Below are 118,681 nucleotides of genomic sequence, written 5' to 3'. Positions count from 1 at the left end.
GCCCGCCCCGGGGCGGGGCCGCGGCGGGGCCGCCAATGGGAGCGCGCGGAGCGGCGGCAGCGTGCGGCGGGCACGGATGTAAACACGGCCCGGCCCCGCCCCGCCCCGCGCCCGGGACCGCCGGCGCGGCTGTCAGGCACCGCGGCACCGGCCTCCTGCCCCCCGCACACCACCCCGCTGCTGTGGAACCGGCACCCTGACACCCCGCCGGCTGTCACATCCCACCGCACGCGGGTGGGCTGAAGAGGAGGCTCAGGAGTGACCTTCTCACTGTCTACAACTGCCTGAAAGGAGAGTGTAGCCAAGTGGGAGTCCACCTCTTCTCCCAGGCAACCAGCAACAGGACGAGAAGACATAGTCTTAAGCTGCACCAGGGGAGGTTCTGGTTGGACATGAGGAAAAATTTCTTCACAGAAGGGGTAATTATACACTGCAATGGGCTGGCCAGGGAGGTGGTGGAGTCCCTAGGCATGTTTAAGGAAAGAGTGGACGTGGCACTGAGTGGCACAGTCTAGCTGACATGGTGGTGTTCAGTAACAGGTTGGACTCAATGATCTGAGAGGTCTTTTCCAACCTGATTGATTCTGTGATTCTGTGACTGTGAAGGGTAGCCTTCACCTCACTGTGCTCCCAGGGGCCTGGGCTCTGCCCCCATAGGCCTGGACCTTCTTGTCCAAAAGATTTCCCCAAAGTCCCTTCTCTCCCCTTCCCATTTTTACACTGTGTTTAACCACAGAGAAATTCATCCTGGCAGAACACAGGCCTCTCCTGAGCACAGCTTCCATGGTCTCCCAGGGACAAACTCTATCCCCTGCCCAGCAGCTTTCCACAACTGCCAGCCAGGCCTACCACTGCACCTTGGGGTCCCACCCAACCCCAAGGCTGCAGTGCCCACCTGGGAGCACCCACCCTGCAATGCCCTTCTCCAGCAGAAGACAATGCTGGAAATTACCCTCAGTGCCAGGCATGCCTTCCAGTCACTGCTAACATCACTCAAGAGTTGCATGGAGTTTTTGTAACAAATATCCTAAAAAAAAAAACAAATCCACACTACCCCAAAAGCAACCAAACTCCACAGCACCATACACTTAGCAATGCTTCAAGCACATATTTTTCTTTAAAACACCCAGGATAGGACACCTGCAGCCATTTTGCTGATGAGGAAGAACTGGTACTTTCTCGCAGTGCAGAGCACACATGCTGCAAAACAGCACAAAGAGAAGCCACGGCTGCCTTCAAGTAAATCCACGCTTTCATCATCTTTTTTTCACTTCTGCTTTTTCTTTTCCCAAGTGTAACACTATTAAAGAGTAAACATAGTTTTCACTTCCACATTGTAGTAATTAAGCACAATAACCAGGTCTTATTTTCGTGTAACTTTGCCATTTTAAAGGGTAAGAGAAGAGGATGGATGCCTCCTTAGAGGGGATGAGTGTAAAAGAGTGAAGATTTTTTTTTTTTTAAGCTTCTGGAAGTACACTACAACTGCTGGGCAGTATTTGTGCTGGGATCTGGCAAGTCCTTTTAGATTAGTCTAGTGGTTTTCTTTTTTTTTTTCCTAATCACCACTTCTAGATATATTCTAGATAAGGTGTGAAGGCCTTCCTTACAAGTTTACACAGCTGATGTCGGTTTCCTTGGTTGCCCTGTTATGGATCTATTTCAAGGAGCTTGGAATCTACCAAGGATCTATAAAGCACAAATCTGAAGCCATGAGGATCAATCCATTTACTGACTGTGTTCAATACTGCTCTTCTCCCAGAGTTTTTGAATCCACTTCGTTGTTTCCAAGAGAATGAGCAGTATTTAATTATAACATTTGCACATAGCTCCATTGTGACCTGGGCACAAAATAACAAGGAATATTGCCTGCCATATTCTTCCTGCCTTGCAGTAAATATTTTACTATGATCATCTGCTTGTGCTGCCAGGCTTCGTCCTTTTGAGTCACATCCACATTGTCAAAGCTATTCTGTAATTTAGTTAGGGGAAAGGCCTGCTCCAGGACTCTTGTGTGGATGAACTTCGCTGTTTTTAAGAGGAGTTTTAAGCTTATTTATTACAGAATGGCTCCAGCTACATAGCCTAAGCACCATTAAAGCTTTATACCTCTCCTACAGAGGAATACTTTAGTAGGAAGTTGCACCCTTCCCAAACTGTATTTTTTTTTCTGTTGAACACCATGAGATAACCTGAAACCCTGAGGTTTGAAAAACCCTTGTTTTCTATTAGAACCTATAATATTCTACTTTCCTGCTTGTTTCATTCAGAGATCCTTTCACAGAATCACAGAATGGGTAAGGTTGGAAGGGACCACAGTGTGGCATCTGGTCCAACCTCCCTGCTCAAGCAAGGTCACCCTAGAGAACATGGTACAGGATTGCATCCAGATGGTTCTTGAATATCTCCAGTGAGGGAGACTCCACAACCTCTTTGTTTTCAAGTGAGGTGTGATCCAGTTTAATACACGTTAAGGAATATTTTTAAGACATGACAAGATTGATTTATTTTGTGGTTGGGTTTTTTTTTTAACCTGGTAGGATCATTGAGTCCAACTCCTGGTGCTGCACAGAACACCCCGAGCGTCACACCATGTGCCTGAGAGTGTTGTCCAAAAGCTTCTTGAATTCTGTCAGGCTTGGTGCTGGAACCACTGCCCTGGGGAGACTGTTCCAGTGCTCAGCCATCCTCTAGTGAAAAACCTTTTCATGATATCTAACCTAAACCTCCCCTGACTCAGCTTCATGCCATTTCCTCAAATCCTGTCACTGGTCACAAGAGTGAAGAGATTGGTAATTGTCCCTCTGCTTCCCCTCGTGAGGATGTTGAAGATCACAAAGAGGTCTCCCCTCCGTCTCCTCCAGGCTGAACAAATGTAGTGGCCTCAGCTACTCCTCATATGGCTTCCCCTCCAGACCCTTCACCATCCTCGTTGCCCTCCTTTGAATGCTCTCTAATGGCTTAATATCTTTCCTACATTGCAGTACCCAAAACTGCACACAATATTCAAGGTGAGGCCGCACCAGTGCAGAGCAGAGCGGGACAATCCCCTCCCTCGACCAGCTGGCGATGCTTTGCTTGATGCCCCCCAGGATACGGTTGGCCCTCCTGGCTGCCAGGGCACTGCTGACTCATATTCAACTTGCCATCGATCAGGACCCCAGGTCCCTTTCCACGGCATGGCTCTCCAGCATCTCATTCCACTGTCTGTACATACATCCCGGGTTGTCCCATCCCAGGTACAGAATCCAGCACTTGTCCTTGCTAAACTTTGTATGGTTGGTGATTGCCCATCCCTAATTTGTCAAGGTCTCTCTGCAGGGCCTCTCTGCCCTCGAGGAAGTCAACAGCTTCTCCTGATGTAGTGGCATTTGCAAACTTACTTAGTATCCCTTTGAGTCCTGCATCCAAGTCATTAATGAAGATGTTGAAGAACACACGGCCTAAGATGGAGCCCTGTGGAACCCCACTAGTGACCAGTCACCAGTCTGATGTTACCCCACTCATTATTATTCTTTGTACCCGACCTGTGAGCCAGTTGTTCGCCCATTGTGTAACATAGTTATCCAGCTATGTGCTGGATATTTTGTCCAGAAGGATACTGTGAGAGTATCAAAAGCTTTGATGAAGTCCAAAAAGATTACATCTACTGGCTTTACTAGATTAGCTAGGTGGGTTACACTGTTGTAGAAGAAAGTCAGGTTTTTCCCCTCATGAAGCTGTCCTGGCTGTGACCAATGACTCTGTTGTACTACAGGTGTTTTCCAATACCTCCCAGAATAATCTTTTCTATGATTTTACTGGGTACTAAAGTGAGACTGGCAGGCCTGTAGTTTCAGGGTCCTCCTGCTTGAAAATTGGGACAACATTTGCCAGCTTCCAGTCAGCTGGGACCTCTCCAGATTCCCAAGATCTCTCAGAAAGAGAGAGGGTTTGCAATGACATCAGTTAGTTCTTTGAGGATTCTTTAATGAATCCCATCAGGCCTCATAGATTTACAAGGAACCAGCTGGAGCAGTAGATCCCACACAAGTTCATGGTCAACTGCCCTCCAGCACAAGGCACTGAGACCCCTTAGTCTGTCATCCATGTTGAAGACAGAGGAGAAGAATGCGTTAAACACCGACATGTCTGGCAGCTTCAACTCCAATTAAGCTTTGGCTGCACAAATTTTCTCCCTACAGGCAGCATCTCCCTGGCAAGCAGCATCTCTGTATTCTTCCCATGTCACCTGGCCTTGCTTCCACTGGGCCTAGACCTTCTTTTTTTTTGCCTTATCTCCAAGAGAAGATTCCTATTCGTCAAGCTGGCCTTCTGCCTCACCTGCTTGACTTTCAACATTTGGGAATTGCCTGCTCCTATGCCCTTAGCAGGCGATGTTTAAAAAGCTACCAGCACTGGTGGGCCCCAGCTCCTGCAATTACATTTTTCCAGGGGACCTTAATTACTAGTTCCCTGAGCAGCCTGAAGTCTGCTCTTCTCATGTCCAGGGTTGAAGTTTTGCTGGCACTTTTCCTCCTGTCAGAGATTTTAAACTTGATCATTTCATGGTCACTGTGGCCAAGACAACCACCAATCTCCACTTTGCTCAGGAGATCTGCTCTGTTGATAAGCAGCAGATCAAGGAGGGCATCTTTCCGAGTCTGCTTCCTTAGGACCTGTTCCATAAAGTTGTCATCCAGGTTTTTTAGGAATCTCTTGGCCCAGGTTGTAGCAGCTGTGTGATGCTCCCAGCTAATTTCTGGCGATTTAAAATCCCCCAGAAGGACAAGGGCAGTTGACTTTGAAGTGTCCCTTAATTCCTCAAAGAATAATTCATTGGCACCAGTGTCCTGCCTGGGAGGTCTATAGCAGACTCCCACAATGACAATGGCATTATTTGTTTGCCCCTTGACTCTTTCCCAGAGGCTCTCAACTGTGCCATTGCCAACTGTGAGCTCCATACATTCCAGCCCCTTCATTACATACAGTGTAACTGTACATACAATGCCATGCTCCCACCTCTTCTGCCCGTCTGTCCCTCCTAAACAGCCTGTAACCATCCAGCCATGTCAAACAGCACCCCCAGGTCCTTTTCCTCCAGGCAGCTTTCCAGCCACTCTTCCTCTAGCCTGTAATGCTGCATGGGGTTGTTGTGGCCCAAGTGAAGGACCCAGCTTTTCACCTTATCAAACCTCATACCATTTGCCTTGGCCCATGAATCATTACTCAGACTCACACCACAGACAGAAGAGCTAGAGCTGAAATTCACTGCTAGGAGTAGACAAGGGGATACCTCTGCCCATATCAGTCCCCCATCTTAATCTCATGTTCTTTATTCACCTTGCAAAAATTGACAGCTGTTGGCCAATACCTACAAACCCTTAAAGCCTGAGGCCTCCCTCCTCTTTCCCACCTCTCTCTGCTGCTACTAATTCTCTACAGAGCCCTGTTTCAGGGAATCTACAATTCTTTTAGCACTCAGACTTATTTTTGGGCATAGTGATATTTTTTATTATACTGTCTAACTAGGTCATTTTGCTTGGACACCACAATTTGAAGTCTATACAGGAGAAATGTAGACTTATGGCACAGCCCATGTCTGTGCAAGTTGAGATCTGAAGCCTGCTTCTGGCCAGTAGCCGAGTTTTGTTACTCTTACCTGTTTTGGTTTGTTGGTTTTTTGTTGGGGGGGATGTTTTGTTTGTTGGGGTTTTTTTGCTATTATTCCTTTTCCTTAGCTCGCTCGTGAAGTTACAGCATAGTTATCTGCCTCATTAAGGTATTTGAGTGTTCAAATATCAATCTGTCCACAAAACTTTCAAACAAGTCAAGAGATGAACTTTTGAAGTATTAGTTAGCAGTAATTCCAGGACAGGATTTTCATAAACAAAAAGGCTAGCTGAGAAACAAAATGTTATACACATCCTGTTAAGTCTCAGTTCAGTTTCATTTACTCTCGTCATCATGGCTAGGCTTCACGAACAAAGATTTGGGAAGGGCTCTACCCACGTTTGTTACAAGCGCATTGGTGGCTAAAAAGGCCAAAAGAGATAGGCACGTCCGGTTGCAAAAGGCACAGCAGAAAGATTCCTTAGGTCATTTACTCTAAGACTGATATATCATGACCACACTATGGAAACAACAGTGCCACAGCAGCACCAACATGTTCTTTTGATGAATCATTTCTACATGTGTCAAAAAGCCTGAACCTTCCTTGCAAGTATCATGCAATAACAGAATTCACAACATAAACATGCACCAGAAGTCAATGAGACAAAGAAAGCAGATACTGAACAACTTGATGAGGAAAAAGAGTGACTTCATTAGTGTTAAATGTTAGAGAGAACCATAATTACTACATTTTCTTCATCAGAGACATACAAGAATTTATATAAACAGGAAAGCTAGAATGTGAAGTGAGAACTTTAACCAATAGAGTTACATTGATATGACCCTTTATACAAACATTTTTGTCTTGGCACAGAGAAGTTTTGAAAAACACTAGTTCACGGTGTGTTGGAGAGTGTCCAAGCTAAATTTAAAAAGCTGCATTAGGCCTGAATTAAGAACCCTCAAGAGGAACAGTACCAACTTAGTTGTGTTAGGTTATCTGCACGGATACTGTTATACAAGCATAATTGATCAAACTTTCTTCTGCAGAATACTGTACAGCTCTTAGCACAGATTTAGTGTTTTGATAAATGTATGGGACAAAACCTACATTTGAAAAGGAAAGATTTTACTCAGTGCTTACTCTGGGGAGATGGATGCTTTGTTGCACAAATTCCTTTTCACTGCTGTCAGTTAAATAGATCATTTTGTCACCCAGTTTGTTCGGTGTGTGAGTTAGGAAATACTTGCAACAAGTGAGCCCATACAAATCCATGCAGTGCAGAAGCCGGTATCCAATATGCTGAGAGAGCTGGCTGATATCCTTGCAAGGCCACTCTCCATGATCTTTCAAAAGCCACAGAGATCAAGGACCCCTGATGACTGGAGGGGAAAAAAACATTCACATACAGTTTCAGAAAAAGCCCAAATAACAACCTGGAGATCACTGAGCTTTTTTCTCCCATTCAAGTGGAATTTCCTGTATTTCAGCTTGAATCCATTGCCATTTGTCAGGCACCACTAGAGAAGAGCCTGGCTCTGTTGTCTTTTACACCCTGTCAGGTTATACACCTTGACAAGATCCCCCGTGACTTTTCTTCTCCAGCCTAAACACTAACTCTCATCCACTCCCCCTTATTTCAGTCTTCAATCCTATTATCATCATCTCCTTGGCCTCTTGCTGGATACTCTCTAGTATGTCCATGTCTCTCTTGTACTGGGGAGCTCAGCACTGGACATGGCCTTCAGATGTGTCTCACCAGCTCAGGGTGGACCAGCAGGATCACCCTCCCTCCACCTGATGGCAACACTCAGCCTGATGCAGCCCAGGAATCTGAGTTTTTGAGGCCACGAGGGTGCACTGCTGGCAACACACTCAACTTGGTGTTCACCGGGACTCCCAGGGGCTTTTCTGCCAACACGCTTTTCAGCCATTTGGCTTGGTGCCTGGGGTTATTATTGCTCCAGGTAGAAGACTCCATATTTTCCCTAGTTGAACTCCACAAGGTTCCTGTGAGCCCATTTCTCCAGTCTGTTAAGGTCCTTCTGAATGGCAGCACAGCCCTCCAGTGCATAAACAACTCTGCCCCATGAGCCAGGTCCTTAATGAAGGTTTTTAACATATAAAACCCTGTACTGATAGGGAGCACCAATGAAAAAAAAGCTTTCGGCTAGGCTTCATACCAACTTTGAGCACAGCAGTTCAGCCAGCTCTCAATATACCTGCTCACCATCTACTTTACAGTCCATAACTCATCAGTTTGGGAGATGTTATGGAGGACAGTGTTAAAAGCCTCAAAGTCAAGATAAACAACATCCACTGCTCTCCCCTCATCCACTGAGCCAGTCATCTAACTGTGAAGGCTGTTAGGTTGCCAGGCATGTCTTCCCCTTCCATAAATCTATTCTGGCTACTACTAATTACCTCATTGTTCATGTTTGGTTTCCAGGACTATTTGCTCCAGTACCTGCCCAGAGATCAATGCTTGAAGAGGTGGGCCATACACAGATCTATGGCACACATCCATGACTGCTGAAGGAGCTGGCTGATGTCATTGTGAAGCTGTTCTTAATTATCTAAAAGGTTATAGCAATGGACAGAATTCCTGAGTGATGGAAGAAAACAAGTGTCCGTCCTATCTTAATGACAGACATGAAGAATAGGGGGATCTACAAGACAGTCTTACCTTGATCTTACCTTCTCATCCAAGGCTTATTCTTCCTTGCTGTAACATTTTCCACTGGCCTCAGGGGCCTGCAATCCCAAAGGCTGGTCTTACCACTAGACACCAAGGCAAAGAAGAGATGAAGTACCTCAGCCTTCTCCATGTCCTTTGTCATGTAGATTCCTGTCCTGCTTGGCAGCAGGCCCACACTTCCTCTAATATTCCATTTGCAGCTGCAACACCTGTTGTCCTCCACATCCCTTGCCAGGTTCAGCTGGGTGGATCTGCTTTGGCTTCCCTAGCCGCATCCCTGGACATTTACACAGGATCTCTACATCCCTCACAGGTTATCTGTACCAGCAGCCTTCCACATAGATTTTTTTCATGGTGGTGCACAGCAGAAAAACCTTCCACCCACCCCATGCCTGCTTAATGTGTTTTTATGTCTGTTCTGTTCTCCTACAGAGCTCCCACGTGCTGATCAGGAAACACAGCAGTTGGCAGAGATGTGTAACAGTGCTTGGATGCATGTTATCACTTGATCAGCAATGCAAACCCATTCCCAGAGGAACTTCTGTACTAGAGCACACATTGAGACAGTAGTTGTGCCTGCTACCTGAATGGGGTGCTCAGGCATTTGGATTTTGACCAACCTCTAATATTAAAGAAGAGACTGACAATTTTTAATAGGCCATTTTTTATTGAGAGTTAAGATCATGTTTCCCCGTGGTGCACAAGATGCACGATGAAAACAAAATACAGAAGATCACTTTAGTAAATACACACTGGTTAAGCAATGCTACTTTTTGGCAAAGTGCTATATTTTGTCTGTTTTCAGCTTGTGTTAAACTATTAAAAATAAGAGCCAGACATTCTTCCATATCAAAAGGACTGCTACAAATAGAGAAGTGGCTCTGGAGAGAAGCTGCCATATATGCATAGACTGATGTACAGTATTAATCCTAACTGAAATGTCCCTTTTGAATCTTCAAGTTTGCTGCGTAGAAGGCACAGTTTAAAATGCAAATCTGTCCATTGACCAATATGTGTGAAAATACAATTTCAGCAAAATTCATGAATATCAATCAGTATGAGACAGTGCAAGGCCTCCACTTTTACAAGAAAAAACACACTTTAATACAACTTAAAAAACCATATAAAAAGCCACACAGCTCACTATTAAAACAGAAAACCAAAACAAATCTAATTGCCCAATAGCTCCAGGAACAAAACAGGGCTAGACCAACATAAATACGTAAAACAAATTAACAAAAAGCCATTGATGTAGTATTATCTCACACAATAATATGGTTTCCAATATTACAAATTGAGAAGCACAGCTTTGTGCAACAAAATAGTTTATATCCTGAAAGATATAGCTTTTCATCACCAGAAAGTCATCTAGTAATGTAGTATAAAAAGATCAGTATCTCCCAATTCTAGGAGCAGTCTAAAGTTGCATTTATTTGCCTACTGAGAAGAACAGACCAAGGCTCTCTTTGTAATGCCTGGGAGCCTTATACCCTCAACTCCATCTCCCTGTTAAGAGCTAAGGGATTACTTACTCCTTCCAACATAGGGAGGTGGAGACTCCATCTTCCTTCATTTCACTTTAAGAAAATTAAAGCTGAAGGAAAGTATTTACTTTATATAAAGAAAAGTAATACAGGAAAGCAAAGAATTTTCCTGAGCTAGAAAGTTGGCAGTGAGGAGACGGAAGTTTAAGCCAGACAAAAAGCTGGAGTGATAAAGGTAGATAATCTGAGGCAAGTAAGAGTACTTGTGAACAGCTACCTGCAGATAAACCAGAGTATTTGGACCAGAACAGAATTGTTGTATAGACATGGGCACATACTGCTGAAAAGAACAATAACAAAATCTCTGTTTTGGAAACTCACGATGTGACTAATTTTATTTTCTTTCAGTGTCCACGTGAATTCAATGTGTCAAAAAAAAAAAAAAAAAAAAGAGACTAGTGTGTCCAGGAAAGCACCTCTTGCTTTTATACATTTAACTATTTTCAACATCCCTTTGCAACACTTCTAACTAGTTTCAGTGAAGCAGCACATCTGCAGTGAAACAGAGGTTATAAATGCTGTTCCCTGTATGCCAAGTAGGTTCCACTACAATTCCAGCTGCAGAACGTGCAACAGTACCGCTATATCAAGGTCAATCTGAATTGTTGGGGTTTTGCTTCACTGAAATTGAAGCATTTGGCTGAATTTAAAATACTTCATAGGTCTGGAATAATTCACATTATCGACCTCACCTGATTTCAAAGACTCCCCACGTGACTCCTTATACCAACTTCTGTATAAGGACTACTGGAAGACGCAGTTGAGTATAATGTTAACACTTTAATGCCCTAGGCACTAAACACAAGGGAAAACACAGTAAGTCACATTAAGCACTGACAGAATGGAGGATAAACTTACTTATCATTACCCCCTTCTTTCAGTGCAGATTTCTGCTTCCTCACCTCCACACTCATGTAATCCACTTCCCAGACTGATCTATCAGGGTTCAGCACACTGTATGGCTGCTGTGGAACACAGTTTTTGTTTACAGCTGAACTTTACTTCACCTGTAGTTGTAGTTAGCAGTGCCTGCCAACTTCCAAAACATCTTGCACAGTGTTCTTAAGAAAACTACTTGTTAGTTTTGAATGGCTTTTCTTTCTTGTTGGCCCCAGTCCTGCCTCCAATGGGCTAAGAGAACCACCACTGCTGATCAATTTTTACACACCCTGTTATCGCTGTGTTTAGTTCTGTAAGACTGTTTTCCAGCATCTGCTTCTCCCTGCCTCACACTGCCCTTCATTTCAAGTCCCCATTAACTTGGACTTCATTTTCATAGAGAGAAAGAGAAAATTAGGAGAACTTCTAATGAAAGCCTCCTTCTAGCTATTTTTGGGCTACTCTCAATCTGTAAATATCAAGACAATCTAACAGCAACTTGTAGCTCAGAAATAGCTGTCCATCAGCAGTCAGCTACTGATGGGACTAAAAGAACAGTCAAGCCACCATCTTTTTTCTTTAACTAGACTAGAGATTAAATGAGATAGGGTAGGGGAAATACACGTATCAAAGACAGAAATAGTTAGAGAAAGGAGTAAAAACTCAAACTGTACCAAGTAAAACCCAGTTCAGTTCTCTGTGTTGTGCATCTGCACTTTACCCATAGGTCCACTTATCTTTCCACTCCACTGTGAGGTACTACATCTGTAACACCGGTGCCATGTCATACTGCAACAATATTGGGGGGACATTTAATCCTCTTCCAATATCCATATCAAGTACCCAACACACCTGCACAGACTCCACTAACACAAGTAGGTACTAGGCAATTTAGATGAGATGTCCTTCTTGCAACAGCTCAGCACAGCTATGTAATATCCACTGGCAGCTATAGAATTTCCTCGTTAGAAAGTAATCATATATGCTGAATACAGACAGATACACAAGCTGTCAAGTACTGGTCATTAAAGCATACAGCTAACCTCAGGTTTTCTAACTCCATTTTGATTAATGCAAAACGTAACTGATTTCCATCTCAGTTAAGTTTCTTTAAAATACTAACTAAGAACCCATCTATACATCATAGTTTATAAAACAGCACACAAACTATCGTACTGATAGGCTTCCAAGACACTGATATTTAACATCAACATTCAGAACTCCCTGCAAGATGTTTGGAGATTTATGTGTCTTTTCAAAACAATGCAACACTAGTTATGATTGTGTTTGAGGGACTGACAATCAGCTTCAGATTGACTACACTTACCTACACATGAAAACAAGAGCAACCTAAAAAACAATTAGACCATAGATTAAAACCACAAGAACCATCAGTAATTGAACTGACGCTGGCAAGGCTGGTGAACAAACAGTCCGTTGTGCTTGATTTGCCGAGAGTGGCAATCCCTGGTAAGATTTTGGCGACGGAGACTGTTTCTATTGAGACAGTGTCTTTCATTATGTTCTTTTATCCAGTGGGTAGGACGAAAGCTCTTGTTTTTTTCCAGAAAAGTTGAACGAGTAGCAAGAGCCGTGACATAGCAGTGAACACGCTGTCCTGTTTCATTTTGGGCCTCCAGTCTAGAAATGTAACAACAGATATCAGTCATTAAGGAGGTGCACTGGAAAGACAAGTAAAATAAAGGGTAGAACGTGGAGATCAACACCCAGCATTTCAAAAGGGCACCCTTATTCTACTGGACATAGATTTGGACTGAGGCAAGGTCAAGCCACTTACCACGCTGCTAAGTAATGAGTAATGCTGCCAACTCACTTTTTGTGTGAGGGCTCCACAACAGCCTTTGGACTTCCACCATCTTACACTATCGTGCTCCTCCTTCCCCAACCCAACTCCCTAAGCCCGAGATGCAATACATATCAGAAACACAAGGCAATGTGTGTCACACTGCTCCAGCTTTAGAAGACTTGGAGTTATCCATCAGGCAAAGTTTGGTTTTAAATCGTCTTGAACATAGGTGGTTCAGCCTGAAAACAGAAGCACACTAATGAAAGTGCATTTCAACTGCCAGCCACACAAGTAAATCCAAACAATGTTCATGCAGAGGAATGGGAAAGATAGATCAGTTGTGACACACACAGGAAATAACTTAGAAGGATTGTTCCTCAACCAGACCTCTAAATTTCATGAGCAGAGAGTCAGCAGTTTTGGCAAACCCTTCCTTCATCATGCAATAGTGAAAAACAAACCAGCAGCCTATGCAAGCAGGGACTGACATATTGAAAAAGGACTTCCCTACTTGACAGAACAATCACTGGCACTTCCTGAAACTTCCAAAGTAAAGTTAAAAATAGCCTGGCCATTTTAGCAAAGCAAAACCCAAATCTGAGTGCTACAGCTGGTGCAAGACCAGTGGCACCAGAGTTGCTTGCCTTCTCTCTTCCCACCCAGGACCCAACAACCAGCTGTCAACTGGCCAGTGTGCTCAGGAAAGATGTCTGCAAGACCAGGAACTTGCTCAGGCATGAGCAAGAGGTCTCTTGGGAAGTCTGTTTTTCAGCACTACCATGACTCTTCTGGAAGAGCTTAAAATGCATTTATTGTATGCAGTCTCTGTAGACATAAATCGGGTCTGCCTTGTCCATGGTATGCCCTTTGCAGCCTTACTCTTGGGGGGCTGACACAGATGTGATCTCTTCTGCCTCCCACCACTCCACACTGGAGGGAAATCCTCCTTGCCAGCAAGGGAATACTCCCTGCCTTCTACCTTTTTTTTTATTTTAAATATCCCAATCTTGCTTTTAGATCCTTGGGTAGCTAGATATTGACTGACTGAAGACTAGACACAGCAGAACAGCCACATGTGACATGCTGATTTTCCCATTTATTCACTAGATACTGTCCTAAACCTAGCGCTTAAAATATCAAGCAAGAAATAAGTGAATAATACAGCACCAATCAATTCACAGTAAATTGTAAATATGTTCTATGCAGATTACACCAGTTTAATATAGATGAGGGTACCTGCAAATATGGAGCTACTATTTTCTATATGGGGCGATCCCTTAGCACAATCAACAGTGCTGGAGGTGGAACTTCAAGCGAAGCTGTTCTGGGGAAAGCTGTAAGGAGCCAGGAAGCCACAGCAAAATTATTGCAACCCATATTTCCTAAGCAAACTCTTAAGCTAGCAAAGGGCAGCAACTGCTAATACAAACTGTTGTGGTTTTGTTATGGAAAAATATGACTAATCTGACAAACGGGGGAAGTTTATACAACATCCTTTTGCTTTGAAAGGAATTTAAAATGAGAAAATAGATTTACTCCACAAAAGGAGAAAAACTAGTTTAAAGTTGCAGGTGGAAGATACTTAAGCTTATCAAACACCCTTCCAGCACTGGTTTGCAAACCAACACTTCTATTTGTCAACATAAAGTGAAGCTGGGATAGCACAGGTGGTTTGAATTGGCTAAAAGGCCACATACTCTTTCAATATGTAGCATTTTGGTACCTTAGTTGCATTTGGTAGCCTGGCGCTAGCAAGCCCTACGCACTGAGAGAACAGGGCTGACAAGTCTCGATTGATATTGTCAAAATGGAGTTTTAGAGGGGCTGTGTCTTAAGCCAGACCATCACTATATACATTCACTGCTGCACTCCCACCATCTATTCTGCTAGAAAGCAGAAGTGTTCTGCTAATTGCACTACAGAGCCAGACCTCACAAGAAACATTAAAGGCTTCAGACCCCACCCCAATTAATATTTCAGTCATTTTTCTGCACTTAGCATTTTGGCTTGTTAAAGCAGATGTAGTTAGGCTCGATCAAGTAACATCATTTGGCACAAAGGTTAGTCCTAAAACCAGTATTGCTTTGGCAGACAAGGCTCTAGAGGAAGCAGTGTTGCTAGCAGCCTGATCAAACAAAAAGCACTGTCCCAAAACAGTAGTACTTACTGTGCCAGTGTGCCTTAAGCAGCTTTTCTTGGCCCTACAATGTTAAATGGCCAACCATTAAACCACTAGAGACTTCAAAACAGCTTTTGAAACTTACTGCAATACCAGTGTAATCAATGTTCCCAGTTTCTGCAGTCTACCTCAGCTTTAGACTTGTCTCGTCCCAGTTCTGCCACCCAAAGTAATCCATGTAAGAGCCTAGATCTTCTGACAAAGCAACAGCACAGCATTCAGTGTGAAGAAACTTAATTACATGCCAGCTGAAGATCATCATACCTTTAGCTTCCCCCCACATTAAAGCAGCTTAACTGTACTGTATAATATGAGACAGGATTATTCTCCAGAAGAATTTATACCAGTATCCCTAGTTCAAGTCACTGAAAAGTCAGTATCCAACTTTGCAGTGTTACACTGCAAATTGGTATTTTAGATAAACTGGTTTACTATCTTTTTCCAGGGCATGACTTGCAACCTCCAGTTCTTCTGCAGATTACTTCAGACCTTCACTTTAAAGGTGCTGTGTGCTCATAGTTTCTCCCTGTTTAAGTTAAGCTAGACCCCTGATGCTTAACATCATAAACTGCCCTCCCCAATTATACAAATCCTCCACCCGAAGACCAATAGTATCAGCACCATACTTCAACATTATACTGCAGCACGTCATCTCAAAATCATGTTTCTTTGAACTAAGAACTTAAAATACAGCAAGGAACTGATCAGAGAAGTCAATAGGCATCTACCTGCAGCAACTTCACCCGACACTCATTTCCTTCCTGTATATCAAACCTTAGTATACTATGATTTTTTCTCTTTTTATTTTTCTCTGTTTATTTTGTTCTCTTTTTTATTATTGCTTCTAGACATAAGCAAAAATAAGCTGGGATGAAAAGTCAGTCTTTGTTATTAAGTGGGATTCACAAAACACCCAATTATTTCAAAATCAATGAATGCATGGGCACATGAGGGGTCATAATGGCAAAGAATCAGTATTTGCATACATCTACGTATACTGTACTTGTATAGCTGTACACACAAACACCAAAGAAGCAGTGCACAGCAAACATGCCTCTGCAATAACCCCACATGGTCAGATTTTTAGGACCTAAAACCAAAAAGCACAACTTCTTACTTTGCTAAAAGTAGAAGTTTACAGCACAAAGTTTTGTGAAATATTTTGGGTTGCTTTTGTTTCACAAGCTGCTTGTGGAAAAATTTAATCCTATCCTTATCTATCACTATGTTGAGGAACAAAAAACACCCAAAAAACCAAAAAAACTCACCCAAACCCCAAGTCCCTAGATTTCATCTCACAAGGTGACTGAAAGGGTACTAATCAGCAGTTATGAAAGAAACATATAGCTGTGAAGGGGCAAAGTACTTTCATATGTACATTACTGCATATACAGTGAACTGCCAGCAGTTTCAACACGACTGGAACATACTCTGCAAGGGAGTAATTAGGCTCCATAAATATTCATTGTAGTATCAAAATAGCATACACAGCTGTTTCCCCACACAGTCATCTTGTATTAACATTTTTCTAAGCAGGCTGGCAGCCCTGACCACTTTTTGTAGTATTCATGCTTTATTCACCTGCTCTGAAATACGCTGGAAAATTCAGTATCAAGTGTATAAGTTGATCAAGTAGAAACCAGATATTTTCAGGAACAGAGCTGCTTGACAAGAGAATTCACACATACCTGGGACTACCTGGGCTGTGAAACTCCTCATCTCCACATCCAGTCTCATTAAGGCTGTGACAGGCATTATGGACAGCATACACAGACATGCTGGGATGCTCTATTAGGAGGTTCTCCATCGGACTCGTTTCCACTTTGATAGTGGTCAATCCACCTGCAGTAAAACATGGGGGAGGGGTAATAAACCAGCTCTCCTCCATAGGACATGACTCAAACTGGATGAAGCAAGACTCGCTGGCCTCCGGCAAGTGTTCCAAGGGAGACGATAAACAAGAGAAGACGGGTGAGCCATCCGTGGCTGATTCTTCAACAATGTCTGCTTCCTCCACAGAACAATTAGTGCAAGTGTCTGCTGTAGGTGACCATTAGTCAGTGGAGAGGAACCCATGGATGTTGGTGATCACAGGAGGTCAAAAACAACAAGGTTGCACGTAGTCAAAAACAGAACATGAAAAGAAAAAAAAACAAGAAAAAAACAGAAATAAACCTCTTATTAGCACATACACAAGTTTTTACTTTTTAAAAGCAGGAGAAGAAAAAAGGCAAGCCATGTTAGACATGTGAAGCAACTGTTATCAGTAAAGCTATATAATTGCGTAATAAGTCAAATATACTTTATCTGTACAGGTGGTTCTGCTGAACCTGTGTCAGGCTTATAAACCTGACATCATTCTTCTCACCAGTTTACTCAACATATTTTAGTACATTTGTTTGGAAGACACCCTATACTCTAATCCCACATTGGTTTTACTTAGATAAAGGTTCTCCAAGCTACTGGTTTGTTCACCTGGAAGTAAGACAAACAAAAGCCAGAGCATGACAAAGGCAGAGCTTATGTCTGACAGACATCTTACCTATAAAGTCAACTAGAATCCACTCGTCGTCTTCTTTCTCACTGAACTCTGGCTCTTGGCTGGACAAGCTATCAATCTCTCCCATGAGCATGTTATTTAACCTCTGAAACATTACTAAGGCAGCAACAAGACTTTGGCTGGTAGGTCGTTACATCCAAGGTTCAAGGCACAGCTAACACTGTACTAGCAGAGTGGCACAGACTTGAGATTAAAGTGCATAGATGCTTTATCAGCTTAGGTACGGGACATGCAGAGGCATGACTTGTAAACAGTTTATGTGAACCTGCAAAAAATGACGACAAGGGTCTTAATGAAAAAGCAACAGTTAACAACCCTAGGGAACAAGTTAAAAGCCCCCTTGCTAGTGTAGTCAGAGCTACCAGTGAATATTTTCCTCAAAGAGGAGAGGCAGGTTCACTGGTATTCACAATCCCCTCCCAGCTAGATATGTATAAAAAAACCAAACAAAAAACCAAAAACCAACAACACCAAAAAGCTCTCCCCTGGGAGCTGATTGCCTTCCCCTCAATCCTCCTCCCCATGGAAAGGTCTGTTCAGTTGTCAGTCCCACCTTCTAGGAGAGGGGAGGACTCTTGTACAGGAGCCTTGTGTCTATGCTCACCAAGGTGCTCTCCCAACTCCCTGCCTGTCTTCCTCCTGGTCAGAGAGGGATGTGAAGGGTAAGTGCATATTTTCTGCTCCAGACAACTCATCTCCTTTATTGACAAAGAGGAGCCCCTGTGAGGGCTCCCAGGGAAGCTTAAGGCAGTGTTTCTTCTCTCTCCCATCACACTCAGTTCAGGGCCACTGCCTACGAGTTAACAAAGTAGGAAGGCACATCCTGTCTTCAGGTTCAAAGTGCACCAGTTACCAGTGGGATCGTTTTCACAGCAACCAGCCAACTAGTCATGTATGGTAAGTCTAAGGAGCATGGAAAAGTATCATGTATGCCAACTAAACCCAATGTTTATTTCTCAATACATTTCCCTAAATCTACATGTAATTGGTCACCATAAGCCTGAACTCTGCATTTGGCAATTAAGATGAAAAATCCCATTAGTACCAAGAAGCTGAATGTTCAAACACCTCAGATCAGCATGCTTACAGCCTTTGATATTTATATATGAGCCAATAAGGAGAAGCCATTAAAGTAGCTAAAAAAGTAAAGACTATGGGAAATATATTCACTGATTTAACTGCAAGTTAATTTTGCCATAGTAATATTTGAATCATCACAGCATGTCAGAATCATTACAGATTAAATACCTGTTTGATAATTTAACAGAGAAGAATATATGCATGTAAGAGAGTATGAGTGCCTGCATTCAGAGAGAGAAAACACACTAGACAAACCCAACCATTAAAAGAAGATACAACTCATTAAGATTATTATTTAAGGCCAGTAATCCCTGTGTCACCCTAGAACTTTCAGGCCACACTAAAGGGTCATTTGGGCCTCCTATGTCATCTTATCCCAGGACACCAGACCCCATCACCTACTTTTTCAATGGAAGGACAAGCACCTGCTCCATACAGTGCTGCTTCTGTACACATTTATGCAGCTTCCTCCTTATTCAAACAGCACAAAAGAATAGGAGTAGAATTTAAAGTAGTCCTCAGCAGCAATATGAAAAGGTACAGCAAAACTCAAGAAGTTATGCACACTAGTTCCTCAACAGAAACTGTCAACTACAGGAAAAAACAAGACCAGAAACAACTGGCTCAGCTGCAGTTGTGAAAAAAGTCTATTTTTAAGGACCACACTTAAAAACGAAATGTCAGGGCTCTCTTTAAGAGAGCTACAAAAACTATCAGAAGTCTAAAGAAAAATGATAAAATTTAAAAAATGGAAAGGCTTAACAGAGGGAAGGCAAAAAATTACAACAGTAGTAAATTATGTGAAGAAAGAGGCAAACATTTATTGCCGCCTTCTACACTCAGAGCAAGAAGTGACTTTAAACTGCAGTAAAGTTCAGCTTTCAGTGGTTACCGGCAGGAAACACTTTTAACCATTAAGGTTGCTAAGCCCTGGATGGGTTACCTAAGGAAATGCCAAATGCCCACAGTGTTCCTAAGCACCTTCTTGAGAAGGTTTGAGCGCTTCAATTATAGGCAGAGCTTACCACGGATACGGAAATGAACTCTGAGTGAATGCTTGAAGTCTGTAGCTTTCCAGCTACCTTCCACTTCTTTCCCTAACACTCTCCTGGCACAAGGCCCATGAAGAAAAGAGTTTGGTTTTTTATTAGGCTAACTAGCAAGCCACCGCATAGCTGCTGATCAGCACTGGCTTTCCCTGTACTCCCACACACATGTGCTGCCTCCTTCCTAGATCAAGCCTGAAGGCACCTTCAGGCAGAGGCTGTCTTTTTGTTGTTCTGTGCAGAGTGCAGAAAGATGAGAGCTCACACTCCTATATTAAGTCTCGAGGCACCACAGCAGCATCAAGCAATTAGCTTCTAACAAGCAAAGGAGAGATCACTCTTCCTGAGAACATAAGCTAAACAAACCTCAGCTGTCTTTCTATAGATCAAAAGCAGTTTGCCCCATTTTCCCCTTCCCCCACCCCAAGGAGGATCCAAAAAAACATCTGAATCATTCAGAGACCGGTTGATGTTTTGACATCCTTTTGGACAAGTGCCTTTAAAAAGGCCACGCTCATGTGCTATTGTGCAAGTCAGACGGCAACCAAGAAGTTACACTGTTATCCAGGGCCACAGGAAAACGGGACACAGACCGAGAGAAATTTTCAAGTTCTTAGACAGGAACTATCAGCTGCAGGAAAACACAAGGCTGGGAAGAACTGAGTCAGCTGTAGCAATGATTAAGAGGCTGTTACAGATAACACATCCAATGAATGTCAACAATACAGTACCGCTGCACTAAAAAGAAGTACTTTTTCCCTTTTTTTTCCTAACGTAACAAAGGAGATGGGGTACGTGCTAAGCAAAAATCAAACAAAACTCAAAAAAGACACCCCCAAGTCACTGTGCAGTTCTCTGCCAGAGCGAGCCGAACCCTGATCCCCCCGTGCCCCACCTCACAGCTCTTCCACCACCACCAGGAGGCTCCAAAAAGCCGCTCCGAGCGGCGCCGGGGGTGACCCGGCAGCGCCCGCAGCAGCTGCGCACCTTCCCGGCCGCTCTCCAGGGCTGGGCGGGAGGCACGGAAGGCACTGCCGCTGCTCCACAGCCGGGAAAACGCCAAACACCTCCCGGCCCCGGCGCCTCCCCGGCAGAGACAGAAGCCGGGATGGACGCACGGGGAAACGGGAGCTCCGCCGTTACTACTGGTTTTCAGCGCTCAGAGCGCAGGACACCATCACAGCCGGGTCAGCAGCAGTGCCCGGTGCCCGCGGTGCCCCCACAGCGAACTCACCGGACCGCGGCTCCCCCGCTCCGCGTCCCCAGCGCCTCTTGAGCCCTTTGTTGTCACGGCCGCGGCGCCGCTGACGGACCGGCCGCTGGCCACGCCCCCCGCGCCTCCACCAATGGGCGCCGCCGTCGCCTGTCGCTAACGCACGTGACGGGCGGGTGGGCAGCGGAGGGGGCGGAGCCAGCCCGCCCACACCCGCCCTCCGCCCGCCCGGCCCCCCCCCCCGCGCTGAGGGCTCGGGATGGAAGGGACCCTAAAGATCATCCCGTTCCAACCCGTGCCCTGGATAGGGACACCTTCCACTAGACCAGGCAGCTCAGAGCGCCTTTCAACACGAACATGTCCAGCAATGGGGCATCCACAGCTTCTCTGGGTAAGCTGTTCCAGTGCCTCGCTACCCTCATTGTGAAAATCTATCAGGTCTCCGTGGAGCCTTCTCCAGGCTGAACGACTCCAGCTCTCTCACGCTCTCCTTGCAGAAAGTGTTCCATCCTACTAATCCTCTTGGTGTCCCTCCTCTGGAGCTGCTCCAACAGGTCACAGAATGACAGAATTGGTCAGGTTGGAAGGGACCACAGTGGGGCACCTGGTCCAACCTCTCGGCTCAAGCAGGTCATCCTAGAGCACATGGCACAGGATTGCATCCAGACAGTTCTTGAATATCTCCAGTTAGGGAGACTCCACAGTCTCTCCAAGCAATCTGTTCCATTGTGTGGTCACTTGCACAGTAGAGAAGTTCTTCCTCATGTTCAGGTGGAACTTTCCGTGCATCAGTTTCTGCCCTTAGCTCCTTGTCTTATTGCTTGGCACCACAAGTAGAGCCTGCATCCTTCCCCTTGACACCCTCCCTTCAGGTACTTACAGACATTGATCAGATTCCCTCTCAGCTGTCTCTTTCTGAGGTTGAACAGGCCCAGTTCCCTCAGCCTGTCCTCCTAACAGAGATGATCCAGTCCCTTGATCAACTTTGTAGCTCTCTGCTGGACTTTCTCCAGGTGTTCCATATCTCTCTTATGAGGTTCATGTCCTTCCTGTTCTGAGGACTGGACGCAGCACTCCAGGTGGGGTCTCACAGGAGCAGAATAGAGGAAAAGAATCACCTCCCTCAATATTTGTAAGGCTGAAGCACCTTAGTTGGGCTGTAAAGTTTCCAAGTCACACACCTGAAGCCCTAGAAAACTTGTGCATTAGGTCACTTACCCCCTTCTTTTCTTTTACAAAAAAAGAAAAGGCAATGAATGTAAATGCAGCACTTTTCCTTTTAGCTGCACATCTCTCTGAAAGGAATTTCCAGGCCGTGAAGTTACTGTCCAGGAGAGCTGGTGTGGCCGTACTGCACACCTTCAGTCACTTAACACAACTCTGAATATATCAGGCAGTTAATAGTCGCTTCAGATTGCAGTGAATGCTGGCCGGGCAAATATCTGCATCCTTCAGAAGATCGTGAAATGAATCAGTGATGTCTAGCCATAACAAGTTAGGATTTTTCATGGTTGCAGTAGTGCTGAGGAATGACTTATTGCAAAAAAATAACATTTTGTACTAAAATACAAGGTGTGCAGTATGAGAGTGTTATGGTTGCTGGAGTCCAGATAAACTTCTTGAGCTTTTAACCTCAGTGTTAAAATTATCTTTTTTTGTCCACTTTTTTGCTCTCTTTCTTTATTGTTTCTTCTTTATTTTCTTTTAAGGACAAAGCTTTTCTATGTAAAACAAAATGGGGAAAGTAAATTTTGGAAAAACACTGCAAAGTGCCTTCCTATTGGCTGGGAATAGGCTATGTAAGTTGACTGAGAAACTGCCTAGCTGTACAGTCTGCAATATTTTTGCAAAAACTTCAAATGTTTGGTATTTGATGATACTTTTCTAGGCTGAACTAATCCTTCCTGAATTATGAGATCAACTTTATTTTTATAATGACAGCATTATCAAGGGGCATAAACTGATTGTATGTTTGATTGAACTTTCAGTTTATAAGTTGAAACAACAAACGAGAACACCTACAAAGTCTCTTCAGTTTTCAATGATAGTGGCTCCAACCTAGAAGGGGGAGGGGAGATGGCAGAAGCAGCACATGTCTGCAAATTCAAGATAGGCGACAGAAAAATTAAATGTATAGAATAAATGCCCCAAAGGATTAATCTGTATTGCAAAATTACATTGTGTTAGAGCACGTTAATTAAGGCAATACAAACCACTTAGTGTAGACAAGAACTGTCATGTTTGGCAGCTGGGTTACCTCAGGTCAACAACAACAAAAAATGTTAAAGTGGTAGTCTTTGTTTATACTGACTTTTATATTAAGCACTACATGTTAATCAATTAACATAATGTATTTTTCCAGTATAGGCAAGCCCTAGGAAAGCTTGGGTTGTATTTGAGACACAGACTTCTCCTGAAGTTAAAAAGTCACTCTTTATATTTTTGAAAGTCCCCTGAGAAGTAATTGAAGGGATAGAACCTCTCTTCTTTCTGTAGTGTTGCCCTCAATGTCTTTCTTTTTCATCTCACTTATTTCTTAATTCTCTATCATCACAAAATGGTGGAAACAATGAACTTGCTTATTTTTTCCTCCAAATAACGTTGGCAGGAAAACGCAGACCTAAAAGCTACCCCTCTTCTCAGCCTGGCAACCAGCATGCTTTTGTTCCATATCTGACTAGCACTTAGGTATATAAATCGTTTACAATGAAATAAATTATGCGTGTGGACTCAAATACCTGCTGACCAAGAGCCCAGGTATTTCATCCTGCACTTACTGAGGTCAGTGATAAATTTTCTGGTGATTGTAGTGGTGAGGGTTGTGGCTTTATCCAAAGTCTTTCAAATCATTTAGCCTTTCTGTTGATTCTAATGGTTGTTAGATCAGGCCCTCAGACAGCAAAAGAAATACAGTAAGTCTGGGGCTTGCTAGATGCAAAAGCTGAGTCAGAAACTGGCCTTCCCTTGAGGAATTTGACTCTTATATTTGTATTACAGAAAAATATTCTGAAAAGATCTCTGGAGCAAGGGAACCATTCATATTTGCAATAATACATGCCCTTGCATGATTCTGAATTTATTGGTAGGAGTTACCAGAGAGTCCATTGTGCTGTGTGCTCAGTGGCAGCTTAATGGCACAGCCATTGCTGCTCTGTGTGTCCTGGGAATAGTAAACGACTGTGCAGCAGTACTCTGTTATTTGTATTGATTTTTCAAGATCCTACACATTAATGCAAGGCATGACCTATTGTCCAGGTTCCCACTGCGATGAAATACTACAGCAGTATTTAGCAGGCACAATATATGTCTAGCCGTGGAGTACAGAGTGACCTTCCTACCACAAGACTTGCGAGTTACAATGAGTGCATTGAGCCTATAACAAAGCACTGCCATGTGTTGTGCCTCTTGGAGAGGCCCTATTCTGCAGACACGCCTATTTAAATGGTAGGTGAGAATACAGATCTATCTCTGTATTGGAAACACTGAGTAGCAGGAGGGAGAACCACACCAAACAGAACTTGCACAGATTGAAAAAATAAACTCCCTCTAGACTTTGGACAAGATATATCCTCCAGATAAAGATAAATAAAAATACTTTCCAAACAATATGTAACAAACAGCTTGGTATCACTCTGAGTGGTTTGTGCAAACACATCCATCATGCCCACATGGAAAGCACCTGGCATATGTGTACAAGAACCTCCACACCATTCACCTTTGCTGACATGTGTCATTGGTTTAAGGTCAGTGCAGCACAGCTACCAAAACCAAAGTTTCAGTTTAATGTTCAGTTAAAACCCAATGCCCTGAACCTAACCCTGATTAAGACAAAGTCTAAAGCCTTCGGCTCCATGGCTTCCGTCTGGCTGTGGCAGAAAGCCCTGTGCTGTATAGGAAGAGATTCTGTGTGATTCTGAAAAGTCACTGCTGTCAGAAAGAGTTTGGTCTGTCCTACTGAATACGTTATGAAGAAATATCTGGGGTTTATAATTTTAAAAATATCTCAAGTTTATGAATAACCACAATGAAATACTGTTGCGTTGGCTTGGTTTTTCTTTTCCTATGGAAAAGATACTAGCTGCTGCTCAAAAAAGCCCAAGCTTTTCTGTCCAAATTTAGGTACAAACACTTCAAACCTGCTGTTTAAAGCTTGAATAGCCTGAAGAAAACCAAGCTTAAAAATGCACAGTCTAACATTTATGTCCTTGTACAACTGTCAATTCCATTTTTGAAGTGGACTTCTAGATTTATATATCAATCCCAACTAAAACAGGCACTTCCTTTACTGCTCTTCTTCCCCTGACTTAAGTTAGTGCAAAGATTTCTGCACCATTGGCTTCAAGATGACAGATTGATTGCTTCTGCTGTAAGTCACAAGTTTCTAATGCTATTTTCCCAAACAGAGAGTTACAATTTTGAGTAAGAGCAGGCCTTTCCAGACTTTTATGCAAAACAGGTGTTAGAGACCTGTTTCTTGTATTTCTAGAGCATGAATTCAGCAAATTCAAGAATCCAATTTTGACATGACTAGGAGCCTCATGATTTGGCTGAGCAAGATCCAAGGAGGCAGAAATTACTGGATATGATCCTCTAAACCAGACTGAAAAAGTTGAGGGATTTCATTTTCTGTGGAAGAATTATTACCTTAAAACATCCAACCTGTTGTCCTTTTCAGCAGACTGCTGGTTAGAAAAAACCTCTTTGTCCTTTGAAACTGTCAAAATGCAAATCCTGCTTTTCGTATTGTTTGAGAGCAAAACCAGGTATAACTCTGTCTTCAAATTGCCATTGGCAGGAAGCCATTGTAAATCACAGCCAGACTGAAAAAATAAGGGTAAGTTTTAGCCACACTTTGAGCTCTTTTCCTCCACTTTGTCAAAATAAAAATCCTCTCAGAAGTCAGTATAGATTCTGATGGTCTGAATAGCTCTGCTTTTTTCTAGAGCACCTTCAGTGGCAGCATGTGAATTGTTAGCTCGGGCTGGAGCATGCCAGGCATCTCAGCAGGTAGTGCCAGCCAGCAAGGAGCCAGGGACAGATGCCTTGTTTTGTGTCATTATGTGAACGATTTTTCTCCTGAGCCCAGAGGCATTCATCAAACATTTTCCAACAGGATTTTCTGTCCTCTCTCATATTTGTCTCTTGTACTAGGAGAAGTCCAGCATGTTTTCACTATTCTAGCCTGAACCTGTCCTCTCCTTCAGTACTCAGTAAGAAAAGACTCTATTGTACCTCTGGGTACAGCCAGGAATCATGATCTTCACTGTTCTCTTCTTTGCCATGTGATTAGAGAGCCTTTCCACAAGGACACCTCCCTCCTAACACAGCCAAGCATAGTGTTCTTAACATCTAAAAGGGAAATGACCCATGAGTTTTTTACTATGGCATTGAACGTGCATTTGTTACATTTATGAAATTCTTGCATGCTTCAGATGTTGACAGATTATTACCATGGTTATTAACCCTTCATCTTTTTTGTTCTTCGTTCCAATGGTGATGTTAGGATGATAGGCACCCCACAGCCAACGTATAGGCAAGTCTGCTTGATAAGCTACTACAGGTTGAGTTTAGAAGGCACTTACCTTGATGATACAATTTATTTTCCTATGTTGGATTTATCTTTTTAATGATTGTCAGTTAATGTCCACTGAGAGAATAAGCAATCTCTCTCTGTAGCATATCTATGTTTTAAATCACGTGGGAAGGACGGACAGTGTGCAAGAGTGCTTCCTCCTTAAATTGTTCAGCCCAAAACATGTTTTGTTCTGTGGCTAGCCAGGCTTTAAACCCTTCCTTGAATTTTTTCTGCACAACCGCAGAGTCAGCAGACACACTGTTCACATCTCTGAGGCATTTTTAGTCTCACCAGTGATCCATTTGTTTCCTTTCAGCTCTCCCACTGATTCATATGCTTCCTAAAATAGTGAGCACTATCTTTGTTCTGTTGTGATGAGTTACAAAAGAATTACGAACATCAGTTTAGAACCAAGTAATATGAATCGCATCATATGCTTAGATGTGCTTGGATTTCAACTGTAAGACTCCATCTAATTGAAAATTACCAGTATTTTTTAAAGCATTCTTAGTCTTTTCAGGGTACAAAGCCACACAACATACTTCTGCATTGCTATTCTTTTCAGCCACGGATGTTTCTTGCAAATACTGTGCCCAGTGTTTCTCAACATAGCTGACATCAGTCCCAATAGATTGAAAAAAAAGGCCAAGTACTTCTGAGAGAAGATCAAATAATGTCTATTGTAATGAAGCTTGGGGTGATCACAGTGGATAAAAAAAATGTGACCTTTCCTGCTCCAAGGTCTCAGGTACTGCATTGGTGACAAAATCACTCAATACTTCACAATGTTCTTAGCTTGCATGTTCCAACCTCATTTTAGCATGTTATATATACAAATATATACGTGTGTCTCTGTGTATTTCATAATTTTTGCCGTGTATTACAGTATATATGAATGTTTATGTAGCTCAGAGAGATGAATGCCAGCACTTTGTGCCAGCTGAGCACGGCTGAATGAATAAATAGTGTGGGAGGTCTTGTCTGTGGAGTTAAGCATTTCATGGAAGCCAGGTGCGAGTGTCATCGTTGCATACCAAACTGCTGCAGCTCGGGATCTGGTATTACAGTCATTTGAGGAGCTCTTTTCAGATAGCATTTTAAAACTGGCTCTACACAATAACAAATTAATGAGGTCTCAGTCTCAAGATCTGTGCTAATGAAGCCTCCAGGCAAGGGACAGATCATACCACATGCCCTTCCAGTCTGGAAAAGTTAGTGTTCATAGAAAGATTTAGCTTCCCTACACAACAGTATAACTCCCCAGATGACATCAAGGATTGTAGTAAAACTTGCCAGCAAGGTAATCTTGTCCAGCCATTACAGCAAGAGCCCTGTAGTTCCAGATTTAGTTGTTAACCTGCTGCCTGGCTTTGGGGAGACTATGAAACTCAGCCTAAGTTCCTCATAGGTAGGATGTGGTCAGGTAGTTAGGCACTTCACTGGGATGATGCAAGAGAATAGATTGCACTTAACCCTTTTTACTCTAGGCTGTCTAAGAACTTTTCAAGTGGCGGTAAGTTGTTGTAAAGGTGCTTGGATAAGGCGGAGATGCTCCTGGGGTATTCTTCCAGCTGATAGTTCAGCATGTGTGGTCCAAAACACAGAGAAAGTAAGTTAGTATGCTTCAATTCTTAAACATATACACCAAAACAGCACTTTCTTGGCTATGAGTGACAGTGTGACAGAATGTGACAACTTGACAGTGATGCCCTCAGTCTCCAAGATCCTGGTATTCCCCAGGACTCAACCCCAACAGCTGATGTGCTAAGAGCCATTTGCCTCACCTGCGCCAGTGCTTCAACACGTGCTACCTGATGTATTTTAAAGATACGTCTTTCATCCTGCTGTGGTGAAAGTGCTCAAGTATTAGAAATGTTTTTTTTATGAAAAAATTCCTGGCAGAAGCAGGGCCTTACAGAGTCTTCCAGGGTTTTTGGAAAAACATCATGACTGGTTGTGACAGAGTGAGGAATATGCTGTGAGAAAACACACAGTTCAAGAGAACAGCTAAATAAAAGACACTGAAATTGAAAGAACCTTTTTTCTCTGTGCCTAAATTTTGGACATATTATCACTCAAATGTCAGTGTTTGAATTATTAAGGTGGTGTAATGAGATGTAATGGCCAGAGCTGCAAGGACAGTAAACATAACTGCGTTATTATCAGGACAAGCTGAGCTTCCAATAGTGCAACAGGTCAAACAGCTATAATCATACCACCGTACCTGGAACAGGATAAGTGAAGGAGCCATGTCCAGGCTGCACATGAACATACTGTACCTGGGCTCTGGGACTGCAATTAGAGCAAAGCTGAAGGTTTATAGATCCCCGGCACAAATCAATGAGATAAAGCTAAAAAAAATTTTGAAACTAAGTTGGAAGAAATACAAGTATTCGACTCAGTATTCAACTGAGCAATTTCACATTAGTTAACTACAGAGGTGGGATTGCTAGTGAAGAAAAATAGGGGGCTATTTAAGAATATGAAATCCATTATTTTACGTCTGGTTCAGAATAACCCACTGCAAAAAACACAGACTGAGGAGCAAATGAGTAGGGAGCAGCCCTGAAGAAATATTCTGGATGTTGCATACTCTTTCAAAAAAAGCAAACTACATACTGAGAGGTACAAATATAAATAGAGGCAATAAAATATATGAAGTGATTCTTCCACTTTCCTCAGTACTGGCAAAGATCAGCTGAAGCTCAGCAAGCCTGGCTTGGGCCACCATGCTTGAATAAGATAAAACACTCATCAGGCTACAGAAGAGAGCAACGTGTATGATCTGAGCTCTAGAAAAGCACAACTTACATGAGAAGATTGGAGAAACAGGGGGGTGCTGGCTCTAGTGAAGAGAAGAGAAACATGACAGCAGTCTTCAAAAATAAAGATACTACAGATTAATAAGACATTCCATTGCAGCAGAAATAGACTTTGGTTAGACATTGGGGAAAACTTTCTAAAAATAAGGCTAATGATACATTAAGCTAGATTGCCTGGGGATTGTAAATCTTTTAAAAAGAGATCAGATAAAACTTAGTCAGCAATGACAGAGATAAAATTTATCCATCTGTAGAGAGTGGGATGGTATAGATGACTTCTTGAGATCCCTTTTCATCCCTATTTTCCATGATCATCCACAAGATGAGTGTTTGGGTTTTTTTCTGACTTGCTTGTTTATTCATGCTATTCACCTGCTTCTTCAGCTTAGAAATGGAAATCCCATTATTCAGTCTCAGTCAGCACTGACTTCAGGTTTTTCTTGTACTCCATAGCAACACAGTGTGTCTGTTCAAGGTGAAAAGACATCAGGACAAAGTTTAAAACTGTGTTAAATTAATAGCTTTGAAGCAACAATCATACCATACAAAATACTTATCATTGGCATCAAATCAAAAGAGTTCATGAAAACAAGTCCTAAGTCATAAGACTCAGGTAAGTCGTGGGGTCCTTTTGACACTTCAAAGAGACCAGGTTGCTTGGATGAGATGTATAAGTTTACTGGGAGGACAGGCAAGATGGAGTCAGGAACAAACACATTTGGATCCACTCTGCCAAGCAGCTATTCCCACTCTTGCGACAGGGGAAGCAGGAGATCTATCACCTTTTCACTATGCTGCCAGCACCATCGACACTTCTATACATATCCATATCCACTGTCAAAAACAAGGAATCCCTCTAACACAAAGGAAGGGGCAGGTGGATTTAAAGCCTGCCCACAGTGCTCCCACTGGGGCCTTCAGTAGGATAAACGTGAGACAAGCTCAGCAACATAGGCCTCTTCCTGCTTCCATGATGCCTTTGGTGTTTTTCTTCCTCCAGTGTTCCTACAGCAGTGGAATCAAAGCATTGAACAGCTAATCCTCCTGCCTGTATTATGGAAGATTCAGGCAACATTTGACTGTGTTTCTGTCTCCACATAATTTTGGTTATTACTGAAAGAATTTTAGCTTGTTTTCAAACTATTTAACTCCATTACAGTGATCCTTGTTGTGACACGCTAAGGCACTTACATCTCAAGCAAGTGCTTTACAAAAAGGATAAAGTGCTTCTACCTACTATGATTAATATTAGTTCGCTAAACATGGAGGGCACTTTGGCTGCCCTCCCCCTAGGTTGCTAGAGCAACACACATCTGCAAGGACTCATTCTTCTAATCATGCCAATTAGGCTTATATAAAGGTATTTCAGTGAGCCAAATGCTGTGGAAAGCACAGTCTGAGGTCTGGCTGAAGACGAACCTCATGCTCCAAATGCTAACAAAATTATTTTAAACTTCCTTCTGGTGTTACTGTGTTAGTCATGGTGAGCAGGAAGCAGTGCAGTGGCTCACTGAGCTGGGCAGGTTTGTTTGCCTCTCTGATGGAAAGGAGCACAATGGGGAGCTTCTGAAATGCATTTCTGAAACAGAGAAGAAAGTGAGCTTGCATTTTGTTTGCAAATATTATCTTATGATCAAGCAAATTAAGTTAGAATGCAAACCCAGCATGTAAAGAAGTGAGATTAATGATTAATACTTCACATCTAAGTGGTGCCAGATTAATGACTAATACTTTACAGCTATCCATTGCCTTTCTAATAAAGCCAGCCTGTGAAGAACATATAGATGCACAAGTCAGCAACAGTGAAAGTGCAGCAACTGTCTGATTGACACCTTTGACTGGAGCAATGTGAAAGCTGCAGGGCCCATATGGAAACTTTCCAGGCAACAGCAGTGTCCTTCTCATGCAAGAAAACTGCTACTTTCCACACAATACAATTAAATTAAGAAGTTTGTACTAACTAACTGTTTATTTTATTAGCTCTATCCTCCAGGGGTATTTTGCAACCCAGACCATTATGTGTGAATAACAAACACTTTCTGAAAACTTGGACTACTTGAGACAGTTGTCATTAAAATATTAGCAGAGGACACTGACTTGCTGTTACATGACACTACACCATCACACTTGACATGTTTTGCCAATGGTGTGACTCATCATGGGAGTTTGCTCGAGACTGGCTATTGAAACACCATCCAATTGCACTAATTGCTGGCTGAAACCTCCTGAAACAAAGAAAACGGTATCTTTAAAATGAGACAACTATGTCTAATTACAGCCTGTAATGGTCATAAAATAACAGTCCAAACATAACAGTATGATTGTTCAAATATGTAACTCCATGCATCCAAAGAAATTAAAAAGTTTCAAAAATCAACATTCTGACTCTGATTCTAATCTTGTGTTGTGATGGACTTACTGGTCAGGCTGGAATATTATTTATTGTGTAGAATACGGAGTGACAGGTCTTTTCACACAATGTTTTCAGATTATAGAATTACAGATTCATAGAATGCCTTGGGTTGAAGGGACTTCACAGATCACCCAGTTACACCCCCCTGCTGTAGACAGGGACACCTTTCTATAGGAAAGTATACAAAAATGGCACTTCGAAGAAAAGTTCATGTTCCCTTTACTTTTAATGCAGTTACTGGGGGCAACAAATTAACTCACAGTTGTGTATGCATAGAAGATAGAACTTGAAATGTCTTTGTGTTAAAAGATGATAGCGGCTTATATAGGATAAAAGATGGCAAAAGGACCCCTTACACTCATAGATGCCAAATCCCAATGCCACCTGCATTTAAAGACTTGCTAACTGTAGGCTAAAGTAAGAATTACCACATTAAAGCAATTTATTTTACCCTTGCATCAGGCTGTCTAGTGCTGGAGCCTTTGGTTAGGAATTAGATAGAGGAGCTGACTGTGAAATGACAACACCAAAATGATTCCCTTTGTCAAAAAGGAGTGGGGTGGAGGCAACATAGCATAAGAAGGCAACCAAGGAAGTCCCCCAGTTTAGCATTTGCAGTGCAAGAGCTGACCTACATTGACCTGCCTCCCAGAACTGAAGCTTTGCCATACTGGTGCTGAAAGGATTCCTTCCCCATGGTTTTTCATTGTCAATCTTCCAACCTAATGCTCCTTTCTCCTTAAGGTTCTCAATAATTGCTCTGTTTCAGCAACCAGAGAATCACCATAAATCACCTTTCTACATTGGCACTTTATCCCCTTCTGTGCTCTTTAAGGTTTTGTCATTGATCTCATCTGCCCTGCAACTCTTTTCACTATTTTAGCTGCATTTAATTAGCATGACCATTTATAATGCTCAGAACTGAACTCTGGACTGTTTGTGTATTTGAAAAGAGTTGGTTTTTAAAAGGTGTTTTAGAAATGCTTTGAGATCCCACATCACCAGAAAAATGTGGGGAAGTGAAAAGCAGGGCAGCAGCTAGGCATCACATTTTCTCCAGCAAATGCTCTTCTAGTTATTATGGTTGGCTGATAAGGAGTGCTTTTGGGGGTGATTGTTTCTACTTACCACTGCAGATTTCCGTATCAAAATTCCTATATATGCTTGTGCCCTGAAGACCCGTGCAGAAGATCCTCCTGACTCCTGCCCAAGTGTGTCCCCTCTCCTAGGCCCCCCGGATCTGACAAATTGTTTTGTCCAAGCAGAGCTGGGAGGGATTCTCTTTGAGGAGTAAGAACACCATCTGTAAACAAAGAAGGATGCTAACTGCTGAAGGAGGTGTGAAGTTTCCCTACATCTGATGGCTCTGCTTTTTAGGTTCTTCATATGCTCAGAGTCAGGGGATGGGGAAAAAAAAATTGGCATTATTTCCTGGCTACATGGATATTTTACTATCTGTCTGCTTCCCTGAAGCACTTTGTAAGTTACTTCAGTGTGGTGTCCACAACCAGAATGTCAGCTTCCCTGTTTCCTCTGCAGGTTTCTGCAGTTCTTTCTATTTCTACTACATTGTAAGTACTCTTCCCGAGGATACTCAAGTGTTTTCTGTTCATCCAGTGAGGACTGATACTATCACCTACATTTTTCACAGTCACAGAATGACAGAATCAGTGGATTCTGTCAGTCTGGAATGTGCCTCAGGAGATCATCTAGTTCAGCTCCGCTGCTGCTGCTGCTCAAAGCAGAGCCAATTAGAGCTGTTCTTGGGCTTCCTTTTGTCATGTAAGGGGAAATGTTCGAAAAGGAATGCTCACATGGACAGCTGAAAGAGTGGGATCCCACTGTGAGATGGAGCAGACCAATGTGACAGGGTGGGAAGCACTCCGTGTAACTTCTGGGGAACCAGGCTGAGTTTCAGAAGGGGACACAGTTGCCAGAGGTAAAGACTAGCCAGAAAGCAATTTGACTGGACATTCAGGCCCAGTTTGTTGATTTGAAGAGCTGGAAGTACCCAAGTCTTTGTCAGGCAAAATACTTAGACACCCAAGATGCTGCTTCTGCGGGTGGCTGGAGGTGCCATTATCTCAGTAGAGGTGGCTGCCATAGCATCTCTGACACATCAGCATCCCTTACTCACCTCACGAACCAACCCAAGAAAACCTGAGTCCTCTTAACAACCATTTTAAAATAAGTGCAAATAGAACAAGTGCTGCAGAATCCCAGGAGCCTATGCAGGTGTCTCTATACTGCAGTATTCTGCAGTCCTGTCCCTACAATTTTTCCCTGTGGTCTGCACTGTATAAAATTGACAAATCATTTAAGGGTATTTCAGTTGAGTGGGCAGCCCTGCACCCTTGCACAAAAAGAAACTTTTGGGTTTCAAAAAGAAACTTTTTTCAAAAAGAGGCTTGCGGGGTTTGGGGCATTCTCCTGCTAAGCAGCTGACTCCACAGCCTGTTCTCACTGGGACTGCCTGGCATCTGCCATGAGGGTCTGGGATGAAGGAAAGAGGGAGCAGAAGAGGCTAGTTGCATATAATGCTCAGGGAAGAAGCCTGATATTAGGAGGCAGAGAGTAAAAGTCAAGGTGAAATGAATCTGTCTGTGTCCTTGCAGCTCTACAACTTTTGGACATGTTGCTGCCAGTCATTGGTTACAGGTGAGCTTCCCAAAGCATTGTCTCATCCCTGGCAACTGGCACACTGCCTGGCCTGCAACACCCTAGGAGTGTCTGTTCTGATGGAAAGTTTTCTCTGAGCCCTTTTACAATTTGTTATAAGGGCCTTGGAGGCAGCAAGGGTCCCTGGGTTGCTGTAGCACTGCCAGCAAATCTGTAATGTTTTGCCCAGCTGCCTGGCAGCACACTTAACCCTGCAAGAGTTTGGAGTCTGGTTAAAGTACCTGGACAGGTCAGGGATTAGGCTGAATTGACCATAATAAAAAGGGATCCCCTCAGGCCACCAGTTTTTTAAAAAGGAAAAGACAGCAGAAGTTCCCGGCTTGTGTCTGGTGGAACGTATTCAAGTGCCAAAAGATGCTGTCATCTTGGACTCTGCCAGGGTAACCAGTTTTTGAATTATCCTCACTGCCTGACAAGGCTCGGGCAGATCAGGTGAGGAATCCTTCCTAGCTCTTGCAGATACAGACCTGTGTGGCAGGCAGCAAAAGGAATGCGGGTCCTTACTCTGTCTCTTGTTGAAATGGTATTGGGTAAACTCCCCTGCAGGGCACTCATAGTGCCAAGTTCTACCCTCTAACACATAAGTTCTACCCTCTAACAAATTCTGCAGTCTAACACACAAAAGTAACATGCACCAGCATGCCTGCACAGGGCGTGCAAGGCAGAGGATAAATGGCAGAAGAGGGAGATGTCTGTACCCAGCCACAGCGAGTGCTGCTGGTCTCATCCCTTCTGTCTCAGGTAGCAAAGCTGGAAACAGGCCTGTGGAACTTTCCCCAAGGGGACAGGTCTTATACTACCCTGTGTCCCTGCTAATGTGCAATAGTGATGTGCCCTGTGCACCCAAAAGGCCCTCAGATCTGAACACTAAAGATACGAGTCAGTTAAAATGACCTGGTTCATGAAGTGTAAGCTTCATGATGTGACTATTGCAGACAGTACACGTGTTGCCACAGGAACTCAGTGACAGGACTTCAGAAGACCAGCTGCCAACCTTGTGCTTTAATTACTCAATAACAGTCCCTCCTGTAAGTTTCTAAAAAAGAAAACATAGAGAAATGTGGAGATCTCAGTAGAACATGATAAGATTCTGGAACAAGTTGTTCTCTCTGCTGTTGCCTCCTTGCCCAAATGCCTGAGGCCTCTCTCACTCTTCTGTATCTGCTGTCACTTCTTTCCAGACTTGTCGGGGACAAGTCCTGGTGATGCAGTTTCTCGTTACTCACCTTTCCTCCTTCTGAGTGTTAGTCTGGTTTGCAGGGGTCCAAGCAAAGACATATAAACAAGAGCAGGGTTCACAACAGATACACCCACCTTCAATACAGCAGACACAACATTTAGCTCAATTTTGGCTCTGGTAAAAAAACATTCATTTGGTGAATTCCAATAAAATCCTTGTTATATTTGCACATGCCCAAAACCAGTTGGCACACCCCCAGCTTCCTCTCTTTCTCTCTCTCTCTCATCTCCCTCCCAACAACTTCACAACAATTTCAAAGAACAGATTGGCAAGTGGTTGAAAGAACACAAAGACCTTGTCCTTGTTAGCCAGAGAAAAAGTGCTGGCACCTGTATGTCAAGAACTTGTGACTTTTCAGTTTGCATGTTTCTTGCTAACACTGTTTATCCAGGTAGCACAGATGGGGCGTATCATTTGGCAAGCTCACCCCTAAGCTTTTTACAACAAAGATGATAACAGGTGCAAGATAAGGGATACAGACAAACCCAAGAATTCATTACAAAAAATTTGCATCCAAAGCGGCAGCAAGAGGACTTGGCTTTACTTTATCTTAAAAGCACACACTTTGTGATTCCATTCAAATATTAACTGTATTTGCATCCGATATTGTAAGTGTGTCACACTAGCCAACAATATGGAACTAAACTGTGTCTGTGTGGGCTTCAGCTCCTGTGCAAGGGCAGCCAAGCAAATCACCTCTTCTCATGGCAGCATGAATGCTTTAGGATGGGTCTTTAAAAACTAGAGACAAAATTCTGAAGAGATTACATTGTCCCCACAGAGCGCAGGATTTTCAAAGGCACTCATTAGATTAATAGAAAAGGCCTTTTAATTCTGAAGGTGTTATTTTGATCTCAGAATGGAAGCTGGGCAGTTAGGATGCACTAAACACTTGAAAACTTGGCCCCAAGTTCTGCTTTTGCCTGCTTGTGTGATCAAAGAATGTGGCACAGCTGTGTAGAGGTTCCTGGTCAGAGATCATCCATAACATACAGCCAGGAGAGAGTTAGTTAGAGACCAAGGTCAATTAGCATGATCTGAGTGCTGAAGCTATGTCTGTATTTTCAATTACTGTCTGTAGAAGTCCTATTTTAATCTGCTGTTTAAAAAGAGATAAGAGACTATCCTAACAAAAGATAGGTATCGAAAAGTTGCGTGACCTGAACATCCACTGTTTCACTCACAAGTCTGCAGTCTGAATCAGAAGTAATTGGGAGCTGGTAATACCTGGCCTTTACTTGATGGTGTACGTAAAGTGTGTTGATAGATCCATTCGTTTCATAAGAGTAAACCTCAATCCCAGGTAAAACCACAGGAGGCTTGAGAATGTCAGATGAGCAGCAATTCCTATTAGTGCAGTGGTGTATGCACATGGTTGGCAAAGGTGCCAGTGGATAAGGAAAAATTGCAATTTCTTTTCATTCTGAAGGACAGTCGCTCCAGCTCAGTCCTGTAGCACAAAGCCAAGGAGGCATGCAGTGGTCCTCACACTCCATAAATCACCAAGACCTTTGTGTCCCTCTGCTTTTAGCACACCATCTTGTACAACCTCATTTGTGCTTGAAACCAGGGAGTGAAAGAGCACAATAGTAACAAGAAATAAACAAAAGTTTACCAGCAATTTATCTACAGACAAACATACAACAAATAAAAAAATGCAGCTGCAAACAAAGATGAAACCCTTTCACTGCAACATCCTTTGGGAACTTTTCATCTACTTTGTAATTAAAGACTGAGATGATTAAACCATGGAAGATGGGAAAACTGCATTTTAAAGTGGCCTAGTGCTTATTAGCACATGCATTAATGTATTATTCTGTGGCCATGACTGAAACAACTGCCATTAAACACATTTTCTTAGTGCACTCCTTTAAACAAAGATTTTTGGTTGAATAATTTTAGTAGTTCAGGTAAAATAACTGCATAGGCCTGTTCACTGTGGCATGGAACTAGGCAGGAAACACTGTTGTTAGCCCACACAAATTTTTCTTTAACTCTGATAATCTTGAATCCAGGATTATTCAGATGAGGAAAATGAGAGGGAGAATATATCCTTGCCCATGTAAATGTAGAGAACAGACCTGCCAGATCACTGTGCATATTTCTGCTCTCTTCACTGGAGATGAGAGATCCCAGTGACCATCCTACATCCCAATGAACACCCCAGCTCTGGTCACCGGATATTCTGAGGCAGGTCTCTCTCTCTCCCCCTCTGTTCTCCTCTGCACGAAGAGTTTTTTGGTACATGACTATATGTAGACCTCCTAAACTTCAACCTGTGTTTGACCATGAGGGTCTCTTTTTCTCATTTCTGTGTTGACAAATAATATCTGGATTTTTTTTAACAAGAGTCAGCTATAATTGATCAGTGTTTCCATGTTTTCCTTGTCCGGAACTTGTTTGTTTGGTTTTTTCCCCAAAAATGCCAGGTTAGAGTAATAACTGAATTATCTCTGCCTAAACCAGCCATTGCTGTCACTAGCACTGCTGTCCAAGGATTTCAGAGTTTTGTCTGAGGAGTCAGAGGGACACAATACTTCAGTAAGAAGTACACATCAGAGAGGCAGTCACTTTTCAACTTCTGAGGGAAATACTGGAAAAGGTGATGAAATGTGCTCCTTAACACAAGGAGATAATTAAAAAAGGTTTGTGGTTGACTCTTACAATACTTCAATTTTTATATAGTGTTAAAAACTCACTAAAACATTAAGCCAAATCCTTACTTCCACTGAGCTGGCAGCACAAAAAGCTAACTTACTAGAATCTATACAGTCTTGAAGAAGCTTTTCAATAACTACACATGACACATGGAATATTTTTTTAAAGAAAAAAAGTAATTTAGTAAGAACAGTAAAGGTACAGAACAATAAGAAACATATGTCAGCACACTGAGAATGAGGTTGGGATTGTTTTTTATAAACAACTGGTTTATTTTTTTCTTATTACAGGTTTAAATCAGTTTAGCACCATTTTTGTTCATTCAGAGACTAAAAAAAGTTAATATTTTAAAAGATTTATTTATAATACCCTTGAGGTTTAGAGTATGTTTATGTAACCCTTCTGCCAGGAATTGGCAGCAGCTGAAAGAGCTGGATTCGTTTATCTAGGGGTTCTCTCTGAAAACTTAAACAAGCAGTTTCAGCCTCCACCCAAAGCTAAATGACCTCCTTTGGGTGTCCTGACAAACAATAAATCCTGCTCAAGGCATAGCAAGGGTTTAAAACAAGGTTCAGAGTTTCAAGACAAAGAGAACTTTGGAGATGAGGGAAAAGGAAGAAGAAAGACTCAGGGTAAGCCCACAAGAGCCACTAATCAATAAAATAAATAATGCTTAAATGATCCCTAACCTCCCACTCCTCCTTGCCTCTGTGACACAAAATAAGGGCTTGCTCTCATTTCCAAACAGATGCCTTGTCCATTGAACATCACTGCCCACTCAAAACTCTCCCTGTATTTACTGTGTGGCTTCACTTTGCAGCTAAGCTAATGAACATATGTATTGGTGCGCACAAACCAGGAGATCCTACCCTCTCCACAGCCCATTGCTCGCGCTGACGCTCAGCTGAGCATGCAGTGAACTGATTCAAGGCACCAAACTGGCAGATAAAGAACTTGTGAAAAAGAAAAGTGAGCAGTGGATAGGTTTCTGCTGGTTTAACTACCTGAATCAATTCACTGTAGTATAAAACAAAGGTCAAAGGTGGCACCAGGGAAGAGGATGGCATGGCTGGGGATAGAAAGAAAAGCCGGACTGCTGTTGTGTCTCTTCTAGTAGTAACAGCTAGCTTGGGTTAGCTACTAATAGGTTGGGCTGGTGAAGTTTCAAGATGAAACTGCTTTTAAGCATAGTGGCATTATTCTATGAATCTGCTGGCTTATTCCCATATAGGCCAAATTTTGAGGAAGCACAGATGCTCTATCCGTGCCTATGGGACTAATTCTATCTCTAAATAAAAGTCCAGCCAACCTGTAAGGTGGGAGGATCCCCTCTGCCAGCCAAAAGGAAGAAATAGGGCTTCTGATGCAAACCTTAAACACCACATTTTACTAAGGACAGAGCCCTGGGGCCAGCTTTGCTGCCCAGTGAGAACTGCTCTGCTCTACTCCCTCACACAGCAGATCAGCCCTAAGACTTTTCCAGGTCTCTCAGCTGCTTCTATGCCACACTGTCCACAGGGAGGAAGCTTTTAGAACTCAGCTTCCTCAAATTTTTGGGGCATCAGATTTAAAAAGCTAATCACAGAATTAATTAGGTTGGAAGAGACCTCCAAGCCCAACCTAACCCTGATCACCACCATGTCAACTAGACCATGGCAATAAGTGCCACATCCAGTCTTTCCTTAAACACTTCCAAGGAGGGTGACTCCACCACCTCCCCAGGCAGCCCATTCCAGTGCCAAATTACCCCTTCTGTGAAAAAATTCTTCCTAATGTCCAACCTAAACCTCCCCTGGTGCAGTTTAGGACTATGTCCTCTCATCCTGTCACTCGTTGCCTGGGAGAAGACACCAAACACCATGTGGCTACAATCTCCTTTCAGGGAGTTGTAGAGAGTAAGATCACTCCTGAGCCTTCTTTTCTCCAGGCTAAACAACCCCAGCTCCCTTAGCTGTTCCTCACAGGACTTGTGCTCCAGATCCTTCCCCAGCTCCGTTGCCCTTCTCTGGACCTGCTCCAGCACCTCAATGTCCTTCCTGTAGGGAGGAGCCCAGAACTGGACACAGCACTCGAGGTGGGACCTCACCAGTGCTGAGTACAGGGGGACAATCATTGCCCTGGTCCTGCTGGCCACACTATTCCTGATACAGGCCAGGATGCCAAAGGTCTTCTTGGCCACCCGGGCACACTGCTGGCTCATTTTCAGTCGGCTCTCGACCAGCACCCCCAGGTCCTTATCCGCCGGTCCGCTTTCGAATTACTCCGCCCCCAGCAGAGTGCCCGATCTCCCACGGAACGGAGGAATTCTCCCAAGAGTCTGTGGAAACCCAGCCGAAGGCGGCTCTTTGCCGGCGCCATTTGCAGCACACAAAGGGCCGCGGGGCTCCCGCAGCGCCCCGGCCGCGGCTCCGCGGGTGCCACCTGCCGGCGGCCCCCGCGCTGCGCGGGGCGGAGCGGGGCTGTGGCCATGGCGGGCACCATGGCGGGGGCAGCGCTGCGGCGCGGCCGGATCGGCCTCCGCCACCGCCTGGCGCGGCCGCCGGGACTCGGCGGCGGGAGGGCGGCGGCGGACTGGAGCCGGAGCCGGGCGGCGGCCGGAGGAGCGGTGCAGTACTGCGCCGAGCTGGTGCGGTGAGTGCCCGCGGCCTGGGGGCTGCAGGCGCGGCGGTGCGCGCTCTGCAGGGGAAGGCGCCGAGTCTGTCCCAGGAGGGCTAGACAGCGCTTCCCTCCCGATGGGGAAGCTGGCGAGTTCCCTTTTCAGGGGACTGGGATTCCCCCAGGCCGCCCTTGGCCTCTCCTGGCCCCGAAAATGGTCCCAGTGGCCGGCGCCAGTGGGCCGGCGGGACCGCGCCGTGTTGGGAGCGTGGAAAGCAGGCGGATATTTAACCTGCGTGGATGATTTACCCTGCACACAGGATCACAGAACCGATAGGGTTGGAACGGACCTCTGGAAGGCATTTCGTCCAGCCCCTTGCCAAGGCAGGGTCACCCAGGGCAGGTTACACAGGAACGCGTCCACGTGAGTTTTGAATGTCCCCGGAGAGACATTTGAATGTCTCCAGGAGATTCCCACGACCTCCCTGGGAAGCCTCCCACGGCAATCCACACACGCCCCCGCCCCTTCACTGCTGCATTTCTTCAGAAATTTTGAACATTTCAGTTTCTTTGCCTCGGGATTTTGGAGAGAGAGATCACTGAAGTGGTTGTTTAAAAATAATGGGTTTTGTCAGATCATCTTGGCTGCTGGGAAACAGCCAAGCTTCCCGAGTGCTTCCTAGAAAAATGGGCAAAAGCAGAGGATATCCGATAGCTGGACAGGCAGCTCAGTACCTTCTCTGTCCTGAATGCAGGAGGGAGGCTATGTTCCAGAAGCATGCATACATTTTTTTGTCAAATCTAAAGTGCTCCAAGAGGAGCAGGAGTACAGCTCAGGCACTTCCAGGCAAACCCACGTTTCCTGCCGGGCTTCTGAGCTGTAAACAACGTGCAGAGCCCCTTGACTGCTTTCTAATCCACAGAAGTTCAGTTCTTTTCAAAGTAAAACGTTTAACAAGTCTCTTTTTAAAGACCTAAGTAATTTCTCTTTGGATACTGTTGTCCTGGATGTTGACAAAAGCAGGGAGGCGGCTTCCAAGTGTGTACAGAAAGAATGGAACGGGATCGTCTTTTCCAAAGTGATGCTTGTAAAAGACAGAAAGGTGTGTGTGGTCAGCAGTAATGCCTGAGGTAGGAAAACTAATGGAAAGAAATGGGACAATCTTAAATGTTCAGTGCAGCAAAAAACAGCAGATCTATACGGATGCACCAGAGCACACAGGCAGGTTGCAGTTTCCTTGATAAAGCTTCAGAATATAGCTCTTTTCCTAGTTACTCTACCCAGGATTTGTTCACCTGATACTCAAGAGACCAGAGACTGTTTGTGCAGTTAATATACAAATAAAGGTAATGTATACAAGTAAAATGTTTTCAGTAACAAACAACTGTGAACAGAATAGTTAGGTTCGAAGGCACAGGAGCTGAGATAGTTGAATTAAAACTTTTTTAATATACATTTTTGTTAAATGATAAAAAGACTAGTTAGAAAAATACATGACCATTCAAAATAGTAAAGTGGAAGGTGGTTATGCTTTTGGCTTCATTTAATTGAAGCTGCTGTTCCCAGTAGCTCATATATTGCATGGAAATAATAAACTATAAAAAAAAGAAAAAGGAGTTATTATTCAAACAGAAATAAAACACCTGTGGCTGTGCAAGCATCAGCAATTCCCTAGTCCTCAATTCAATTCTCCCACACACTAAGAAGAACAAATGAGTTATGCTTTAAGGATATACATTTGTGCAAGTTTTTGCAATATGGAAGATGTCCTTTCTCTTGGGCTTTCCTTTTTATGTTAAGCAACTCTTTTAAAAGTTACTTAAAGCTATTTAGTTAAAAATACGTATCCCTAGTAGGTATGTTTTCTGTCTCTTGCTGCTTATGGTGTCTGCTCTGGAAGACAAGCTTGTGGCTTGATGGTATTATGGAGTTTCATAACATGGAGGAAATTCATTGTACTGAAAGTCCAGTAATGGTCATAGCCAGCTTTTCTTCTGTGTGTGGGTTCATACATAACATATACTTATGTGAGAGGAAAACTACAAAAAACACTCAATACCTGACTTAAGGTCATTCCCTTCTTTCTTCATTCCTTACACTAATACATGAAGGAAGTTGGGGTGAAACATGATCTATAGCAATATCAGTTTTATTTTACATTCTGTGGCTAAATAGATTTGCTACACTTCATTTTTAAGCTTGGAATAATTGAAAAAAACAACCAACTAGAAAACCAACATGTCAACACCATTACTCTAGGGAAGACAAATTTCTCTATTGTACTGCTGTGTACTTTGTGTAACCTGTTTCTTTCTGAAAGTAGAGGTGTTGCGTGAACAACTCAGGCAAACTGGAACTGGGAAAATGTGGCTGTAAACCTTGCAGCTCTGCCTAGAGTGGGCAAAACTTGGAATTACTACAGTCAGTCTTGAAAAAAATACTAGTTCAGAAACTGTCTTAATTAAGGGAAATTTGATGCATCTGTTCTTTAATACGAATGTGACCTTTAAAGCCCGCTAAAATTCACAGATGTAAATTTTTTTGTTTACGTTTGTGGATTTGCATCAAGCTCTAAAACAGGTTTCACAATCATTGTGAAAACTCTTAAGTGTTTGTTATCAGCTGCTGTAGGGTTAAGAACCTCTGTTAAAGCTCACTTCCTTTTTGTTTGATGCTAAAAGTAGCAACCCTACTAAAACCCTTGGTTTTAGTTTGGTTTTGGTATTTTAAGCTCATATTCCAAAGAAATATGAGTACATGGAAGAACAGCAAACTTCATGAAAACGAGCAAATGTGTTTTCCTTGACACCTGTTTCTCCACTTTCCAGGCGAAACTTGGAGTTGTTGGACTTGTTCTAACGAAGAATCAGGTTTTAGGCTTATCAGAAAGTACGCAAAAACATTGTTCAAAACAAGCAGTTTAGCTTTTCGGAAGTGGCCAGGTGATTTTATTAGCTGCAGTGATGTCTGAATTTGCAGTTTGTGATTCTGTGCACCGTGTTGTTTTTAATTTCATGGAACACCCATGTGGCCAAATGATGGCATGTCACTGCAGGGTGACAGTGGGTTGCCTGCAGCGAAACTGCCAGCTCCCAGAGTTTTTATGCTTTGAATATAATTGCCAATATAAACAAAAACTTAATGGTTAAGTGAGCACTCTTCTGCCAAGCTCCAAAGCACAATCTTTTAAAGAAATGTGGTTTCATGTTCGGAACAGAAATCTGGAGGTCGGACAAGCTGGATTCTTCTGCCACAGCCTTTCTTCTGCCTTTAGTCAGATATCTGAGATCTGGATTTCAGAGGTGCACTGAGAGTTCAGACAACCTCCCTTCTCTCTTGGAGTTTGTCTTATTTTAAGCTTAAAAACCGCTACTTTTGCAAAGTTTTGAACTGTAACTTATTGCTACTCCTTCAGGAGTTCAGTGCTAAGCAGTAACACACCCAATATACATAGAGCTATAAGTAACAAATATATTTTTTCATCCTTTTATAGAAAGCGTGACTATGAAGGGTTTCTGTGTTCTCTGCTGTTGCCTGCGGAATCTCGAACCTCTGCTTTTGCCTTGAGAGCCTTCAATGTGGAACTGGCTCAGGCAGGTATTAAAATATATTTGTGAACTCTGGAAATGTAAAATAACGATTTTGATATTGTAAATTACACTAGTAGGTTGTGTTTTGCCAAGATTAACTTTTTGTATTGTGAAGGGTAATGAATAACTAGTGCAATACAAACCTCCAGTTTTGAATGGCCCATGGAAAGTAGCCAGCCTCCCCCAGTTATTTTGCTGATGTGTATAGATTTTCTGGCTTTCCTCTTTGTCGTACTTTTTAAAATTAAAATTAAATTATAACAATTATAACAGGCAGTGGTCCTTGATACTGTTATGTGGTTGCATCTTCATCCTGGCTTCACATGCAGTGACTGAATCAGTCATGGCTAGGCTTCGCGAACGAAGATTTGGGAAGGGCTCTACCCACGGTTGTTGCAAGCGCGTTGGTGGCTAAAAAGGCCAATACGAGATAGGCATGACTGGTTGCAAAAAACACAGCAGAAAGACTCCTTAGATGGTATATTCTGCAAGGCACGATTCTTTCTGCGTTGTCTTTTCTCCTCAAGGGTGATCCTGCATGCTTTCTCAAAAGCATCAGCAGCGTTATAGATGGTGTGTCTCCAGGCCTCCCGATTGGAGGCCAGAGTAGACCAGTGACTGAATCAGTAAAGTGCAGCTAAATCCTGTCTGTAGAAGGTCTGTCAAAAACTTGGCTGATATAACCAGGACCAGGTCTTTGTTGGCAGAAGCAAGGTGAGGGAAAGGCTGCCAGGAGGGAAGTTTGCTGTCAGTGTAGTGGGAGAGGAGTGGCTGCAGTCTCTTTCCTTTGCTAGGTGGCCAGAAACTGCCAGTGCAGCCAGGAAACTTGGCAACGCTTGCCAGAAAGGAGTGATCCAGGAAATGAGCTGACCAGGCTAAACCCCTGACCAGCTCCTGTAGGCTGTGCTTCTGGCAACCCATGATGTGCTCTCCTGCACTGCTGGCACCACTGCTTCCTTTCCTTCTGGGAAGAAAGCTAGGGTGGGGGTCACCCAAGACTTAATCTCCATGGGTTTCAAAGTTCAGGTTGTGGGGAAGATTTCTTTTTTAGTTTATGTAGTGTTCACAAGCTGTATCGGGAATAAACATCAATTGAAAACTGAGCATTTTCCCTACTGAGTTTGGCTATGTCCTGTGTCTCTTTTCAGCATAGATAGACCAAGTGTCTTAAAGACACTGTGAATTTCACTCCAGATGTGTCCTTTCCAGATTAAAGACTCCATAACTCAGAAGACTACAGGTTTGATGCGGATGCAGTTCTGGAGGGAGGCTGTGGAAGACATATACTGCGATAACCCACCACGTCAGCCAGTTGCTACAGAACTGTGGAGGGTAAAATATGCCTTTATTGTCCTTAAGTTCACTTAACTTCAATATTACCATGGGAAATAATGTCAGTGTTTTGCGTGTGCTGTGTTACATAGTTAACAGCATTATTTTATATAAAACAGATAATGTAAATTGTGTTTGTGTTTCTGTGTGTAAGCTACCTACAAGCAAAGAGCTGAGTTGGAGAAGGAGGATATTTATGTGGGACCTGCTTGAAAGGTCAGACTTCTCTGAACCATCTGCTTTTTTCTCTTCTGTTTAGGTGAAGGGCTGAGTAAATTGTGGTAAGCCATAAGTTTGTAGTTGAAGTGCAGAAGTGTGCTTTTCTAAGCCGGTGCTAGTTACGACCGAGGAGATTCAGCTGTAGAAAAAGACAGAAAGTTGAGCACAGAAGGTGAACTAGCAAATAGGTATGAGGAAAGGCCCAAGACTTTATGCAGTTACTGGATAATAGGGAGAATCTTAATACAGTCTTCTCCTCACATCAAGAGCTGCATGGTGGCTTCTGTTTATGTGTTGCACAGATCTTTTTATGTGCATTGAGTAACAAGGATGTACTTGTGATCTTAACAGTTTATTGTTACCAAGATGCCCAAGTTCTGCAGGGACTAGAACATCACACATGAAATATTCCTACATATCTATCCCTTTGCTGACCATGGCCAAAGAAACAGAGGCTTTCTTCCAAATATTTCTGTTTCTACTTAGGACTGTCATTAATATGTTCAATGGGCTATTGAAGGTCTGAAGGCAGTGTAAATGGCAGTGTAAATCCCCTTGATGCTGATGTAAAACCACAATGATTTCATTGGTAGGTTGTCATCTAGTCCAGCTTGCCATTCAGAGATGATCTAACATCAAAGTTAGATCAGGTTATCAGGGTCACATTAAGGTGAATTTTGAATTTTTCGGGGATGGAAATTCCATATGTTGTTAACTTGACATCTTAGGGCCACGGACCGCAGCAAGTCTTTGGAGCAGCAAGTCCACAAGTGCTCCAAAAGAACAGCTACTCTTACTCTATAAGATCATACCTGGATTTAAACTAAAGATCTCTGAGTTCCTGGACAGGAAAAGCTGCAGTTTGTCTAAACCTCAGTAGCTGAATACAGTTGACATAGATCCATAGGTAGTTAGGTTTGTGGACCTGCTGAAAAACAGGCAGTGAAATGTGGAGTCTTTGTCCAAATATTTATCTGCATTGTTCCTGTTAAAATCCTAGGAAAAGCAGGACACTTGGTGTAACTCTGGGTTAGAACAATGCAGTTTCTGCAGGATTAGAGCATTTCTCTTGTTGCAGTTTTGGTTTCACTCAGCCTCATAAAACGGCCTGGGTTAGAAAGGACCTTGTAGATCATCTAGTTGCAGTGCCCCTGCCATGGACAGGGACACCTTCCACTAGACCAGGTTGCTCAAAGTCCCATCCAACTCGGCCTTGAACACTTTCAGGGATGGATGCAACTCTGCTGCACCTCCGAGACCACAAAAATTAGTCCTTTACAAAGAACCTTGGCCTCTCCCTGACTCTTCCTCCTTCAAATGTGACATAAAGCATAAGTGAGCATTTGTTCCTGTCTGTCAACACTCATGTTTAGATTAAAATTGAGATTTAAACTAAGATACACTTTGTTTAACTAAGAGAAAACATAGGTAATGCCAGGAAATAAAATAAAGCACTTGTTACAGTCACTTCTAGGGAAGACCAGAGCTATTCCTAGGTGTCTCCAGCTCAGATAAAGCATGTGCTTTAGCTACAGCAAAGCGTTCGTACAGTTAGAATGAAAACTGGCAAATATTGTGAGCCTTTTTATGGGATTATGGGAGTTGAAGATGTACTTAGCATTATACTTTAATGCAGATATTAAAGTGCAGAATCACTCGTTTACCATATCAATCTGTCTGTGCTTTTGCCTTTTATTTCCTTCTCTCTGTCTCTTTTCCAACAAATGGCAAACTTCCCAGGTACCAGATGGTTCTCTCCCAAAATGCTTTTATCTCCTTTCTAAGGAGCAACTTTAGTGTAGCCTAACTTATTTTTGCTTCTGAAGATATCCTCTCATTTAGTTGTCTGATTGAGCAGGTCAGGTACACTGTTAGTTGTGGATACGATTGTATCTTTTCTTTCAACTGCTTTTAATTTCAGGCTGCTTATATGTGTGTCAGAGTAGGGTGTGTGCATCAAAGCCCAGCCAGTCTCTTAGCAGAGGTGCCCTCTCCCTCCTGCCAACCTCCCCCCTTACTTTATTGCTGAGCTTGATGCCAAATGGTCTGGAATATCTCTTTGGTCAGCTGAGGTCAGCTGTCCTGGCTGTGTCCCCTCCCAACTCCTTGTGCACTCCCAGCCTCCTCCCTGGTGGGATGGTGTGAGCAGCAGAAAATGCCTTGACACTGTGTAATCACTGCGCAGCAGTAACTATAACAGCAGTTCTTAGCAACACCTTTTCCAGCACAAATCCAGAACACAGCCCCATAAAAGCTACTGTGAAGAAAATTGACTCTATCCCAGCCAAAGCCAGTACAGCATTCAGATACTGGGATACCAACTGCAGCCCTCCCAGCAGCTAGGGCCCAGTCATGCTCCTTTCTCACAAAACAGAAAATTGATTTTGAAGTGGAAGAAAGGATTGCCTATCTCTCTAGTGAGATTTCACCTCATGTGTGATTCCTCTAAAGGAAGACCAATATAATATAATCCAAACAGAACTGGTTGCGAAATAAGATGTTGAAGAATAATTCAGAAGGTATTTCTAGGAGCTCTGAAAGCTCTGAGCACTGCAGAGCACTGGAATGAACTGACAATTCAACCTTACCTGGCGACCTTTTCAGTCAAGATGTGATTTTTATTTCTGTACTTTGGCAAATACCCCAAGAATGACCTATATGAAGATCATGGTTTCACAAATGTCCAGGAATGTCATTGCAATTCTTAGAAAGAAGCATTTGGAAAGACACCTGAACTCACAAGTATTGCAGAGCTGTTAATAGAATTAGCATGTCTTTGCACAACAAAATCAATGTGTACTCTTTTTTTGCTGTTGAGTTTATATGAGGACAATTTGATTTTCCAGAATAAATTCTAATTTAACATGTTAAATGTGTTCCTGAACTTTTGTATATCCCAGAATACTCACATTTGGATTCCTAAAGTTTTATGCACTAGTAAAGTAGATAAATAGCCTTTAATAGTATTTCTTTAATTATTAATAGCTCATTTCTTTAATTATTAATAGCTCATTTCTTGGTGACTTTAATATAAATTTATACAGCAGCTGTATAAATTATTCCTACTTATCTGTCCATTTTGAACATATGAAGAGTGAGGCCTAATTCTCCATTCGTTTCTGGTAGAAGAAGCCAGTTTTGAAAGCTTGAGAAGTGAGGAACTGTGTGTTTGAATGAAGGTAGCTTAAAATGGATGTAGTGTTCAAATTGCATAATTTAGCAGAATTCATTTTGGAGCTTTAAGTCTTGACCTGTGACTATTTAAAGGATTTAGTTTACAAAATGATACTCGAGGTGAACAAGTGAGAATCAAAGCTGACATTTGTAGTTGTAACTTAAAATTTGTCTTTTCACATACTGAGTACTGTCTCAAGCAGAATTTGTTGAATCAACAAGATCTGGTCTTGTCAAACCTTGAAAAAATATTTACTAATATGATGGATGTAAAGAAGTTGAAAGTGAGCTATTAAGCTAAATGGTGAGAAATCTGCTCCACAAATCTTGTTTATAAATGTTTATATGTGTGAGTGTAGCCTTTCTGACAATGTGTTCTGGAAAATTCAATGTGTGTAATTAAGAGGATTGAAGGTAAGTTGATAGAATGAAGTGGTACAGGAAGGAAGTTAAGTACAAGATAAAAGCCAAAAGAATGTATGAATATGAGATGCTGTGAGATACATTTTAAACAAACCCAGAATATTCAGTATAATACTTTGTTAGGTTGCTGTCTTTACAGTATGTATTGGTATGCTGTACTGATGTTTTCTTGAAAATGTATAGGGGACGTATTTTTTATTGCTTGACTCTGGAGGAAACTGTTCTTTTTGGAAAGTGAACATAGTTTTCTGCAAATATTATGTGGGAATGTATGAGTCCAAGAATAAATTACTTGCAAAAACATTTTTAAAGAAAAGCTTTTAGTTAGCTGGCTTGATGTCCGATATTTCATTTTTGTGTGCAGCAACTTGCACACAAATTGCAGTAAATGTCATTTGAAAATTTCTGTATTTGAATCTCTGTATTCTTGTATTAAATATCTAAAATGTATTTCAGCCTTCAGAATGCAGTACTACCATCACTTTGTATACATTAACATGGAGGTTTTATTTGATAATTTTCAGGCTGTCAAGAGGCATAATTTGACTAAAATGTGGTTCATGAAGATCATTGATGAAAGAGTAAGTATTTACCATTAAGAGTCTGATTCTAGTTTTAGTCATATTTGACTTTTCTCTTCCTTATTTTTACGTGCTTATGTGTAGAACAAAAGCTTATATAATTCATCTTTTCCAGACAGCAGTATTTCTCTTTAAAAATGATGCTGCTATATTTCTTTTTAATTCTCCCTTGATGCCACTCTTCATAGTTTCTGCTCTTTTCTGGCCAGAATGGCTAATAGAATCCTTTGTTTATTTTTGCTTTAAAATAGGTGTAATTTGTGAGTCCACATAGATGTAGGGTCTCAAAAATTAAATGCCCCTTCTGAACCTTTCTGCCACACTTTTCTGCTTCTTATCATGGCTGTGGAGTTTTTCCTAAGCAGTGTTGTAAACTGGAGCATTCAAATCACATGAATTTTAAAATATCCACCCTTTTCTGGGAAAAAACGAGGAAGAATTTCACTGGTACAGTGATGCTGCTACCAGCTCTGACACAAGGGCAAGAATGAAAAGCGGGGGGCAGGAATTTCTTAAACTATTTTTATTGCTAAAGTTAGTATGTCATGAAGTTATACATTGAGAAAATTGATGGTCAGTTACTTGCAGAGTATCATTGCTATGAAAGACTTCAGAGTTTCTTAATCTTAAAGCTGGTTCTTAATCCTATGACTGGTATGTTTTAACCACAGAAACCACTAGGACAGGAAGAATGCTGGAGGATGTTATATTTTTTGGTGTATTTTATTAGATACTACATTATTTGGGTGTATTTTATTATTTTTGGCTGTATTATTTATTAGAGGCCCTAAGTTGATCTGGGGGCTGGAACACCTTGCCTATGCAGACAGGCTGAGAAATGTGGGGCTGTTGGTCCCTTAGAAGAGAAGGCTCTGGGGGATAGCACCTTATAGCACCCTCCAGTACCTGAAGGGGGCTACAGGAGGCTGCAGAGGGACTTTTCACAAGGGCATGTAGTGATAGGACAAGAGGGAATGGCCTTAAGCTGAAGAAAGGTAGGTTTAGATTAGATCTTAGGAAGAAATTCCTTATTATGAGGGTGGTGAGGCACTGGAACAGGTTGCCTAGAGAGTTTGTGGACTGCCCATGAGGTGTTCAAGGCCAGGTTGCAACTTGCTCTATTAGAAGGTGTCCCTGCCCATGGCAGGGGGAGTTGGAGTCAGATGATCTGTAAGGTTCCTTTCAGCCCAAACCATTCCATGATTCTAAGAGTCAATGATTTGGATATGACTTTGAAACTCGTATGTATTTGATAGATTTTATGCATGTTTTAAACCATACATTCATATTTACCCAAATTTCTCTGTGCTTCAGTTGCAAAATAACTATTAAAATTGAAAACCTCATGGTGTAAGAATACCATATGATGTTTTGTTTTGGCTGTATCTTTTTTTAATGAAGAATTCTGATTTCATATTACTGCAGAAAGTTATATTTGCTCCAGTAAGCAGACATGGCTGCAGTTGCATGTAGTTGATTATGTTAGACTTGCTATAAGCTTTAACGATTGCTTCTATCTGAGTTTATACTTTTCTGTCTCTAAATTTAGTCCTTTTTTTGTTCTGTTAGTGAATTAGGTTGCCATGACCGTAGTAATAAACTTGTGTAAATAGAAGTTATGTTTTACTGAAGTTCTGTGTTTATATTACAGGAGAAGAATTTGGATGATAGGGCATACCGTAATATCCAGGAGCTCGAAACGTATGCTGAGAACACTCAGAGTGCTCTCTTGTACCTCACCTTGGAAATGCTGGGTAGGTGTTTTGCCCTTTTTAGGTTTTGTTGTTGACTCATTAGTGCAGGTACAATATTTATTGATGTTTCAAAAAGCCCATTCTTTTCCCACTGGAGTTTACTTTCATAGAAGTTGCCTTAGGTAATACTTCATATATCTTTTGAATGTGGACTCGTACTGGAGCTATCCTAGACCTATGCTTTCCTTGGAAGCTGCTCAGTGCAGAGCTCATTGAAGTGCAGTTTCCTACTGCTCCATTCTTTGTTGCTTTGTTTTGTCTCTTCTTGCTCTTATGTGTGGTAAATTCAACTCTTCACTATATTTAGATTTTCCTACAGAACACAAGGTGCTGTAGATATTCTGCAGCTGTTGTTCTGTATTGCAGTGATGTACACTGATTATCTTGAAACAGCCAACTTCCCAATCTATAAACTTCCCTTGGTGATGTTTTAAATTTGGGTCTGAATCCTCTTAGAAGTAGGTTAACTATCAATAGTTGAATAGCTAGAAAAAATGCAACAAAGATAATCTTTGTGGTCAAGAGCTAGTTTCTGTGTCGTGTCTAACATAAGAGTTACAGATTGGGAAAGAACTGTTCATCTGTAGTGAAGAAAAGGGTAATTTTCTTTTAGGTGTCTGTTGCACTATGGAAGTATTTCCTGTATGAGCTCAGATGTAGAAAAAAGGTGGAAAAAACTGTTATTTAGTAGTATTTAGTACTGTAGTAGCAATATTTTCTTCTTGTCTATCAGAGTAGTCTGATGGAAGGCCAATACTGAGGCTAAAAGAGTTAATTAAAATGAAATGAAAAGAATTAAAAAGAGATATGGTGAGCACATTATTCTTTGGAAGAAATGAGGAACTTATCTCTTAACATCTGATGTTTGCTTCCTCAGTAGGAAATCAGTGAAATGTTGCAAGTGTCTTTCTGAACCTCTGATTGAAGAAATGTAGGAGTATGAGAAATGTCAAAGTCTTTCATTCTGAGAAATGTTTTTGATCCTGAATAAGTTCAGTCGTGCTTGGGTCACTCCTAGTACAAATAGATAAATCTGTTTTTGAAAATGGCTATGGAGGCTCTAGATATTCTAGGTGTTCTATTGTCATGTTTAACTTCTCTTAAATATATGAATATAATAAAGTATCTAAGCAAAAGTCTCCTTCACTGCATATTAAACAGTTAACTTCTCTAATTTTTTCTCCATAAACAGGGAAACTAATCGAACCCTTTCTTGGTGTTCCCCATCAGCAATCTTTTTTAGATTGGGTGGACCTGGTTTCATTGCAGGTCATGTTTGCTAAATTTCTTGTCCTTTTTAGATTCTTTGTTCCTGACCAGTCTCCAGTGAGTGTGTCTCTCTCCCTGTACTAGTGCTGTTTTATTCTTACTGATTTCAGATTATCTCTCATTTTGACTGGTAATTGTGTCAGCCAAAGTCCTCGTACCTCCTCTCAACTCCTGTCATTTAAAAATATTAATGGTTGTGCTGTCTGATTAATTGCCTCAGTAATTAGGAGTTTGATACTACTAAATAATTCTGTTAAACCTTTTAAGAATGTCACTTTTGGGATATATTCCCATGTTGAGCACGAGTCACTGCTAACTGTGAGCTTTTTTTTCCCCCCAAATTCCTAGTTATATGTAAATCCTGAGCTGCCCAGTCAGTATCAGTAAGTTATATCCATTGATTCCTCCAAGACATACTTTGCTTTCTCTGTAGTTAATTTATAGCCACTGTTTTGCAGAGGCTTTTGAGACCCATTGAAGGCCCAGAGAGGCTTCTGCTGTGAATCTGATATGCCTGGTATAATTTTCAGAAGTTAGTTGGGCTCACTGACTGTAATTCCTGTATCCTCATTTCTTTCTTTATAGAATGCTGCTTCTGCTAGAGCTTTTATGAGTTTTAATTTCAATTTTCCTTTAAATTTTCATTTTATCCTGGGTCAGTCCTGTGAAAACATTACAGCTTTATGATCCCTCTTTCAGTTCTCACAGTTGTGTGACTGTGCAGTAACTAAAGTTACTTTTCTGTTGTTTTGGTGATCTGATTCAGTTTTCCTCATTGCCAGAAACAGCACAAGGGAGGGAGCAGAAATATGGGTTTGGGGGGTGAAGCGTAGGATCATTCTCTTTGGCTTCACTACCATGATGAATCAGCTGCAGTTAATCATGAAACCACACTGTAAGGATTAATGCTTGTCAGGAATCTCACACTTGAATGACTTTTTTTGGCAGGAAAAACAGTTCTTGGGATACTGATATCCTGGGAGAGGACATATCAATGAAAATGAGTTTGAGTACTGATGTGTTCTATCTGAATAGGTGCTGCTGTGCTACGTATACCCTTTGCAGACACTGCAACAAAATAATAGGCATCTTACTCCCGAATGTGGAAATCAATGACTTTTCCTGCTGCTTTGCACCTCTGAGATGAGATCTCAAGGCAATTTATGCACAGAATGTTCTGTCATGGACCAATGCACTTAGCTTTCCTAAAGTATGACTGCGTTACGCATCAGGGAAGACCATACTCCTCAAAAGCTCTGACTGCATGTTTCTAAACATATTATTTCTGCAATTTTAGGTGTGAGGGACATCCATGCTGACCATGCAGCCAGTCACATTGGGAAAGCACAAGGCATAGTTACCTGTTTAAGAGCAACTCCGTATCATAGCACAAGACAAAAGGTCTTTCTTCCCATGGACATTTGTATGTTGGTGAGAGAAGCAATTTGTCTGGAATTGAGCAGTATAATGTTTCTAACTGTGTTTCTCAGTGATAGATATGAGATCATGATTTATTCTGCCAGAAAGAAACAGGACTTTTTTTCTTTAATTTAACTTTCTGCTGTGGCCTAGTAATATGCCATTGTCATGGTTTTGTATCCTTTGGGAGGTGAGAGGAGTGACCTTCAAGAAACTCTAGGGTTTCTTTTTGGTTTTTTGTTTGGTTGGTTTTGGGGTTTGTGTGTTTGTTTTTTGGGGGGTTGTTTGTTTTATTTGTTTGTTTTTATTAAATGTAATATTTTAATTTTCAGGAATTTTTCCATTAATGTATAAAAATGCAACTATGTAATGGGGCCTTGGTTTTGTGGTTTGGGGTTGGATGTGGTGGGTTTTTTTGGTTTTTTGTTTTGTTGTTTTTTTTTTTTTAATTTTCATATGACCATAAAGGAAGCACTGTGAGAAATTTTGTTTCTGAACAATCTTCTTGCATTTCTCTTTGTTACCTTTTCATAAATGTACTGGTGGTTTTGGGGGTTTTTTTGTTCCATATTTGACAGCTATAGGCACACATTCCATACATTGCTGTAGGAGATGGTATAGTCCTCCAATTTAAACTATACACCTAATTTGCATTGGAATTTAACACACCGTGCAACTTAAGTAGGATGGGATTAAAGCTCAGAATTTTTCATTAATGTTCTGTGGCTCGATCTGCAGCATCTCAACTGTAATTCCTTCATTTCCAGTCTTTATTTCTAAATGTTAATGCTGTTCTTTTTCTCCTTAACCAAAATTTTTGCAATTATGGTGATGACTAAGGCAGTTTTGTTAGTATTTTCTGAATATAATCTCAATACAATTAAAAGTTTTGATTTGAAGTTTAGTAATGTAGGTAGTTGCAAAAAATGTAGATGCTAATATAGGTCAGGGTTATAAGACTGGAGAAGGAACTGCACCCTGCTTGCAGCCCTTCTGGGACTTCATGGTATGGGAGGCCTTCCAAATTTTCAGCTTTTCAAACATAGCCTGAAAATTCAGTCATTCCTTGCCATGGAAGGTGTTTTGCAGTGAAACTAAAAAAAGCTTGCATCCCTTCTGTGAAGACTGAAGACTGTAAGCATTTCATCTGCTGGCAAGTATTGCAGAGTTCTCCTGGAGCCTCTACCTCCTGTGAAGCCCACCAGCCTACATTTATACAGCTTTCACATGCCTCACTGTTGTTGAGAGGAACAGGCAGCTGGTGCAATTCTGAATATGCCATATTGTGTCTCACATTAGTATCTGTAGTAAAAGAATAAAGTTGGGGTTGGTTTCTTTTGAGGTTTGGAGGGGTGGTTTTCCAGTGGATCTGTTTTTTTGCTGTTTGGTTTTTGAGGTTTGGTTGTTGGTTGGTTGGGTTTTTTTGCAAGCCTGGTGGTGCACACCAATCCCAAAATTTCAAAAGTCAGCATGGCTTCTTGTGTTAGCTGTTACTGGCTTGCTTCTGCTTAATATCTATTCTTGGTTCATGGTTTTAAAAATTGGGTATTTAAACTGATCTAAATTCCCCAAACTTTAAAATCTGACTTGGTTGTCCTACTGACCACAAAGATTTAGGGAGCAAAATCATGCAGAAAGAATCTGTACCAACTGTTCTCTGTGATTTCTTGAATTTTTTTTTAAGCGATTGACCAAAAAAAAAAGGCATTAAAAAAGGAGGGAGCAGTAGTAAAACATTTAGGCTGTTTTAGTATTTTGTCCTTAGTTTGGTTGCTAGAACATATTTTTGAGAAGTTAAAATGGAAAATTGGTATTTATGGTGGGTTTTTTTCTCTTTTTGATTTTGTTTTTCCTTCCTATGTCTAGCATGGAGTTTCACAAGAGGATTTCATAAGGGGCAAGCAAGAGAAAAATGTGAGAGATGTAATTTATGACATTGCCAGCCAGGCCCATATTCATCTAGAACATGTGAGATTCCTTTTCTTTTATTTATTTAAATAAACATAACTGATTTGTTGTTATATGACTTAAAACTGCATACTTAATTTCTAATATTTTGCCTTTAATTATTTTGGGAGTTTAAATTAAAAAAACCCCAACCTTTAAATATTACTACTTCTTTATGAATATTATACTTATCTTTATGTACAGGAGACAGTTTACTCACAGCCAGGTCCAATTTGTTATATATAAATGCTGCCTAAGCGACTTATTACTGGAAGAGAAACTTCAGGCAGACTTTCGTGAATGCAGCTATGTGCCAGCATGGGATCAGCACCATAGAAAGCACCTCTGCATATGGTATTTCACAGCACAGTGAAATGGCTGCCAGGAAAACAGAGCATGTTGCCTTTAACTGCTGGTTAGTGTGTGTGGGAGAGGGGATTCATTCCCTACCATGACCAGCCATGCCCAGAATTATGTTGGGTAAAGTGTTTTTTGTTTATATCTTTTCTGGCATACAGCCAAGTGAATTATGAAAGACTTTACTTGCTTGGAACAGTGAATTATGAGCCCCGAAGAACTGCAGAGTTCTACTCTATTTTTCTTTCATGCTTTTATTTTAGCTACACTCTGAATTGCTTGTTGGTGCATAGTACAAAAGCAAAAGAATGTTTCATCAGCAATGCTTGGTCTGCCTCCATCTGGAAAATAAAACTTGCAAGAAGCACTGTAAAGAGCTGCTTATGTCTACAAGTACATGTCTGTGTATACTTTGAGTATTGCCCTCAGTGCTTCCAGTCAAGGTAGTCTGGAAAGATACCACTTCAGAGTAAAGAAATGCCAGATTTATCTCTGCATTTGCACCATTGATATAATCCTCAATTACAGCATTATCTGTGATCACAGGATTTTTTGCAGTAGAAATAGGAGAGCCCTTTTCTGAAGGTAAAATGAGGGATCTCTGGTTTGTTCAGTCAGGTGTTAGTTAATTGATTAATGTTTTTATTTTATGTTAATAGTATGTGTATATTATAACAGCTCTCCAGAACCTACGGGGTCCTACAAGAGAGCCAGAGAGGGACTTTTTACAAGGGCATGTAGGACAAGGGGAGTGAAAGAGGGCAGGTTTAGATTAGATACTAGGAAGAAATTCTTTACTGTGAGGGTGGTGAGGCACTGGCACAGGCTGCCCAGAGAAGCTGTGGATGCCTCATCCCTGGAAGTGCTCAAGGCCGGTTTGGATGAGGATTTGAGCAACCTGGTCTATAGTGGGAGGTATCCCTGCCCATGGAAGGGGGGGTTGGAACCAGACCATCCCTTCCAACCCAAACCATTCTATGATTCTATGTAGCCTTGAGCTTTATTTTTTATAGACTAATTCTAATTTGCATTAACGCATTCCTGTTCACACTGTTTCTTTTGATGTCTCAGTTTTTGTGGTCACATGCCCAGGAAAACTGTTTATTCCATTTAGAAGTAGGGAACAGAGGCAAAGAAAATGCAACATCAAAACTGTCCACTACCTTTGTTCAAGCTGAAATATTTTGATTTTTCTTTTTTTATTCTCCACCTGTCATCCCATAATGCACAGCGTTTAAAACCCATTGACTTTGGTTGCAATTGTGGCTTACAAAAATGCCAAGTGCCTGGTCTGAAATGCCTCATATCAGGGACGGGAGGCATGGAAAATGAATAATGTGTATTTATGGTCTACATCTTTAAAATTTGGTTCCTGGTATTGTGTGGATACTTTGGGACAGAAGCAGGAAGAGAATTCAGTTCTTCAGAACTTTTCAGATAATTTGATAATTCATACTGCCTTAGTCCCCTCGCTTCCAGAATGCCTACCAGCTTCTGAAGAGAACAGGCCTCCTTTCTTCCCACTGCATTCCTAGAGCCCTGCCCATGTTATACACTGGGAGGGTCCTGAGGAAAATATGCAATGTGATCATGTAATTGGAGACTATACAGAAAAGTATAAACACGAGGAAACCAGATTAGGGCAGCATTAGCATTTCATTCAACTGAATGTTGGTCTTGGCACCCTCTCCCCTTTTTCTTTTAATGGATGGGTTATATCACCTTAATTAAAATTTAAAAATTCCTCTCTGAATACTTGCTCCATCGTCATCAGTGAAGAATAGTTGACAGTGCAGGATCTCTATATAGAGTGTTCAAAGCACTTGAACTGGCTATAACTGGCAGCAGTAACAGGATATTGGCCTCCTTAATAATCAGATGATCTTTGTTAATGCAAGGACAAAGGTACTTTCTCCCCTAATGGCTGAAATGGGCTTTTGCTGGCAAGGTTTGCTGGGTATTTCAAGATTTAAGGTGAATGTAGTGGGCTGGTGCCTTTAAATGCATCTGTTCTCCTGTATAAAATCACCATCTTGTTTTGCCTGAGGGTCTTTTGAACCACTTATCCTTTGTTTTAGTTGGAATTACAGGGTAGGGTAAAGTTTAAACCTGAAGACAGGTTTCGACAATCTCAGCATTTGTTACACAAACCACATATTTTAGAGGATGAGGACAACAGTTACCAGCCCCATTTCACAGCCAGAAGACATATAATCCTAAAATACAGAATTGAGTCTCAGCAATGCTATAGGAAGCATATTGTAGTAATGTGGCCCTTAATCTTGGCAGAAAAATTTCAGGAGTGTGGTCAGGGACTGATGACCAGCAGAGGGCAAAATAAGATAATGAAGATTGTAGTTTTCCTTAGGAGTTCTGTGTTTTATTAGAATAAAAGCATATAATAAACATTCTGTCAGTCCCACAGTCCCCCTTTGAAAGCCTGTGAATACATTTACATATTCTCCTCCTTCCTCTTAAGCACCCTTTGTTAAAAGAGGGTGTCCTTTTGGCTTTTTGCATTTATCTCAGTTATGCTACATCATTATGGGCTCAATTTACCAAGGAAGATAACATGCTTTCTGAATGACATGCAACCCATTCTGGGTTAAGAAAGTCAAGCAAGACTACTTCTTTTTTTCATCTCGCAATTAATAATAGTAAGGCAAGACATTAGATCAGGGAGGAACATTTTTCTTTTTTAGAGATAGATATACAAAAAGTTTTAAAATAATTTGCCTTCTAAAAGATTGAGTATTTTTTCCTTCCAAAGTTTCAGGCTGATTTTTCTCAGTTGTCTGGAAAAATCTGTGAAAAACTATCAGAAACTCATACGTTCTTGTCAGTATTTGTAAAGGGTTGGTTTGTTTTAACCTGTAAGAAAAGGCAAAACAAGGAGGGATTTTGTGTTTATAAATAAACATTACAGGAAGACTGGCTTCAGCTCTGTTAGAGGAACCTGAGCTGAACATGAGTTTAAATTGTAGATTTGATTCAGCCTTGCTTTAGATGTGATATGTAAATACTGAGGAACTGAGATAATTTTGAAGTCCCAGAAATGCAATGGGAGCATTTACAACTGGGCTCCTGGGGCTGATGGCAACATTAGACCAAAAAGATGCACTGAGAGAAATGCATTTCTGGTCTTCCATAATTTCTGTCTATTGGCATGCAGAGAGTTATTTGGGTTGTGGGGTGGGGGAAAGGTTAAATTGTTTATTAAACCAGATGCAACTTGGGACTTTGTTGGAACAAGGGATGCTAATTTACATTGATTTATAATATGTAATCTTTAAGTCTGTCAAACCACATAAATATTTTAGCGGGCCTCTCCCAGTATTACATACTTACTGTGTAACTGCTTTTGTACACAGTGAGGGATGGTGCTGGCTTGCATATAATAAAAAGTTACACGTTCAGGATGTCAAAATAAAAAGGGATGAAGCTCATAAAACAGTTTGTTGCCTCTAACCATTCTACATAGTACTTGATGTTTAATCTGAAATGTTAAATTCTTCTGATAAGTACGTTTGTTTTTGTTTTGTTTTTCCCCCCACCTTACCCCATTTACTTTTAGGCTAGATCTTTCAGTAAGAAAGTTCCCGCGAAGGCGTATCCTGCTTTTTTCTGTACGGTGGGTGTGATATCATGCACTCTTTAAGTGATGGACTCATTCCTCTGCTAATGTTTGTGAAGAGTATCAAATTAAGCATGGTTAACTACTGCTTCATGTGTCTGTTTTGGGAGGATGTAATACCTAAAACTCACAAAGATCAATCATAATGTGTGCCTGACTGTGGAGCCTTACAGTTTTGATCAACACTTTTAATCCTTCTCCTTTAACTACATCATTTCACCCAAGATGTCTGTATATTCATAGACTGCCATTCTGATGCAAGAGCCCAAAATCTTGTCTATTTTTATAATTTGCTGTTTGGTCTAGTAAAAGATAATGCTTCTCTTCACAAAACCTGATTTTTTTATGTGCTTGAAATGTGATGGTTATGCTACCACTTAATAACACAGACAAACTGTCAAGCCTTTTTGCAGTTTCTCATTTGGTTTCATGTATTGTTTTTTTAAACTTAATGCCCAATTATTTGTGTGCACCATATGGATTAAGCTTTTTTTCTTCTTTTCTAGGTTGCTTTAGATGATTTTTTACATAACATGCAAAAAGTGGACTTCAATATATTTCATCCAAGCTTACAAAAGAAGAGTACATTATTACCGTTGCATTTGTATATTAGATCTTGGAAAAAAACATATTAAAGTTTGTTTTGTTTTTTTTTTAATATGGGTTCAGAGTGCTGAGTTTTTTTCTTTAATGTCTCAACTTGATAGAATTGTGAAGTGTCTAACTTCACACTTCTGCAAAGTGCAGTTCTGGGAAACAGCAGATGCACATGAACTGTAGCTGTCAGCTTGCTGGCAGTAGTTAAGTTTATTCTTGGAATTTGAGGCTGGATATCTCTGTTTCACGTCTGCCAAGTCATATGTCCTTGTCTGAGATTACTTTTCTTGTCTTTCCTGTAATAACAGCAATATGACAGAATTTTTCTTGGACAAATTCTGTGCTAATGGATACTTCTGACAGTTGTCACTCTTCACTGAAAAAAGCAAAAAAAACCTCCAAAACCCAAGCCAACAAACAAAATCTGCTTGCTTTATGCCCAGAAGCAGTTACAGTAAATGCCCTATAAATCAGCTAAGCAGTTCTATTCAGTACAAGGAGCAGGCTTCTTCCAAGTAGTGATGATGCTTCATACTTGGAAGAATGAGCATGTATATTTGAATGCAAGAAAACTGTCAGGAAAAGCTTTAGCTGTTTTAATTATGTAGTATTTATGTAGAATTTCAGAATGGTGAAATACAGCTGTAGTGCAGAGTTTAACTGTGTGTTGAGAATGAGCATTGATGTGACTGTAGGTAGTGGGAGGATAGCTTTACAACATAGGAAGAGAACCCTATACAGTTTTTATCTCTGGCTTTTTCACTCTGCTCTGGGCTTGGCTGTGTCTTCCTCTCGGCCTTTAGTCTCTCTGTTGTTGCCCACAGCTATCATTGCAACATGGGTTCAACATCCCCTTTGCTCGGTATTTACCATGTCTCTCAGGACACCCTCCTACGTGGCTTCCCCGAATTCCTTTTCTTTGGTACTACGAAGAAACATATTCCTGAATGCTTCAGGTCATTTTACACCGCCCTGTCTGTAAGGATACTGCTCTGGTTTTTTGCTGGGAAACTGCTGGGAGCTTTGTACTCAGCATCCCTTAGGATCAAGGTAAATATTTCTGTTTGATTTGTTTTATGGTAAAATAATGGTTCCTAACATCCAGCTTGATTCAATTGCACAAATCCGGTAGCTTGTTTTGCCGTCATCCTTGTTCTATTAAATAACTGCTTTTCCCAGAGATTTTTTTTTTAATCATGGTTAATCTCCCCAGATGCTTGGCTGCATAACAACATCCTGTATTTCAGTGTACAATGCTACATAATGAACTTCTGAGACCAAGATTTGTGGCTTTTTTAATCACAAACTTTCAGCATGGTAGAAATCTTTGGTGGTTTTGTTTTACGTGTTTGAAGTTGGTTTGTGATACAGATCTTGGTTAATTTTGCAGTTTCTTATTCCCAAGACATTTCTTTTTCAATTTGTTCAGCTCAGGATCCTGGTTTCTGTATTACTGGAAGTGCAGTAATCAAGGTAATACAAACCTAGAAGAATCTGTATGTACTGGATTGGGAGTAAAATGGCTATTTTCTTAACATAAAATCCTAACAGGCCCTGTCCTCTTTTCCAGTCAGCTGCTGTATCTTATTGGTGTTCTTGAATGTGGCAAAGAGATCTGGTGAAAAGAAAATGTTTCATTCCTATGCAGGCACTGCAGCTCTTCCTGCCAAACGACGAGCAAAGGCTTAGGCTCTGTAGCTGCCACCAGGCCAGCTGCGCACTCGCTCTGTTTATTTTGTGTTCTGGAGCAAGCATTACAAATGTCTCTTTCTGCAGTTGGTCCTTGTTTTGTTCCAAACGTGCTGAGTCAGGATAATTGAGGCAACCCTGTCTGTCTTCTCAAAAGGAATCACTCTCCTGTAAAGTTAACTTTTGGCAGGAGTGCAGTACAGTAAAGAGGAAGAGAAGGGAAACCATGCAGTATCACCAGCACCTCAAGTTGCTACAGTGATATCTTCTTTCTAGGCCACAAGGCCAGTGCTTTGCTTCGGTGTTGAAGTGGAACAAATCTTGACAATGTGTTCACAAAGACATCAATGGATGAGTTGATTTGTTCTTGTGTAGAAAGAAGCCATGTGATGCAGTGATTGGTTAGCATGGTAAGGAGGACTTATCAGTGAATTAGTAAACAGGATATGGAATAAATAAATTCAGGTTGTGACTTCAGTCACAAAAACAGTTTTGAATGACCTCAGAAAGTAAAGCAGCATTTCGAATTGCAAATGACAGGAGGCTGCTTAAATAGTCAGTCTGTGTCTCCTTTATATCCTTCAGGGAACAGCTCTCCCTCAGATGGCCATGCCTGATTCTTCCTTTAGGGACAATGTTGTGAATGGAGGCATTAAATACCTGTCAAACAAGGTAGTCTGCTTTCATTAGTATTGTCTCCTTTTATTTCTTGATGGAAGTGGGTGCCATATACAAAATGTCCTATTTCTCCTCTTTGTTGTAATCTGGCTTATAGTTGTTTTCACCAAGTGTTGTTGGCTCAGCGTTGCGTTATGCCTGGTTTCAGTTGAGGTACTGAAAGAAGTTTCTTTCTTCTGTTCTTTTTTTCTATGGCTGCTACAATTACTGAGATATGTTAAACATAATTTATCTATGTGGGAGCTGTACATCATTCGTGTATGTCAAGTCAAGTATCACAGACAACTGTGGGCTGCAATTTCTTTCTTTATTGCCTAACAAAAAAAAAAAAAAGACAAATCACGAGTCAGCATGAATACAGCTTGAGAACCCTGTGTACTTCTTCATCAAAAGGATCAAGAATCTGTACATACATACAATTGTTAGTAATATTTAGGCAATATATGTTTAGGCTAATGCCATCACAAAGACTTTCTAGACCACTAGCTTCAAATGCATCCCTAAGCACCCAAAATAGAGAGTAGGCTAGAGAGACTGCAGGAATCCGTGTCAGAGGACTGTGGATCTCTATCAATGGTACTTTCAACAATGAGAAAGAAGACAGTTGCTGAAGAGCCACAATTGAAAGCTGGAACTGTTCTTTTCTGCACTCTGAACAAGTACTTGTTAAAAATCTCTTTCTTCATGTAGTAGAGCAGCTCCTGACTGGCTCACACAGTCACGCTGAATAGGAGATATTTTTTGGTTTAAGCTAAAGGTAGAATTAGAAAACCACAGAAATCAAGTCTAGTCACAAAAGCTCACAAGCCCTGAGATAACAAACAGATCCCTTCTCATGCTAAAACACATCATTAGATGAGAGAAGGGTGCATTTTCAGGAATGGCCTTCCTGAATCAAATAATCCTCACTGCGCACAGTCAGGACAGAACATCCATTCTAGCTCTTTCTCGGATGTGGAAGAAGAGATCGAGATGAACAGGGCCAGAGAGAAGAGGCTTCCTCTATTTTTTTTTTAAGGCAGACTAGGAGACATAAAGAATTTTATCTATTCTCAGGACAAGCATCTGGAAAGACAAAACTTATTCAAAGATCTGAATATACAACCTATCCAAATCAACACAATATAGGGACTGACTCATTAGCATCAAACTGTCATAGGCAGAAAGCTCCCCACATGTCAAATTTAAGATGCTTGGGCCATGCTAATTAGAAAGAGTCTGGTGAGACTAGAGGAAAATCTCAAATTCTTATAATGTTTTCGTACTTAATTTCTTTTCAAGAACGGAATGACTACCATACAAGTGTTACCATGTGTGAGTGCCTGCAAGGGGAGAAAGATGAAGCAGCAGACTGGGAAAAGTGCCCTCCTTTTGCAGCCCCCCACCCCTGAAAAGGTTCTGGAGAAGGACTAGTGACAGACTGCTTTGAGAGGCCTGTGTGGGTGGACTCACTGCCTTTTCCTGCTGGAACTGCCAACAATTACACCAAATACAACAGTGGTTTTGCAATAGGGATAAATGTCTTCCAGACTGAAATGAAGAAGTCTTGTAACACAGGCAACTAAGCAGTAAAGAGTAATGCTAAATAAGTGTGATGGTCACAGTGCACACATACATAGGCATAATGCACATGCATAACAGTGTGTGACAGAAAGTGCTATTAGACAAAACAATTTACCTTCACTAATTAGGTTTTGTCATCATCTTCCTGATGGCTAAGAGCAGAATATAGTTCTGCCATGTGAGATACACTGATGTGCTGTTACCACAGCGATAGAATGCAACACTTGCTGAAGAAAAAAAGGGAAATTACAATTCAGAATAGTGCAAGATACACCCTACTTTCTTATATTGTTAAATAAAAGTGGCACTTCAGAGAACTTATATCACAGGATTTAACTGGAGAAAATGAGTTAATTTTTCATACTTAAGAAAAAAAGAAGGCTAAAATTTCTGACAATATTTTCCTGCTCATCAATCTATGACATCGACAATCATAATTGCCGATCTACTGCTTCCAAAACAGCAGGGAATGACAGAATCCACTTTGTTATAGAGTAGCTGCTACAGCAAAGCGACGGTTGCATTTTGTTAGAAACACAATACAGAGCCCTGGAAAACGTGTCTTTGGAGGCCAAGGCTACAGGTCTTCCAGATACATCTGTGCCAGGCAAAAACGGAAGCATCCTTAGGTGCTCACCTTTAGCCATTAGCTGAATGTGTACTGTGCCTACAGCACTGCTGGCAGAACACACTGCTTAAGTCTGAAATAGATCAGCAAGCAAAGTTACATCAGTTAGCTCCTACCTTTCAACCCAGAGTGAATAGCAGAGTGACTGTTACAAATTACCAGTCTCTCAGACAGTCCCTTCTGTTACCAAAGATGTGAATGTGATAATCTCTGAAAAAGCACACTAACATGCTAGCGACAGCACTGCTGGAGCTGTTCAGTAGTTGTGTGTTATGTAAGGCTGTCAAGATGTAGCTTAAAAGAGCAGCCACACCAAATAAAAATATTACTGCCTCACAACCGCTTGCCATTAGCTCGGCCTCCCTCAGATCAGCTACCACAAGATTTGAGCATTCCCCTCAACTTTGTCCTATACAACGTGCAGAGAAGACACACAAAAACCACATATGTGCTTTCAGCTGCTGCAGACACAAAAGGTCTGGCATGACAAAGGTGTGTGGCCAACATCCCGTCTGAAACTATTTCTAGTTGCTGCCACATAGGTGACTGCATGCTCTTCTATTTGTTCATCAAGTGCAGTGTCTGTTGCCAGGCAAATAAATGAACACAAAAAAACCCCAACCCAACCAACTAACCAAAAAATCCCCATACAAAACCAAACAACACCATTTTGGAGGTTCACTGAGCTTATTGATTGCAGTGAGTTCCAAAGAGGCTCTCTGGTACAAGCAGCAAGTTCCAGTGGCACCCACTTTAAGGAAACAAGTTTTCCAAAAGATATGTCTCATAACTCAAGCTCTCTCCTTGCAGCTGAAACATCTATAAGCTGAAACATCTATAAATACCAGTGGGCAATAACTTCGGAGTAGATGCTGTTAGCACCCTGACTCTGAAGAAACCTGTGTGGCTTCTCTTTCTTAGGAAGGCAGCCTTAGAATGGTAGTTTCACCTCTACAAATTGTGTCACAGCTTAAAAATATGACAGAAATTGTGTTGACAAGCCCTTCACCAAAGGGGATTCACTTTGGTCACATTTTTCCCATACAGGGGAAACATCCAAGTAGAACTCCCTTTCTCATCATTGCAGGTAAACAGCAGCCTCTTCTGCTTTGACCAACCTCCAGCACTTCAACCTAGCAGTTTCCTGAATTTTCCTCATGGCAATATCCCCTGAAGGGCATGTCCTTCTTCTACCCTCTCCAATTCATGCAAAGGAATCTCTTTTACCTCCTGCAGCTAGGCCCATTTTTGACCCTTTCCCCAATTCTAGCCTAGGACAGTAACTTCTCTCCTACAGGAGACTGGAAAAACCTTGTAATACTAAAACTCTGTGAATGCAAAATTCTAACACTGGATTTTGAAAGAATTTGAGAAAATCAGGTATTAGTATTTTATCCAGGATGAGCTTTAGGTCACTAAACTTCAGGTTTAAAGTCATCACTGCTGAAAATCAAGGACCTTTTCTGGTTTCTAGTAAATGAGAACATGCAAACAGCAAACCAAAACAACCCTCTCCAAATCCATCATAAAAACTGCTAATAAAATAATAACCAACAGTACTAGCAGATTGTCAGGGAGCTGTTTTAAAATTTAACAAGCCCTTTTACATTGAAAATTAGGAAGAGAACCCAGTCTCCTAAAATTTACTTCGCCAAAAGCAAGAGCAGCAGTCTACATCAGCTGTGGAAACAACAGTCATAGTCCATTACAGGTTGAATTGTTTCACAACTTAAAAATACCTCCCATAAATTGTTTGAATTGGAATTGGTTAACAACCAACTTAATTTACAACTGTACAGATAGCAAGAAAACAGTATTAACAAAATTGAAATTAGACTTACTCTGAGCTCAGAGTAATCCACAAATGCTCCCCGTCTGTAAATTTTCATTGCTCTCCCATCACATACTTGTGGTTGCTCATCCACCAGAGAACATTGTGCATGAGTCATACTGTGTACCCATGAATCTGGAATGGCACAAATGTCTTAAGCTGGGATTTCTCTATCTGGAATATGGTACCAGTGAAACATTGTGTACCTGGAATAGGTACTTCTGCAATAACAGAACTGTTACCATTTTTTCACTGAAAAATGCTTGACTTTTACTTTCTGGCAAAAGTCAGTGCTCCATAAAAATTAGAAACTGGGACACAAAAAGCAGAGAAAAAGAGAGAAAAAAGGCAGGGTAAAACAAAGCAAAAACCAGTCACATTGCCATTATAGCACTGCACGGTTAAACTGCAAATAATTTAGGTTAGGAAACACATCTTGCATCACAGACATTAGGGCATAATTCTTCTATTCCATAGGTGACTCTTGAGTCCACGCTGCTTGAAGTATGGCTTTTTAACTTACGCTGCTTATTACTGGGAAGATATACAAGAAAAGAAAGTCAGGGATTGTTTTTCCATTAGGTACGTTTTGAAAAACAAACTGCAGAATCAGAAAACCAGCAGCTGCAGAAAAACATAAATTTGGCCAGCATACCTAGGGGGGCAGCACCATTATGCAAGAAACACTGTGTGCTGGTTTGAGAGACACCACAGAAGTAACAGAATGGAATTCAAGAAGGCTAAAACCTATTAAATAGTGTAACCCTCCTCAGGAAGAAAAATGAGCTCAATTACTTGTTTGACCTTCCACTTATAATTTGAACCTCCATCTTCAGAAGTTCCAGCTCTTTGGCAATCCAGCATTTCACTCTCCTCTCTTAGGTCAGAATGTTCAGGAGGCGTGACACTCTTCTTTCCAGAAGGAGACTTAGCCACAAAGATCACTCTCTCATTTTCTGACCAATTTTTCTGTCATCCTTGAACTACATTTTCATGTTCTTCCACAGGAATATCCTGGGAGGATAAAAAACTGAACATTCCTAGGAAAAGAAGGAAGAACATAGTTATCTGAACTGGTTACTGAGATATTATTGCCCTATTGAGACATCAAGATTACCAGGTTAGGAAACACCTGTCCTTCAAGAACTGTGTGCATATGGTACCCAGCAGACTTGGGGTCTGAATCCTCCTTGGGGTCCACATGCTTTTCTTTGCATGATGTGGAGCACTGGGTTATAAACCCGGTGAAGTTCCCCAGTCTCAACTGGGAAACGTACAATACAACGTGATACAACACTTGTGTACAATACTTCTAATTCAGCAATGCTGTTCCCCTTTCCTCTGTCCTCTTTCTTAATGTAGGCAGTTGGCAAAGCTGGTATTGGGCCCAAAAAAGGAAGACCATAAGGAAAGTAAGTAGTGATAATCCCTTAGGATTTTAGCCTGGTTTTTGCTGAGAAGGATTACATTTGGTCACTGTCTAGTTAACTTGGTCCCCAAACTTCTGAGCTCATCAGCCAAAGTCAGCTGAAGTTGTGAGGATAGCTCTATGATTAGTGAATTTCCTCTGAGTTTTATGAAAAGAGGTAGGTCCAGATAGGAGGGGATGCTATTGATTCCTTTCAGGGTTGGGAAGAATGCAGTATGAATTCCTGCCTTCTCTTAGACACTAGAGCATCTATTCCTTAGCTCAGTTTTTTTTGTGACATGGATTTTCTGGAGTCTGCAAGACACAGATTAATTGTAAACCATTCTTTCAAGAAGGAGGAAATATTACAGTGTTATAAATAAGAGTTAAAAAGTAATTTGTTCACAAGATGCACAAAACCACTGGTGTGGGCAAGGTGTCCCTGAAGTTGAGCATTTTACCTTGGAACCAAATTGCTGTGCTGAGTACACAAGCGGGCTTGGTGCTGTGAGGTCACTTGCTGGCAGCAGGGAAAATCTATTAGCTCCAGGCAGCATCCTGACAGCCATGGGCTGAATGCGGGAAGCAGTCTGAAATGCCCTTTGTGTGTAGTAACTCAAGTTCAGTTTGTGCAGCGTAAATTTGTTATTTACTGAGCTCAAACTTAGTTTTATAGTTGGTGATAATCCGCTTTCCAACTTGAAAGTGCTCTTAAGTTTTTCCTGTCAGATGCATCTCAACTCATTTTGCAGAAATGCTTATCTGTGAAAGCCAGAGGTTTACTTTGGGTCTAGAAATTGTATAATATCTGAATTCTTTCTTCTCCTCATGTCCTGTGTTGAAAGCAGGCAGAAACATGGTAATTTTTGTCTAGTTTGAAAACATAAAACCTGTGAGTGCTATGGTCATTCAAGTTCTGATGAAGATGATTATGCTTCAATAGGGTATTTTTTTAATATAAATGAATGTGGTTACAATTGCCTCCTTCCAAGTCAGTTTGGATAAAACAAACACTTCAGGAGCCTTCGTCTTGTCCACATACTGCAGTCAAAGACAGACACTCTATAGGCAGGAGCTCACTCCACTTCCTGTAATGGTTTCTTTTGTCTTTCCCTGAACTTGGCAGAGCAAGTCTTCCATGGAAGCCTGTAAGGAAAGCTGGAGTGGGTGGTCTGGGGCGTTACTGGGCGGTGGTTACTTGGTGTTTCAGTTGTGCCCCCTGTGTTGCATTCTTTCAGATAAAATCTAAGGTTTATGGAATCAGCAGATTTGCATCACTTTCTGCTAGATCCGTGTCTGTTTCAGGCACAAATTGGCCAGAGAAGCTGGGTACCGCATCCCTGGAAGTGTTCAAGGCCAGGATGGATGGGGCTTTGGGCAACTTGGTCTAGTGGAAGGTGTCCCTGCCCATGGCAGCAGGTTTGGAACTAGATGTGCTATATGGTCCCTTCCAACCCAAACCATTTTGTGATTCTTGAAAAACAGCTTCTCTGGAGATAATTCCATCCCCAATTAGCAAGGCTGAGTCTCTTTCATGTAGTGTCAGCTGCATGAACTGTATTGACTGCTTGGGAGATGTATGGTACAAGGAAGCAGCTGCACTTGAGTGACTCTTTAGAGCGTATTGTTTATAATGATAAATGACTACCTAAAGTCATGACTATCTATAAAATGTTCTCTCTTTGAGAGGTGCTATGTCTCTTCTGTAGCTGGAATTTATCCTATTAAAATCTGTCATCTCTGCTACATTCACTAGCAAGTGCACAAGCAAGTGGTGTCTTTCCAGTCCCTGGTGGACCATAGAATAGACAACCTCTACAATTTAAAAAGGGAAAAAAAAGAAAAGAAAAAAATTTCACATAAGAATACCCATAATGGAATAGTACCTATTAAAACCCCCATCCCTAAAACACACAACTCTGCTCTCCTAAACAAAACACTTCATGGATAAGACAGCAATAACAGCTAAAGTGTAAGAAGAGTCAATAGTGTTCCATTCAACTAGGCAGCAAACAAATCAAGAAGATAATCTGGATGTACAAAATCTTGAGAAAAGATAGTAGCATCCCAGAAGGACACTTCCAAAACTTCTGACAAATCAACAGTGGTGGTTACAACCCACTGGAGCCAAACAAGAACAAACTTCCAGCACAGAATCTGCGACTGGGCTAACTTAGGAATCACCAGTTCATTTTTAAGTGATACAATGAATATTCATTCTTTTTTTCACAAAAGGCAATATTTGAGAGTAAAGCATTTAATTCCCCCTTAAAAAGCTTTAAGTTACTGGATTTGGCCTCCTTTTGTGGGTGACTAAGGAGTGGAAGTATTCTAAAGCTGGGAAGGTATTCTGCATTTCTGCATCTGTCAACTAGAAAAGCCAAAACACTGCTGCTTCAAAAAGATTTTCAATGAATAAAGAAACAAAACACAGATTTTCTTTTTATTGTTTGTAATACTTTTTAAAGTTACTGAAAGCAAAGAATTTAAGTCCTATTTCAATATGCCATGACTGAGTTTTGCTGATCAAGAATATTTAAAGCTAAGAACTAAACCTCTAATATTAGTTTTCTTTTGTAACACAGAACTCACTTATCTGTATAAGAAGCAGAGAGATTTTATTTTAGCCCAAGGACAACATATGCTGCAAGGTTCTAGTTGCAAGTCCCATCAATTGTAAAACTGATACCTGAGCACTTACAAAAAAAAAAAAAAGAGAGTTCGTGGGAGAGAGAACTGACTTCCATGGAAAAAACTACAGTTGACTACCAGTAGATAATTCCTTCCCACTTACAAACTAACCAATTCCACTTGAACAGAAAACTTGAAAAAAATCACCAACTCCAGCTTTTAAAGCCAAGACACTTTTAAAGGATAGTAAATCTCTGAACCTACAGATATCCTGGATTCTATCCATTTTTAAAAATTACTTTTTAGTGCTGCTAAAAAACCCATCAACACTGCTGACAATATTTAAACATTTTTTTATGTTAAACAAAGCTACAACCTCGGTAAGGTTCCATCAGAAATTATATGCCAGCACAAAGGAAAAGTTCACAGCAATTTTCAAATTGCTTGAGAGAAACCTGTAAGCCAAGCGAGTTGTAGACAGCCCATTACTGGAAGCTTTCATAAATAATGCAAATGTCTCACTGACACAATGAAGTAAAAATACTTACTGAACCATCTATTTGCATTGGCTCAACACCAGACAGACTTGCTCCAATTTTTATGTGATCCTTATGAAGATCTGAAGTGAAAATGCAAGCCCTGAAACAGCTCTTTGTAAACAGTGTCCATTCAAAAATCATAAGGCAATTCAGAAAGCATAGTATAGGACATGTATTGCAGTATATCATTGCTATATCATGTCTTCTGAAGAATATATTTCCTCCACCCTTAAAGTGTAGCTGTGGCAAAACCATAACAGTAAGGTTATAATTAGAGAGCAAAAATAAATGTTATTTTAGACGACACTATGCTTTGAGAGAAATTTTTTCAGCTAAATTAAAATGGCAATTAAATAATTTATGTGAAATACCCTACTTATACAAAAACAGTAAAATAAATTAGTATATACTCTGTTTAGTGGGACATCCCACAGTCTCCCATCCTTTGCCTTCTATGCGTCTTCTGTGTAGCATCCATTTTTTTTGCAAGACTGCATCTGCAGTACTAAGATACAGAGTTAACATGTAAGAGCAAAGATAGATAAGTACAAAAAACTCCATTGAAACCAGCACACATGATCATTATGCCATTTCAGTATAGTGAGCACAAAGCAAGAGTCACTGACCCTTAGCCAAGTTTTTCAACACTACTTAAAAATTAGGTCAAATATTTACTTTTTTATAGAGAGATTTAAGAACAAGTGTTTGAGGGTTTGCAAACATACACTGTTATCAGGTTTATCTTCCCCTCTTGCTGAACACAGTAAAAAAAATACTTCCATTTAGTAGGAAAAAAAGAATTCTGAAGATCATAGGAAGATAACAGAAAGAAATTATGGCAGTCTTTCATAGCGCTGAAGTTGCTCTGCATGATAGCATTAAGTCATTTTTAGTTCACAGTCTTCTTCAGACAACAGGTTGCTCATTCTTCTATTAACTGGAGTTAAAGTCTTGTACTGATATTCCGTGACTATATGTGCTAGAAAAAGTATGTCACTGCTGTAACGCTTTGCGAACCTTTCAGAAAACAATGTCAATTTGGACTTCACAAAGAGAATTAAGACACACAGGACAGACACACAGACACACAGGCAGAAACACCAGGACTGTTTCACTCTGCCTGCATCCAACCTTCTGCTGTATCTTAACTTGACGTTATAAAATTATTTTGTAAGCATGAAAGAAAAGTTAATTAACCATGAAGCTGCTTCTGATGTCAAGAAAAATTGATTTAGAGGGCAAATTAAATCTACCACAGGTCACAACATAAACTGATCATTTTGATTCACAAGAACCAGCCCAACCCATAAATAAAAGATGCTCTGGTGTGAAGATCTCTGTGCAGCTGGCAATCCCAACATGAAGACACTGGTGGCCAATTTAAACATTGGCTGTGCCAAAATTCTTTACACATAAAGCACCTGACAAATACACCCTGCACACACTCTCAGACCTGGAATTCTTAAACTGCCACAAGCACCTGTTTCTAAAAACCTTGGGTAAAACAGCTTGGTCCACACCTTATATAAATTAGTACACTAAGAATAATCACAGGACAACTCGGGCTGAACACCAGGTGGATTTGGAGAGAAGCAGATGACCAGGCTGCCATGCTGTAGGGGGGGTGGACACACTTGCTCAGCCCTCCATGTCCTGGTCCCTTCCCTGTGTCCATCTTCCACATCAGGAGAGACCCAGCTCAGTGATATGGCTCATATCTATCTGTGTTCCTGTCTGAACAGGGACAGAAAATTCAGATGAAATTCAGAAAATTCAGTGGGTTCATTATTACTCCACCACCAAACTATTTTTATTCCCCAAAAAAGCCAATCACATTATTGCTCAATAATGTGAAATTTGGGAAATGAAACTGCTATATTGCATGTAAGTGAAATTTTCTTAAAAAAGAAAGCCCCTTGGGCCATTTTCCAGAGCACAGATTTTGGCACCAGCGTGACACTACAAAGAGCATGGTGCTGTGTCCCCTTCTCGGCGGCTCCCCAGAACACCCCAGCCCCCTTTCCCCTCTGTACCATCCATCAGTGGCTGGAAATGTGAGAAGGATCAGGTTAGCTACCGAGCAGCTGGCTAGATTTGGAAAATATTGGTCTGGATATTGCTCTGTTGATGTGTAGACATTAAAAATGCTAACACAGAAGATGGAAGGGGCTCCTCGTGTTGACAGCGTTTCTGGTGGGAGCCGTTCTGGCAGATCTGCCACACTTTCTCCATGCTGACCAGGCAACTCTTCAGACTGAAAAATGTTGCTAATTCCCTTCCGTGCGCTGTATAAAACTTTAAGTACAGAGAGGTAGTTAAAAACGTGCCCGCGCTGAATTACACTGAATTACAGTTGGGAGAGCATACTTAAGAGCCACGAGCGCGAGCATAAACCCGGGATGGTGCACAAAGAATGGAAACGTGTTGGTTTAAAACAAACAAACAAACAAAACCGAGAGACAATAGTCTCGTGTCTGGAGTATCCCTCCTCCACGAGGTGCCACTCGTGGGTTAGGAACGGCCGAGCCCCGCTCCGCTCTGCCCTCCCCACGCAGAACGGCCCTCGGGGCCGGCCCGGCGCTGAGGGAACGGAGGGAGGGCGGTGCCGCCTCAGCCCTTCCCGCCCAAGATGGCGGTGGCCCCGCCCCGCCGGGCGGTGTCCTGCAGCCCGTCCCCCGGCGCGGGGTGTATGACCGCGGCCGTGCGGGGAGCGGGGCAGGCGGCGGCCGGAGCGGGGTGCACTGGGTGAGCAGCGCGGGCTGCCCGTGTTCCGGCCGGGGGGGGGCTCGGCCCAGGTCGGGGCCGGCCGGGGAGCGAGAGGGAAACTTTCCTCACGGAGCCCTTCTCCGCCGGGGCTCCGGCCGCTTTCCCGCGGCCATGTTGGGAGCTGGGGGCTGCCTGGCGGAGATGGAGCTCCTCCGGCGAGAGGCGGCGTCGAGCTCCGCTGTCCCGCCGCGGGGCTGGGGCAGCGCCGCGTCCCGCCGGGAGGGAGGGAGGCAGCGGGGTGGGAAGGACCCGGGGAAGGAAGCGGCGGTGGTGGGCGCTGGCTTGTCCCAGGGCGTTGAGGGACTTGGGGGGCCTCGGAAGCGACTTTGACTTCGGGAAGGGGGAGAAACAGCGGCGGCGGCCCCGCGGCGTTACGTAAGTGCCCGAAACTCCCCGACTCGTGACTCCGCCGGGGCGCCGTGAGGCGGCGGGCGGGACGGGACGGGGCGGGCGGGCGGAGGGCGCTTCCTGCCCCGGTGGGGCCGCCCTCCGCCCGAGCCTTCGCCCGCCCCGTGAAACTCCTCGTCGTTCTCGGAGCGAGTCGCCTGGGAAGTCTTGATGCTGTGGTAAAAAAACCAGCGGAACCGCGAGTGGTGGCGGCTGCGAGTATAAGGTGCTATTTTTTTTTTCCTGGGAAATTCGCATATTTTGTATTTTGGAGGAGAATGTGACTGGTCTGCCAGAGATACGTGTGGCACATAAGCTGTTGTCTGAAAGCAGCTCGGGAGAAGACAGCCGCATGTTTTTCCTCTCGCCTCGCTTGAAATACTTACATGCATAGGCACTGGTATTTATAAAAGGCAAAACTGCTCATCACGGCAAGAAAGTGATGGGTGAGTCTGCTGAGCAGCGCGTCCTGGCATCGGCTTTCTTCCTGCTAAGGGAAACAGCTGTAACTCGAGTTTTGACATGAAGCATCAGTACAATAGTTGTTGATAACCAAAACGACCTGTTGTATCCTTAACCGCAGATCAAGGACTGTCTTTTGGCTGAATTGATGCAAGTGGTTCCAAAAGCATCATTAAGTTCAAACTCGGACTGTGCTAAGAGTTACTGTAAGTGTTAATGTGTATCTGAGAAACACTGTATCTGAGGCTGGATATGCCTAACAGTTTAAGTTCAGATGAGGTTAGTACAGTAAGCATAGTGAGTCTAAAATCAAACCCACAACACAGGAATCTGTTTCAGAACTGAGGTTGCAAATTCCTCTTTCTCTTGAAATAAGAAGAACTTAAATACTCAGCTCTCAAGTTATGATACTTGTATATTGAATTATTTTAGAGATGGCTGTCTGAAAGAAGGGAAGTACTTAAAAACGGCGGTGCAATCAGTGCTGAGATCCTACGGATTAATTGCTTTGTATGCAGCCATCAACATGCAGAATGGAATTGGTTCTTTAGCTCAGAAGGCAGTGCTCTTGTTTTTAACCTTGATAATCTAAATACTTTTAACTAATCCCGTGGGAGATAAGAGTTCCTGTGTTGTTAAATGTGTTGTATATCAGCTCAGTTTGTTAAATAATATTTTCCCGAGTATTTTAGTCCCATGCCAAGTATGTTGAAAACAACAGTGAAAGCGAAGTGGTGTGAGCCTGAGTCCCAAATTCTTGCTTCTGAATGCAGGTTGGCTCTGTGCCTTTTGGAGTGTCTTGAGTTTTACTCTGCATGGAAACCCATATAGAGGAAGTCCCTAAAACGATAAATAAAAGCCTGTGAATAGAAATTTGGAGCTGGAAAAGCTTGTTCAGTTTCCTCTGTTGTATTCTCTAGAGAGAGAGAGAGTAGCATCTTTTCACCTAGAAGCAAGTTTTCACTAGATGCAGTGTTGACATCATTCTTCAGCAAGATCTCCATTCTATTTCCCTTAAATTATGGTCTGAGCCTTAACTGTAGTAATTAGACATGTCTCTGGCCTAAAAGAAGATCTGTCCATAGTATCATAAAGCCCTATAGTTTACAAAAATTATCATTGTCAAAATGATTGTTGTACTGAAAAGATAGGATGACTTTTAGGTTTCACTGTTGGGGTTGGTGGATGCAGGAAGGCTTCAGAGCAGTGAAGAGATGGAACTGCAATCTCAGGTGAGGTGTGGTATGATATAGCTTGGCTCATCTTGTTTATCTTCCCAAAAGCCCTGTGAGAGCAATAAAGGCAGGGTACAGGCACTGGTTTTGTACCCTTGCAGCATTTTTGGTGGCTTGCCTTCACCAGAGAGGACTAGAGGTGTTAAAGTGAAAGCTTAGGGTCAAGGCATGGCACATAGCTGAGGCAGAGTTGAAGTGTTTAGCACTTGCAGATCTAATTTTCTAGAAAGGTATCTGTAAGAAAATGTTGGAATTGGTGTCCAAGCAAATAAATGGCATGCAAGTTTTTGTTCTTAAAGGGCATTTATTAGCGGGGGATGTCAAATAAGGACACCCCAGTGTTAACAGTGGATATGATTCTTAGGTGATGTTAGGTAAGGAAGTTAAATTCTTGATTTTTGAATTAAGAAATCAAACCTTAATCTGTACAACCTCAGATCCTAAATGTACATTGTGACTTATTCCAAGCTCTGTTAATATTTAAGCTTACTTTTGCATTTAGTTTATGTTTTTTTAAAAAAAGTTACAGATGTATATTTTAAACTTTGAAGAATTAAGTCAGTAATTGAATGAAGCTTGATAATCTGGGATTGTTCCAAAAGAGAAAACATAAGGGCAAATACAGGCTTTTGAAATAGAAACACATTTTAAAACTTTCTCCCTATGCAGCAAATGCCAAGTTTGCTGTTGTACAATAACTTTTGTCTCCATGGTTCAGCAGAGGACTTGTTCTTACAGTTCAGGAGGGGTGAAAAACTGCTCTACAGATAGGTGTGATAGAACCTGTTTACAATGCTGAAGATTATTGTTATCAAAGTTACAAAATGTGGTGACAACTGTGTTAGCAAGTAATGTCCTGCAAATTCTGGGCCACATGATCAGTGCTGTTGAAATATATTGTCTGCTCACTTGAGAAGTGGCTTGACTGAGAGTTGTGGGACAAAGAGTCTCCTTTTATGAAAATAAATGTTATAGTGCAGAAGTGTTATTGAACAGAAGAATATTTCATGTTTTTCAGCCTGCTACTTTAATACTACACAGTCGAAAACACACTCATATGTTTACTTTAGTTGCATGAATAGATAAGAGTGCTGCTGCCCTAGAGATAATGATGTGGGGTTTCGGTGTTTTGGTCTTGTTGGCTTTTTGTTTTAGCCTATTAGTAATAGTAAATAATTTAAGGATTTTAAAAATTAGGTGGGAGTGGCTCTCTATTTTTTTTTTCCTCTTTGCATCATTATGCTTTACAATAAAACAGTGTCAAGCATATTGTGTATGTAATATAGTAGGATTTTGGCATTTTGTCTAAGTGTAAAAGAAAAAAAACAGTTGAAAGTTAAGGATTTCAAATAGAAGAATGTTCTCGGTACATCCCCCCCGCAATACCTGAAGGTAGTAAGATGCCATGCAAGCAGTTAGTTACTGTGTTGAGAGGCAATCTGTTGAGAAGTTTTACTGACTCAAACAGATACAAGAGGGTCGGTAGAGATTGATGTGTATGATCTTTTTATCAGCAGCTTAAGCTCTCATTAAATGCTTCTTGTATCTCAAACATATCATCTAGGGGTAACCATTTTGCTTATAAGTACTTAGTATGCCTTCTGAAAAAGGAAAAGTTACAGCACGTTCTTTGACATTTGCATTTCTAAAGTGTACACGTAATTTGTTAATGGAAATTAACAGTGGATTGTACACACAGCCGTTCAGGTTGTCAGCATCTTTTTTGGAACGGTGAGCTGTGCAGGTTAACTTCAGTGCAAACCTTTGTGTACTTTTCAAAGTGTCCTCTAGATAGTCTGTACTCCGAGTGCTTTCTGTGTAACTAAAACGCATCAAAAACATTTGACAAGCAGTAAAAGGGAAAAGGGCCAGTGAGTGCATTTCCCAAGAAAGCATCTACGGTAAGCTGCTATGATTACTAGGTTCTTTCAGGAAATGACTCCTTTTCTTTTTTAACCTTCTGCTTTAAATTTCTGACTTAGCTGTCAATACTTGGTAATGTAAAACTTCTGAGAGTGATTTTGGGTGTACTTCTGTTCTGAAAGCTGTGTGTGACAGTGATTTCCCGCTCCCCTGCTCTGATCTAGGTTAACAGCGTGGAGGCAAGTGAACTGCCCTTTTAACACCCAGGGTACGGTTAAAAAACTGGTTACGTTGAAGACTGACGTTTTATTTACGGTATCATTGTTAAAGCTTTCCTTTTGGCTTTTGTTAATAGCTGTCAGATGTCAGTTTTCTTAACTGCTCACCCATGTGTCACTAGGTAGCAGCATTTGATCTAAAAAAGGGATTATGTCCCTTGCTCAGAAAGAGAATTCAACACTTGGCTTATTGGCTTATGTGTTTTTAAATAATGCTGGATAAATAAATTTTAAATATTTCTGAGAGTTGACAGTGAGAGGTGCATGCTTGCAGCACTGCAGTAGTCTTGTCAAGCTTCCTGAAAATGACATGTGGTTGAATTTCAAACCCCAAACTGTGTTTCAGCTGCCTGTGAGCCCCTGGTTCTGCTGGACTGGGGGTTTCATCCTGGTGCCAGTCCTGCCGTGCACATGGTTACTGGGGCGTGAGCCATTTTTGGTACCAACTCGAGCAACTTCTTTCAGCAGGTTTAAATGGTAGGAAGAAGATTCCCTGCAGCCAGACATGTTTGCCCCTAGTCCGTTATTACTGGTGAACTAATGGTAGAAATTATTTGGATTTTTTTTTTTATTTTATTAAGGAGTTAAGAATTTTAAGGGGGTCAGTATGTCTGTATATTTTGTTTTTCTTACTACAATATTGAAAATGTGCTCCAGCAGTGTTTTGTCTGACCCTGTTGGGTAGTGACCAGCTGCCTGGCCTCCTGAAGGTATTTCTACAGTATAATATAGTATTAGGGTTACCCCCTAAAGTGGAGATTTCGTAACTTATGTAGGCCAGGAGAAGGAGGTTGAGTGTTGTTACTTGGCTTGTATCTTGTTTAGTTTTGTAGAAATGCTTAGAATTACTGAACTGGTGAAAGAAACCTCTTTTTGGTGCAGCTTCTTTTCCTGGAACACAATATCTGAACTTGAGAGAGCACATGCATGAGGAAAAAAAAGTATATAATAATAATGAAATAGCAATGATGTGGTTATGGTGCTGTGCTTGTAAATTGTGAAACTGCATGTGAAAACTTTGCTCTGTTTCAAACATGGCTACTAGAAGTGAAAGTCCTTTTATGTTGCAGTTGTTTGTAGGAAGTTAATGGCTCTGGCTCTTGCCTAGCTTTGACTATTTGGTAACTCTCTAGCTTGGTCATGCTATGATTGATTACTTATAGTCTAGTCCTTGTTAGACTGTGAGTGAAGTGCAGTAACTTCTCTCATAATGGTAATAAAAGTGAACTAAAGAAAAACAGGCAGCTTTTCTTTTTGGTTTTTGTTTGTTGTTTTTTTTAACCCTAGCTGGTTTAAGTACCTGTGCATAATAAAAAGACATAAACCAGTGAACAAGCAGTTGTGTCATAGGTTTGTGTTCGTGAAAAAAGGGAAAATAAAATTCTGTTAACTCGAGGAAGCTCTTTTGAGCATGTAGCTGTTCTGAGCTCTCAAGTGCTAAAACAAACAGATGCCCTGAAATGCAGGAGGTGCTGTTTTTAGTGTATACTTGTATGTAAGAGGCACACATTGGAAATCCTTTTGTAAATATCCTCCACTTGTAGGTTAAGAAGCATTGTGTGTTGCAAGAAGCATGCTGGAAAATACTATTTATTTTAGTCACTGAAAACCAAATCCCTTTTTTCACACTGACTGAGAGATGGTCTAGCTAACCATTAGCAAGTTGCCTCCGTGTGTGCTGTAATAATCCATAACAACAACAAACCACACGGCCGGTCTGGTTTTGGAGAATTGCTTGCAAGATGGATTTGGCAATAGTTCTTGTAGAACAGCTGCATCTGGATCTGTTTTTCTAAATTCTAATGATGCTGTGTGCCCTTCCCAAAACAATCTAAATAGGTCTGCTTCAAGATTTAAAACATTGATGCTGTGGATTCTCTTCATTGTGCTGGGTTGGCAAAACTTAAGCAGGATATAGCTTGCTCTGAAATTGGTCAGATCCTTTTGATTGATTTCTCACGTCCCTCACCCAATGTCCATTTATGTTTAGCAGTGTAGTATTTGTATCTGTCAAGTTATGTGCTAGCCCAGATGTCCAGATGTGTGCCCTGGTGCTGCCCGAGTGGGCTGTGAGCAGTTAAGCTGTTCCTTGGCACGCAGTGTATCGGATGGGAAGGGCACACCCGGCGCCTGTCCAGGCAGCCTGGAAGGGAGGGGTAAGCTGCTGTTGCCGCCAAACTGCAAAATAATGTTTGCCAAGAGAGACTCTTAAACAGCTAAACGGTGGAGTAGGGAAACACTAAATTGTAAACAGAAAAATGTATTCCAGTATTTGGTATTGCAACCTGGTCAAGTGATCGTTTAGGTACTGACCTAGCACATGGAGTTCATGTCTGTCGGAGCTTCTTGTGGCAGAGCAGGATCCCAGTACTGCTGTTCTCTGCCCTTGACTCTTCATGCACATTTCTAAGGTGTTGATCTGTTGTCTGCTTTTCTTCTGACGGCTTTTAGCTACCCAGAACTGTGGAGAACTTCAGAAGGAACTTGAGCTTTTTAGGGCTTAAGATGGGAACCAGTGGAAACTGGTTTTGAAACCATATTCTGGGTGTATGTTCCCAGTACTTTGATTTAGATGAAAGATGCAGTTTGCTAGCACCAGAGCTTAAACTAACCACTGCTAGTATTCCTAAATACATACAAATGGCAACTCAAAATACTAGGGTGCTTCCCCATGACAGCAAAGATGTGATCTGAATATTGAGCTATTTTAGTCACTTGTTTGTCAATTAATTTTGAAGGGTACATGTGTTCTGTAGTTTATAAATAGATAGTTTTATATATACAAAACATCAGCCTTTTTACTTATCTCCATTTCAGTATGCTGTCAGCTGCAAATATTTGATATGCCCACAGTTGCCTCTGCTTGCAGATGAGTTTGTCAGATTTGAAACGCTGTTCATGATGGATCAGACCTGTCTTTTTACCTGTGCAGAATTCGAGTTTTCAGGGTTGTGTGGCTGTGTGCTGTGGTTTGGGGTTTTTTGTTTGTTTGTTTTAATATTTCCTTTTAATATTTTCTTTAGTCCCAGCCACTTGGTTTGCACATGCATGTACTAGCTACCTCCTCTTTCACATCTTGAACAGTGTTAAGAATTTTCTCATCTAAATGGCAGCACTTCAGCTGGCAGTACTGTGTTTCACAAGTGCTGCTCAAAGCCATGTAAGCCGGTGTAGGTGCTTGGGAAATGCTCAGCTTATCTGCAGATGGGTAAGGATGCAGAGAAAATTTAGTGTAGATAGCTGCTTTGTTTGCTCCAACCCTTGACTGCCAGGTGTGGAATGGAGAACTCCGTGTTTCTTCCCAGCGGCAGCTCTGTCTCTGTCATGCCAGAAGACAAAAACAATATCAGCTACCATGGTTTATTGTAAATAGAAGCCTGACAGTGGTAACAAGCAGCTGACTTCATTAGAAAGCTGGACTTTTTACAAGAATGTTCCTCCTGGAGCTCTGCAGTGAGGTCTCTTCTCCCCTAAGAGACATTCAGGGACTTCTTCCGGTGCAGTTGAGGACAGAAGAGAAATACGACCCCTTCCAATTGGTCTAGGAGTGCATTGAAGCCCTCCTGGTCATGTACTTCCCTGTGGTACAAACCCTTTAGTACTGATTGTGTTTCCATCTTTCATATTTTCTGTTACTACCAAACAGGAAAAGGTAGTGGGAACAGCTTCAGACTCAGCAGTTCTGGATTTCTGTGTGTCTTTCATGGATGCCACGTGTTCCTTGCTTGGAGCAAGGGTGCTGGCATTACTGCACGTGGCATTACGGCCGAGGTGGTTCCACTCACCATCCGTGCAGGGCTGGTTTAAAACAAGTTAAAACAAGCCCATCACGTCTGGTGGGGAAGCCCTCTTCCGTATGCCTTTGTTTTCTTTGTGCGTCCTCTATGATTATTTAGCATTACAACTTGTTGGGAATGTGGGAGGTAGTGTTTCTGTTTACAGGCTGGTTAAATTGGTATTCTCTTTTCAACTGAGTAGCTAAAGTGCAGAACTTGGATGGTTTTGCCTGCATACTGCAGCTCAGGCAGTGTGTTAACTGTTCAACAGAGTAGCCTGGATAGTAAAACGGCATTGCTCTGTTCTTGCTGTGTAATGCATATGCTGCTTGGCAAAACAGATAGGCTGTTGCTAAAAATAGCTTTCTGTACCCAAACTAGCTTCTGAGTGGGTTGGGCAATATAAGGTCATATATCTTGAAAGTTCTACATAGAAATGATTTCCATCCCCAAGATGGAACTGGCCTTTCTAGGCATTCCTGACTCTGCTGGATAATGGCTATTGCAAATTTGAAGAGCTATCCACTTGCTATGTAGGTTTGATAATAAAGGGGTTTTTTTGTTGGCTTTGTTATGGATTTAGAATCATTTACATTCTATGAGAAATTCTTACACAACTGGTCAATTAAAGTGAAACAGCAGTCCTTACTTGTAAGTTGGAAATTAGAGTATACAAAAATTAAACTGTAATATATGAAAAGAATTACTAAACTGTAAGATGTCAGGGAGTTAAAACAGGAATTTCTATATTGTACTTTCAAGAAGAGCTTTAGTGGGATTTGACTTGTGACATCATTTGCAGCAATTAAAAAACAAAACAGATATGTCTGGTTTGTTATAGTAATTATAGGTTTATGATGACATCCAACTAGATAAATGCATGGATTTGCTTTCATGAAATATTTGGATGTGAATAAATGGACTGAGAAATAATCTAAATATTTCGAAAATATTGGCAGGGCAGAGTATTCACAGGTTGCACAGTATGAAGTAATGTGGTTGCTGTTAAAATATTTCCAGCATGATTTCTGCAGGTCTGTGGTTGATGCCAGAACATTAGCTAACAGGCTGAGATGAATGAAGGGTTAAGTCTGCTGGTTGGTACTGGATGTACCAGTAAGGGAGTGAGCTGATCTGTGTTTCTCCACACTGCAGCCATTGCTCCACAGGCTTGCACAATGCAGGAAGTCGTGTCTTCACAGTGGGGAAGAATAAAAAATTGCATTCAGGTAGAAAACACTACACTTAGAATCATAAAAATGAGACTTGGGAGAGATCCACAGTATCATTCCACTTCCCTGCTGGTGTCCTACTGATTGATGCTTACACTGTGTTTCTTTATAGTGTTAGGATGAAAATGTTGCAAGCATCTTAGCATCCACAGAGTAATCCAAAGCAGTCCCGGTATTGCCGTCGTCTTTTCCAGTGTTCTGTCTTGCAGCTTTTTTGACTTTATTCAATGCCAATTATTATTAAGGATGTGAAAAAATGGTGCAAAGAGTCAACAGCTTACATTGCCTTAAGGAAAAGGTAAATTTTTTTGTGTCTGTAAATCAAGTTAAAATTTCTGTACCACTGTCAGTACCTTTCTGAATGCTGCAGCCAATAACCAAGTTAGTCAAAAACGATCATATGGATAAAGGCTATGCCGAAGTTCAGAGGAACCTTATGCCTCATTTCCTGCTACCTTGATATAATCTCTTTAATCTGTTGTCTTTTCTTCTTTCTTTTCAGGATTATGATGAAGCTCTTTGTCATTCTTTATACTTGCATCTACCAGATATTATCAGGGTTATCCTCTGTAACCTTACCAGCTGGTTCTGATAGTGATGCCAAGACAGTTCATTAAATATTACAATTTTGGAAATATTTTTGTGAAGAGAAGCATTAGAGAATTGGTTATTAGAAGGCTGTATTTCTCTATAAGTGACAGTAGTTGTCTTATGTTTTAAATAGCATCCAGGACAGCTAGCTCCAGCACAGGACAGGTGTTTAGTTGTTACTGTCATGTCAGCTTTTAGCAGTGATAAGGACCCTTAGAAAACATTTGTCATGTTTGTATCTCCTCTCAATATTTTTGGGGGTGAATTTTTTTTAATTTCACTTAACTTTATGCACAAATTCGTCTTTTGACTATTTAATACAAAGCAACAAGGACCAAAAAGTGACTTGTGCATGAATGCTTGGATTCTGATTACAGCTAATCAGACCTAAGTGCATAGAAAGTGTAATAGAAAGGGTAATTTTGCCAACCAGGACAAGCGATGGTATCATCCTTCTCTATGTACTGAAGGAAGAAGTGTAGGAGGTGTACCTAGTGAGGTCAAAGTAAGATTTAATCTTTATGCTAATTTCTCTTCTGACTTGTATCAAAAACTTAGAGTATCTGCCGTGCATGAGTTTAGTTCAGCAATTTTCCACACTAAAACTATTTTCAAAGCATTAGATGTGGATAAGTTTAATCCTTAAACAGGTTGCACTTCAGAAATTTACTGTGTTTTACTTGGCAGTGGTGCAAAAAGTCGTGTTGCTCTTAAGAGCAATACACCTAATATTTATAGAGATTAACATAATGTGTTACAATACTGAGATGCCTTCATAGCTAGAAGTTTGTCTACAAAAAGTAGTGATATTACCATTTCAGACAGAGCTTTAAATGAGGGATGTAGAATGGTTCTGGGTAACTCGATTGTTTTTATGCAACTCTAACTCAAATTAGAGTGTCTTTCTTACGTAGGCAAAGTGTGAGACGAAAGCTGTGTGAGTCTGTTGTGATAATATAATTTATAACAATTATTTGAAACCTGTTACTGAAAAACTCCCACATAACTACCAGTGACTGATTCTGTCTGATAAACTCTTTTTAGGGAGAGTGTGATATTTTCCTCTGTAGATCCAAAAAATGAGTCATCTTACAACCCAGTCATTTAATGCCCATTAGATACCTGGTCAGCAGATAGCCTTTGTCTTTGGTTTACAATTTACTTGTTTTTGTCTTGTAAAAGTTTGGGGTTTTTTGATCTTCTGTACCTTTCACGTATGTTTAACTTGTGTGATTAAGTATAATAAAGCAAAATGCATTTCTGTTTGAAATTTGTTTTATTCAGAGCCCTCAAGTTGTGGAGTCAAACATGATAAAACCTTTAACTTTTGCCTTCTGTTAAGTGACTCTAACCACAAACTTTTATGAAGCATGTATGTTATCTTTGGGCAAGAAGGAAAATGGTTTAATTTGAATGTATGTGGTGTAACATAGTTGCTGACATTCTCTGAATGCAGATGCAAGTGTGAGAACAAGGGCTCTGCATGACAACTGGATAATTATTTAAGAGTTTATTGGGTGGCAAGGTATAATGTGCTTTCGTTTAGATTTGCTGTTTCTACCTTTTCTTCCTTTATTTCTTTTTATATTCCTCCATTTCTTATGCTTCTCTTTTCTATAATCTACATTTATTTCAGTGCACCAATAGCTAGATACCATTTCATCCATTCTGATGGTGTGGTCAGATGCTGTTGTTAGTGACACTTTTTTATGGAATTTGTGTTACTGAATCTGGCTCTGAAACATCCAGAATCTGCTGCAGCTTTAGGACTTGATGGGCCTCTTTGTGATTTAGTTTTGAGCTCTTGTACTTTTTCCAGCAGCTTAAATACACTCTTTTCCCTTTAAAGCTCTCACCTTAACTGAGAATATTTTTAGTAATGGACAAACTGCCTGCATCCTGATACCATGGCTCTGAGAAATCTAGACTGCTTGATTTGTATTAATGAAGTGTGTTACATGTAATTGTAACAGCCTAACTGCTGATTGTAAAGATGATGATAGATGAACTGACAATTATAGCAAGACCAGCAACATTCTTTCCCCTTGAAGGGAGGAGTATTGAAGAAAAATAATGCTAAAAATTAGTGGCTTATTAGTTAATGTCTGTTAGCAAAGACTGTCCACTAGACTGGCCCAAGCCAGGAGTAATGGAACACTGCTGGTTCTGCTCTATTGCTGAAAAAAACTGGGAATTTGAATTGTCCCCCTCTGCTGCGTACCCTTTGTGCCTGTCCTGCAGCTGGAAGGGAGTGCTGGTCGTCATGGTAGTATGCCCTGAGCTGGGGTGGGGAAATGGTTTTGTGCTGAGTTTGTATGCAGTCTGCATCACTATGCCATAATAGCTTTTTAAATCTCATTTCTCCCCTTCACCACCTGTGTTATTTATGGTTCTGCTGTGTGGTGCTAATGCCAGCTGCTACAGTGCTAAAGTAGTAGTAGAAAAGTTTTCTGTTAGTATTGAATTAGATGGAACTGTCAGTCAGGTTCGTGTTGTTTTTACTTGCTTCCTTATGTCTGTCTTCAACTGCAGCTATTCTTCTGTGCAGTTTAGTCTGGCCTCTATCAAGAGCAGAGCTAGCATATAAAATAAACATTCTCCTATTTTAAATAACACCTTTAAAAGCATTGAATCCTGGGAGATCATCATCCTGGTGTTATCACCAGGATACAGTGGCAGAAAGAAATGATTATGTGGAACATGACTTGTCAGTGCACAGCAACTCTAACAGAATTGTTTTCCTGCTGCAGTAGTATAGACAGTTTAAAACTGTAGTAAATATGTGATTTCCTCAACATGGATTCTGTTTTAGGTAAGTAGGTAACTTGTTAGTTCTTCAGAGGTTTCAGTGGCATCTGTTTGCTCACCTTGAAGGTGACCATTCTCACCAACAAGATACAAGTGTAAAACTGGAGTGAAATGAGAGCAAGATGATCTTGATATCTTGGTAACAGAACTGTTGTTTCTGTAGAAGCTTCTTTTGAATAAAAGTGGAAATAACTTAGTGTAAAACACAATTCTGTGTGTTGTAGAGGAGTTAGGGCTTTCTGTGTCATGAAATATTTTGTCACCTTTAAATAGCATATTATGCTGTGGAGATGAAAGCCTTTGCCCAGCATTTTCATCATGAAATGTACTTACTGAGAGTGTGTGTGAGGAGAAGGGCAAACTGAAGGTATTGCAGCATTTTGATAGTTGACATTTATTTATCTAGAAAGGTTGTTAAACCCTGCTTATGATACAGCTCTATGTAGCTAATTTTTCTTAAAGTGATCTATTTTTATTTTTTGTTTTTTGCAATGTTATATCTAGAAGCTAGTACTACACTGCAGTCTGGACACAAAACTGAATCTGATGTCTGTGAAGACTATCAGTCCGTCACAAATGGAGTCGCCCTTGTATGAGGGCCTGGGGACCTTTGGGAGTTCAAATACCAGATGTGTGAAACTGGAGTCAAATGTGATAAAGGTCTGAACAATATGTTTGAGGTTTTTTACTACATAGCATCCGTAAACTGAAACTATGTGTAAGATGCTGTCCCCTTAAGTGGAGTTGTCTAACCTTATTTTGAAGCTCATGGTTCTGGTTTATTCTTCACTGCTTAGGGAAGGATTGGGGCATGTTTTCAGCAATTTGCTGTCACTCAGGAATTGCTTTGTTTGATCAGATCTTGAGATCCTGCATCTTGAAGACAGTAATCCAGTATTTGCTGCTTATGGTGGCCAACAGCTTCAGAAGAAAATCTTAGCTGGAAGAGAGGAGGGTATTGCCACCCAGTTCCAGGGTATGATCTGTTATCTCTTACAATATATCTTAAATATGCTTTAAGACAAGATTAGTGTAGTCTTTAAATACTGGTAATTGATAACTTTGCTTTTATACTGTGACATTTTGGGATTAAAAGTTCTTTGTGTGTCCAGACAATTTTAATTTAGTATCTTTTTGATTGGTGTGCTCTTGAGAGGAAGAGGTGTATTTCTCCTAACTTTAGCTTTTGTGGCTTAGGGATGTCTTCTCTTTTGTATTTCTGGTCTATTTTTTCCATGTTTCATTCTTACTTGTAATCATGATGCGTTTTGGGTAGTTTTGTATCCATTTCTGAACTTCCTTTCTCAGAAAAGGCTAGTGAAGATGAATGAACATTAGCGTGCATAGGATTTCAGATGGATTTTTAATTTTTGATTCTTTAAAGACTTATGAGAAAAAAGGCAGAGTGCTTATTTTAAGAGGTCTAATCTCTTAGTGTGGGAAAATACAATTCGTGCCCTGGAAAAGTGGAATCAGTATCCATCAGCAGTCTGTGGCATTAACTGCCTTAATTGAGGCTGGCTGCTGACAATGTTAAACATTATAGCAAAAAATTTCAGTTTGGAAGATATGCGATTATCTTGTCTTCCTTAATAGTCCTTAACTTGCCCCGGATTCTTGCTTTAAGTCCAGCAAGTGATTATTTTCACAACAAGCTCAAAGTACAGCCTTCAGCACAAGTTCCGGAGTCATGCGTCTTGGTTTCAAGCCATGATGATTATTAAACGATCCTGGTTAGAGTTGTTTTCTCTTAGGTCCTCCTAGGGAACAGTTAATTAAAACCTTTAGCTTTTTCTCCCCTGTTTTCTTCTCCCAGTGGCTTGTATTTTGAAAGCTTTTGTGGTGACCTTGGACTGAGTTTGCAGATTATTGGCAGGGAGTGCAGAACGGCTGAGTTAGAACTGTGGAGCAGCAACTGCTTCCTACAGGTTGCTGTAATTTCATACCAAGAGCTCTCTTCACTGAAACTCATCAGTATGGCTGTATTTGTGGTTTTCTTTTGGGGGTGGGGGTGGTGTTCCCCCTTGGGCACTACCAAAAGCATTTAACTTGCTGTAATTTGTAGATAACTTGTATAAAAGTGTACGTTTAGAAGTAGCGTATATTGATTTGTACCTGCAGAAAGCGTATTCTTCTGGTCTGTCCTCTTTGCACTCTGACTGATGTCCTTCTGCGCTTTACAGGGAACATGGGATTACTAAATAACTTCAGACTGACCCTGTGACTGACTCTTTGCTTTCTAAGTTTGAAGGGCTGTTGGTTCAGCTTTGACACTTGCAAAGGCTGTTTATTGCTAGTATGTTGTTAGATGGGCATGTTTACCTGACAGTTAATGGCAATTAACTCTCATTCGAAGTCCTGGGCTTCAGCAGTCAGGCACCTAATTTGATTTTAAAAACTAGGACTACAGCAAGTACATCTAAAAAGGCTGCTAGTTTATTTTTTGCCTTCCCTTCTTATTACTTTCTGCTTGGCAGTTTTTGTTTTGTCTTCACTTTCTGCAGATCAAAATACTTTCGGATTTGGTAGCTTTGTAATTCCCCTAACTATAAAACTAGTTAACACAGTATTCACATATTATAACTAAACCTATAAGGCATGTAAAGGAAGTTCAAAAATAGTGCTGAGAAATTACTTTTAGAGATTCTTCTCTCTTCAATGTTAGACTTTGATACAAGATGATGTTGAGTGCAGGGCTTAAAAAAGGTAGTTATATCAGTTATATCTGTGCAAGCTCACTTGTCCTCCTTAATAGTCCTGTTTCAGTGTGCAGATAATTAAACTTTCAAAGCAGTAACTTACAATGACCATACTTAACATTGGGCATGTGGATTTGTGTAATCACAGTAACATACTTATTTAGATGAGGCCTGATGAGAGGTTTCATCCCTATTTTGTAAGGAAGTATCTGTGCTTTGATGCATAGGAAGAGGGTTGATTGGATCAGGTTATGGCAGAGCAGGGGAGTTTGAGCAGCATCAAGTCGGAGCCCTGTTTCAGCCCAGTTTCCTCTCTGTTGTAGGCTGATGCTGTATTAATGTCAGGCAATGTAGATCTAAAAGAAAAGGTAGGTAATGTAGAGGACTTCCCAAACTGGGATTGTGTCATGATGTGCCAGAAGTAGAGACTGGAGTATTTGCTGCTCAGCTCTTCTTCAGGCCTGTCCAAAGCGGTGCTTGTACAAGCAAAGGGCGTTGTGAGCATCAGCCCTGTGGAAGGCACTGGAGAGTGTCTTCTTCATGCTGAGACAAACATCTGTCCATAGTACTTGCCTCTGCCAGATATCTTGCTGCTCTCCATCAAGCACACAGTTCAGGTTCCTGGCTATATCACAAGGAGTTTGGGGGGAGCAGATCTGGGTCAGACTGACAAGAGTTTCCTTTGCAGACTTCTGCCTGGGAAACTCTGGAGTAAAAGATAGTCTAAAGAGTGATTTGCCAAGGTATGAATCACTATAGTGACTTCTTACTTTTAGTTCACTGTTGGATGCCTTAGATATCTCACCCTTACAAGAGAAAATCTTATTTACTGCTTGGGGAATGACGAGGTGGGGTTTTAATCCGTAATTGGAACATATGTACTCTTCAATTCATTAGCACTTTTGTGAAATATGAAGTCGTCTTTTCTAAAGTTTCAGCTGGGGCAGGTCACTTAGTCTTTCTCAAGAGCAGTTGTGAGCTGTGTGGCTTGTCCTCTGAGTAGGTCTGCCTGTGTACATTGCCTGAGTGTGAGAGATGCAGATGTGGTTTGAGTAGGTGAGGAGGGAGGCACTGTGGGGCTCCTGCAAAAACAGGGCAGCAGCAAGCAGGTGGTGAGCCACCAGGCATGACTCACTCACTCCCTGCTCCTGGCTCCAGAGTTTGCTGTGAAAGCAGGTGGGGGGGTGCAAGTTGTGGCCTGTACAAAATGTTTCTAGAAGGTAGATTCAGGAGTTTGGCCCATGATTTGAGGTTTACATACTGGAAAAAAAGAGCAGTACTGAGCTTGGGGAGTGTGATTTCCCATGTGAACGTCAATTATGTAATTTGTTTGTTGTGTTAAAATTAGCGTGGGTCTTCAGGCTGCTCAGTTAAGTTGATGTTTCTGCAGCATTAGAATTTGGAATGATGGATGATACTTCCTGTTGCCATCTGGAGAGTAGGTACAGGAGGATATGCAGAGAAATACAAGCATTAAACCAGGATGCAGTAACCTTACTAGAGAGGAACTAGTTTGTTGCCAGAGGCTTTCAAAAGCAGTGCCGTAGGTGCTATCTGTGTGATAAAGATAGCTGTCAGCTGCATGGAACATTTTTGCTTTTGGAAAAAAGACTAATTGGTTGCTAAAAATTCTTAGGTGTTAAATCTAGCCCAAGTCGATTCCTCTGAGCCAGTGGATGCTGTTAGATATTTTAAGAAATGCGGGGCTGGTACCTTCCTTGGGGAAGGCTGCTTGCTGTTGAATCAGTCCTGTTCTAATAACAAACTTTTTTCTAATTTTAGGATACTTGTGAAAGATGGTGGATCGCTTGGCAAACAGTGAGGCAAATACTAGAAGAATAAGTATAGTGGAAAACTGCTTTGGAGCAGCTGGTCAACCTCTGACTATTCCTGGTCGTGTTCTCATTGGAGAGGGAGTACTAACAAAGCTGTGTAGGAAGAAGCCCAAAGCAAGGCAGTTCTTTCTGTTCAATGACATTCTCGTTTATGGTAACATTGTCATCCAGAAGAAGAAATACAATAAGCAGCACATAATCCCGCTGGAAAACGTCACTATTGATTCCATCCAGGATGAGGGAGACTTACGGAACGGGTGGCTCATCAAGACACCCACAAAGTCTTTTGCAGTTTACGCTGCCACTGCTACAGAGAAGTCTGAGTGGATGAATCACATAAATAAGTGTGTTTCTGATTTGCTTTCCAAAAGTGGGAAGACTCCTAGCAATGAACATGCAGCTGTCTGGGTACCGGACTCGGAAGCCACGGTGTGCATGCGCTGTCAGAAGGCAAAATTTACGCCCGTCAACCGTCGTCATCACTGTCGCAAGTGTGGCTTTGTTGTGTGTGGGCCTTGCTCTGAAAAGAGGTTTCTTCTCCCGAGCCAGTCTTCCAAGCCAGTGAGAATCTGCGACTTCTGCTATGATCTTCTTTCTACTGGGGAGATGACTGCATGTCAATCCGCTAGATCAGACTCCTACAGCCAGTCACCTAAGTCATCTTTAAACGATGTATCTGATGATGATGATGATGAAGACAGTAGTGATTAAGGACAAAACGTTTTTTCCATGTGTTGCAAGTTGTTTCAAACCATATGGAGCTGCTTTTGGGGGAGTCTGTAGTGAGGTTCCTCAGAAAAATCCTGTTCTAGCCATAAAATATGCCTGAATATCTTCGATTGCGATGTGCCTCAATCTATGAATTCTCTAGACAATAGTTGTTTTTTTTCTCCTCTGCAGGGATAGACTGGTGCAAATGTTATCAGAATATTTTCCAACCTCATATACTTGAGTTGTGTCTAGGTTAGGCTTTTGTGGAAGACCGGAGAATAAAATGTACTTTCTTAATTTGACAACCCATACTTTCTAATGTTTCATATTAATATGTTATGTGGAGGTTTTTTGGATATGGGAAGGAAAACTGTGAGCATGCATGGGATGGTGATGTTTTCGTTAATCCTGTAGACTATGTTGTTTTTCTAGCCGTGGTATATAATAAGTTGAAAGGTGATGTAATTTACAAACCTAAATGTCACAAAACTTGGAAACTCTTGTTTTGCTCTTGCTTATGACTTCCTATGCCAAACAGTGCCTTGTATCAATTGTGCTGATTCAGGAAGAAACAAACCTATTTTATGTCGCCTAGTGCTGGTATCTGAGAGATTGTTGGTGCTATTGAAAATAACTGCTGTGTTCAAAGTGGAGCTTTGATAAGGTCATAACTGTACCTCGTGGTGGGTGATGGAGACCCAAATCACATGTCCTCACCTGTGCAGTCAGACCCGAAGACTCTGCAGGTTCCCACAGGCTTCAGCAGGGTTCTCCTTGCAGAAGTTGTGTTGTGGGTCAGGATCTTGAGATGAGAAGCTTAGGGAGACTCTTTGTGGGGATTTACACATTTTCTTTTCAGAACAGTTACTAAGTTTCAAATTTGGCAAATGCATACTGAAATTTTAGTTGGGTGATACAGCATTTGGATGTGATAGCCTGTATATTTTTGGAAATAATTCCCAAAAATGACACTAGATTTTTTCTTAAAACATTGGTGAGAAGATTGCGTTTTTTTCTCCCCAGGAATTTTATTGGCTCATTTAAAAATAACCTCATATTTTCAACAAAAAGTCTGCAAGTATCCTTATAAAACTGGCTTTCCTTTTTACACAGCTGACCTCAGGATAAATGTGAGATGCAAGTTATTTCATTCTAAATGTATACCCAGGACCAAGAAAGATGTATTTAAGGACTGTAATGGAATCATCAGTGCAGAAAATGTCTCTATCATAGTATTCATTTTTATTTCTTGAGTACCGAAGCATCATGTTCCCATATAAATGTAAAAGTTAGACTTGTAAAGACACGTTAAACCCCCAAATATTTGTTTCTGTATTTTTATACTGATAGCATCAATTTTGAAGCAGAAAGACCTCTTTGAAATAGTTGTATAAATATAGTAGCAACTGACTTTATACAAAAAATGTTAAAGTTTTGTATCTCTGAATGACAATTTCTGCACTGTTTGCCTTGGTTGGCAATAATTGGGTTAAATATTTATTGAATAAACAATCAATGCTGCATGTTGCACTAGTCTCCCATTCTGTATGCTGAAAGTGTCAGTCATATTTTTTAATAAAAATTAGCAGAGCACTTCAAAGCTGAACCCCTCCATGAGATTTCTGGTAGCTAAAGATACACTTAGCATCTTTAGAGAGGCACTCTACATTCATAGTTTGCAAGACATTGCTTCAGGTGAAAATTGCATTAATATTTCTAGCTTAGACAATTTCTAAAAATAAGGCTTTTTATAAAAGCACTGAAGAGTATTTGTTCTACTTGGAAATAAATACACAAAGGGGAAAACACTTTCTGATGCAGACTTGGGACCAGGAAGATTCTGTAAAATTGCTAGATTATATGTATTGAAAGGCTAGCTGAAATATGCATACTTTTTTCTTGAAAGAAGGGGGAATGGTGACCTGCAGCAGGGAAAAATGGGCTATTCTGAGAATGCACTTTGAGTTAATAGTGCTTACTTTTTGTACCTCTCAATATTTCTATTTCAGGAGTGGAGACCTGTCAGCTTCAGTTTTTCTAGAGAATCAAAGTACAAACCTCCCTTGTACATACCTTCTAATGACTAACAATCATTTTCTTCGTGATGCAATTGTTTCCTCTTTCTTAAGCTGTCAAATATTAACTTGTCTTGTTAACGAGTCCATCTCCTTGTTTACTTTCCCCTTTGTTTCCATACCTTATGCTTATCTTCAGCACCTTTCTCACCCCTAAAAGGGTTGCTGAGAGTTAGATCACATCCTGTATTTTTTGAGAATGTATTTGTACCTACTTCAGATATCTTTTTATCTGTGAATGAAACTTGCACTGTGCTGCACTGATCCCTGAAGCTGTAACCAAACCAATGACTGTGTCGAATTTTTCATCTGAAATTGATGTATATGGTTAGAGCTTTTTTAAAAAGCATTAAAAAAAGGTGTTTAATGGTAATACTCCTATTCCTCAGTAATACTTGTTTAAAACTTTACAAAATGGACTTAACATTGACTTCTCTTGTAGTTAAAAATTCCTGAAAGGGCTCATTTCGTACTTTGTAATCTTGTTCTGTCAAATTATTTTATTTACAAATATATGGTGTAGCTTCAAGCCTATGTGTTTAATTTTCTTTAACTGTGGGCCTTCAAAGGTGAGAGAAAAGAGGGCAGCTGGTTTTTATATTGACAAGTAGGTTAGCAGCAGGTTTATTTACTGTCAGGAGGGATTAATAAGCTGGGAGCATGAGCACACAGGAGGAGTTTTAAGACTAATTTAGAACTAAACGTGGTTATGGACTTAGAAGCCACTTGCACATTTAAGTAATGTTTTAAAACAAGGATGACCAAATGTGTTGCAAAGTTTGGCTTTTGTTGGACCAGTGACAGTTGAGCCACTGGAAGAGGTTGGAGGGCCAGCCCTCATGTCAGCAGGATGCTGAGCAGCCCAGCTCCAGTGCTACAGGTCTTGACTGTCGGCCCTGTCAAACCACCACTGGGGACAGAACTTCTTGTGGTTTCAAACTGGAGAGTAACTTGGTACTTTTCTCAGAGCTTCTGCACTCTTTGGGCTAAAATACGGATTAAGTATGGACAGTCTCTGCGTATTTTGTGTACTTTTTGTTTGTGGAAGATTTAACCTGCTCTTCTTCTATAAACTTTCCAAATTCAATGGAATAAAAGCAGCAGCCTGTGTGTCTCTCATCTAAGGCTCTGCAGTCAGCTTCTGCTTCGTAGAAGATTCTGTATTGGAGAAATAAGTACGTTTGCTTTAGCTGAGTTCACAGTTTGCACAGTGTTTACCAATACTTCATAGTTCACTTGCTGGAAATATTAAAGGAAAAGAAAGATTCTTTGTTTTAAAGGTTTTAATTGAAGTTTACTAATTTTAGCCTCTGCACCTAAACTGCCATTAAGATAAATTAAGCTGTTTCCCTTTCAGATTTGATGCAACTGAATTTGCTGTAGCCATAATCTGAGGATAAAGCACTGCTACTCAGTTGAAAAAAAGTTTAATAAAATGGGTGGGTGGATTAGTGAGTCGTGAGTTTGCAGCAGGGCTTTTAAGGTCTCATCTCTAATAGGCAGATTATGAAAATGACTTGCAGAAACATTGTATTTCTGTGGGGCTTTCCCCCCTGGGGGAGGATAGGCTTTAGCTGATGGCTTAATGCAAATGAAACAGCGGTTATCATAGTTCCCGGTTAATGTTTGAGTGGAAGCAGATTATGGATTGTATTGTTGTGATTTTTGTATTTTCCTGTAATCCCTGAACTGATAGAAGAATGCCTGGTTCTGTTAGCAGATACAGTCAGAAAAGACTCAGATGTCCCCCCTCTCCCCTCTGATAGCAAATTATTGTAGTAAATATTAGAAAGTCTTTTGGCTCTTTACTGCCTTTCATTTGATGAAATCTGAGCTACTTGTTTGTGCTGCAGCTGCTCTCTTGCCAATGCTGGCTCCTGTGACTCATTGGGTCTCTCTCGGTGCTCTCGCTGTGAAGAATCTCTGCTCTGTTCCTGTGCCGGGATGGAGTCTGGAGCTGCTGGGAAGTGCAGCACAGTGACCATTGGTCTGCTGTGCAGTGATAGACAGCTCTGCTGTACTGCTTGTACCTGCAGGTTTTTTTTTTAATTCAGTCAGGAATAAGAAATCTGAACATCAGTCTTCAGAACAGAGATTCATTGCATTCTAAATTTTTAATTGTCTATGAAATACTACCATGTGCCCAGAGTAAGAATCAAAACGCTTCAGCTGCACTCGGACACATTTAGGGTAAAAACTAACAATGTTAGTTGGTTGAGTTGACAGTGAAATAATATGCTAAGGAGCAGAAGGCATTTCAGGGTCACTTAGTGCATCTAACTTGTTTAGCTTGTGTAAGTGGGAGAATCTGTCCACTGGGATGAAGTTTTACTTTTATAAAACTTGCAGTTACTAGTATATTCTGCAAACATAAAAGGCTACGACATAACAGCAGCAGCAGCAAAAGCCAAGGTGATGCCAAGAGACCTGATTCCACGTTCAACCTCCCAGCTGCCCCCAGCCCTTCTCAGGGTCATTCTCAGTAACACAGAGGGTAACTGGATTAAATGGTAAGAACTTCTCTAAAAGAAACCTCCTTTACAAATCCTTTTACACAAGATGATACCCCCAGCCTAAATAGTGTTCAGGCAGAAAGCAAGAGCTGATTTTATTCAGATATTCTGAGGCATAATGCTAATGAGTTGAAGGGCTTAAATCTTTCAACAGTCAGACCTTCAAGAGCATCGATTGACCTTTCTTACGTAGTTTTTTTTCTCATGAAAAGTAGATGTGGTCAGCTCTATTACAGGTGTGAGTGGCTCGCTATCAATGCATTTTAGCTTCTGACTAGACTTGCTATTTAGATTTTTCTCTCCAAAAGCTGTTGCCATTGTGCAAATTTAATCAGAGGCTATGTTGTAGTAAGAGTTAGGGCTTTGCTGGCTACTTTATTTATAGAGCCTGGTGCTGCTGTTGAGCACTTCTATCCTGTGAGCTTGTATCAGGTTTACATAACATCAGCAGTCTCTGAGAAGGGTGTGTAGCAGCGAAGGAAGGGGACGTGCTTGGTCTGTTTGAAATAGTTCCTTCTGGCATCTGTTTGCCTCACTCCAGGTCTGTTCTGTCTCCAGAATGGTAACTCCAAAATGAGCTGGGATATCTGCTTCTGTCTCTATAAATATATAGGTATAGCAATGTCCTTCCTTCCCCACCTGGCTTGCTTCATATTTGCTTTATCAGGGCATTGCCCTCAAACATGAATAACTGAGGGCTGATCCTGCCTCTCTGGTGTGACACGGATGGTGTGAGTGCTGTTGTGATGTTATGGTGGGTTGTGGGATGTGTACGCTCTCCTGGGAATAAGGAAGGCAACAGAGGTAACTGCTACGCTGAGAAAACAAACACACTAGTAAATTATCATTGTATGTGAGGAAAGACCTGACCTCTCAGCCTATTATGAGCATGCAAAGGGCTAGCACTTACTGCCAGATGCAGAAGGAAAGGCAACCAGCCTTAGGGGGCCTGTATTTTGGAAGCTAAAGATACTGTTTAAAAAAAAAGTCTGTAAAAATATTACTCATTGGGCGCATCTGACCTGACAGTTATGTGTAATAACTTGGCATTTTGAATAGATGGGCTTAAAGGTTGGAAGGATTGACCTGGCTTTTAAAGAGGAGTGTTGTTTAATGCTTTTAACAGCATTGAAACAATAGCATATGAGAGGAGGAGGGCATGAAAAAGTCTATTTTGAATATTACTCTCTTTGGCTTATAGTTTGTCTCACATGAGATCTCTGGAAGCAGAAGAAAGTTACCCTCTGTTGGGGTACTTGCTTTCTAGTGTTTATAATGCACATGATAAAAGGGTTTGTTACCTCCCTTAATGGAAGCTAAATGTGGTAAGTCCAAAAAAATGCATTGTTCTGTGAATTAAACCCATTTGATGTGTTGCAGGAGATATTTAACATAATTCAAACATGCACAGCACAGTGCAGTTCTGCTCATACCTGAAACAAAGCAGTCCCCCTGTGGTGTGTAGGGGAAGCTGGTGGCTTCAGGTTTACAGGTGATGACAGCAGGTCTTGCGCAGCACATGGGTACAGTGTGAACATGGACCCTGTCACCCTTTTTCCAAGGGACAGGAACAATTTGGGAAGGAGAAACAGTTACTGCTGTTGCTGGTCAGCATGCACAAACTAATGCTGAGAAGTGCAATGTGCGATCCTTAGTGGATGCAAACACTTGAGGCTCTTTAGGTGTACTTTTGGAGACAAGTAACTTCATGCTGTACCAAGCCTACACATGAGGAGGGAACTATGCCTCATCTGAAGCTCTGTGTGCCTCTTTTGCCCTGGAAAGGGGTGCCCAGCACTGTTGGCTGTTCTACAGCAGCTCTTCAAAATTGCAGGGAGCTCTTTCTGCCCAACTGTGCCTCTGCAGACCCCACCTGAGCAGGCTGGGTAGCTCAGAGGTGGTAAGGGAGTGTGGGGAGGATCACCTCAGGGTACAGATGGGTTAGGGTGAAGTTTGCAGTTGGTTAGTAGAGCGAGTACAGCAAGCATCAGCATGTCTTTCGTGTGTCACCTGGCTTTGTTGGGTAGGTGGGGCTCAGCAATGAATACCTGGCGCTGGAGCTGCTGCCTGAGAGGCTTTATCTGCAGTTTCTGTCCTGGATCTAGTGTTCTTTGGCGGTGCCTGTGTTACGAGACTGTTACAGTTGTGTCACAAGAGCGTCAGGGGTGCAGTTGTCCTGCTTGTGCAAGTGTCAGTACTGGTGTGCAGGTGACTAATGCCTGAGGCCAGTTTCTGCCCCTGCCAGGTTTGTGGCTGATGCTATTCATCACAGCATGCAGTGGCAACCTAGGTGGGATTAACAGGGAGCTTCTTGGTCCACAGAATGAATGTGGCAGGAGCAAGGAACCAACAGTGCCACACAAGGTCCCTTCTGCTCCTCTGTCCTGCATGCTGTCGGCCCAGGGACTGACCTGACTCCTTGGCTGTAGAAAAATCTGTGACCTGTTCTCTTGGTTTTGCTGTACTTGTGTAAACCATGAGGAAAAAGAAAACGGTGTTTGTCTGCTGCTTCCTGTGTGAAGTCATGGGATGGCTGAGGCTGGCAGGACCTCTGGAGGTCATCTGGTCCAATCCCCTGCTCAAGCAGGGCCACCTGGAGCTGGTTGCCCAGGAATATGTCCAGTTGGCTTTTTAATATCTCCAAGTATGGAGACTACATGGTCTTTCTGGGCAACCTACTCCAGTGCTTGGTTGCCTCCACAGAGAGTAAGTGTTTCCTGATATTGAGAGGGAACCTCCTGTGTTTCAGTATGTGCCCATTGCCTCTGGTCCTGTCACTGGGCACCACTGGAAAGAGCCTGGCTCCCTCCTCTTTGCGCCCTCCCTCAGGTATGTACACACATTGATGAGGTGCCCCTTGAGCCTACATTTCTCCAGGCTGAATGTTTCTAGCTCTCTCAGCCTTTATTCGTAGGAGAGATGCTCCAGACCCTTAATGATCCTTGTGGCCCTTCACTGGATTCTCTTCAGTATGTCCATGTCTCTTTTGTACTGGGGAGCCCAGAACTGGACTCAGTATTGGATCCAGTTGTGGCCTCACTTGTGCCAAGCAGAGGGAAGGAATCACCTCACTCCTCTTGCTGGCAATTTTTTCCCCTCATGCAGCTGAAGGTAGTTTGCTGCCTTTGCTGCAAGGGCGTATTTCTCCTCATGTAAGTTGGATCATAAAGTGCTGGCCACATCTATACTTTTGGTAACTTGATTTATTTCAGTGTTGTTGGTCCACCCTGTGTCCCCCCTTCCTCCTCTCCTCCCCCCCCCAGTTAAATTTTTATGGGTTTTGAAAGAGGAAGGAAGAAATTTTAAAAGTTGCTGGTTTTTTCTTTATTTGTACCCAGGTTTTTCATACATGGATGTTTCCCTAGTGTTGTCATCCCTCTGCTCTGCCATGCATTCCCACCCATACCGTGTTTCTTTCTAGGTGAGGGAACTGTTATCCAACCTCTTAAGTACTTTTCTAGCAGGAGTGCTGACACTGTTTTGATTTGGCCTTGCCAGCACAGTGTGATGATTTGATTTGCTCCAGCGAGTTCACATGCCAGACATCTTGGTGTAGCCTGCTGCATTTGGGATGGTTGTGTCCCAGATGAGGTGTGGCCCTGGTATATCTTGCCCCAGCTATGGGTCCACCTATGACTAAAATAGCCCATCTGTGGGTGTTGGTCCCATGACAGCCTATGGAAGTGGGAAGAGGACTTCCCTCACCTCAGTGTGTTTGTCCTTAATGCCCAAAGCAACCTAGTGCAGGCAGAGTTGCCATAGCTGCCACATTTTCAACCATCCAGAAGGTGGAGAGAGGACGTGGTGCTCAGAGCATGAAACCACCAAGCAAACTGGGATGGGCGTTTGCCTTGGTGTTAAACACTCCTGTCTGCCCTGGAGAAGAAGGGTGTCCCGGTGCAGGCATCACCCAGCTTGCAGGCAGGGAGGCTGGGAGCAGGGAGCACTGCTTCTCCCGTGGGGCTGTAATGCCTCTGCGAGGCCACACTCCGGCTGCTACAGAAATGGCCCTGCAACCCTGCTGAGATAAGGGCTTCCTTGTTGCTGTGCTTCGTAAGAATGCCTAGACCTGCTTTCTCTTAACAAGTTTGGAATAAAAAAGGGCAGATAAAGGAGAAAAGTGAGATGAGTCACAGAGAAAGAACTGGTTCGGGGCAATGCAAGAGAAGCTCAGGGCAGAGTTTGGAGAGGTTGGTGTGCTGTTTTCCTCCCGGCTCTCTTCCTCTGCTGTGTGCAGTTTCTTCCTCTCTTGGCAATCAAGCCTGACCTCCTATTTCTCATGGAAGCAGCACCCTCAACTATCTCAGGGGGAGGGAGGACAGTGCTGGGGATCCGGGTGGAAATCCACCCCACCTGTATTGTGCTTAGCACTGGAAGCAACCTCAACACTGCTGTGGTTCCAGGAAGGTTGCACCAGGCTCCTCCTTGCCTCAGTCCTCCACTGTACATGGTGCATGACCCATACAATGGTGCTATCTGGACGTTAAGAGCTGCATTTTGTGGTTATTTGGATGTGGGGAGAGGGCAGTGTGTGTAGAATTTAAAGGGAATGCCTGTTAGTGGCCAAGCAACCAGGGCTGTCTTTATGCATGGAGAAATCAATGCAGAATTACAGGCATGTTTTGCATGTAATGGCATGGCAGGAGCTGAACCAAAGTTAAATAATGAAGTAATGCTGCAGATGGGATTTTCCTCTTGTAATTTGCGTGACTGCTTGTGCTGGGAGTTGCAGAGGCCTGGAGGTCCTGAAGGAGAGGGTTTCCCAGGCTGTGCCTGCCCTTGCTGCACTGGCTGCTAGCAGCTGCCAGGGCTTTTTTAGCAGGTGGATGTAAGGGTGCAGCTTATGCTCTGCAAAGCTCTAGATGTTCTAAATCCCCGCTGCGTCAGAGCCCGCCTGTCCCCAGACGGCATCTGCCCAGCTCAGCCGCCTGCCCGGCAGTGGCCGTGTCGCGGGGTCGAGCACAGGCCATTCCCAGCAGTGTGGCTGGGATTCAGTGGAGCCTAATTCACAGTGCATCGTGCGATGCAGCCTTCAAGGGACCTATTCAGTGCCTTCAGAAAGCCTCTCCGAAATCTTTAAGTCCCTCGCTCTACTTGGATTCACTCATCTATCAAAGATGCCATTGATCTCCCTTTCCCTTCGCACGTGCTGTGATGCCCTGAGCCTTGGCTTGGCACTGTCAGTAACTGGAGCTGTGCTTAGTAGATTTCCAATGCAGCTTGTCTTAAGAGCATGGTGGGGTAGTGGGGGCTGCAGGAGCTGCTCTGGTCAGCCCCTGTGAGTGGGGAGCTCCCTGGTGGCTGAGCTAGGGCCGTTTTCTGCCCTCTCTTTGTGCCGAGGTGGGGGCTGTGCAATGCTGCTGCTTCGATGTGCTCCACTGATACCAAGGCATGAAACTCCTTGTAACTGTGAAGGAGGGCAGCTCTTCAGCCTGGGGAGCAACACGGGTAAGGGAACACTTGCATCTGGTGTGAAAATGGAGGCTCTTTCCCAAGGGGTTCATGGAGGAGCACCTGTGAAAGAACACTGGCTGCCCTTTCCTTTCTCCCTAGCATGCAGCAGTGGAAAGCAGGAAAGGTATGGAGTGGGACAGGAAAGGCAGCCAGTTTCTGCTGTTTGCCTGTAAACTGAAGGTAAAGAGGAAAACTTCAGGTTTTAGGTGCTGCAACACAATTGTTACTGCAAGTAACAATGAAAGCCCTTTTAGGGAGCTCTTATCCATGTGGGTCCAACAGTAACGTAGCAGTGCAACTAGTGTGAATACAGATGCACAATTCACTTGAAAGCTTAGCAGTCTTTTCCAACCCTAATGATTCTATGAAATTTTATGATATGAGCTCCCACCTGATAAAACATTTGGGGTAAGTGATGGTCACTTGATACTTGTCCCATGGGGAAGTTTTTCAGTGACCTGGTGTTACCAGAGGAGACGCCAAGCTGCTGGTGAGACCCAGCTGTGGGCTGTGTTACTCCACCAGAGTACAGTCACCACACTCACTCACACTCGGTGGGCAGCCAAACCTGCGCTTAAGCAGTGTGTGGTTAATTTTTGGTTTTTTTTCTCTGCCTTTGAAGTTTCAGCTCTTCACAGACAAGAAGCTTTAAGACTGTTCCTGTTTTGGATTTGCTACTTGCGACAAAGCACTGCTCCAAATAGAGCAGCACTGCTTAGCACCAAACATCTGCCATTCATGGATCTGAGTTGCTCACTCTTACAAATAGAAGTTTCCTCATCTGGGGAAAAGTAAAGTAACCTTCCAGCAGTCTCAAAGCACTTTGCAGAGTGTGCTGGGTATCATTTTGCTCAGGGTGGGGACACCGATGAAGTTATGATTTCTTTGCTGTTCTGCATGCAGATGTTTTACACGAGGGACTGTGTCCCTCCTTAGGTGAAATGACTCCAGCAGTTGGGGAAGGAGAGTTTATCCCTTCTTACCAAAAGCCACTGCCTTGCCCAGCAGAAGGGGCTTCCAACAAACCCTGGTGGTTTGCAGAAACAGGTAGACATTGGCTTCTGGCTGGTCTTCCCAGGGACACAGGAGATGGAACCCACCTCCTCTCCTTGTCAGAGACAGCTTGAGTAGCCCATGCTGTCTCTGACAAGTGCACCAATGTGGAGAACAGAGCATGTGCAGAAGAGAAGCCAGACTTTAACAGGCATCTGGCTCTTTCCTGTCACATTACCATGATATGCAGTGTAGCAGATGCCTCACCTAGTCTTTTGCCAGGTACAAACCTGGGAGCTGCTTATTTATCTGATGAGCTGAGGGAAGTGCTAAGTGCGCAATCTTTTCCCCTGCAGGCTGCATGTGTGGATTTTTGTTTTTAAAAGGGAAAGAAGAAAGATTTAAAGATATTTGATCTGCAATCTAGCTCAGAGTTAGTTGAATGTTTACTTTGTTTTATATGCAGTTAGCTATTGAAAGCCTTATCATGGAAGGAAATCAGAGAGAAGGCTCATGATTCAAGCACTCAGAGGGCACCTAGACATTGAGAACATCTTGGGGAGACCATGCTGCATGCAGAGAAACCTGCTTATTGCCATAACCTCACTTACATTGTCCTTTCTGTAGCACAAAGGCCCTGTTTATCAGCCTGTTCTGCCATAAGGTTGATGGCATGGTCTTTATTTGCTATTTCTGTCTTCACAAGACTTCTGCAGGCTTCGAGGCTTTTACTTTACTTTTTTTTTCCTTATCAAATTATGTTAAAATATAGTGAGCAGATTCAAAAGCTGTTTAGGCACGTGCATGTGTGGTATAAGAGAGAAGGGTTGCTTTGCTCAGAAGACCAGCTAGAGCTGTACAACACAATGTTGCAACACAAACTGGATGAGAAACCAAGAATGAGAAGAGCCCTTGGAGAAGACAAGAGTTTGGCTGGAGACCATGCAGGGGGAGAGCCCCAGCAGTACTGTGCATTTATTTCTGGGAACCAATACAGTGCTGTTTTCTTGATGCAGAGCAAGGCTGGGTATCTGTCCGCAGGCTGGCAGGATGATGCTGTATCATTAGCCGGTGTGAGGCCAGTGTGCTACTTTAGTGACTCCTCCCAAAAAGCAGTGGGGAACAAGTGATGTTACCTTCCCAACCAGATTCTTCCCCTCTTACATTTTGCTGTCATTTCTTTTGGGTTGGTAACATGACACAGCTTTCCCCTTCAGCAGAGAAGTCAGGAGGGTTAAGCTGATCCTGCAGCCCACAGCAGAGGAACCCATTTGCTGGCTGTTAGCGTGGCAGCCAGCTGCAGAGGGCCATGAAAACAGTACTGCTGGCTCTTGATGTATTAGGTGTTTTTCTAAAGCTCCACCTCCCTGGGGTAACATGAAGTACATCAAAATGTCAGGTTTCATTATGCAGTAAGTGGTTTGGGAGGAAAAGTGAAACAGAACCCTAAAGGCTCCCAATATGAAGGAGAAATAAAAAGCCCAAGTGTATTATATGTAAATTCTTGCTTTTTAAGCATGGAATTCTGACTACTCAGGTGTGACTCCCTGCACCCTACATCACCCCAGTGGGAACTCCCTTGCTAAGGTAAGACATGTATTTTAGCCCTTCATCATGTATGATTTTGGAGTGCATGCCAGTGTCTGGCCAGCCTTGGGCCAGGAGCTGCTGCTTGCAACCACCCTTTGCTGGTTGAGGTGATGGGGAGAGGAGGTAGCTGAGGATATGGCTGCTGTGGGCATGGAGTTACTGATTGGCACAGCCCAGCCCAAGGGGAAGGAAGGTGTTGGAGAAGGGAGCAAGCACTGCCTGCCCCTTGGAGAGGCACAGGATTGCCTTCCTGCCCTTGCCTGTGGGATAACGTGCTGATGAGTCATATGGCCAAGCAAGTTATCTGCTGTGATTACTTGGCTCACAGAAGAGGTTGCAGGGGTGAGGTGTCTCCAGAGTTAACAGCAGAAAATCAGGACAATGTGGTAGAAAATGCTTCAAGCTTTTGGTTTCTGTAGCCTTCCAGACTATAAAATGTCCCTTTCACCCCTCAACATAGTGCCAGCTCTGGTCTTGTGTTGCCAACAGAGAAAACAGGGGTTTAGATGAGACCTGCACCTGGGAAATGGGGGAGATGCCCAAATATAATGAATGTGAAGTTAGCTGCATCTTGGAGAAAGAATCTGAGTCTGCATTAATATGTGATAAACCACCCCCACCCACTTTAAAACTACCACTTGTGTTTGTGGTTTGCTTTTGAGGTTTTTTTAAACATGAAGGCATGGTTGCTGATGGTGTGGCAAAGCATATAGGGAATCAAAATGCAGTTTCTAACATCCAGGCCTGACTTAGCCTCCTTCTTAGGGGACTGATCACTGATGAAAGGCAAGCTGGTACATGGCTAAATGCCAAATAGCCTTGCATCACTCCTCAGTGTCTACAGCCTGCTTTGCACTGCTGCTTGCCCAGGTTTTGAGTAGGGAGTTACCAAGCAAAATAACTGCTTAAGGCCAGGTAAGCCTGGTTGCAATCTTCCTAAAGGAGTATTGAGTGAGTAAAACCAGCCCAGATCCAAAAATCACCTTCTTTCATGGTGCATGTTCTGAAATGCTGGAGAGCAAAGCACTGCTGCAAATATCAGCTCCTCAGGGACAATCCCCACATGCTGCCCATGCGTGGTGGTGGCTCCTCATCAGACTGCACATGGGGAGAGTTGGGCTCACTGCTGTGGCCATGCAGCTGTGAGGCTTTTTTAACTTGGAGTCAACACCCACAAGATTTGCCATCACTACACAGGTGGTACATCATCAGCAGTGAGCAAAAGCAGATGGACCAGGATTTGCTTCTCACTTAGACAGCCAGAAGCCCTTGACACTGATGAGACAGACTGAGCAGAAGGAGAGCCAGACCTAACCTAAGGACCCTGTGATGCCTCCTGCTCCTGGCTGGACTGGTTTGCCCCCATCCTGGCAGCTTGATATCACAGGATGAAGCACAGTTGGCTGGTGTGAGTGGGGGAGTAGGACAGGGATGCTCCAGCACCTAGGGGGGTAGGGGCAGTGCTGCCATGCAGTGACACAGTCAGACCTGTGACACTACTAGCAGCTCCAGGATATTGCTGGCTTGGGAGCCACCATGGATCAGGTCTTAATATGGCCTTGACCAGGACACCCAAACCCAATTCTCTTTCTTTTCCTTTTAGCTGTGAGCTATTACTAAGCGATGGGTTTAACAGAAGCTTAGCATCTTTAGCCATAAGCAGGCACTTGGCAAACTCTCCTGCATCCTCTAGGGGTATGTGCCCTCTGTCCTTGCCTGGACTGGGATAAACACTTTCAGCTTACAGGGGCTCACTGACAAATGAATTCCCTCCCTGTTCCTGTCAGCAATTCCCACTCGGTCACTAGATGAGTGCAGTCCCTTACAGCATTTGGATGTGCTGGCAAGAGTGGGATGGAAATCTCAGCCCTGGCTTCCATTCCCAGCCTTGCCATTTCTCTGGCTAACGAGATGAGCCCCCTCATCTGACATTCCAGTGTGAGTCAGCAGAGCTCACACAGCCTTCAAAAGCCAGGTTTTAACTTAATTCCTGACTTGCTGAGGTGGGGAAAGTGCAGAGCTCAATTGTCAGCGTTCCCTGACCCCAGGGATCCTGCTAACCTGTTGCAGCCCTTTTTCCTCAGCTTCCCATTTTGGAATCAGCTCCTGGGTGTGGGTTGGAGTCCACAGTACTGCTGGGACAGTCCCTGCTGCAAGTCCATCCTCACTGGGAACCCCAGGAGCATTGGGCACCTGCACAACATGAAACAGCTGTAAGCATGATGCATAAGCAAAGTCATGGTATAATTTGGTTTCCTTAGCCTCCACTGCATTTTAAGGCAAGGCCTATGAACTCATCCCTAGGCTCCAGGTGTGTGTAATGCACCTGAGCTGTGTGGCGTCCAGTAGATGTTTGCTCCATCCGGTTTCCCCTTGGTGAAACAAAAGGACTGTTTGTGGTTAGAGCTGAGTCATAATCAACCTGGCCTATTTGTAAAGTATCATGTCTCTAACCAGAAGCACGTGCCAAGAGAAGCAGATGCTCATGGCTGCTGTGCTGGGAAGGTGGCTGGAGCTCCAGGACACCTGGTAGGGCAGCAATAAACCACCATTTATTAGCTGCTATGAAAACAGGTTCTCCCATCTGAATCCTGGCCAAATTACAAGCAGCATGATGAATTAGTACCAGTTAATATACTCATCATAACTACTTCAAGAAAAATTATTAGGGATCACTAATGCACTATTCATTTAAATATTATTAATTTATTTCAACTTGCTGCAAGTGGGCAGACGGGGAGGGATGCAGGGAGTAAACAGTGATTAGCACTAATTGGCACAGTGTGCACTTCATGGAGCTCACATTCAGATGGACCTACAAATGCAAGGGATGCTGCTGGATGTCAGGGAAGATCCTGTGGTGTCAGCATGAAGGAAGTGGTAATTTTAAATATCATGGCCATCAAGCCAGGCATGTATGACACGGGGACTGGCTGAGAGCTTGAGCTGTCCAGGCAGTTTTATTGTGCCACAGGGCCAGCCCATGTCACTCTTCTCTATGCACTTTGGGGTGAGGAGCTGCATGACACCAGTGCCAGCTCCCTGTTCCCATCCCATCCCCTCAGGGCAGAGGGACAGTGGTGAGCCCCAGATGGGCACTGCCTGGATGCACTGCTGTGAACTATGGGCAGGAGAACCAGGCTAGGGTGCATTTTGACCCCCCTGAGCTTGAAACACCCATGCAGCTGTGCAGCAAGTGCATATCTCCTGTCTTTGGTCTTTCAAAGCACTTACAGAAAAAAAGATTATTAAACTCATGTCATGGGGAGCAGTGTCTGGCTGCAGCCTCCTGCCCTTCACTGGCATCTCCTGCCCCCTCCCAAATGAGTTTCTTTAGTGAGGGAAAGAAGGTCCCTCATCTTGGTCTGTATGGGTGCTTGGGCCTCTCTGGGCCAAACTCACTTTGGACATATGTCAGAGGCTCATCTGATTTTACAGTTGTCTCCAAACATACAGAATTTCCTCCCCAGTTGTGCTGATTTCAGTTGAGGTAGAGTTAATTTTCTTCCCAATGGCTAGTATGGACTTGTGTTTTGGACACCTATGTTACCCCCTCCAAGTCATATTAGCACAAGAAAAATCAATTCTGCAGATCTTTAAGGGCAGCCCACCCATGGCAGCTCTGTTCTACACATGCTTTGCAGAACTTCCTGGCAGGCCAGCGTACCTGTTTTAATATTTACACTGGTGATGCCCCACACCAGTAAAGGCACAAGATTTGGCAAAGCTTTGGGGCAATGCAGGGCATGGGGTGAGTGGCTCACTGATGGGGATGAAGGGGTCCTGTGAGCTCAGAGGAATGTTCCTTGTTCACCATATCTACTTACCCAAAAAATGGAATCTAAATACAGCACCTCATGTTCCGCTTGCACAGACCAGTGAACACCACCCTGCTGTGCCTGTGATGCATGCAAGCCACTGTGGAAGCTGGGGCTGTAAGATACTTTAGAAGGGCTGGAGGCTGAAGCCACATAAATTCTGCTTTTTAAAAGTCTTCCTGAGAAGGCAAGAAAACCAAAGAAATGCTATTTTTTTTCTTTTGCTACAGCCACTTCCCTGATGAATAAAAGCAGTGCTTGTGTCTCTGTACAGAGCAGTCAAAACATCAAGGACCAGCACAGTCAGGCTAAACCTGCTTCAAAACCACTCTAAAGCACGTAGATTTGGTTGAAGATTGGGTCCTTCTTTTGCAGTGTGCACAGGGGGAAGCTGCCAAGCTGGAGGCATCCGCAGAGGCACAGGAGGGACATCTGGAAATCTGGGACATGCAAATAGGCTGGGAATGTGGCGCTGTTTGCTCAGGTGTTTTCTGCTAAACTTGCTGTTCTGAAAGAGGCATTGATGAGCATCTCTGGCAGAAGTGGAGCCTACTCCAGCTCAGCAGGTGATTTTCCCCAATTTCATGGCACTTCATCTGGGGTCAATTTTGGTCTGGGAGGCAGGCAATGTCTACCAGAGAAGGGCACTTCAGGCTCCACAGTGCCATTTTACACCCACCTGCCTGGTCGTGAATACTCTGTGGGACTAGAGGGTGTGTTTCAGCAGGCTGATGTTTCAGAAAACAGCTTAGGTTTTGAATAAATTAAAAAAAAAAAGGAAAGAAAACAGTGTTGTACAGGCAAGTATTTGGCAGTGCTGTGGCATTCCTGGCAGAAGAAAAATGAGATGAAGGATAGTAAAAGGCTCAAAGCCTGCCCCTACAAATGGACAGTCCTGCCCAGGATGAGAGGAGGGAACTGTTGGCCGAGGGCTGAGGGACTTCGGTGTGGTGAGGAGGTACTGTGGAACAGCCAGCCTGAGCCCTCACAGAGTGCTTCAGCGTTTCACACACCTTTCCCAAGATGCCACTGTGGGCATGAAGCACCTCCTCCTCTGGCCTGTGCTGTTGGCATGGTGGTCCTCTCCAAGGACATTAATGTCACCCTTTGCTGTGCTGCATCTCTCACTGTCCTTTGTGGTTTCCTTTGCACAAATATCTCTCTATCCCTCCCTGTGTTTCCTCTGAAAAGATGAATGAGTCCTGCACTTCCCAAACCCACTTCAGCTGCTCTGCTATCTGCTGCCTCCTCAAGCTTCTTCATCATTTATATTCAATCTCCTGTTGCTTACACAGCTGCTAGTCATGCCCTGCCCTCCTCAGCGTCACCTTTCCTCACTGCAGCATCTCTTGTTTTCCCCCACCAAGTGCCTGAGGTTGAAATGGGAGTGGCAGTGACAGCACAGTCCTGATAGGTTATTTCTGTGTCAAATAAGCAATCTCTCACCTGCCTTAATGCCCATCTGCTCTGATAGCAAGAGAAAAGTTTGTGAGCTTCAGACTCCTTCACTGACCAGAGGAAATATCTGCAGGTTGATATCTGCTATAGTATAAAGATGATCCTCTTCCATTTTAAGTGCATGATGCTTTAAATAAATGTAAAAGAACTGCAGGAATAGGTGAGCTCCTTGCTCCAGACTCTCATTCATTCATGGCTAGGCTTCGCGAACAAAGATTTGGGAAGGGCTCTACCCACGGTTGTTGCACGCGCGTTGGTGGCTAAAAAGGCCAATACGAGATAGGCATGTCCGGTTGCAAAAGGCACAGCAGAAAGACTCCTTAGATGGTACACTCTGCAAGGCACGATTCTTTCTGTGTTGTCTTTTCTCCTCAAGGGTGATCCTGCGTGCTTTCTCAAAAGCATCAGCAGCGTTATAGATGGTGTGTCTCCAGGTCACCCGATTGGAGGCCAGAGTAGACCAGTTATGGTGGTCAATATGGCCGAGGCTGAGATGTTGTTTCAGGGAGTCCTTGTATCTTCTCTTTGGGGCTCCTCTCTTGTGGCAGCCGGTGGCAAGTTCACCATGAAGCAGGATCTTAGGGAGGCGGTGGTCCTTCATCCTGGAGACGTGCCCTGCCCAACGCAGCTGTGTTCTCAGTAACATGGCCTCAATACTTGTGACTGCTGCTTGTTCAAGAACAGATGTATTGGTCACATAATCTGACTAGTGGATGTTTAGGATTGTATGGAGGCAGCGTTGATGGAAGCGTTCTAGGAGACGCAGGTGGTGGCGGTAGATGACCCATGATTCAGATCCGTATAAGAAAGTAGACAGCACTATGGCTCTGTAAACACTGATCTTTGTACTTTTCTTCAGGTGTTTATTTCACCAAATTCTTTTATGAAGCTTTCCAAAAGCACTATATGCCTTTGCTAACCTGTTGTCTATCTCCCCGTCAATCTTACCATCTGAGGAGATGAGGCTGCCTAGGTAATTAAACTGCTGGACTGATTTGAGTTCTGATTCGCCAATGGTGATGTGGGGATGATGTGGGACTTCCTGAGGTGCAGGTTGATGGAGAACTTCTGTCTTCTTTAAACTGACTTCCAACCCAAAGAGCTCAGCAGCGTCTGCAAAGCAGGATGTTAAACGCTGCAGAGCTCCTTCTGTGTGGGCAACAAGGGCGGCGTCATCAGCATAAAGCAGCTCCCAGACAAGATGGTTTAAGGTCTTGGTGTGGGCCTTCAGTCGCCTTAGGTTGAATAGGCTTCCATCGGTACGATATCGAATGTAGATACCGTCCTGATCATCGAGGTCTGCCGTGGCCCTTTGGAGCATCATGCTGAAAAAGACTGTGAATAGGGTAGGAGCAAGAACGCAGCCTTGTTTCACACCATTGGTTATTAGAAAGGGCTCAGAAAGTGTGTTGCCATATCTGACTTGGCCGTGCTGATCCTCATGGAGTGAGATGATCATTTTAAGGAACTTGGGGGGACATCCTAAACATTCCAAAATCTGCCATAGACCTTTTCTGCTCACAGTATCTAAAGCCTTGGTGAGGTTGACAAAGGTTACATAAAGACCTTTGTTCTGTTCCCTACACTTCTCTTGTAGTTGTCTGAGAACAAATACCATGGCTGTGGTACTCCTGTTGGCTCTGAAACCACACTGACTTTCAGGTAGAATTTCTTCTGCTATAGCGGGTATTAGTCTGTTCAAGAGTATTCTTGCCAGGATTTTGCCAGCAATGGAGAGCAGAGTAATACCATGGTAATTTGAGCAATCTGATCTAGAGTGATGGGGCTCCAGACTCTGTATTTTATGAAATATCTCAACACTGTTTTGAACATATACATACACAAGCATCCCAAAGTTTCTCTAACTTGATAGATTTTTCTCTGTATATTTCCCATATTCCTTAGCTACATTTAAGCACATCAATTGGTTCAGCTACAACTGATGCACCTAGGAGTCATGGTTGTTAAACATGTTGTACTTGATTCTTTATGCTACTTTCTTACTTCTGCAAAAACAGTTCCTAAAAAAAATGCCAAACTGAAAAAGTGGTGAGTGTACAGTGAGTGAATGGACATTTCAGTGGGCAGAAGTTATCTATAATTACAGAAGTTATCTACAAGTAATCTATTTATTTTTAAAGGTTAAAGACTTCAAGGCAAACAGCTCTGTTGGGAATGGTTCTGCCAGTCTGGAAAATGATCAGATACTGTGATTACTATAATTTGAAAATAGGGTTTAAAGAATGAAAGGGGGTGAAACCTCCATGAGCCTTTCTCTGTCCCACCTTGTGTCACTACCCCAGAATTTTTCTCAGAGGGGATCTAAGTGTACACTTTCATACAGTAATAATTCTATAAAATAATCGATGCATTTAGCATGGCTGCAGACTTAAAGCCCTTCAGCCTCAATGCTTTGTATTTTAGCTGTATTTTTGTATTCCAGCTGAACTGGAAACAACACAGGCAAAACCTCTCCTGAAGAGCCAGCTTGGTTCAACTCACCCCCTGCCAGCAAGGCTGAGGGCTCTCTGTAGTGGCAAACCACAGCTGTGTGGGGACATCCCTGCACTGCTACTTGTAAAACCACATCTGTTGACAGGGGACAGTGGGAAGGGCAGTCCCATGGAGTGCCTTGTGTGTTCAGGGGGTTGGTGACCCAGGTTTGCAGCTGAACAGCGATACTCTGGAAATCACAGCAGACCTGAGCACTGGGCTTGGCAGAGGTGAGGTGATGAGAGGCTGTGATTTTTTTAATTTTGAAGCACCCAGCATGGGGAAAATAAGTGACAGAGTGGGATTCCACTTTGCAGCTACACCACTGAGTACCCTGCTGTAGCATTTGTGCTCCAAGGTGTAATACATAGACAGACATCACTCCTGAGGCATCATTATCTGAGGAAGCAGTGGGTTTCATCCCCAGGCTTTGGCCATATGCACATTTGGCTAAATAAAAAAGCCAGTGTTTTTTTTATCTTTTAAAATTTGTCGTTTGCCCAGATACTTTCCAGTGCTTACCTGAGAGGAATTCAAACCTGCTGCCAAACTGCTTTTCTCAGCTGCTTTTTGTGACCTGTATGAAGGTGGCCTAGTGGTTAGCATGCGGCACTCTCACCGCTGCGACCCAGGTTCGATTCCCAGTCCCCCGGGCAGATGGAGCTCGTTAGCCCTGTGAGGCCATCCATCTATGAGAAGGTCACTCTAAACAAACCTACGTCCTGCGGTCCTGAGGACCTCACTGCCATTGTCCAAGCTTGCTTGGCCCCGGCACCCTTTAGGATTAAAGGGTGGGCTCAGTTCAGCGCATGCTGTGTCCCACCTAAAAAATCCATTGCGCAGGCTGGAAAGGTAAAAGACCTTTCCCAAAATCTTCGTTCGCGAAGACTGGCCGTTATTATTATTATTATTATGAAGGTGGAGGAAGCACATGCTGAAAACCACTGGAGCAAGCAATGGTGAGGGCAGGTGTGAAGACAATTGGTTAAAATGCAAACGGGAGTATGTGCACAGTGTTTTGCAAAGGCTTCAGTTAGTTTGTTTCTGCTGAATTAATGCAATCCTACATTTAGATAAGCTCCTGAGATATGACTCTTAAACTAGTTTTCTCAAAGTCTGGCTGACTGTTCCTAGTTTTGGCTTTATAACTATAACAGAGCTAAAAGGGATGATGCAAAATCATCCTAGCTGGTTTGATGTAACCACCAAGGTCTAAACCAAGCAAAGGCACTGTCATCAGCACATGTTAAACCGGTCTCAGCAGGAAGCTGTCCTAGAGTCAGCTTGCCTTGCCTAGTTATAGCATATTTTAGTGCTCAGATGCTAAAGCTCAATTTAGGGGAACACAACAACCAAACATCTCCATGTTGCCTTTAATCAGTGGTAAGGAAGACTTTTGCTGGTGTGCAATTATCTGTTAACACCATTTGACTCAGATCATATTCTGTTGCAATGCTGGGAGCTGGTTTTGAGAGAAGAAGCCCCCAGAAGTGAGCAGTGGTGATGGTTGAGGTGATATGTGTGTGCCAGCCCTGCTCATCCCATCAAGATGTTTTAAGCATGAAAATCACTGCAACAAAACCATGGAGCTGCTTTAACATCAGCAGTAGGGAAGAGCTGGCAGTGCAGTAAGGAAAAAGAGTGAGCTAACACTTGGGAGCCTCAAAAGCCTCATCTAGTGGGCAAGACCTTTGACTGCCATTCTTAACTCCAGATATAATGCACTTACATATGGACCAGTCTTCCCTCTACTGAAGGCTAATACTAGCCCAATGGGCTTCCCCTGCAGTAAGTGTATCTAGCATGTTATCATGGAGATGAGAGGGTTAAGATTGTCCTGTGTGCCACATATAAGGTAGGTCTGCAAGGGCACAGTGTGTTATAGGCCCTATGTAGGCAACAGCATCTTAAAACCCATTCCAAAGTTGCAATGCACATGGAGAGGTTTGTTCCTTCAAGGTATCTCACAAACTGGAGCAAAGCTGGTGGATTTAACTCAAGCAAATGGCATTTATCTATGTGCTGTTGCCTAAACTCAGATTTTAGATTCCCAAGAATATTCTGGAATAATTCAATTGAAGGGCTCAGGATTTAAAGCGGAGCCTCCTGTTGGTGTGTGTGGCCTTGCCTCTGCTCTCACAGGAAGGAATGCCTCCAGTGGGATGGACCAGCTATGGCAGGCATTGCCCTGGTTTACATGGCCTGACCCCAGCTGAAGATCAGGCTCTATGTGACTTCGGAGCACATCACGTTTTTTCCATGGCATGGCAGCAACTGCTGTATGCTGTATTCTGAAGAGCGAGTTGAGAGGATTACTGACAACGAGCAGCACTGTGATGCAGAGGGATTTAGGTTTGTAACTACCTACGCAGCTGCATAATAGATGCAATAAACTGATTTTGCATCAGTCCCTAATACTTCATCCATCTGCCTTCTGTGTTTTGTGTTCTGTGGAGAGTCACTGCAACCTGTGGGGTGAGCAGGGCCAGACTGGAGCTGTGCCTTCCAAGCACTGGGTGCAGATGTGATGGAGTGTGGATGCTGGACCCCTCCTTGAATCCCTTCCTCCCCAGCTGCAGTTGCGTGAGAGCCAGTCTTGTCCTGCAGAGACCAGAAATCCCTTTTAAGAAAATGGTTGTGCTCCTCAGTGGGAATTTCCATATTTAAATGACCATCTTGTAGTTTTTCTAATCCTTCTATCAAGACCACAGCAGTGACCAGGAGTGTTGCTTGATCCCTGCCCAGCCGCCCAGTCGTTTCATCCTTTAATTCAGCTTAATGCTCCAAAGAAGTACTGTACTTATCCCTATTACACAACCACAGTTAGGAGGCATTTCGGGGCTGGCATACCTTATTTTAGCATCAACTCCTCTCAGAACTATTAAGTTCCTGATGCTGTTTGCATCACGTTGATTTATTTTATGAATCGAAGATAATTTCTCAAGGCTGTAAGATGTAAAAATCTCTGGGTCAGGACCACATTTTATTTACACTGATTTAAGGCTTTGGCTGTAGCTTATTCTAACTCTTATGTCCTTTATATTTTTTTTTTGCTTTTCTCATTACGAGGTGTGATTTTTAATTTTTTTTTTAACAGCTAGCAGTTTATGGAGACATTTTAAAAGGCAACCAATGCCTGTGAATACTCACTGTCTGAACTCCACAAACTTCCGAAAAAGGGAAGCCTGCCTCCTCTCTTTAATCTTCCCCTGCTCTCTGGCTGCTGACATCTGCCTTCCCGAGGCACAGCACATTTGTGCCTTGACAGACTCCTTTTTCTTACATTGTAGAGTCCCAAAGCCCTGCTACCAGTGTGGGATTTAGGGGAGGAGGAGGTGTGGAAGGGCCTTCATTTCACAGGCAGCATCCTCCATCTCCTTCCCCCATCAAACTCACTGCTACTCTTTTGGCAGCAACCACTGGAGCTCCTGTTGGGAGCCCCTTTCTTTGCATTTAAGGTGCTTGAAAGAAAAATGAAGTTCCGTAGTTGGCAGGATGGGTTAGTGCCATATGTTAAAACTTCCTAGAGTATAATTAGCAGAGTGAGGGCAGCAACTCCTGTGAGGATGTTTGTACACAAGTATGTTAGTGGTCTATAGTTTACATACTGGTGCTGAATCAGAATATATCAGAGTGAAAAGGTTTTCCTGAAAGCATCTTTGCATTTCAGGAAGAATTTGCCTCTGTATTTTGAAAAACATAGCTGCTGCTGCCCCACTTGTGGCCTTTATCTCGGACTTTTCTTTCAATCTGCAAACTTGCACCTTTTTCCCCCCCAGCAGTACAGTCTCGGGCACAGAAAATTTAAGGCTGCTGATAACGGAATTGCTCTTCTTAGTTACCCTTCTTAGGCCTCTTAGATGTGGTCTGTGACCTCCTGGGGCCCAAGGCTACATTAGACCCACACCACTAGACTGCACACCCCAGAGAAGAGCTCTTTCTCCATCAAAAGTATAGAAGGTTGGTTGTCAAAAACGACAGTTGAATTGGCTAGACTCATTGAGAAACTAAATTTACTTCCTCAAAGTTTGCATTGCAAGCATGCCCTGAGCTTTTCCCAGGCCACCCAGACAGAGATAAGATTTTTTTCTGAAGGATGAATAAGCATAGTTTGAAGTCTGTAAAGAAAACAACAGCCAACAGGAAAGAAAAGAAGTGTGGGAAGCAATGTTTTATTTTTAAATGGTTGAAGTGTGAATGTGTTCAGTTGAAGTACAACTGTCAAAAATACCACCAAGTGCCTAAATCCCACTGTTGTTAGCTTATTGCAATTCTCCTGTGTTCTTCCACTTAATTCTGTTCTTGGCTAAAATACAGCCATTAACCCATCAGGCTGCAGGGAGAGAGAGGTGTTCCTTCTGCTCCTCCTGGGACTCACTGGACAGCTGGCATGGAAACATGTGGTCTCTCTTTCTTTGATGTGTACTCTATCCAGCTCCCCTACAGACTGAAGGGAGATTTCTGGTGGCAACCTACACCTGATTTTAGCCTAAGCTTCTCATACGGGTAGTCCTGTCTCAGGGCAGAAGCCACTACCTGCTCCTCAGAGATGCCTTCCAGCCCTGTGTTAGTGACACTCATTTGAGCTTGGCTGTAGAAAGACAGGAAAATATTTCATTTCAGACAAGTTAATGAACTCCCATTTTCAGCCCTTAGTCCTTTAAATAGCAGAACAGGAAATATGAGTAACTTGCAACATCTGACAGAAAAGGAAAGTAGCTGCTTCATTCTTTTATGGCCTGTTACCCTATTGAACAATGACGTGAGAATGTGTTGGGACAAACCTGATGAGGTGCTCTCTGCCACGAGGTGCCTATTAGGCTGTTTGTTTTCCCTCTATTTAAAGGTGTCATTTTCCCTACTATGGATCCTGAAAATGCCCAAGGTAACCACATGCCCAGCACTGGCTGAGAACCCAGAGTAGTGAATTGTTATTGCAAGGTCTGCCAAACGATTTCACATCTGGAAATTATCCACTTTACAAACATATTCTTTATAAAGAAGTAACGTCCTCCAGGTTTTAGGAGGGATTTCCAATATACAATGGGGGAAAAACTCTTTTGCAAAAACAGAGCTATTAAGAATTTTAGCTTACCCCAGCGACCCTGGAGTGGAGCACCTGGCTGGATACTCTGGGTGCCAAGAGTGCAGACAGCTGTGTCACTGTGTCCTCCTGTTCTCAGGAGATTGGTGATGTGTGGCACCCACATTCAGCTAGCACAACAGATGGGCCCCAATATCTTTTTGGCTTGAATTGTTTTAGCAATTCATATCCACAATGTTCCTTGTGACCCAGGACAGGTATGTTTTATTGCTATTTAGGACATGGGTGGACCCTTTTATACCACTCTCCTTTTTCATAGTTCAATTGTTTCCAGCCTTCCTCACTGGAATTGAACTAAATATAAAAGGGAAAGGAAAAGGGAAAAGGAAAGGGAAGGGAAGGTTTGGGAAGGGAAGGATTAGGAAGGTTTGGGAAGGGAAGGTTTGGGAAGGGAAGGTTTGGGAAGGTTTGTGAAGGGAAGGATTGGGAAGGTTTGGGAAGGGAAGGGAAGGCTTGGGAAGGGAAGGTTTGGGAAGGGAAGGGAAGGGAAGGTTTGGGAAGGGAAGGTTTGGGAAGGGAAGGGAAGGTTTGGGAAGGGAAGGTTTGGGAAGGTTTGGGAAGGTTTGGGAAGGTTTGGGAAGGTTTGGGAAGGGAAGGGAAGGGAAGGGAAGGGAAGGGAAGGGAAGGGAAGGGAAGGGAAGGGAAGGGAAGGAAAGGAAAGGAAAGGAAAGGAAAGGAAAGGAAAGGAAAGGAAA

At 42.4% G+C, this 118,681-nt stretch overlaps 3 protein-coding genes and 1 long non-coding RNA gene across 15 annotated transcripts; 2 read left to right on the top strand and 2 right to left on the bottom strand.

Moving 5' to 3' along the window:
- Window positions 1-8,938: 8,938 nt before the first annotated feature.
- On the bottom strand, window positions 8,939-20,721 carry TP53INP1 (tumor protein p53 inducible nuclear protein 1). 4 transcript variants are annotated; one of them, XM_027692453.1, is made up of 5 exons: window positions 20,621-20,721; window positions 17,243-17,525; window positions 16,389-16,740; window positions 14,689-14,722; window positions 12,280-12,355 (listed from the first exon to the last, which is right to left on the bottom strand). In XM_027692453.1, exons 2-5 carry the CDS (start codon window positions 17,352-17,354, stop codon window positions 12,338-12,340), a joined length of 516 nt encoding a protein of 171 aa, XP_027548254.1. In that variant the 5' UTR covers window positions 17,355-17,525; window positions 20,621-20,721; the 3' UTR covers window positions 12,280-12,337. The 4 variants fall into 4 exon arrangements, with proteins under 4 accessions (XP_027548252.1, XP_027548253.1, XP_027548254.1 ...); XM_027692454.1 differs by having other exon boundaries at window positions 16,389-16,737; XM_027692451.1 differs by lacking the exon at window positions 14,689-14,722 and having other exon boundaries at window positions 8,939-12,355.
- A 19,805-nt stretch (window positions 20,722-40,526) lies between these two features.
- On the top strand, window positions 40,527-60,937 carry NDUFAF6 (NADH:ubiquinone oxidoreductase complex assembly factor 6). Of its 6 annotated transcripts, none has more exons than XM_027692305.1 (9): window positions 40,527-40,617; window positions 44,076-44,179; window positions 45,382-45,504; window positions 49,845-49,901; window positions 51,553-51,655; window positions 54,222-54,355; window positions 56,210-56,311; window positions 60,222-60,278; window positions 60,788-60,937. In XM_027692305.1, exons 2-9 carry the CDS (start codon window positions 44,159-44,161, stop codon window positions 60,914-60,916), a joined length of 726 nt encoding a protein of 241 aa, XP_027548106.1. In that variant the 5' UTR covers window positions 40,527-40,617; window positions 44,076-44,158; the 3' UTR covers window positions 60,917-60,937. The 6 variants fall into 6 exon arrangements, with proteins under 6 accessions (XP_027548106.1, XP_027548109.1, XP_027548108.1 ...); XM_027692311.1 differs by having other exon boundaries at window positions 40,532-40,617; window positions 44,076-44,175; XM_027692308.1 differs by lacking the exon at window positions 45,382-45,504.
- A 1,581-nt stretch (window positions 60,938-62,518) lies between these two features.
- On the bottom strand, window positions 62,519-67,442 carry LOC113971871. Its single transcript, XR_003535683.1, has 3 exons — window positions 67,278-67,442; window positions 64,924-65,035; window positions 62,519-63,559 (listed from the first exon to the last, which is right to left on the bottom strand). It is a non-coding gene; the product is annotated as an uncharacterized LOC113971871 (long non-coding RNA).
- Window positions 67,443-74,494: 7,052 nt separating this feature from the next.
- PLEKHF2 (pleckstrin homology and FYVE domain containing 2) lies at window positions 74,495-95,092 on the top strand. 4 transcript variants are annotated; one of them, XM_027692301.1, is made up of 2 exons: window positions 74,495-74,590; window positions 91,725-95,092. In XM_027692301.1, the coding sequence occupies exon 2, from the start codon at window positions 91,739-91,741 to the stop codon at window positions 92,486-92,488; it is 750 nt and encodes a 249-aa protein (XP_027548102.1). In that variant the 5' UTR covers window positions 74,495-74,590; window positions 91,725-91,738; the 3' UTR covers window positions 92,489-95,092. The 4 variants fall into 4 exon arrangements, with proteins under 4 accessions (XP_027548102.1, XP_027548104.1, XP_027548103.1 ...); XM_027692303.1 differs by lacking the exon at window positions 74,495-74,590 and adding an exon at window positions 74,645-74,986; XM_027692302.1 differs by lacking the exon at window positions 74,495-74,590 and adding an exon at window positions 75,045-75,224.
- The last annotated feature ends 23,589 nt before the right edge of the window (window positions 95,093-118,681 follow it).

This window comes from Neopelma chrysocephalum, unplaced genomic scaffold (genome assembly GCF_003984885.1).
Source record: "Neopelma chrysocephalum unplaced genomic scaffold, ASM398488v2 Primary Assembly neopelma1_86, whole genome shotgun sequence".
Classification (NCBI taxonomy): domain Eukaryota; kingdom Metazoa; phylum Chordata; class Aves; order Passeriformes; family Pipridae; genus Neopelma; species Neopelma chrysocephalum.
This window is presented reverse-complemented; position numbering and strand designations above follow the sequence as displayed.

Excerpts from the sequence above, each read along its gene's own strand:
- TP53INP1 (XM_027692451.1), bottom strand. The coding sequence starts at position 17,354 with ATGTTTCAGAGGTTAAATAACATGCTCATGGGAGAGATTGATAGCTTG. Across the intron at positions 16,741-17,242 it reads GATTCTAGTTGACTTTATAG|CAGACACTTGCACTAATTGT; the intron begins GTAAGATGTCTG and ends GGTCACCTACAG. Across the intron at positions 12,356-16,388 it reads CACAGCCCAGGTAGTCCCAG|ACTGGAGGCCCAAAATGAAA; the intron begins GTATGTGTGAAT and ends TTACATTTCTAG.
- NDUFAF6 (XM_027692305.1), top strand. The coding sequence starts at position 44,159 with ATGTGGAACTGGCTCAGGCAG. Across the intron at positions 45,505-49,844 it reads TTGCTACAGAACTGTGGAGG|GCTGTCAAGAGGCATAATTT; the intron begins GTAAAATATGCC and ends GATAATTTTCAG. Across the intron at positions 60,279-60,787 it reads ATCCTGCTTTTTTCTGTACG|GTTGCTTTAGATGATTTTTT; the intron begins GTGGGTGTGATA and ends CTTCTTTTCTAG.
- PLEKHF2 (XM_027692301.1), top strand. The coding sequence starts at position 91,739 with ATGGTGGATCGCTTGGCAAACAGTGAGGCAAATACTAGAAGAATAAGT.